This window comes from Podarcis pityusensis (genome assembly GCF_964106645.2).
Source record: "Podarcis pityusensis genome assembly, chromosome: 1".
In the NCBI taxonomy this organism is placed as follows: domain Eukaryota; kingdom Metazoa; phylum Chordata; class Lepidosauria; order Squamata; family Lacertidae; genus Podarcis; species Podarcis pityusensis.
Window position 1 is genome coordinate 29605959 of NC_138028.1, and position 108975 is coordinate 29714933.

At 43.6% G+C, this 108975-nt stretch overlaps 2 protein-coding genes across 4 annotated transcripts; both read left to right on the plus strand.

Annotated features, from left to right (window-relative positions):
- The first annotated feature begins 238 nt into the window (after positions 1 to 238).
- Positions 239 to 75548, plus strand: SPTLC2 (serine palmitoyltransferase long chain base subunit 2). 2 transcript variants are annotated; one of them, XM_081003842.1, is made up of 12 exons: positions 239 to 318; positions 18939 to 19133; positions 30891 to 31045; positions 33040 to 33188; positions 33395 to 33519; positions 34685 to 34778; positions 36006 to 36111; positions 37218 to 37437; positions 38617 to 38743; positions 64636 to 64771; positions 65477 to 65606; positions 69542 to 75548. In XM_081003842.1, exons 2-12 carry the CDS (start codon positions 19008 to 19010, stop codon positions 69659 to 69661), a joined length of 1488 nt encoding a protein of 495 aa, XP_080859968.1. In that variant the 5' UTR covers positions 239 to 318; positions 18939 to 19007; the 3' UTR covers positions 69662 to 75548. The 2 variants fall into 2 exon arrangements, with proteins under 2 accessions (XP_080859968.1, XP_080859967.1); XM_081003841.1 differs by lacking the exon at positions 239 to 318 and adding an exon at positions 5483 to 5696.
- A 3287-nt stretch (positions 75549 to 78835) lies between these two features.
- ISM2 (isthmin 2) lies at positions 78836 to 108368 on the plus strand. 2 transcript variants are annotated; one of them, XM_081003914.1, is made up of 6 exons: positions 78836 to 79962; positions 94888 to 95151; positions 97079 to 97445; positions 98208 to 98348; positions 99647 to 99724; positions 102882 to 108368. In XM_081003914.1, the coding sequence occupies exons 1-6, from the start codon at positions 79825 to 79827 to the stop codon at positions 103397 to 103399; spliced, it is 1506 nt and encodes a 501-aa protein (XP_080860040.1). In that variant the 5' UTR covers positions 78836 to 79824; the 3' UTR covers positions 103400 to 108368. The 2 variants fall into 2 exon arrangements, with proteins under 2 accessions (XP_080860040.1, XP_080860041.1); XM_081003915.1 differs by having other exon boundaries at positions 97079 to 97421.
- Positions 108369 to 108975: the final 607 nt, after the last annotated feature.

Consider the following 108975-nt stretch of genomic DNA (forward strand, 5'->3'; position numbering starts at 1 on the left):
CCCAACACAGATGTAGATTCTGACATTGAGAGTGACACTGAAAGCACCACTGACAGTTCTAGTACAGATGACACAGTTATTGAGAGAGGTACACAAGCAACGTCCAAGCCATCGTCTGAGGCTGAACTGGAATTGCCAGAGCCACTGTTTACTGTTGGTCATGGTTCTCCCAAATATTCTCCTAAGGAAGAACCAGCCAGCAAGGAGGATTTGCACCCGATACGTAAATCTGAGAGAGTTAGGGAAAGCACGCCTCAGTTTAAGAACGGTTTCGGTTTAAGAACGGACTTCTGGAATGAATTAAGTTCATAAACCAAGGTACCACTGTACTATTTTATACCATATTCTCACCCTTAATTCAGAGTGCTTGCATTGACCTATAAAGTGCTAGATCTGACATTTTGAAGGCATTTGATTTATCCTACCAATGCTCCAATGTAATGCTATTTTGCAGCGGTTTCCTTTGATCTTTTCTCACCCTTTTTGTTTCTAATGTTGCTTTGATTTTATTGATTTTATTTCTTGAATGGATTTGTACATTTTGTTGTGAACTGCCTCTGGATATAAGGCAGAGAGATGGGGAATAAATAAATACGGAAATCAGTCTTGAATATATTGCAGACTTGCATATTTTATCCTCCCCAACCATTTTGTTTTCAATGGCAGAAACTTTGTTCAAACACTGAATGTAGCTATTGTCATAAAATAACATTTGTGTGTGTGTGCACGTAAGACATAGAAAAATAGGTAACAGTACACAAGCAGTTGAGTTATACAGAACATCTCTGTTATTGCATATACTTCTGATTAGTTAATGGTAGGCAAACCTCAACCTTTTCTAGCCTCAGACAAGACTAAACAATGAAGAATATTTTCTCTTGCCTTTCATTCTTACGTGATGCTTGTCTGTCCTGTGTCCTTTGTGGTGCACTACTTATAAGTTTCTCTCTCTTCCTTTTACGTGCGGTTACGTGTTTTCATTTAGTCAGGAAATGCTGCACCAGGAAGTAAGACTAAATTCTTGCATTGTTTTTAAGACACATTCACACAAGAGTGACATCATCAGGAAGTTGGAGTGAATATAACAGAGAGACAAAAGTGCTGTGCCTGCAACTAGGGGAAAGGGGGGTTATTCTGACTGAAACCTCTTTATCTGCAAAACAGCATCCAAGTGTCCCTATTTTCCAGGTACAGTCCTGGATTTACAGAAGCCATCCCAGTTTCTGATTTGATCCTAGAATTAGGATGTCCCTATTTTCAGCAGAGAAATGCTGGAGGGTATGGAGTTATGCAACCCCCAAGCCAAGGAGATAACTAACTATACAACCTTTAGAAGACATCTGAAGGTATAGGGAAGTTAAAAAAAAAAAGGTTAATGTTTTATTATTATTTTACATATGTTGGAAGCCACCCAGGGTGGCTGGGACAACCCAGTCAGATGGGTGGGGTATAAATTAACAACAATAACAACAACAACAACCATTATTATTATTATTATTATTATTAAGAACATCCCTATTTTCATCAGAGAAATGTTGGAGGGTGTAAAGCAATTAGAAAATAAATTTAAAATCATGCAATGTAATTGGCTACAAATCCACCAGTCTTACACTTTGCTCACCTGCAGACCATTCAGCAAGAGTCTAGAGAGCATATTCTCTATGAATCTTTAGTCTCATAGAGGTGTAGAATTCATATTATTGCCTACCATCCCGATCTCTAAGCAGTGCAAGATTCCTGGGGTTTCAGGCCCATTTACCCAGGGTTTATACTTTGAGTAGCTGTCTACCAGCCCTACTTGGTACGCAGGCTGAGACCCTACCTGCCCGCAGACTGTCTTGCCAGAGTGGTGCATGCTCTTGTTATAACCCGCTTGGACTATTGCAATGCGCTCTGCGTGGGGCTGCCTTTGAAGGGGACCCGGAAACTACAACTAATCTAGAATGTGGCAGCTAGACTGGGTGACTGAGAGTGGCCACCGAGACCACATAACACTGGTCCTGAAAGACATGAATTGGCTCCCAATACGTTTCCAAGGACAAATCAAAGTGTTGGTGCTGACCTTTAAAGCTCTAAATGACCTTTAAACCTTTAAAGCCCAGTATACCTGAAGGAGCGTCTCCACCCCCATCATTCAGCTGAGATCCACCTCCAAGGGGCTGCTAGGGGTTCCCTCACTGCGAGAAGTGAGGTTACAGGGAACCAGGCAGAGGGCATTCTCAGTAGTGGCGCCCGTCCTGTGGAATGCCCTCCCATCAGATATCAAGGAAATAAACAATTATCTGACTTTTAGAAAACATCTGAAGGCAGCCCTGTTTAGGGAAGTTTTTAATGTTTGATGTTTTGCCGTGTTTTTAATATTCTGTTGGGAGGCACCCAGAGTGGCTGGGGAGGCCCGGTCAGATGGGCGAGGTATGTAATAAATTTATTATTATTATTATTATTATTATTATTATTGCTGTACTGCACACTACCTCCAAGATCAGAGGCAGCAAAGGGAACAATCAAAGGGAGAGGGCTGTTGCCCTTGTGTCCTGTTTGTGGGCTTTCCATAGTTATCTGGCTGGCTTCTGTTGAAACAGGATGTTGGGGTAGATAGGGCTTTGGTTTGATCTACCAGGGTTCATATATTTGCCTCATGCTGAAAACTGGCCGTATGAGTCCCTATCCTTTCTGTTGTCATCCAGTAACACACACCTGTTTCTGGCATCTAATCTTTAAATCTTCGCTTCTTGACATCTGAAGTGACTGCCATATATTTGGCAGAGGCATCATTGCTATGTGCTACTCTGACCAGACTGGCTTCTCAAGCAATAAGAATCATACTGATTTCTGCTCTTGGCATGCATCGCATCCCAAATCGGATAAAGGGAAGAGATAGGAAATACCTTTACTCTCCTGCAGACTCTATAGTAATTTTCTCTTTCTCTCTCTCAACATGATATAAGGCCAGAGCACACCCTATTAGCTAATATATTGGGTGATAGAATAGAAACAATATTGGAGGAATCTATACATCACGATCAGGCAGGTTTACTTCTGGGGAGAAAAATGAAGGATAATATAAGAAATATCATAGATGTTATAGAATACAAGGAAGTAAGAAATGAAAATCAGGCAGCATTGATATTTATAGATGCTGAAAAAGCGTTTGATGTCTCATGGGAATTTATGAAAAAAGTCCTTGAAGAAATGAATTTTGGAGAAAATTTTAGGAAAGGGATTCAAGCAACATATTCTGATCAAAAAGCCAAATTAATTGTAAATCGGGTGGTAACAGATAATTGTAAGATACAGAAAGGAACAAGATTGGGATGTCCATTATAACCTTTCTTATTTATTTTGATTCTAGAAGTCCTGATGAGAAATATCAGGGCAGATGAAACCATTAGAGGAATTATGGTGGGGAAAAAGACATATAAATTAAAGGCATATGCAGATGACCTTGTAATTACAGTCAAGGACCCTAAGAACTCTCTTTCGAAAGTTTTAGAAAAAAGTACAGGAATTTGGGCAAGTGGCAGGTTTTAAGTGAATAAAAATAAAACAAAGTTGTTAGTGAAAAATCTATCAAAAATGATAAAAAAGAACTACAGCAGAATATAGCAATAGAGATCCATAAAAAAGTTAAATAGCTAGGAATTTGGTTGACAACCAAAAATATTAACATTATTAAGACAATTATGAAAAAATTGGAACAAAATAAAAAGGAATTTAGAAATATGGGGAAGAATGGATTTATCATAGTTAGGAAGAATTGCAGTGATTAAGATGAGTGTATTGCCAAAAATGTTATTTTTATTTCAGTCAGTAGCGGTTATAAGTAATGCAGCATGCTTCAAGAAATGGCAAAGGGCTATTGCAAAATGTATCTGGAAAGGGAAGAAACCAAGAATAAAATATAAATTACTTATGGGCGTTAAAGACAGGGGTTTCTCCTTTCCAGATTTTAAATTATATGAGGAAGCTGCTTGCATTGCTTGGATCCGGGACTGGATTAAATTAGAAAATACAGATTTGTTAGATCTTGAAGGACATGATAACAGATTTGGATGGCATGCGTATTTGTGGCATGATAAAGAGAAAGTGCATAAAGGATTTTACAGTCATATAATCAGGAGATCACTTCTGCTTTGAGGTTTCTTTGTTTGTTTACAATCAAGCAGTGTATAAATGTTCTGTCGCCCAAGGTGGCCGCTTCACTCTGCCTCATGAGTGGGCCAGCCGGCTTTCTCCTCTGTAATAATGCAACCACACATACAGTTCCTAATAACACGTGTAAGTGTGGAATACCCCATCTCACCCGCAGACTGTTCGCTTGTTCAAAAGCTTTGATGAGAAGAAGAAGAAGAAGAAGAAGAAGAAGAAGAAGAAGAAGCTTCTTCAAAAAAACCAAAAGCTTCCAGCTCCCCTTTGCCAAATCGCCTGTCCGGGATCCATTCCGAAGAGCGTGAAACAGAAAAGTCATTTCAGGTGGCAGCGTCGTCTTGGCAACCGCAATCTCAGTCAGGAAAGGGGAAATTTTGTTGTTGTTTAGTCGTGTCCGTGACCCCATGGACCAGAGCACGCCAGGCACTCCTGTCTTCCACTGCCTCCCGCAGTTTGGTCAAACTCATGCTGGTAGCTTCGAGAACACTGTCCACCATCTCGTCCTCTGTCGTCCCCTTCTCCTTGTGCCCTCCATCTTTCCCAACATCAGGGTCTTTTCCAGGGAGTCTTCTCTTCTCATGAGGTGGCCAAAGTATTGGAGCCTCAGCTTCAGGATCTGTCCTTCCAGTGAGCACTCAGGGCTGATTTTCTTAAGAATGGATAGGTTTGATCTTCTTGCAGTCCATGGGACTCTCAAGAGTCTCCTCCAGCACCATAATTCAAAAGCATCAATTCTTCCGCGATCAGCCTTCTTTATGGTCCAGCTCTCACTTCCATACATCACTGCTGGGAAAACCATGGCTTTAACTATACGGAAAGGTGATGTCTCTGCTTTTTAAGATGCTGTCTAGGTTTGTCAAGGTGAAATTAGCTTATTTCAAATATAAACATTCCAGTAGGAAAGAGATCAAAGGCCAAACGGGCTTTAAATTCAATGCATCGTTCTGTGGCAACGCCACACCGAATCCCACCTGCTAAGGCCGGGCTCGAACCACCTCAGCGGCTTTTTTTGGCTCCGCCTCGCCGGCAGAAGCCGGCGCTCCTCCTTCACGGGGCGATTCGTACTAGTCCCGCCCCCTCTCCGCTACGATTGGACCGTCCATCCGCTTAACCCCGCCCCGAAACCGACACCGCCTTCTTCGGGATTGGCCCTCTCGAATCTCGGGGCGCGGAGCCGCCGAGCTTAGGCATCTGGGTCCCGCCGCCCGGCTTGCCTTTCGAGGGCGTTTCCACTCTGCGCACCACCCCGCCCCACCGTGTCAGTGTAGTAATACGCTCCGACCCCGCCCCCATCTTACGTTCCCGCCTGTCATTGGCGGGCGCTTCCGGCTGCGTTTCCGGTGCGATATTACCAAGGCAGGGACGGGCGGTGGTTGGTTTCTCGGCTGTTGGCCGCTGACTGACTGACTGACTGAGCCGGCAAGATGGAGCGCGGCGCCGGGAAGCTGAGCGGGGAGCCCCGCGCCAACGGCTGCAGCCTCACCGGGCACCACGGCCTGAAGAACGGCTACGTGCGAGGCTTCCCAGGAGCGGAGCCCCACGGCCAGGTGAGGCGGGTCGACGGGGCTCCTCTGCCGGGCGCGCCCTGCTGCCGCTGCTGAGCGGCCCCTCCCCAGAGCGGAACCCAGGCCGCGGCCTGCTCGGTCCCGGTGCGCGTCCGCTTGGGCTGGAGTCTCGCCTCAGGGCGAGGTTCTTGGGCTGGGCCGCGCTTGCCTCTGGCGTCGCCCGCAGTGGGGAAAGGGGGAGAAGGATGGCCTGGAGCGGCACAGAGGCTCCTTCGGCTGCCTCTTCCCGCCTGCCCTGCCCTCCTTGGCGTGGCCGAGAGGAACGCTCGAGGCTGGCAGAGTCAGGCGACTCCCCGCTCCAGGAAGGGACGGAGGGAAGCAAAAGTGCCTTTCCCTTTCCCTTCCTCTTCTTTTCCTCGAGGGGACGGGGAGTTAATCTAACTCGGAGCTGGCGTCCTGTCCTTCCTTTCCTTTCCTTTCCTTTCCTTTCCTTTCCTTTCCTTTTTCCTTTCCTTTCCTTTCCTTTTCTTTCTTGGCGGCTTTGGAAGCCCAGGATGATTTCCGCAGGGACACGCACACTTCGTGTCTCGAAATTAACTCCCCTGGTTTCAGTAGCCGAATTTCCTCTTCGCATTCAAGAAAGGAGGGGTACAGCGCCGGCCTTACTGGCTGCTTTCGTTGAGGTTTCCAGGCTAAGACAGCTGCTTACTCTCTTCCGGGGCTGGAAGGCGAGTTTCCTTCACCCCCATTCCAATGCATCCTAATTAATAAAAGATGGCACGAGGGCAGGCCTGTCACACCCCCCCCCCCCAAAATGGTCTTCTTTGCCGAGCTTCATATTCAGATCAAGGGGGAAGCCCCAGGACAGGGGTGGAAGTGGCAGGAATTAGGAGCAGAAGGGTAAGTTGTGGCCCCCAGTTGTTTGGTGGGGGATAGGGATGAGACTCCCGTATCTAGCCTTCGATAAGCCGCAGGGCCAGGTAAGAAGGGGATCTGCCACCTATTTGATCCTCCTTATTTAACTGCATTCACAGCAGCCTGAAACTGTGTTTCTTCTATAGTTTAGTGGGGGGAGGGGTTTCACAGGGGTGCAACCCTCTGAATTTGGCATGCTGTGTGTGTGTGTGTGTGTGTGTGTGTGTGTGGTAAAACAAAAAAGAAACACAGAATTTCTAATTAAGGCCACATTCTGGTGCTTTATATAAAAGCCATGAATCCTGGTCCAGTTTACTGTGTGTATAACTTATTTCTGGAACTGATGCTTGAAATTGAAGTGTGTTTAGTAGTTGTACTACTTTTTACATCTTAAGATGTTCTGGCCATTATTGCCACTTAGTTTGGTTATGATTTATTGTGTTTTGCTGCTTTTCTTCTTGTAGCTTGATCATATGTCAGTTTATTTAGAAGTTAGACTTGCAGAATTTAGTAGCCTTCAAGTCTATCCTACATACACTTACTAGTGAGTAAACTTGCTGCCCTATTATTGTGTTTTGATTTGCTCTGTTTCACTTGTATGCAACGCTGACAAATGCTTACTGATTACTACTGCCGTTGTCTACTGGTGACAATCACTTCATTGTACAAATTTTCTTTTATTCCTCAACAACCTTGTGAGGTATCTGGATGACCTTGGTAGACAACTATTTTTTTTTTACTGGCCATCCATGAAGTCCAGTCTCACCATAATACTGCATTAGTACCACTGTATAGGTATTTTTTGACGTGATCTAAATTTATTCAGTGAATGAATTAATATCTCGGACTTTGTATAAGTTCAGTGAACACATTGTTTTTAATATTTGATTCACTTCATGCCTTTTGACCTTTTCCATTTTGAATTTTATATGCAAACATATAATTTTTGTTAAAAGCCCAAATATTAAATATTTACAATAGGTGAGAAAACTATGCATTTTGGACATTCCTTATCCAGGCATTTTTATTACAGAAATGAAGAAAACTACATGTTCACATGAAGCATGTGTTCTATGGCAGTTTGTACTGAGACCTGTTTTAATAGGCTAGCTAGAAACTGTGTCTCAGGTGCAGTATCTGCTTCCAGTTTCTGGGAAAGTGGGTATAATAGGGTTGTATACAAATTTAATAAATAATACTAACCAAGGGTCATGCTTAAATCAGATTTTGGGTATGTAAGATCGTTCATTTAGAACCTGTGACACACAAACACACACACACACACATGCGCCTATGTTTCTCACAGCATTTGAATCTGGAGAAGTTGTGAAAACTCTGGATTGGTGTCTGAATGAACTGTTGGACTGGATATGGGCCAATAAACTGTATTTGAATCCTGGAAGGAGAGGCTCTTGGAGTGGGTGATTCCCCTACCTAGGAGACTGGAAAGTTATCTGTTCTCCATAGGGTTGTACTCCCTCTGAAGGAGCAGGTGCATAGCTTGGGAGCTCCCAGATACATCTCCATCACTAGATGCTCAAATGTCCTCTGTGACTAGAAGTGCCTTTTACCAGTTCTGCCTGGGTTGCAAGCTATGGCCATTGTTGCACAGGGATAGCCTGATACTGCAACATGCTCTGTGTGGAAATGTGATTGGGCTTCGTTCAGAAATTCCAATTGGAGCAGAATGCAGCAGCAAGACTGTTCATGGGGCCACATGGCCAACAACATGTGACACCATTGTTAAAGCATCTGTGGTGGCTGCGGTCAATCACTGAAATTATCTGCAGGAGTGTAGTTGGTTATCCCCTGAGTTGATGAGGCTCATTTGACAGCAACTAGAAACTGAGCCTTTTGTTTTATTGGCCCAGTCTTGTGAACTTACCATTGAATAGATGCTTAGCAGGCACTTTCTGTTTTAAAAGTTAAGCACCTGTTGAAAACCTTTCTGTGTCACCAACCTTATAGTAGCAATGAAGAAAAGATCTTTTGCTAATAGTTAGTGGGTCTCTGATTATAACTTTTTATGTGGTTTTTCTTGTATGGTTTTATATATGCATGTTGTAAACTACTCTGAATTTTAATGAATAGCAGTATATAAAGATTTTTGTTGATAAATAAGTAAAGCACACTTTCGCAATGGTGCAAAAAAGTTTTATTTAAAACAACTGAGTAACATGCTGTGTTCAAGTTACAAGACTTCCAACTGTTCTACAAATGAGTTCTCACCATGTTTTTCTGAAGTTCTGTATACACTTAAATATACACTAAACGTGGTGGAACTTCTGAGCAGCAATAGAGAGGGTCAGACCATAAAACACATACATTAGAAAAGAGTGGTTCTGCCAGCTGCAGGGCATTCTTTGAATTTTGAATACACTGAATGTTATTACAAAGAACTGCTATGATTTTAAACATTCTACATTTCTAGCTTGAGTTATGAATTGTGTCAAAAAGCAGGGAGAGAAATCATGTCCTGCATTGTTCTTTCATCTTGCCAATCTTAGGTAAGACTGAGCAAACCCTCTTTAAGTCTAACATTTTGAATTGCTAGCCTGAAATGCAAGGAACTGAATGCACTACCACCAGTCCTTGGTTTTTAGTTCCTGCTAGCTCCTATGAGCAGAAACAGTTGGCTTACCCAGCCGGAAACCGTTCCTTCAGAGCAACTTCCATAGCTTCCTGCATTTTCACACATTGAGAGCTTTTGGTAACCATGTACACAATTATTGTTAGAGCCTGTCTGAGTCTCATCTTGGTTGACTCCTTCACTCCCAGAAAGGAAAGGACATTTGGGGATGGGCAGTCAGCATGGCATACTTAGTGACTGCTTTTGTGTGGATTCTTTGGTAGGACACCTCATGTCTTGTGAGTCTACTGTATGTAAAGCATAACCTTCCTAGGTTTGAGACTTGGGACAGTACTTAATTGTACTGTGTACTGTGTCTTAATTTATCCTTGTTTCTGTTCAGTGTGTAGCAGAATAGTGCAGGCTTGGTGCCGGCCCTGTCAGTCCCCTCTTAAATCAGTTACTTTGTATATCTAGGGTAGTCAATCTATATTTGCTTCAATAGAGAGAGAGTTTCCCCTTGCTACGTATATAGCAGCCACATTCATAGTGGCCATGTCTGCTTACTGGGAATTTGCATTTAAGTTGTCAGTTGGAGCAAGAAAGGGGAAATCCCTTAAGATAACACATGTCTGGGTACCAGGGGAATACAGCATTGGGATCACTGAATAGCTGGGTTTATGTAACCTCATTCAGGGTGTTGAATGGCTCCCTACTAAAAAAAGAGAAAAAGGTAAGTTCATGACCAGCTACTGACCTGTATCTGGCTTTCTTTTTTTGATAAACCTCTTTTGGAGGAAGATTTCCAAGTTGCTGTATCCCAAGAGTTCGGAATAAATAACTGGAATAAAGTGTTTTGACACCATCTTCAAATAATTAGAGAAATAAATTATCAGTCTATTTATTGCAACCTCTCATCCCTGGGCTACATATAGTTCTCATGTCTCCAAGTTTATAAGCAACACAAGGAATTGTACTTTGCTGTTCATTTTAAAGGAGCGTATGTCTAATTGCACTGTTTATATAGTTTCTAGACTCGGTTCATAGTGCAGATTCTTAGCTTTATAGCCTTATCTGGTTTGGAACCTATGCAATTTAGCTCATATCTCCTTTTATGAGCCCTTTATCCTTCTTGCTCTGTGAGTTGTGCCTCTGTCTCAATGTGACTTTGTCACTCAAAGCAAGCACTGCTTTAGCAATGAGCAGAGTTTATACAGTCAAGTTGCAGCTTATGCACATTTAACATACAGAATTTCAACTTTATGCGCTTGTCTGTAAAAAGGTGGGCATCCAACGGGAAAGTCAACAAACCCATTGCACCATTGCACTCACCTTGGGGGAGTGTTTGGAGGTGCAGGGTGAATTCAGCAGCCTTGGGAGAGAGTGTAGAGGTGCAGCTGGAGGGTGTGTGCGGCCTTGGAGATTAAAAAACATGGCCATGAAATGCAAGCCAGGTCCCTCCACTGGTGTGCAACATTGGAGACAATGATTGGTTCCAACACTGCAAGAAATGTGGCTGCGTTGAGCTGCTTGAGAGGATGGCATGTCGGTCTCCAGTGTGGCGTGGAAATATAGCTGCAATGAATCCAGCATCTGTGCCATCAAGGTTCAAGAGAGAAACCTGTGAGGCTGTGACAGCAGGTGTTGCAAGGCTTTAGTGAAGACTGCAGAGGCATTATGGCTGGAAGACATGAACTGTAAACATGTGCCTGTCATGTTGAGACAAAAGACTCTCAACCTGTATGTAGGCACTCTTCAAACCTTCTGCTATGGATGGGCAGCCTGGGAAGGAATTCAAAGCCAGCCATGGTTGGTGTGACAGTTTTAGGCACCACTTCAACCTCAAAAATGTGGACGTGATTGGTGGAGCTGCATCTGCAGACAAAGAGGCAGCAAAAGCCTACCCTGAGCAATTAAAGAAGCTGATAGACGAAAAGGGATATTTTCCTGAGCAGGTTTCTAATGCTGACAAGATGGGCCTCTTTTGGGAGGGAGGAATGCCTGACCAGACTTACATCTCCAAAACGGGAAAACAAATCCCTGACTTCAAAGCAGCTAAAGATGGTGTGGCAATACAGTTGAGCATTTAATAAATCAGGTTTGCTGTACAGGTCAGAAAACCCCCAAAGGCAAGAACAAAAATAACCTTCCTGTGTTCAAGTAAAGAGACTTGGATGACTGCAGCAGCATTTTTGGATTGGTTCCTCAAGTGCTTCATTCCCATGGTGAAGTTCTACCTTGAAAAGAAACAACTGGACTTTAAACTGTTACTGATTTTGGACAGTGCTCCTAGCCACCCTGAGGCAACCCACTTTGTCCTTAACAGTGTTGAAATTGTCTTTCTCTTCTCCCCCAATATGACCTCCATTATCCAACCTCTCGACTGAGTTGTGTTTCGCAGATTCAAGGCAACTTAAACAAGGCTAGTTGCATCACTTACATTGAGTGATCAGTGAATGCATGCTGGTGAAACTTGTGAAAATAATGTCGGAATGGCTTTGAGTGTTTTCCAATGCTCAACAACAAAGTGGAACATATTGTCCAGATATTCAGGCAAGCGGGGGTTGATTGCTTTGTTGGCGTCAAGGAAGTAGTTGAATAATTGGGGGTCTTGGACAAACATTGACTAATGAAGAGCATCCTGTTCTCACAGTGGCCAAACAGTTGCCTGTGGGAAACCAGCAAGCAGGATTCGAACACAAGAACACTCCTCTTGTGGTTTCCAGCAGCTGGTATTCAGAAGCCTCTGACTGGAAGTAGAGCATAGTCACCATGGCTAGTAGCCATTGACAGCTGTGCCCTCCATGAGTTTGTCTAATTCTCTTTTAAAGTCATCTAAGCCAGTGGCCATTACCACTTCTGTTCCGTAATTTAACTATGTGCTTTTATAAGTTGAAATCTGCTTGAATTCACTCAAGTCTTCCAAACAGCAAAGCACCTAAATGATTTGATTGCTGACTTTGATGATCCCTTTCTGGAACGAAGCCTCAAAATCACACATGGTGTTACAGACACTTTCAGTCTTTATCAAGAAATGTTTGAGCAGCTCAAGAGATAACGGTGACAGTTGCTAATTACCATGTTTCTCGCAAAAAATAACACAGCAGCAAACGAGCCCATGCAATCTACTTCTGAAGCTAAATCAGAGCCAACCACTTCACATGCAAGTCGCCATCATACACCCAAGCCACTCCCATCACTTCATGGAACAACATCAAGCACTGAAGAGGAAGGCTAAGTACCATAGCTGGTAAGTGCTGCACCATGATTTTTATGGGCCATTTCTCAGTTTTAAAGGGTTGTTCGACTATTTTGGATTTATGTGTTCCCCCTGAAATGTAATGCACACATAATATGTAAGTCAGCGATACTGCCATTATCCCAAGGAGAAGGCCTTATAGGAAACTACCACAGATACATTGGGGTCAGAGCTGAGGAAAATATTTCAACTGTGTGTATTGTTGACACTGGCTGGTGGTAGCTCTTCAGGTTTTAAGGCAGGAGTCCATCCTAGCTCTTCCTGTATATGCTGGGGGTTGAACTTCAGACCATTTGCATGTAAAGTATGTGTTCTTCCACAGGGTTATGGCCCTTCCCTTTTCTTTTTTCATAAAGATCATAAAGCATTTTTTGTTCCACAGAAAGCCTGGCTGCTGACTTCTGAGAATGTTTTAATACTGCCAGTTTCTCCAGTTTATTTTATTATGAGTGTTTTTTAAAGATGAATAGCATAATATCATAAGCTATCTTCAGCTTCAAGGTGGCAAGAGACACAAAATTTTAAATAATATTTTATAATGAATATTATTTCTATTATATAAAATTTTGTGTCACTTGCCCCCTTGCAGCTGAAGACAGGGACACAAAATTTTAAATAATATTTTAAGAGAAAATCTTGGATGTGGCCAAAGCTTGACAAAGACTCAGAAGTGAGAGGAAGGCTGTGGTCTGCACAATCCCCTGGTCACTTTTTCTGTGATGGTATTCTTTTTTGCTTACTTGTTCCCTGTTTCCATGTCTTTACTTCTCTCCGTACTATCATCCTTCAGATTCTTTGAGAATCTTTAACTTGAGATAGTTTAATTTTAACAGTATTATCCTCTGCTCAGAATTTGGGTTGTTGTGCTGAATTTGTACATTGTTACAAGCAGGCAAGTGAGTTCTTTAAGATAAGTGAACTAAATTCATAGTGAATGTGCAATGTGTGAAGATGGGTCATGGTTGATACAATAACGTAAGAATAGCCTGCTGGATCAGGCCAGTGGTGCATCTTAGTACAGCATCCTGTTCTCACATTGGCCAGCCAGATTCCTGTGGAAAACCAGGGAGCAGAACCTGAGCACAAGGGCACTCTCCCCTCCAGTGATTTCCAGCAACTGGTATTCAGAAGCATTGCTGCCTCCAACTGTGGAGGCAGAGCATAGCCATCATGGCTAGTCACCGTTGATAGCCCTCTCCTCCATGAATTTGTCTAATCCTCTTTTAAAGTCACTGAAGTTGTTGACCATCACTGCCTACTGAGGGAGTGACTTCCAGAGTTTGGCTATGCGGTATGTGAAGAAGTAGTCATACCTCGGGTTAAAGTAGCTTCGGGTTGAGCATTTTCGGGTTGCGCTCCGCAGCGACCCAGAACTAACGGAACGTGTTACTTCTGGGTTTTGCTGCTCGCGCATGCGCAGACGCTCAAAATGACTTTACGCGCATGCGTGGAAGCGCCGAATCGCGACACGAACAGACACACAGACGCGGGTTGTGTTCGCTTCAGGTTGCAAACGGGGCTCCGGAACTGATCCCGTTCGCATCCAGAGGAACCACTGTACTTTCTTTTATCTGTCCTGAATCTCGCAACAGTCAGCTTCATTGGATGTCCATGAATTTGGTGAGAGAGGGAGAAAAAGTTCTCTGTTTTACCAACAGCTGCTAGCATGTGCACTAGGGGCACGACACACTTTTGAGCAATTTCTAGTGGCAAGTGATACAGGAAATATCCTTTGGCCTCATTCTTGATTTGTCACTTCCTTGAGCTTCCTTTTCATCAGTTCATTTCCTTTTTTATACATTTTCTTAAGCCTCGTTGTCTTCCAGCTTCTGTATATTAAGTAGCAGACCTTTATTACCGATATAAAAAAGATGCAGCAGCTATTAAAGGCTTTGGTATTCAGAGTGTTAAGATAAAGTACCTTAAATATTTTTGAATCAGTGAAATGTTGATTCTACCAGTCATCCTAGTAACTACTGTGGTAAAAGGTAAAGGACCCCTGGGCGGTTAAGTCCAGTCAAAGGCAACTATGCGGTGCTCATCTTGCTTTCAGGCCGAGGGAACCGGTGTTTGTCCACAGACAGCTTTTCGGGTCAAGTGGCCAGCATGACTAAACCACTTCTGGCACAGTGAAACACCTTGATGGAAGCCAGAGCTCACAAAAACGGCATTTACCTTCTCTCGATCTAAGCTAGAAACCAAATTGTTGGAAAGTAAAAGTAAAATTTTGTCAAAAACATATAATTTATTATTACAATGGTACACAAAAGATGAAGAAGTAAAAGAGGTAATGATAAAATGGGTGAAAGATTTTGGGTATAATATCCAATTTGATTCATGGTCAAAATTATGGAATGAAGGAATTAAATTCATGGCATGTATGGCATTGAAAGAAGTTATAATGAAAATGATTTATAGATGGTATTTAACTCCAACCAAACTAGCTAGAATGTATAAAATGAGAGAATTGTTGGAAATGTAATATTAAAGAAGGAGACTTCTATCATATGTGGTAGACTTGTGATAAATTATTTTGGGGAAAGATGTTTAGGTATACTTTTGTTAAAAAACAAAAAACAAAGCTGAAGCATTCTTGTTGGGTTTGATTGGAGAGGAAATATCTAAAGTTGACCAGAGATTGTTTATGTACGCCACTACGGCAACTAGAACTTTGTTAGTACAAAAGTGGAAACAGCAAGAATTACTGATGGTGGAAGAATGGCAGACGAAGATGATGGACTATGCAGAACTAGCAAAGCTGACAGGGAAAATCTGAAACCAGAGTGACCAAGCATTTCAGAGAGAATGGAACAAATTTATTCAGTATATAGACAGTTACTGTAAACATGTAAAGACACAGGCAGGACGGAGATAAGCCATGCAGCGTATATTAGAATAAATTTTCTATTTTCTTCATCAAGTTTATGATAAGATAGGACAAATGTAGAATTGTGATGATATAAATGTGTGAAATTAATATGTGTTTTATAAAAACCAGACGATGGAATGGAGGGAAGTCGAGTAGCTTGGTGGAGCTAAAAATGTATAAATGGAGATAAGATGTTATAATATTGTAAAAAATCAAAAATCTAGAAAACATTTTTTTTTAAAAAATGGTGCTTACCTTCCCACTGTAGCAGTACCTATTTTTCTACTTGCACCGGCATGCTTTCAAACTGCTAGGTTGGCAGGAGCTGGGACAGAGCTGACCTTCCGATCAGCAAGCTCAACAGGCTTGGTGGTTTAGCCCACAGTGCCATCCATACTTTTTTAACCTTTTTAAACTTTACCTACCTACTAGGCTGACAGGATTTACTAAAACTGTTTTTTTCCGCAAAGAAAACAGTTCAACAATGGAACGGATTCCCTTAGAAGGTGGTGGACTCTCCGTCCTTGGAAAGTTTTAAAGCAGAGGTTGGATGACCATTTGTCATAGATGCTTTAGTTGAGATTCCTGCATTGCAGAGGGTTGGATTAGATGACACTTGGGTACCCTTCCAACTCTACAATTCTTTGATTCTAAGAGATGTTTGGTATGATCAGGTTTCTTACTCTCGGACCCTCCCATCTTTTCTTGGCACACTAAATACAAGCTGTTAACTGAGATTACTATTCGAACAATTCAAACAAGATTGGTTACTGTTATGAAGCAATCCCAAGAATGCACATCTGTGACCTAAAGCTCTGAAAAAGATAGAAAGCAAGTAGCTTATATGTTGTATTTTATTAGAGCTATGATTTTATGCATGTTAATGCTTCATTCTTAGCCAATCTAGGCTGTATATTAATATAAAGGCAGTCTTCTAGTTTGTGTTATGAAACACTTTGTTCATTGAAATTCACCAAATGGATTGCTATGTTTGTTGGCAACATTGCAGGAAGGATTTACTTGTGCAAGAACCTGGGATATTGCGTGCTTCTAAACATCTCATTGGCCTTACCACTAAATCATTATCTGAAATTATGGAGCATCAAAAGGAGAACAGAATATTCTGTCCAGGAATGCGAGCCACTAAAATCCTGATAAGTGTAGTGCATATTAGCATACAAAATGTAACAAACTAGAATGAAAGAGTGATTAAGCCAAGCAAAAATTAAGCCATTTAGCATTTATCTTAAGGCCTTTACACAGTCCTTGTTTTGTGAAGGTCTGGTGAGGAAGATGTACTAGCTACCAAATTATGTAATATTGGAGCCATCAATGAGAAGTACGTGTTGTTCTTCCACACCAAGCTAATTTTATTAGCATATGTTCTCTTAGTAGAAGTGTCCTCTTGATCTTGATGAGAGAGCTCTGGTGCAATGGTTATGTATGGTATACTCCCCAAACCAGTATCTTGAGTTTTGCCCGGTAGCCGGTGCCATTGGTAGTGGACCAGCCTATTATTCTTTCTACTGTTGCATCAGTTGCTGTATTTTCTATCAGCTGCAGCTTCCAAGGGGTTATGAAGGGCAGCGGGTGTAAGGCAATTTATAGCAGTCTATCCTAGCAAGTAGGGACGCGGGTGGCGCTGTGGGTTAAACCACAGAGCCTAGGACTTGCCAATCAGAAGGTTGGCGGTTCGAATCCCCGCGATGGGGTGAGCTCCCGTTGCTCGGTCCCTGCTCCTGCCAACCTAGCAGTTCAAAAGCATGTCAAAGTGCAAGTAGATAAATAGGTACCACTCTGGCAGGAAGGTAATTGGCGGTTCCGTGCACTGCTCTGGTTCGCCAGAAGCGGCTTAGTCATTCTGGCCACATGACCCAGAAGCTGTACCCCGGCTCCCTTGGCCAATAAAGGGAGATGAGCAAAGCAACCCCAGAGTCGGCCACAACTGGACCTAATGGTCAGGGGTCCCTTTACCTTTACCTGTCCTAGCAAGTTACAGGGTTAAGGCGATTAGCAGATTATTTCCCAGCTCCATTGAATGCTGTAGTCCAGGGATCTCCAACAGGTAGATCGCAATCGACTGGTAGATCGCAGGGTGCCTGTGGTAGATCGTGGGACCGTCCCCCCACCCAAAAAATAGAAAAGAAAAAAAGGTCAACAACTATGACTTCCAAAAAAAAGCTCTGCCAGTTTTTTTTTATAGTGGGAGTTGGATCTCAGTCTCTTGAAAGCTGGACATGCCCGCTGTAGTCTGAACTAAATGAAGATGTGAAGTATATCTCTGGCTACTTTTGGTGGTTCAGGCAGCAGTCGATACCTCCTGCTTCCTTTTCCACTTCAGTACTTAATATGGCTGGGTGATACTTGCTTTTCAACATTGTGATGTATCACCATCCAAACATTGTGATGTAGTGATACATCATGATGTTGAAAAGTGGAGGGAGGTACAGTGCCAAGACCGATGCAGCTTGTTCCTCCCTCCGCTCACCAGGCACTGTAGGTGGAGAAGGGCCTCGGGAGCGGTGGCAGTTTCACTCTTGATACAGGGGTACCTCGGGTTAAGAACTTAATTCGTTCTGGAAGGTCCGTTCTTAATCTGAAACTGTTCTTAACCTGAGGTACCACTTTAGCTAATGGGGCCGCCTGCTGCCGCCACGCCACCACCGCACGATTTCTCTTCTCATCCTGAAGCAAAGTTCTTAACCCGAGGTACTATTTCTGGGTTAGTGGAGTCTGTAACTTGAAGTGTCTGTAACCTGAAGCGTCTGTAACCTGAGGTACCACTGTATACCTCTGGGTGAATTTGCCATTGCACTCTGGCCCTCAAACCGGTTCTGGCCTATGTATCAATGCATCGCCCAGACCCTAGTGCCTAACCAATTCTGAAAACAGTTGGAACCATAAGACTTCAAATACGGATTATCTTAATTTATGCCTGGGCTGTAAGCTTTATTTATGGCACTATTATTATTTAATGGACTGGCCATGGAGAGGACAGTAGCACCACTGTACACCCAGGCCCTGCTGTCCAAACATTCATTATACAACAATTCACTTATCCAAACACAAGGAATTGGTACCAAAATCTCGCTATACACACTGCAGATTCAGATATCCAAACAGCCCAACAGATTTAAAAACACTTAGGTCAGAGTCTACTAGGCAGCCTACCTGGTGTTTTACCTCAATCTCTAATCTTGAGGAGTAACAATATCCAGGGGCCAAATGTTCTGGGAGGTTGCATTACATCAATACCTAAAAATTGTACCTAACCTAAAAATACCTAAAAATCTCATGCAGATGAGAAGGTGCTGCATGGCAGGAATTCTACAAACCCATTCAGGTGTTGTGCACTCATCATTCTTCAGAAGCTGGGTACCCTGTACAAACCCTGGGGAGCTGTAGAAAAAGCTCTGGGTAAAAAAAATATTGTTTTGTTTTTTAAATTGATACAATATTTATAGTGTTTGAGAGCAACACAGGCCAAGATTGCAGTCAACGTGGGCAGTCCAAAATGTGATTGTTGTAGGTTGGCAGGGGTTTTCATGGGGCTTCAGAGAAGGCTGTAGAGAGCAAGACATGGTGCTGGTTGTGTACACTGGTAAAGTTCAATCTGAAACTTTTAAGGAATTGACTACTCCTGCCTTGCTAACAGCTCTCTTTTCCTTGTAGCTCCCGCATATCGCTCAGAATGGAGGCTTGTATAAAAGACCTTTCAATGAAGCTTTTGAGGAAACACCAATGCTGGTTGCTGTACTGACTTATGTAGGCTATGGTGTCCTCACCCTTTTCGGGTATCTTCGAGACTTTCTGAGGCATTGGAAAATCGAGCACTGTCATAATGCAACAGAAAGAGAAGAACAAAAGGTAAATGCTTGCTATTACCTTTGCTTCAGAGACAAGGTGGGGTTGAACGAGTTTGTGGTGAAGGAGATGTAGCTAGTCTTTTGTAACTATGTGTTTGGCTTAGACTGCATTTGGACATAGGGCCAAGCCATAGTTTGTGCTAATTGTAATTTAGCTGAAATCCTGGCTGTGTCCCAGAATATCAGCTAAATCATGGTTTGTGAGGGTTTTCTATTCCTCTTTCCTTAATACTGCCCATGGTATTCTAAGCTATCCTTCATTGGCGAACTATCAGCAAAATGTTGCCCCATGAGCTGCTCTCTTACTATTGGCAAGCAGCTGAAGTGGAGCAGGGAGATGAATACTTTCTTCTGTGGGCTGATCTCAGCACAGCTGAAAATAAAGTGTGTTCTTGTGCGCAATTCCCTTGCCCTTTTGCAAGGTTGTCTAAGATACCTTTCTTTTTTCCTCTTTCCCACTATTTCCAGGGTTAATCAATCTTACTGCTGATGATTTCATTAGTTATTTTAATGTAAATGGCAAGTAGCTGCAAGGTACGTAGGTACCCCAAATGTTACCAAAGTTTGACACTTGAGGCGAAGATACTTACAAATCTCTCTCACACCTTGCAAGTAAGCATTAACTAGCATTATGTACGTGGTTGACTGTTCCCCTTTCCTATTCAAGCCCTCTTACTTAAAAGCTACTGATTATTATTTTTTAACAAAGAAAGGCAAATCTCTAGGCACCCACTCAGTCACAGCTTAAACCTTCTTAGAAAACATTTTTCAGTCTAGCATCACACAGCATTAAGACCTGTGTGACGTTCCTGTTTCCAGGTTTACTCCTACGGTGCACAAATTACACCACCTCTTCCTTTGGTAGGTCTTTCCATTGCTCCCTTTCAAGCCCAATATCTTTTTCAACATAGGTCTCTTTCACAAAAGTGGGAGAAATGTAGCAACATTTTTATTTTGAATTGTTTTGCATCTATATTGCTCCACAGCTAAGGGACTGCACATAAAAGTTTTCTCAAAAATGTAAGGTGCTTGTTTTTAAAAACAAAACAAAACTAAGGGGCCTGCAACCAAAAATGTTTAGTGGTTTTCAGACGTTATAGAACAAATTGTTTTTCAGAGAACTTACTTTCAATTATTAGAACCAGAAGCAGCAATTTTACTCTATTGCAAAAAATATATTTGTATCCACATAACTGAAAATTGTTTTTTGCCTAATAGTGTAGTGCTTCTAAACATTTTTTAAAGCGAGCTTAAACTTTTAACGACTACTTCCTTTCTGAGTCTGGCGGGCTTTCGTCATGCTGAACCTGAAGTACAGTGGTGTGGTGCATTGGTGCTGGTGGAAGGTTGATTTATATTCCACCAGTGCAACTTGGTATGGTACAGGTTTTGGCTAACAGGGATGCAGCCCTTGAATTGTCACTTCTAGGCAAATCATCTAGAGCAGGCATCCCCAAACTCGGCCCTCCAACTGTTTTGGGACTACAGCTCCCATCATTCCTGACCACTGGTCCTGTTATCTAGGGATGATGGGAGTTGTAGTCCCAAAACAGCTGGAGGGCCGAGTTTGGGGATGCCTAATCTAGAGTGTTCCCTTCAATTTGAATTTATGTCAGAATAGCACAGTTAGGTACTGGTAGCATTTGTTGCCTCAGGGGCAGTGTGTGTGGTATGGGTAAACGGGGGTTGGCGGTGGGGAGGATGTTTCCTGATTATTGATACCAAAATGTTCAGGCAGCCTGGTCTAGTTTCACTGCCTCCAAGTATGCTCAGAAGTGGCTTCTCTTACTGATTGCCAAAGGCAGCAGGTGGAGTTGAGAGTGCATATTTCATGCCTTTATTAGCTTTCTTCATGTCCCAATCAGCGGACATGTAGTTATCTGCACATTTTAGATTCTTATTGGGAGACTTAATTGAAGAGGTTTAAATAGGATTGGGACAAAATATAATTAGGTTTAGCTTGGATGTGCAGAGGAGTTTATATAACAAGTAATCACAGAAGGGGGGGTGGGGTTGATATTAATATTAATATTGGGTATGTGAAATTTGTTGTATAAAATGATGTTTTGATTATGTAAAATTAGAAAATGGAAAAATAAAATATTATAAAAGGCTGAGAGGTGTATGGGTTGTCTTAGGGATTTGTTTTTGTTTTTGCAGAGTAGGACACAACAGATAGGAGATCATTCAACAGTAAATGGTGCCTTGAAGAGTGCTGTGTTATGAGCTTCTTGTTACCAAAGGTTATTAAAAGATTCTTATTGTGATATTGTCTGCCTAGGTATGTTAGGGAGAAGCAGACTAAGGGCTTATGTTGTGAAAATGCCTGTGAGACGTGTTTTGTTGCTGGTGAAATGTTATCATCCTCCATGCTCTGTAGTCTGGCAGACTTCAAGGGCGGAATGTGCCAAACCACAGTTGGTGCAAACTGACTTTGCAAGACAGCTTCCAACTTTGATTTCGGACCTTGGTTTGTTGGCCTTTCCTCAAACATCTTACAATGTATGGATTGGCTCTGCTTCTGAATGTTACAGTGTCTTGGTAATATGAGGGATTTACTTGAAATTTTAGTGTAGTGGGCAGAAGGTTTGGGCATATCCAGACAGTTGTGGGAAATCATCCAAAGATGCTCTAAGTTACTGTCTGTCATTTACCTTAAGTTTACTAATTTTATACCTTGGGTAGGCCTTGGAACAAGACTTCGTAGATACAGGGGTTTAATTTCATTGCAGTAGTGTACTCTCTAAAACAGTGAGGTCTGCATTTTCAGAATGAACTTCGGTGACTTAAAGGTTTTCTGGCTACTAAAGGTAAAATAAAGTGGTTGAGTTGAAAGAATGCAGCTTGCTAGCAGATTACTCAGGTGACTCATACAGCAGATTTCTTCAGCCATGCTCTGCTTCCTTGAATCCTGCTTGATTGCTCTTACTGAGAAATAACTACTACTAGGGATGTGGTTTGGTTTTCCTCATGTTTCTGCCAAAGGAAAGAAGTTAGCATATCATCAAAACCAGGGCAGCCTTGCATTTCTAAAAGCCTCACTTAAGGGGTGTGGAGGCCTTTTGGGTTGGAGGTGTTAGTTTCTGTTCTTATCACTGTGCAGCTGCTTGGAGTCACAGGACTCTGTTTACATTCCAGGGATTCCAGGCTATTGGAAGTCTCACGGGAGAGGAGACGGGATGTGATGTTAGTGGTTTCCTGTTTCCTTTGTTCTGTTGCTCTCTGCTTTCATAGAGAGAGGATGTCTTTTCTGTCTGCGTAGCTTAGAAATAAAACTCTTTGCAATGTAGCCATAAATCTCATCACTTCCACATGCTGCTGGAAACTCTGCTTAATGGAATGTGCCTGAGGCCTCATCTAAGGCTCAGGTTGTTAATTATTCATCAGAGGTGATTCCGAAGGCTCAGCCAGAGGAAAATGAGACTTTATCAGCTTGGCTGAGTGGAAATGCTGACATTTGTGGTCATGGGCCCAGACGAACAGCAGAAGAACAGAATGCAGGTTATCTTCTCTGCGTGTCAAGAAGATTGATGAGAGGTATGTGCTCTTGCCCCGGGAAGCCTGCCACTCCCTGGTTAAGGGTGGACTTTGAACTTCTAGCCAAAGCACTTACCAGCAGCAGCAGAAGAAAGCAAAGGCCTCACGTGTGCTTTTGGAATGCAGCTGGTAAATAGATGCAGCTTGCTTTAAATGACACTGGAGGCTAATGCCAGAATAATGGAGCCCCTTCGAAATGCCATGGCAGTTCCAAAGCTCAAAAAAAAAAATTATCAAAACTGGGTGCAGTATGCAGAGGCTCTGCTAAGAAAAGAGGGTCTGTTTAATGTGATATCAGATGCCCCCCCAAGCTCCAATGACCGAAGAATGGGAGGCTAAGGATTCCAAAGCAAGGGGAACTCTGACGCTTATTGTGTCCCCTGAAGAGCTATGTCTTTTGCGTGACAAGGCCTCAGCCAGAGAGATGTGGGAGAGTCTCCAAGAGTCACATTTAAGAACAGAGGCGGGAGCTTCTTTGTTCTTTTATGCCAAGTTGCATGATATGGCACTTGTTGATGTAGCAGACGTACGTGCTCACCTCATGGAAATGCAGAATCTAAGGCATGAGTTGCAACAGTGTGGAATCACCTTTCCAGAGGCTGTGTATTCCTTCATGATTCTACATTCTTTGGGTTCAAGTTGGGAAGCGATTGCCAGCCAGCTTGCTGTTTTGCCAACTGCTCAGCTAACGGTAGCGCATGTTACTGCTGTGGTGTTAAATGAAGCGGATTGGCGTAGTGCTAGCTGCATCACCAAGGGGGAGTCCTCACAGACGTCATCCCAGAATGCAGCGGAACCACTAGATGGCGCCAAAGCTTTGAAGGCAGTGAAATGCTCCTCTTTTGGACGTCTAGGCCATGTGAAGAGGGAATGTAAATATCCCAAGGCCAAGGCAACAGAGCAGCACAGTGAAAGCTCAACGCGTGGAAAAGGCAAAGGTCAGAAGTGCAGGACAACGAAACACAAGGCAATGGTCTCACACTTCACTCCAAAGGTCCAGAAGATGTCTAGATGTAGCTTCATCGTCGACTCGGGAGCTGCCAGGCATGTTTGTTGGGACAAACACCTGTTCGTGTCCTTTACTCCGCAGGAAGGTTCGATTCACCAAGCGGATGACCACACAATCTCCAGTCAAGGCTATGGAACGGTTGTTCTTCACAGCTTGGTTGCATCGATACACAACGTTTTTTTCGTTCCAGATGCTGCACACAACCTACTGAGCGTCTCGCAGCTGACTGAACAGGACATAGACGTTTCCTTCAAGAAGAGGAAGTGTACCATCACCAAGAAAGATGACTTTGTATTGCATGCTGGTTATGTTGATCATTTGTTTGTACTGCATTATGATGATTCTGTTGATGTTGTGCAGGATGAAACTTGTTGTATTGCAGATACTAACAAGGTTTTGCATGCAGGATGTATTCATGATTATCACAGGAAACTTGGCCATTTAAACTTGGAGGCAGTTTCCAAAATGCCTACCTTAGTTGAAGGTATTAAACCCTGCAGGTACCACATGAAGTGTAAGGCATGCGCAGCAAACAAAGTCAAAATGGCTGCAAAAGGTAAGGTGTCTAGTAGACGAGCTACAGAACCATACCAGGTAGTGCATGCTGATCTCGTTGGTCCACTAACACCCTCTTTGGGTGGAGCCAGGTACTTCATGGTCCTCATTCATATTCCAGGTATATTCATCTCAAGCAGAAATCAGAAGCTTTTCCTAGGTTCAAGGAATTCTGTGCTTGGTTGAAAAATGTGCATGATAAACAGGTGAAATGTGTATTTACAGATCGAGGGGGAGAATTCACCTCTCAGCAGTTTGAAGCTTTTCTGACTGAGAAAGGAATTCAACATGACCTTTCAAGTACACGGTCTCCTTGGATGAATGGACTTTGTGAAAGGGCAAATCAAACATTGCTTCAAGGCTTGAAAACCTTGCTGCATGATGCCAATCTTCCAGAGAGTTATTGTGCAGAATCGCTCAGCTGTTTTGTTTATACTTATAATTGCAGATTCTCATCACCGATTGGTTGTACCTCCTATGAAAAGATGTTTGGCAAGAAACCATTCATCAAGCACATGAGAATTTTTGTTGTTTTTTAAAAAAATAATATTTATTGATAATTTCAGGATTACAAGAAAAATAAAAAATAAAAAACAGCACTACAATACCAAAAAAAGCAAAAAAAAAAGCACAAAATATAAAAACCAATACGACAATACAGCAAAAGAAAATAAAAAAGAAGAAAAAAGGGGGGGGAAAACACAAATCCCAAATTGCATATCCATAATTTCCATTTGCTTGTTTCATTGACCTCCTCACACCTCCCTTTTTGTATTCTAGTTTAGTAATTATTTCAGCAAATTCTTTCCATCTTTCTCAATTTTTGTTATAAAATTTATTTTAACAATTTAACCTAATAATTAACTCAACAAGTCCTTTCCATCTTTCCCCATATTCTGTTATTCAAATTACCTTAATTTATTTAACCTTATCTTACCCCTAAATACCTTAAGACTTAAATCTTAGTTTTCAAATATACATAGCTCCTGATATCATTTCTGCTAGAGTCGTATAGTTTCATTCCCACATTTTCCCTAATATTCATTAAGCTGATTCTAAAATAAAAAATTCCCATTATAAATTCTCTTTCAATCATCATCCAGCGTCTCTTCTTCCTGGTCTCGGGTCGTGTCAGTCCTTACTGTCCATTCCATCTAGTCCATCAACCTGGAAGCCTTATGTCCGAGGCCCTTAAGTCTCTTCCATGTCCCTTCTGCAATTCTTCTTCATCTTGTTTGTGCTTGCCCTTTTCCTTGTCTTTTGTTGGTCTCTGTCTTAGTTTCTTTCCTTTCTCATTGAGGTGTAGGTCTCTGGGGGATTCCAACCCAAAATGATCTCCATCACCCTTCATCCAGCTCGCCCATTCCCCACAGTCCCACTCCCCACAGTCCTTGATATAATCCAAAATGTATTTAAAATCAAATTTCAAGATCTCTCCAAAGCTAGGAACCTCCTCATCTCCAGACTCCCCTTGGCCCACTCCAACTTCAACCTTCAATAACAGCGGCTTATGCTCCTGTAGGGCCTCGGGTCTCTCCATTTGTACTATTTGAGGTGCAGCCGCATCCTCCTCCATTGTCATCTGCACTTGCCCAGTCAGTACAGATTCATAGGTTGGTTCCTGAATAATTTCTGTATCAATGTTCCCTGTTTGTCCACAGTTATTAACCACAACAGTCAAATCCATTTTGTCATTCATCAAGTCCATCTTCTCATGCATCTGTTCCAGCAAAGCATTTGTCTTGTATAAAGCAAGCACCCAGTTTTCCTCCCAGCTCATCTTTGTTCAAGGTCAGAAAAGACTGTTCCCACGGTCTTAATCTCACAGATGTTGGGTCTCAAATATACTACAGCAACAATTTAGCAAGCTCCCTCTAGAGGAGACAATCTATTTGTATCCATTTTTTTTTTTAAGACAAAGAAAAGTTACTTTCATTTTTCAGATATTTCAGATGTTTTTCAGGTATTTTGTTTCTTTAAAATGCAAAAGGCAACATTAGAATCCACTTGTTTCTCTTCATTAGCTATCTGTCAAAGTATTACGTTCACAGTCAATGCAGTCAATGAACCTCTCCTACAGTTTCTGTCTCTGACACCCCATTCCCAGGTTAGAGACGGTGGAAGCTTATCCTTCTTCACTCCCTCTCCTGCTAGAGTTAAACAGAGTCCCCCCCTTTTCTCCTGCTTCCAAGGGGGGGTTTCAGTGATTCTGAATGAAGGAAATTTAGTCTTTTTTGACAGCTTCCCGGCTTTAGCTTGCAAAATTTTTGCTTTAGTCTATATACAAAAAGCGGAAGGCGGACTTCCTGTTTGCACCTTCCCGCTTCGATACCAAATTAAACAATTTCTTGATCCAATTTTCCGTTTCTACTCACGGGTACTTGTTTTAAGTCCAATTGTCCACAGGAAAAAGTCAGCGCTCTCTGGCAATGGCTGTGCGGCTTCACTCCGTGAAAGTAGCAGTCAGTTCGTAGCACCGTGCTTCTCACCCCACTTCTCTCCGGAGCCCCTAGATGGGATTCCCCGCGAGTAGGGGGGCGCTTCTGGTGCCCTGCCGAACCCCACATTCCCAGGCTTCCTCCGCCTGGGATTTCTAGCGGTCCCCACCTTCGCTGCGGCGGGAAGACCCAGTTTCCACGGAGCCCGTTCCTCTGGTCGGAGGAACTCCGCCATTCACCAATGGCGCTGACCCGGAAGTCCTTCAAGCACATGAGAATTTTTGGTTCTGACATGTGGGTTCACACACCACAAAGCTCCAAGTTAGGCAAACGTGGTTTGCATGGTATCTTTCTAGGATATCAGAAAGATTCTTACAGCGTAATGATGACTGACACTAATACAGTTAGGCTCACTAGAAGTGTTGAATGCAATGCCAAGTGGGGGGAGAATGTGGGAATTTTCCAGTGTTATCCTGATGACAGTGAAGAGACTGAGGATAAGCAGCAGCAAAACCCCACACCCACTGATGAAGGTTCTGATTCTGAATCTGAAACTGACTCAGATGGTTCAGAGGATTTCAAGAGTGCTAAGGCCTCTCTGCGACCCTCTGAAGGCTCTGATTGAGAATTGGAGGAACCACTGTTCACTATAGGCCACCTTTCTCCTAAGAAAGAAGAGGAGAGTGTTGAAGACTTACATCTGATTCGCAGGTCTGAAAGAGCCACAAAAGGTAGACCTCCAAAGAGATTTGCTGATGAATTTGCTAAAGCAACAAAAGCTGTAACTGCTGTTAATAGCTCCAAGAAGGTATTTGAACCTTCAAGTTTCCAAGAGATCCAGGCTTTGGACTCAAAGGATGCTGAGCCATGGTTAACTGCCATGAAGGCTGAGCTTGATTCCTTGGAGAGGAACAAAACATGGGAGCTAGTTCCAGTAGTCCCAGGGATGAAACTGTTTGACAGCAAATGGGTCTTCAAAGCAAAGACAGATCAAAATGGCAAGATAGTCGGACACAAAGCCAGATTGGTAGCCAGAGGTTTTTCACAGGTACCAGGAGAAGACTGTCACGAGACCTACTCACTCACCGTGAGATATGAGTGCATTAGGCTTATGCTCAAACTTGTTGCAGAAGAGAATGTACACGTTTCTCATCATGATGTGAATACAGCATTTTTGTACGGAACCTTAGGTGAATCACTTTATATGCTTCCACCTGATGGCGTACAGGTAAAAGAGGGATTTGTTTGTTCTCTGAAGAAGTCCCTATATTTTCTCAAACAAAGTGTACGATGCTGGCACTCTAAACTCACTGAAGTGTTGTTTTCTCTAGGTTTTCAGCAAGGTAAAGCTGATCCATGTATATTTGTCAAAGAGGAAGGGCAAAAGAAGCTGTATTGCTTGTTTTATGTTGATGATAGACTTTTCTTTTGGAAGATGTTAAAATGTACAATAGCGCCCTATCTCAACTGAAGGAGCACTTTGACATGAAAGATCTTGGTTAGGTAACCAACTACCTATCTCCGGAAATAGAGAGAGACCAAGATGGTAATATTTTAGTACACCAGTCACAGAAAATTGCTGATGTGTTAACCAAACTAAACCTGATGGATGCTAACCCTGTGGACACACCAATGACAACAGGTTATCAGGTAGATGATACTGAAGAAGCATTTTCTGACACGATACTGTACAGAAGTGTGCTAGGCAAACTAAACTTCATTGCCAGATGTGCAAGACTGGACATTGCAGTTAGCTGTAACTTGCTAAGCAGATAAGTCAACAATCCTATTGTTAAGGATTGGAAAGCTCTGAAACGCATAGCACGCTATTTGAGAGGCACTATGCACTACAGACTGAGATTTAACAATCAGAAGTCTGGCGGTCTTGAAATATTTGCTGATGCGAGTTTTGGAAGTGACACTACAGACAGGAAAAGTACGTCTGGAGTTTGCTACATGTACAATCAGGGTCTATTTGATTGGTTGTGCAAGAAGCAAACAACAGTAAGCTTAAGTTCTTGTGAAGCTGAACAATCCACTTGTGGATTGTGAATGGTTGTTACAATTGTGTAAAGACATGAGAATTCCTGTCAAATGTCCAATCCAGGTTTATCAGGACAACAAAGCATGTTTGGCTTTGCTGACTTCTGAAGGTTGTGAGCAAAGCACGAAGCACTTGCAATTGAAGCTGCAACATGCTAGAGAATGTGTTCAGAAAGGACTCATAATGGTGTCCTACATGCCAGGTAATGAAATTCCTGTTGATTTACTGTCCAAGGTTGTTCCGAAGGATCAACACTGTTCCTATGTACAGAAACTGGGTTTGTACTGAGATTGTACTGACATGCTGCCCAGTGGTATTCACAGAAAGGGGGAGGATGTTAGTTTTTGTTTCTCACTGAGCAGCTGCTTGGAGTCACAAGACTGTGTTTACATTCCAGAGACAGTCCAGGCTATTGGAAGTCTCACGAGAGACTAGAGACGGATGTGACATTACTGGTTTCCTGTTTCCTTTGTTCTGTTGCTCTCTGCTTTCATAGAGGATGTCTTTTCTGTCTGCATAGCTTAGAAATAAAACTCTTTGCAATGTAGCCATAAATCTCATCACTTCTGCATGCTGCTGGAAACTCTGCTTAATGGAATGTGCCTGAGGCCTCATCAAAGGTTCAGGTCGTTAATTATTTGTCAGAGGTGATTCTGAAGGCTCAGCCGGAGGAAAACAAGACTTTATTAGCTTGGCGGAGCGGAAATGCCGACAGGAGGGTGGGGGGACTCATACGCATATGAGATTAGTATGTACACTCTATGAAAGAAGGCAACAGAACACATTGACTAGTACTAGAAAGCAGCTTTGAAGTACTGGGTGGCTGCATTAAAAAAAAAAAATCCTTAGCAGATATTTAAAAGAAATTTACAGACACTTGTGCTTCTATAAACATACAACTAGAAAATGTATTATAGGTTGCTTAAAGTATTAATTTGTTTGTGATCCTTTGAAAGAGGCCTTTTTATATCTGACATGTATTTGACTCGAGTACAAAACCACTGGAAGCTTATAAATTGATAGGATTGTGTTAAATAGCTGAGAAATTGCAGGCCATCTTTTTCATTACATAGATAGGCCTAGTGGACGGAGGGAAACACTCAAGTTACCAGTAAAGCTGGCTTGTGGGTAATAGTCTTTAGCCTTTTCAAGCACTTGTCTACCTAACAGCCATAGTAGTTAATGAATCAGCATCTTAGTAGAACTAGGTGCATGCATTGTTCAGAGGGCGTGGAGCAGGAGGGTAACTGCCATATATAATGCACAAAATCTCTTTGCTTTCAGGATTACTATCCCATGCACACACTTTCATCATGGTGGCATAGCTATCCTGTTGTTGGTTCCCATAGGTTCTAGGTTTCCATAGCTGCAGTAATGTGAGACTAGTTATACGTGAGGGAAGGGCATATTGAGGGAATCTGACCATTTTTGCTTTTTACAATTTGCTTATCCCTGGGTCCAGTAGAAAACCCACAGGAATGGGGAATCATGTATTTCACAGTGCTTAACATCTGAAGTTAATTTCTCACCCAACCCAGTCCTGTTGTTCTTTTCCACATAGCAAAGCAGGCTTTTTCAGTTTTTCATAGATGGTCATGTTTCAAATGTAAGTGTTGGCTTATCCGCTTCATCTTGTTTAACACAACAAATACAGATATCCTTTTAAAGCACATCATTTTTTTTAAAGGAAAACTTGTAGTTGGTGTGGGTTTTCTAAGCAGAAAATTAAAACCTTTTAAAAAAACGATCTATTCTGGGAGCAGCAGAAGGTAACGGTCTTCTCCCCCACTTCTTAGTTCTGTAACTAGTTATTATAAGAAGTCTGTAAACATATTGGAGTCCTATGCTGCCTGTGATCACTGAAAAAAGAAGAGCAGAATTACAGGCCCTGGAGTGCTGCAAACCCAGACATTTATAGTTTTACATTTTGTTAGGGACAGAGAACTTGTTTGGAGTCCTTTCAGTGGGTATATCTTTGTGGTTTCTAGGTTCAGTGCCATTGGATATCTTCACTGTCCTGAGCACTTGGTGATATTCAGAGAGGAAAACATGCAATAGCACCAAGCAAAATGGGTTTAACACCACTTTTCCTGTAATTTGTGGGTGGGGGACGGAGGTTGGAAAGTTAGTCCTCACCGATTCCATTGTTTTAATGCCCTTTTCATATGTTTTCAGGATTTTGTCCCTTTGTACCAGGATTTTGAAAACTTCTATACAAGGAACCTCTACATGCGCATTAGGGATAGCTGGAGCAGACCACTCTGCAGTGTACCGGGAGCCAAAGTAGACATATTAGAGCGGGTTTCCCATGACTACAATTGGACATTCAAGTGAGTAAAAGGCTTTTGGAAACCTCCTGCGCAACTAACCTTTAGAGCAGGGGGGCGGAGAACCTGTGGCCCTCCAGATGTTGCTGAAATAAAAGTACAAGTAAGTCAGGGGTCCAAAACAGTTTCAGGGTCAAAGATTCTCCACCCCTGTTTTAGAAGATAATTAGTGAGGGTTTGTGAAATGGGTTGTGGAAGATGGACCGCAGCCTCTGTAGCAAGGATAAGAACTCCACTATTCCCTGTTGCTTAACTCGGTGCCAGACTTTCAAGATTGCCGTGCCACAGATCCCAGTTCACCTATACTTGGATCCTACAAAACAGCCCATGAGGGCTGACTGTTTTAAGGCCTGTATAGAAAAACCATATAGATTAGGGGTGACCAACATTTGTGTCATGTCTTGTGCACGTTACATTACTTTTGCGTTTCACTTTGCCTTCAAGTGGGTTTGCCTCTAGTCCACTAAGATGAGCAGCATTGTAGTACTGAAGAGGAAGGCAGAAATGGATGCCATAGCCACATTGGTTGATTCCTGAGCTCTGTTCTGTTTGTGCCCAAGCTCATTTCTGCATTGCATGCCATGGGGTTTTGTGCTCAGTAGAGTCTTCAGTCTTATACATGTTTGTGAAAACTTATGCCAGAAACCCTTTGCTTTGGAAAAAGGGCAGTATGTATCTCAGTCCCGTCTTCTGTGCGCTGGATCTTTTTGTAGGGTGTTCAGCGGTATCCCCCTTGGGCAAGACGAATACAATAGCAGCCGAAAGGAAAACCTACCATACTTTCTGTGTTTGAGATAAACTGAGTATGTCCAGATTTCCACTGACTTAATTGGAATTGAAATGAATTGGAAGTGCATGGGATAGCATGTCAGTTATCTCTGGTCTTTAATTTGGTTTATATATTTATATTATATATATATTTATATCCCACCTCTCCTCCAAGGAGCTCAAGTACATAGTCGCCCCCCCGTGTTATCTTTACAGCAGTCCTGTGAGTTAGGTCAGACTGAGTGACGATGACTGGCCCAAGGTCACCCACTGGCCAAGTGGGGATTTGAGTGGTGGTCTCCCAGGTCCTAGTGACCTTTAATAAAGTGAAGAAAATTGGCAGGGCTGTTCAGAAGCATGCTCAGGAAATGATAGCTAAAGAGTTCTGCTTTAGAACAGAGCTAATTGAGCAGAGTTAACACCCATTGTTATTGTCAGGTTCATAATTCAAGGGGGTATGGTTAACACACTTCTAGAAGAGAATAGCTTTAGTCCTCCTTGCAGTAGTTTACTGGCTTCCAGATGCCCTTCCTTTGTGTGCTGGAGGATATTGTGCTTGAAGAAATTACTAGGATTTGAGGATAACAAGGGTAGGGGGTCTTTTGTGGGGTGGCGGTGGGGTAGAAGGCTTGAAATTGCCAGAGAAAAATAACAAACTGTTTTGAAATGCCTCAGCACTCTGTTTTGATTCTTAAGAGAGCTTTTAAAGAACATCTGCTAATCCGCGATCTGACACTTTACATATTTTGTCTGAATAAAGCTAATTATGTTGGAAGATGCAGAAAAGCTTTTGTTTATGATCTTCAGCTATAACGAAAGAAGTCTTGCTGAGTTAAGCAAACTGAAACAGAGAAGCATTTGTATAAACCTGTTTGTCTTGCCTACTTCAACATAAGAAATCTCTAACAAGCTTTGGACACAGCCCTGTTAATACATTGTGACCAGTGAGGCTTTGAAATTATTCCTGAAGGATATTATTCCCTTTGCATCATGTCACAAGTGGCTTTGAAGCTTTTGGAAACTTTAAAAAAGCAGTTTGCATTGTAGCAAAGAGTGACTGTTTTAGGTGGGCTGTCAGCTAGCTGAAAACTGCTTGGTGTGCACAGAGCCCTTTATTTCTAAAGGATTTTACTAGATTGCAGCCTTCAACAGTACTAAGCATATGTACTTTTACTTGTTGATGATCTCCATATCTTTTACATGCTATGTTTTTATAAATTTATATATAGGTACACAGGAAAAGTGATAAAAGACATAATTAACATGGGGTCCTACAACTACCTTGGGTTTGCAGAGAACACCGGAGTTCGCAAGGATGCTGTGGCTGAAGTTCTTTCGCAGTATGGATGTGGGGTGTGCAGCACTAGGCAAGAGATGGGTAAGTTCAGACAAAGGACTAGTATCTGAGTACATTTAATAACTCAGACTCCACAAAATATTATATGGCAGTTCCTAAGCTTTTGCCCTAATTTGTATGCATCCAGCTTGCATCATTAACACTAAAAATTAAACTTCTTAGCATTAAAAGTGTTTCATGCGCAGTAGATTTACCCATCTTGAACCCCTTTTCTATGTTTCTTCCAGGAAACCTGGACAAACATGAGGAGCTAGAAGCATTATTGGCCAGATACCTTGGTGTGGAATCTGCTTTGTCGTACGGGATGGGATTTGCAACCAACTCAATGAATATTCCTGCTTTGGTTGGCAAGGTATGGATGTCTTTGGAGAGAGGACTGGCCTAGATCTGTCTTCACAGGTTTCTGATGTTAGCCTCTCACTTATTCAGTGCATACTTTGTGAAGGAGGGGAAAATTAAAATTCCTGTATGCCATGCACTTCTGTTTAGAAAATAGTTATCCCTTGTGGAAAAGTTAAATGAATAATCGGGAGAGGAAAAACATGTCGCAAGATGAATGAATGCACCAAGGCTGCTTTCTTAGCCCCTCAAGCTGTATTGGGACAAGAAAATGTCAGTTAGTTTGGAGGGCTGAGCACATTAGTCACATTGGCTTCACTAGAATACAAAATGATTATGTAAAAGACGTTGTTAGCTTGATAAGATAGAAACTATGTTATTGAAAATAGTCTGTTTGGAGAGAATTTGCTAGTCCAGTGCACATTCACACTTCTTGTTTTGAATTTCATCACATGGCACCCAACATTATATTTATCAAAAATAAATTTCTGTATTATTTTAAGTGGGTGAGCAACACTTGGTTGAAATAAAGAGTGCAAGACATCCAGGTGAATAGCCTACATATGCTGTGTACTAGAATGCATTGCACCATTTATGCCATTGTGAACTTATAAAGGATTTCTTAGGTTTTTAATTACCGGTATCTTCCAAAGAGAAATGTTGTGTATACATAAGGGGAAGAGTTTAAATTCCTATTTGATTTAAATTTGACTTCAAAATTTTTAATAAGTATACACATCATAATAAGAAATGTGTATCAGCAAAGCTATTATACAAGGTTGCCAATCTAACTGTTTTAATATCTTATTTATTTCTGTTTTACTGTCAGGCTGCAACCCAAAATAAGCAATTCCTTCTCCTTTATTGTAATGCTGCTTATCCATAGTCCCTTACCCATCTTCTTGTGTAATTGGAGCAGCAGGAAGACTGCACAGCACAGTAAAGCAAGCAGAGAGCTGTTCCCCAGGTTCAGTGTATCAGAAAAGCTATAAATAGTAATGTGTGGTCTTGCAGCATCAGCTATTGATCCTATGCATTGTGGCCAATCAAGGAAAACTGCTTGGAGACCAGGGCAGGGTGTAAGGAGTTTCACCCAGCAAGAACCATGCATGGTTATAGGTCAGTGGTTAACTGCAACTTTCTGTCTGGACCATTTATTTTCCTGTTTCCTTGTTCAGGGCTGTCTAATAGTGAGTGATGAGTTGAATCATGCATCTCTAATATTAGGAGCAAGACTTTCAGGAGCAACAATTCGAATCTTCAAACACAATAGTGAGTATTTCCCAGGACGTTTATTAATTTGACCGGAAATTCCTATGTTGTGGGCTAAATGCAGACTTTGATTTTAACCCCTGAAAAAGCTACCCAGAGAACATTCATTTATGGGCAGTATATAAATAAAACTCTATAGAAGCCCCAGGTGCATTTTTAAAAAATGTTCTTAACATTTAAGGCTACCACAAATGAGAAAGCATTCAAAAGCTCCTCCCTGAGTAAGTGTTTCTGTGGTCTTCAGATGAAGAGCGGTATAGTTATTATTATTATTTTTTTCCTCTTCAAGCTTTCTCCATGTCGTATTTACCTGTTCAAATGCACTGTTTATCTTATGGACATAAGAAGATCCCTGCTGGATCAGACGAAAGACCTGTATAGTTATCTAGTCCAACAACCTGTTCTCACAGTTGTCAGATGGAAACCTTTCTGAAACCCCAAGCAGGACATGAGGGAAATAGCCTCACCTGCTGTTGTTCCACATCTAATGGTATTCAGAGACACGATAGCTCTGATCCTGGAGGGGTGGCAGGTAGTCATCATGACTGATAACTATTGATAGCCTTATCCTCTATGAATTTTGTGATTCCCCCTTTAAAGGCATCCCTATTGATGCTGCTGTTACATCTTTGCAGATTCCATGGTTTTAACTATGTGCTGGGTGAAGACGTATTTTCTTTTGTTCTGTTCTGAATCTTTCTCCATTCAGTTTCACTTGATGATTTCTGATTCTAGAAGTATACAGTCGTACCTTTGATCTCAAATGCCTTGGCTCCTGAACAACTGATACCCGGAAGTGAGTGTTCCGGTTTTCAAACAATTTTTGGAAGACGAATGTCCGACGTGGCTTCTGATTGGCTTCAGGACATTCCTGCAGCCAATCAGAAGCCACACCTTGGGTTTTGAACAGTTCCGGGAGTCGAACGAACTCCCGGAACGCATTCTGTTCGAGAACCAAGGTATGACTGTAGCTCTGTCATATCTCCCGGCTTAACATGATGCGCAGCTGAGTCCGTATGTTCCCAGTACTAATTGCTCCCAGTACTAAGTGTTGTCAGGCAGAGCGATTCTTCAGAGTGAAGAGTGATTCTTTAATAAGCAACAAAAACAACAACATAATGTAACCCTCTGAATTACTGCTGTAGTAATGCTGCCTATAGCTGCTTCTGCTCCTAATCCCTTTACAAAAGTAACAATGTTCTTTGGAATTGTGTTCTTTCTGTATAGATATGCAGAGCTTGGAGAAGCTGCTCAAAGATGCCATTGTGCATGGGCAGCCACGCACACGCCGGCCATGGAAAAAAATTCTCATCATTGTCGAAGGCATTTTCAGGTACAAGCTTGGTCCTTCCAATCACCAGTGCTGTTTGCCATATTGGATCATTGTTATTGTCCATTTTGAGGCAATCTGTAATCCAAGCCAAATTGTTGGGTGCTTATTATTTGACTCTGGACAGCTGTAATCATGTCCAGACATAATGATGCTCCAAGTTGCATTAGTGCTAATAAATCTAAACTGGAGGTGTGATTTTTTATTTTTTTTGCCAGGTGTTTCTGTAATGGATTGTAATGGACATAGTTTCTGTTGTCTCACTTTGTCAGCCAAGGGTAAACTTGGTAATGACTGACTGAAGGGGGTATTCTGTGAAGAGAAGGATTGTAACGTGAATCTCTCCGGGTTTATCATTCCACATTTAATATTTCTGTCGCTTTTCCTCTCCTCACTGAGCATCCAGAGCAGTTTGCAAAAAGCAAAACAAAAAAAGCTCACCACTGCATTAAACCAATTAAACACAATATTACAAAGACTATAAATTTGAAACAGTAATTGAAAGCAGTAGATACAGGACGCATAATGCCAGTGTGATGCTGTCAACTATCTTAAGCTCTGAAGCCTTTACTTCACCAAACCTTTATTAGGCATTAGTTAAGCTCTGAAGCATCAAAAACTTGTTAAGAAAGGGGTTATGCGTAGTTGCAGATGGATGTTTTGGGGAGCCTTGATGCAGTAAAGGGATTGATACCTTGCGCAGCAGTCCTAACCATGTCTACTCAGAAATATGTCCTGTTAAATTCAGTGGAGCTTACTTCCAGGAAAGTGGGGTTCGGATAGCAGCCTTGCACACTAACTTTTTCAGAGCAATGCCTGGAAAACTGCTTCTATAGCAGGGGTCTCCAAACTTTCCTTGCCTCGGGCTGGTGTCTCAAGCGATGATCGTGCGGCGGACCGGAGAGCGGGGGAGCGCACGCCCGTACACGCGCACACACGCGATTTCCGGTGCACATCCAGGTCGGAGGAGGCCCATGCGCACAAGCTATTTCTGGTGCTCCTCCGACCTTGTAATTACTTGGAAAATATTAACCGGCCCCTTTTCTAGGGGATTTGAGCATCACTGGGAGATTCCAGAATTCACACCCATCTCTTGTTTTTCTTCACAGCATGGAGGGATCCATAGTCCGGCTTCCTGAAGTAATTGCCCTTAAGAAAAAGTACAAATCATACTTGTACTTGGATGAAGCTCATAGTATAGGAGCATTGGGTCTCAATGGCCGGGGTGTAGTGGACTATTTTGGACTTGACCCTGAGGATGTGGATATCATGATGGGAACATTCACCAAGGCTTTTGGAGCTGCTGGAGGATACATTGCAGGCAAGAAAGTAAGAACTCGTGTTGGGAAGCAATTTTGTAGCTTGTTAGTAAGGAATAGAAGCTTAGACTCGAATGCTTAGAACATCAAGATCATCTCCATTTTAATTTTGAGTAAATTCCAGGATCCCAAGCATAAATATATAAAACATTTTGAAAAGCTCGGTTAGTAGTACTATTATGTTTTTGCAGGACTTCTCAATTAAAATACATGGTCCAAACAAATGCCCATTTATTACTAAAGCTATCGAAGGTCAAAGCAGCAGCTAATCCTGAGCACTACATGTGTCTTGCGTCTATTATTTATTTATACATACATACATACATACCCCACGCACCTGGCTGGGTTTCCCCAGCCACTCTGGGTGGCTTACAGCACATATAGAAGACAGAGATTACCCAACACTTAAAATAACACCAGTACTCACTCTCCGAAGTTTATTTGATTGCCCTTCCTTATGAACCTCCCACCCCTTCTGCAAGTGTCATAGCAGGTTGGCCACTCACCCACCACAAAACAGCCTGTTGGACTCCCCATCCTCCCATATATATATTTGCTGTGCTCAGTTTCCTAATTTTATCCAGAATCAATATGGCATTTGATGATGAGGGAGTAATCATTTATGTGCTGCTAGGCTTTTCCTTGTCAATTGTTATCATTATGACAGCGTCTCCCTGACACTCGTTTTTAAAACAACATCATGGAAATACAGTGGTACCTCTAGATGCGAACGGGATCCGTTCCGGAGTCCCGTTCGCATCCTGAAGCGAACGCAATCTGTGCGTGCGCGGGTCGCAATTCGCTGCTTCCATGCATGCGCGTGATGTCATTTTGAGCATCTGCGCGTGCGCGAGCGGTGTTCCGTTACTTCCGGGTCGCCCTGGAGCGTAACCTGAAACGCTCAACCCAAAGCTACTTCAACCCAAGGTATGACTGTACAGCTTCTTCCTAATGACAGCATTTATCTCCCAAGCAAAAATGGTTGATCAGGGATAAGGAGATGCATGTGCACCACAACCTACGAAGAAAGATGAAGGCGCAACTATATATACCTGCCTTCACTGCATATCTTTCAAATAATTAGTCAGCAAAGCAGTGTAAATATCAGCACTGCATACTTGCCCCATCAAAGACTGCTCTCTCAGTGGCAAGGATAATTTCTGATAACCTGCTGTATTCACTTTGTCAGGAGCTGATCGATTACCTTCGTGTCCATTCACACAGTGCAGTATATGCCACTTCGCTTTCCCCCCCTGTTACTGAGCAAATCATCGCATCAGTGAAGTGCATTATGGGTGAAGATGGCACAACACTTGGTGAGTTTCAGGCTCTGTAATTCTCATGAGGTGTTAGATTAAACAACTGCTCCTTCAAGTCAGCAAAGCAACTTGGATTCTTTGCAGGTGTTGCTCTTGTCCACAAGGTGGCAGTATGCATTGAAGGACCACCTATTCAGCACCATCCGTCATTTTCTGTGTGTTGCGTTTGCAAAGTAAAGGAAGGACTTGACCCTGATTAAAAACAAGACACGAGGCTTTGACCAGCAAGGCTCTCAGAGAAAAAGTGCGTAAACCACACCCCTCACCAGGCCATTTTATTAGCAAAATAATCTTTTACACAGTGCTCGTAAGAACCAATCATATTTCCTCTGAGCATTTCATCAAACCCACGTGGGGAGAAAGTTAAACCACTAAAACTAATTAAGCACAAATATTTCTGGGGTAAACAAAGAACAGAACTACAAAGAAGCGGATCTGGCAACCCTGGAGGTAATAAACAATCAGTACACATGATAAGAAGGATGGCCAGAAAGACCAGATCACTACCACCTTTATGTGAGATCTGTTTCCTGGCTCCAAGATTAACATCTTAAGATTATATATAAGAAAACTACATCAAAGTAACTTGCCTACTATCTTTATGGCACAGGATGCCTGCCTGGCAAAGCAACTGCTGTGTACGCTGTGCACGTGACGTGAGGAGAGAGGAATGGGCAGTAGGGTCAAAAGGGCCAGAGATGCAGAGGTGTAGATTGATCAAGAATCATATCAAAATAGTTTAAACCCAGTCAATGCAATGCTTTCATTGCTGACACAGATGGCTTACTCTATATTTGTTATAATTCCTCATAGCAATCCCACCTGATGACTACATCTCTGGATATTTGCACTGCTACACTGTGGAGGACTGTTTTGTGAAATCAGCCTTTTCTTTATGTTGTTGGTAGTTGAATGAACGTTTCATCATTGCTGCTGGTCAGGTTGAGATTTGTATTGGATAATGGTTTTCATTTACTAAGGCAAAAGCTATCGCTGTGCAAAATCCTTGTTTGAGAGGTGCGTAAATCTAAGACCATAAGAGGATCCGGTTAGAGCAGACTGAAGACCCATCTAGTTCAGCATCCTGTTCTCACAGTGGCCACCCACATGCTTATGGGGAGCCCATAAAAAGCACCCAAGCACAAGAGCGCTCTACCCCCAGCCATTCAGAAGCCATTCATACCCCCAGGTATTCAGAAGTTTACAGCCTCCAACCACAAAGGCAGATCACAACCATCATGGCTAGTAGTCATTGATAGCCTTAGCTTCTAGGAATGTGTCTAATCTGTTTTTAAAGACATCTAAGTTGGTGGCCATCCCTGCCTCCTGTGGGAGTGAGATCCTTGGTTGAACTGCACTATGTGAAGAAGTACTTTCCTTCAGTACTTTGTCCTGAACCCTCCAAAAATCAACTTCAAGGGATCTCCATGAGTTCTAGTGTTATGAGAGAGGGAGAACAACTACTCTCTATCTGCTCTATGCATAATTTAACAAATTTATAATTTTACAAATTTCTACCATGTCACCTATTGACTTGCCTTTTCTCTAAACTTAAAAGTCCCAGATGCTGCAACCTTTCCTCATAGGGCAGTTGGCCTTTCCCCTTGATTACTTTGATTGCCCTTTTCTGAACCTTTTCTAACTCTGCAATTATCTTTTTTTGAGGGTGACTAGAACTGTACACAGTATTCCAAATGTATTTGCACCAGAGACGGCATGACATTGGCAGTTTTATCCTTTCAATTCCCTTCCTAATTATCTCTAGCATGCAATTTATCTAGCACACTGGGTTGACATCTTCATTGAGCTATCTACTACTACCCCAGGGTCTCATTCATGGTAGCCCATTGTGGATTTTCTCTGGAAAGTATATTCCCACAAAGCTTCACAGCTACTAATATGGTAACTAGTGCACTAGCTTTGTAGTTCAGATCTAGTGATGTAGTTGCTGGTGAGATCTCATTATAGCGTTAGAACTGTAAGTTCCAAATGGCTGTTGGCTCCAGGTTCTATCTTCCCTGGAAAACTTAAAAGTGAATAATTGAATAAGGTAAGGTCAGGTGGATTCATTTCTTTTGACTCTAATGTAGGAATCCGAATTTGTTCAGTATGAACTATATCTTTTTAATTGTTTTATAGTAATATTTGGAAAGAACTGGAAGATTTTAGAATTTGAATGTTGACGTCCCTAAGCAAAGTTAACAATTTTAAGTGTCTCCTAAGTTAGCTGGGCTTTCAAGCAACAGCTTTCGCATAGCCTTTGCACAAAGGCTGTTAACCCAGTTGCTACTCATATGGAGAGTCTCGGGTGTCTTAGATTGGCAAGGACAACATCAGCTTTGCATACTTTTGGTTAGTATATAGTCATACTGGTACAATTTTTTGTAATTGTAGTTCTTTAGCAACCTAAAACACAAAGGGGACAAGTCCCTGGTTTTGATTTACAGTCATTAATGACTTGCTTCTAGATGCTGTGAAATTGCCATTTCTCTTATGTCTTACCAATCTTGTGCTTTGGGGGGAAGAAAGATTATTTTTGCCAGTTCAGTTTGCAAATCCCAGCACCACCTCCCATCCTGATCCAGAAGGTTTTTGACCCCCTGGAACAAAGGATGGAGTCCACCGATGGGTAGTCTGGATCTAACTTTTCATATTTTATTCACTATTACTGAATGTGCAGAGCAAGTAAAACACACATTCTGCTTCGTTTATAAAGTTGTGTGGTTATAGAATTAACTATCCTGCAAAAACAAAAATCTCCTGATGTATCTCAGTTCTGATTACTTAGAATTTATTGCTGTGATATGATGTAAATTCTCATTGTAACTGCATTGCTTATTTAGGGTTATCCAGAGTTGGTTAAAAAGGGGTTACTTGAAAGTACTTGAGTTTGTGGACTCTTCATGAATGTAGAAGAATTGGACTAAGTAGCTGAAGTTCATTTCAGGTTACATATGCTAGGATTCAGAACTCATTTTACTCTAGAAAATATATCTGAGCAAAGGTCTTTAGTGTCACTTAAGATCTGGGAGGAGGGTGGGAATAAGTAGAAAAAATAACTATGCTTACAAAGTAAAATGGGGATCAACAGCCAGAGCAGAAAATACTTTTCATGTATTTGTTGTATTCAGATGAATAGTAAACAACTTTAGCATCAACTTCACAAATTGTATGAGGGCTTAGTAGCTCTCAAAACTTGGGGACATGTATTTGTAGATTCTATGGTACATTGGCTATTGTTAAATATTTGCAATCATTCCAGAGAGCCTTCCTTGGCCAAACAGGATGTTAACAGCAGGCACCTTGGATAGAATACACATGCCGCAGAAAACAGCATGGCCATTTCCGAAACAGGACAAGAGGCTAATGAAGACTGAATAGACTTAATTAGGTGACAGCACGTGAACATGCAATCTGGAATAGGACAGAAGCTTCCCTTCTTTTATTTCCTATTGTTCGTTCAAACAAATCTTTCAGTGCTGGCATTGTTTCTGTCTGGTACTCATAATGGTCATCCCCAGGGTGCTGTCTGAAATACTCCATGTTAATTTAAAAATATAACTTGTAGCAGTATTTGTTTCTGTGTTTTGCAATTGAATGTGACTTGGTTCTAAAAAGCCAGCCTAGTTTAGCAGCTCTAGACAGAGGCAAAGAGTGTGCTATTAAATATCTGTTCCTATTACCTTCTTGGCAGGGGTGTCTGTTAACTGTGTGGTTCTTATGAATTAAAAAATTGTCCAGTAGCACCTTAGAGACTAAATTAGTTTGTTCTGGGTATAAGTTGGTCTCTAAGGTGCTACTGGACAATTTTTTAATTTTTTAATTTATTTCGACTGTGTCAGACCAACACTGCTGCCTGTGTCTGGTTCTTAGTAACTGCGTAGGTCCTTACCTTCAAAGTTTATAGGTGCATAATTCCTATTTTTTGCATGTTAGTATTTTTGAGTCTCTCAAATATGTGATGTGTAGTTTTCTTAAAAACGAGCTGCTAACTACAATCCAAGAGGAGGAAAGGGTCTCCCCCCCCCCCAATATACTTGATTATACAAATGGGAAGAGATTTATTGCTCTTTCTAAAAGTCAGTTTTGGGACAAGTGTCTGCACCTGAGACTGCGGGGGGGAGGGGGAGTCAAAAATCTATTGCTCCAAACTCTTTGGATTAATGAAACATTTAGATTAGAAGCATTTTTATTTTTTTTACAGAGGTTGATAAATTACTGGATGAATGTAAATAATCTACCTACTCTTGTAAAAAAAAAGTTAAAATAATAAGGAATTAGTAATAAGTAGCCCATAGCAAAGCACTACGTAGTTTTAACTGTTCAACAATCAGTTAGTTTGGAGCTCCATGATGCTGTACTGCACATTAACTTACCTGGAGGAGCTGCTGTTGCCCATATTAAACTCACAATCACTGAAGTACATTAGAACCTCTATTTTACCCATGGAGGCATTGGAAAAATGGGGGAGTGGAGAAATCCCATCTTTTTACCTTAAGACACTTGCTGTAGATGCTTTATCTTTTTGGTTTCCCTTTACTGAACTTATCCAGCTCAGTACAGTATACGATTTGATGTATGGCGACAAGAATTGCACGCAGTATTCCAAGCATGGTTGCATTGTAGATTAGTAGACAGACATTATAATACTGGCGGATTTTGTTTTTATGTCTATCAATACCCAGCATGGAGCTTTCCTTATCTTACAGCACCTGCTTTCTGAAAAGGTTAGAATCTTTGGGGCCTTTCAGCTGTAAACAAACAAACAGACAGACAGAAATGGATAGAGAAGGGGGAACATAAGAAGAACTGTATAAAGTTAGGCATATTGTGAAGAAAGTATCATAAAACTAGAATCCAGTGAATTTGAATGGTGGGAGATTCAGGACAGGCAAAAAGAAACACTCCTCACACAGCATATACTGAAACTGCAATTCACCACCATAAGATATGAGGGTGGCTGCCATTAGGTGCTTTTTAAAAGGAGATTGGACAAATTTGTGGATAATAAGGCTTTTTAAAATGGTAACAGTTAGAAGGGACCACAAGGGTCATCTAGCTAACCCCCTGTAGTGCATGAATCTTTTGACCAACATGGGGCTCGAACCCACAACGCTGAGATTAAGAGTCTCATCCTCTACTGACTGAGCTACCAAGGTGGCTGTGATAACGTATCTACTTCCTCCAGCATCTGAGGCAGCTTGCTTCTAACTACCAGTTGCTGGAGATTGTGAGCAGGAGAGTGCTATTGTGCTCATGTTCAGCTTGTGTGCTTTCTAGCTGGCCACTGTGGCAAACAAAATGCTGGACTTAACGTACATACGATCTGATCCCGCAAGACTCTTGTGTTCTTGCATTGTTCTAATGGATTACCAATTCTCTATCATCATATGAGGTCACAAGTTGCACACAGATGCCCCAGGAAGACTTTTATGTGGAAATCTGTTCTATGAACAATGCTGCCTTCTTTGGGATTTTATTGGTCAGCCCAGCCCACGTACTGACTGGTAGCAGCTCCAAGCTTTCTGTTCAATATTCATTTTTAAACAGAGATGCTAGGAATTGAATTAGGACTTTATGAATGCAAAGCATACTCTCTCTGCCCGATATGTAGCTCTTGTTTTGTCTTAAATAGTAGTTCCCAAATAGAAACACCTTAGGAAACTGCATCTGCTTTGTCGTTACTGCAGTCCTCTTTTGGTTGCTATGTAAATGGCTAAAATTGCAATTCACAATCTAGAAACTTGCTCAACTTGATGAAATGCTTGCATTTTTTCTGGTATAAATGGTATCCAAGTAAAATGTGCCATGTAGCCCACAAAGCAGTATTTGACGCTGACCTTCCTGTCCCTTGCTTATAAACTGTCTTTTTAAAAATGCTTTTTTCTTTGAAGGTTAGGACATTTATGAGCTAAGAGTGGGAGTGTCCTCTGGTGACTTAAATTTTATTTTTAAAGAACACTTTATTTAAATTGAGTTTGAAAATGTTCAGTTGTCACATTAGCATCTCTCATTTGAATTTCCTTCAATAAGTGACTTGTTAATGAGGTGTTAAATTATCACCTTGGGAACCCAGGGACTAGTCAAAACTAATTTGGGCAGAGCAAAACTTTTGTTGTTGTTGCTGACCTCAAGAATCCCAAGCTGTGCCAAGGAGCTGTTGGGAAAACAAATACTTTGGGGGTCATAAAGAGTTTCCTGCTTCTCCTCAGGGGTCTGACAGCTTTAAACATCACTTACTGGGTTTGTGCTTCTGGCAGGGGGTCTTTTAAATCTAACAAACCGCGCCTCCCCTTGCATTCTCGGAAGGCCCTAGGAGTAGGCTCCAGGAAAACTGTTAATCTGGCATGAGTAGAATCTTTGGCCCATTTAGAAGAATGTTAATAGATGAGCATATTGTACTCTTTATTGTAATATTTACCAGAACACCATGTTGAATGTATTTGTAGTTTTGAGTCGTGCTCCTCTTTCATTTTTTACTCAGGCCAAGTGCCTAAAGAAACTATTTGAATTGTTCCCCTTGCCCCTTGGTTGGAATAAGTTTTTCCTGTGCACTATTAGACAGGAAGAATAGTGTTTGAACAGATGCCAAGAGTCATTGCGGTTCTGTTCCCCAGTGTTCTGCTCTCTGGATATCCACTTAAACCAAGGCGAAAATTAGAAGCGCTGTTCATTCTTTGCCTTCACTTATTTAAATGTGGATCTATTATGAATATCAGTCTTTTTTCAAACCAGTTACTTTACATCAGAGCTTTCCAAACTGTGTGTTGTGACACATTAGTGTGTCATGCAAATGCTCCCTGCTCTATTCTCGGGGCTGGAAAGGGGTTAGTTTAACTTCCAGTTTGCTAGTAAAACTGAATTAATGTGTCACAAAATGATGCATGGCCAAAAAGTGTGTCACCAACATGAAATGTTGGGAAAGCTCTGCTTTACATGTTGATTAGGCTGAATCTTTTTGGTTGAGGCTAGAGCTCTCTGATTATGCTTTTTTGCTATTCTTTTTTCCTGATGATCTGAAACATTACCATGATGACTTTTTTTCATCTAACTCATATGCCTAAACTATATAGCTAGCGAAACCTTCAGCTTCACCCAGCCTCTATCTGCCATGTTGAGAACTGCAACTAGAATTTGCTAAAAACTGTACGGTGCTAAGCTTCTAGCTGCTGCCGCTTTGCCGGTGAGTCTTGGGGAGGACCGCTCCCCCTGCAAGCCCATTCTCCACCTTGGGCCTGGGGGCGGGCCCCATACTCCACCTCAGCATATAAGGCTCCAAGGAGGCCTCGGGACATTGCTGCTGCCGCTTTGCCGGTGAGTCTTGGGGAGGACCGCTCCCCCTGCAAGCCCATTCTCCACCTTGGGCCTGGGGACGGGCCCCATACTCCACCTCAGCATATAAGGCTCCAAGGAGGCCTCGGGACATTGCTGCTGCCGCTTTGCCGGTGAGTCTTGGGGAGGACCGCTCCCCCTGCAAGCCCATTCTCCACCTTGGGCCTGGGGGCGGGCCCCATACTCCACCTCAGCATATAAGGCTCCAAGGAGGCCTCGGGACATTGCTGCTGCCGCTTTGCCGGTGAGTCTTGGGGAGGACCGCTCCCCCTGCAAGCCCATTCTCCACCTTGGGCCTGGGGGCGGGCCCCACACTCACCACCGCCACAACTTTAAGGACACTGGTGCTGCAGCAGCAAATGTTTAAACGTTTTATATATTTTAAAGTGTTTTAAAAGTGTTTTTACTTTTAATTTTGTTGTACCACCATAAACGGTGGTTTTTATCCATGTATTTTTATTTTGTTTTCTTTTATTTTGGGTTGGGGTGGGATGGTTGTTGAGTGGGGTGGGGATTGGTTTTGTTTTGGTGTAATTGTGTTTTGTTTGTTTGTTTGCTTTTATATTTTGTAAATGGAGGCGAGTATGAGGCTTGGGATTCCTACTGTGGAGGGGCGAGGGAGGTATGGCGGTGGGGGCAGATGTCATAGGCGAAGGGGATCGAGATACGGATATGCTCGTACCCCTTCCAATCTGCGCCCCATCCCGAGAGACGAGGGTAGGGTGAGCAAGGATTACTCACCTCCGTCACTGGTGTTGTGCAATGCCAGGTCTATAGGCAACAAAACCGCCACCCTGCGAGATTTCATCATCTCGCAGGGGGTCGACCTGGCTTGTGTGACGGAGACCTGGGTGCGCGAAGGGGATACTGTTACCTTACGAGAGATGGCGCCCCCCGGGTTTTTCCGTCCTCCACCAGTCACGGACTGTGGGCCGGGGGGGAGGGGTGGCATTATTAATCCGGGAAGATTGTTCTTTCAGGGCTCTACCACCGCCATCGATCCCCAGCATTGAATGTGTTGGCCTAGTGTGGGGCTCCGAGGTGAGCTTGGCTGTCTGGCTGGTGTACCGGCCACCTAGCGCACCAGCAGCCACCCTGTCAGGCCTGCTGGAGGCGGTGGCCGGCTGGGCCTTGGAGTTCCCTAACCTATTGGTATTGGGGGACTTCAACATCCATGCCGATGCCACTCCCTCCTCACAGGCTCTGGACCTGGTGTCTTCCATGGCGACACTAGGGCTCTCCCAGTTTGTTTCGGGCCCCACACATCAAGCAGGCCACACGCTGGATTTGATCTTTGGTGTCGGTATAGATGTGATCATGTTTCCTTCGATCAAGGTGCCATGGTCTGATCACTATGCTCTGAAAGCCAGGATTGATGTTCCACCCCCACCCTGCTTAGGTGGCGAGCCGATTTGGGCTCGCCCGCGGAGGCTGATGGACCCTGATAGGTTCCGTCAAGCCTTGCGGGACCTTTCTCCCCCTGGCGACTCATTGACTGAGCTTGTTGAGGGCTGGAATACCCAGCTCCTGGCAGCCATCAATGAGATCGCACCTAAGCGCCCTCTGCGACCCCGTAGAAACCGGGCTCCCTGGTTTACTGAGGAGCTCCGGAAAATGAAGCGGGACCTCAGACGGCTAGAGCGAGTATTGGCTGATTAGAGCGTGTCCAGACGAGGTGCGGGCCCCCCTGGGGGATATCATCAATCTGTCCCTTGGCACCGGGACATTCCCAGGGGAACCGAAGGAGGCAGTGGTGCGTCCGCTCTTAAAGAAAACATCATTAGATCCCTTAGATCTATCCAATTACCGCCCAGTTTCGAATCTTCCATTCCTGGGTAAGGTGATTGAGAGAGCGGTTGCTGAACAGCTTGGTAGGTTTCTGGATGAAACATCGGCTCTGGATCCATTCCAGTCCGGCTTCCGCGCTGGTCATGGGACCGAGACGGCTCTGGTCGCCCTAACAGATGATCTCCGCAGGCAGCTGGATCGAGGCGGGTCGGGGCTGCTGATTCTTCTAGACCTGTCAGCAGCCTTCGACATGGTCGATCACGAACTCCTGGACCACCGCCTTGCCGACGTGGGGATCCAGGGCACAGTCCTTCAATGGCTGCGCTCGTTTCTCTCTGGTCGGGGACAGAGGGTGGCGCTTGGGGGGGAACTGTCATCCCGCCACTCCTTGGTGTGTGGAGTGCCCCAGGGTGCGATACTCTCCCCGATGCTTTTTAACATCTTTATGCGCCCCCTCGCCCAGCTTGTCCGGAGTTTTGGTCGGGGCTGCCATCAGTATGCTGATGACACCCAACTCTATCTGTTGATGGATGGCCATCCTGACTCAGCCCCAGACACACTGATCAGATGCTTGGAAGCTGTGGCTGGATGGTTACGTGGGAGCCGGTTGAAGTTAAATCCTTCGAAGACAGAGGTCCTCTGGCTGGGACGGGACGATATGGGATTGAGGGGGCAACTCCCATCTCTTGCGGGGGTGCAATTAGTGCCAGCACCGTCCGTTAAGAGTTTGGGTGTAATCTTCGATACCTCCCTCTCCATGGAGGCGCAGATTGCAGCTATAACAAAGGCGGCATTTTTTCATCTCCGCCAAGCTAAGCAGTTGGCTCCTTACCTCTCTCGCCCTGACCTAGCCACTGTGATCCATGCGACGGTCACCTCCAGACTGGATTATTGTAACTCGCTCTACGTGGGGCTGCCCCTGAGACTGACCCAGAAACTCCAGCGGGTGCAGAATGCCGCAGCGAGACTCCTTACGGGGTCTTCGCTGCGGGATCACATTCATCCGGTGCTATACCAGCTGCACTGGCTCCCGGTGGAGTACAGGATCAGGTTTAAGGTGCTGGTTTTAACCTTCAAAGCCCTATACGGCCTAGGACCCTCGTATCTACGGGACCGCCTCTCCTGGTATGCCCCACAGAGGAACTTACGGTCTTCAAATAAAAACATCTTGAAGGTCCCAGGCCTCAGAGAGGTTAGGCTGGCCTCAACTAGAGCCAGGGCTTTTTCGGCTGCGGCTCCATCCTGGTGGAACGCTCTGTCACAAGAGACAAGGGCCCTCCAGGACTTGACATCTTTCCGCAGGGCCTGCAAGACAGAGCTGTTCCACCAGGCCTTTGGTCAGGGCGCAGCCTGACTCCCTCCTTTGGCAATCTTTACAATACTTTAGTTTATGGTTGCCATCAATTTTGATTTTAATTAATTCTTTGATGTTTTTATAATGTTGCACTATTTTAGTGTTGTTAGCCGCCCTGAGCCCGGCTTCGGCTGGGGAGGGCGGGATATAAATAAAATTTATTATTATTATTATTATTTATTATTATTATTATTATTAGCTTCTGTTGCCACCATTGACTGTTTTGCTTTTACCTGAGGCTAACAAGGTGCAAAGGCTAAAATGAGTTTGGGTTGATTTTTTTAATGTCCCTTTATATATCCTTACATAACTTACCTGTGTTTTTTACCAAGTGTGCCATACCATGGGTATATTCATCTTCCTTCCTAGGAAATTGTCAGCGACATGAACTTCCTTCTCTATCAGTGATGTGGCCTCAAATATTTAAGCTTTGCTTCCAATTTTAATAGTGGATTGTTTCCTTTTCCAGGGTGCATGAACATTATCTCACTTTAAAGTATTGTAGTCCATTTTACATATAAAAATGAGTTAACGGATAGTCTCGGGCATTGGATAGCTCAGTTGGTTAGAGTGGTGCTGTTAACGCCACGGTTGCAGGCTCAATCCTTGTATGGGACAGCTGCAAATTCCTACATTGAAGTGGGTTGGACTAGATGATCATCAGAGTCCCTTCCAACTCTACAATTCTATGATTCTCTTATCTGAATTTCTTGCATTCCAGGATAATGTATCCTAATGTGGAATGTATTCTCTATTGGACTGCCTGAATATATTGCATTTTCCCATACATCATTTTCCTTTTCGTAAGATTAATGATTTTTGTTGAAGTAACTGATTAGCAATATACTCTGGAAAAAAATGGGAGATGAGCAAGTTGCTTTGAAACTCTAAAAGGAAAAAAGATTTCTCTGTTTTCCTATACTCGTCATGTGCACAAAACTTTTTTCATTTAATCGTATTTCTTCTCTGAATTCAGAAGGGTGGTTAAGCTTTGATACTGGCTTTCTAGGAAAAACAAGCAGATGGCAAATATACTCTGCACTCCCTGTTATATTAAATGACTAAATTGTTTCCATGAAACGCCTTGTAAACATCCCTCATAGAACACTCTCCTCTGAAGTCTGCAAATTCCATGGCTTGTAAAGAAAGTGGTATTTGTACATGTTCCTGATGTTCCCACCCTCTGTCGCTTGTTGGTCAGAATTACCCATACAACTTACAAGCACTCTTGGACAAAAGGTTATGGGATGAGCATGTTTACTGCCCAAAGGCTAACCCTAACCCTTGTTCTCTATATGTTTACAGTTACTTTTGAATGTATGAGAACAATGCATTTTGGGTTTTATTCTATATCTCCTGAGGTGTGTGTTTAAAGATCAAAGCATGGCTGTCAGTTCAGCAGACATAGTCCTAGTCTCCTCCCTTTCCAAGACTAATAGTTTTTATTTCTTTTGAAACCTGGCACTTCATGTGTTTCATCTGTCTGCCATTGGCATGGGTTCAGATGGTGGTGTCCGTGATTACTTTACAGATTCTGGTATGCTTGTATGGCATGCCATTTCAGTGGTTAGATATGTTGACAAAATGCAAGTTGCTGATCTGACCGTGCCATGTAGGAGGGCACACAAAATCCTTTCTTCCATGAATGCTGAATGAAGAAAAGATCACTGAATGGAAAGAGCTTGACTTGTGAATTTGAAGCTTCAAATCTAATGACCTCAGAGCAAGAGATATATATATTCTTGCAGTAATAGATGCCAGTTATTGTATGAATATTGCAACCTTATCAAACAGAATGTGAAAAGAGGGGGCATACTGTTCAAGTGAACTGTATGCCAACCTGTAAAACCCATAGGCTTAGCAACAAAATGTAATGAGGCATTGTTGACAGTTGTTGTCAGTGGTGGAAAGGCTTCACTGCTAATACAGACTTGACTGTGTGTTCAGATATAGAGGAGACCAAACAATTTTCTCTACGGTAACAGTAAACACTTCTTCGTGGTTTGGGCTAGGCAGCCGCCGTGCATGTGCTTCAAGCACTCTTGGACTAGGAGTTGATTGGAAGATTCTGTTCTAGTATTAGGAGGAATTTAGAAAAATAAAATGTTACTGAAGAGATTGCAGTGCCACACACCTAGCTGCTTATGCTTTCACCCATATTGCTTGTTATTAAGTTCCATCTAAACAGAGTTATTCTCAAATGTTTAAGACTCTTGTGAACAAAGGCAATTGCTTCTGAAGTTGTAAAATATTACTAGATCTCAGAAGAAAAGCTAAATGGAAGTGTGTTACCTGGTGCATATTTTTGACCCCAGGCTCTCCAATTTTTATATTATTGTTCCCGTCTAATAGGACATATGGGTGCAATAACAATTGTCCCAAGGAGCATCACTGTCAGTTGCTCTTTGTGAATGAGCGCATTCTTTTACCTAAAGGCCATTCTACGGAAGGTAATTCATAAGGCCCCCAGCACAGTTGCTTCTCACTTGCTTCTGCCCTTGGTTAACAAATCATTCCAATTAAAAATAGGTATATGTCCACTGTCAGTTCTGAAGAAGTGAGGAGTTTCCCACTTAAATGCTTCTAAATCTACACCAAATAGAAACTTCTGCAGCAAATAATAGAGACTCGGGAAACCTGGTGCATTAAATCTATTTTCATCATGATTTCAGGGACCAAATAAAAGCTACATAACTGGCTACTGGTACCACAGTTTAAGCACAACAGTTAATGTGCTGATGCAGATTGTTTGTTTCTTAATCTTGCCAGTGACAAGTATGAGAGCTGTAGTTGATGCTGATGTTCAGAACTTGATAACCTTCTAGTTGAGTACAAGCAAACACCCTCATCCTTTGCATAGAGGCTCTGTTAGTAGTCAGTACATTCATCTGACCTGGTCTGTCACCTGCTTGTTCTTTCTCTTTGCCACTGGTACCAGGGACAAACTTCCCTCCCCAGAGGAAAAGCAGATCTGCAGTTGGATGTGGATTTCTGCAGCATGGGAACAAAGGGGTTCAGTATCTCCCTGCCTCCCAGGTGCTATTTAAAGATAACACAAAAGGTGTTTTAAATGTGTTCATGCATTTAACACATTTGCTGGTTTGGCCCTGGTTGCTCATTATTACTTACTGTTTTGTGTTTGCATTATATTCTCAAGGTGTTAATCTTGTAGAAGCTAATAATTGTGCAGTGTAATTTGAGACCCTCTGAAGTGCAAAGAATTTAACAAGCAGGCCTTTGGGATCACTCACTATTCAAATCCCAAATATTTGACTTTAATGTCAGCCCAATCAGCACTTCTAAATGCAAAAGGACAGATGTGTAGTAGCACAGACTAGTAAATGTTGTAGGACAACATCTTTTATATCTGCAGAGTAACTGAAGCTGTCCCACTGAGTTACACCACATAAAGCTTTGCTATGAGTTGATGTTTGGCTAGTATTTACTATTAACTCGTACATGTTGGCTAACATGGATACTTCCCTTTAAAATAGGATACCCAGATCATTTCAATGTAAACTTTAGGGGAAACGGCCGCTCAGAGGAGAAGATGAGCTGATAAAATGTTAAAAAGCTGTTGTATTTCTACTGCCAAGAATCTGTCATGCAGCTTAAAGCAAGTGTGGGGGGTGGGGAGGATTATGTTATAAGCAGAGCATCAACTGCTGTACTCTAGCATAAAAGCGGAAAGCACTGGTCCACAGTCTATAGGAATAAATGCATGGCACGTCTCAAATGCCAGATTTGCTTAGCAATCATCATGGTGTTATGACAGCTGAGATGTCCTCATATTAAATTACAAATAGCCTGGCTATTGTACATGAGAGGTCACACACTGCTTTGAATCTGCAGCTGAAATATGAAGGGAAGGGGGGTGGAATCATTTTTATACACCAGCGAAACAATTTAATTTCTATTAAAACTTCTGCTTAAAGCTGTTGTACACATCTTTAGCTGTGTTTTGTACATTGTGGCTAATACATGGTGCTGAATCTTTCTAAGTTTGGCAACACATGCCAGGTCTAGTAAACCTTTGTAAATGATAAAAGCTAGAGCAGAATGGAGATCTGTCGACAGTCAGGTTTCATGTGTTACCGGAAAAATCCGAGGGCTCCCTTGGACAAAAAGTAAAGACACCAACCAGAGTAAATTGGAGCAAATCAGCAGCCTGTAGGCTTGGCCTTTATTGAACTGTTGCAACAGGGTGTTCCCCTCACTTGCAGGAGAGAGGAAAAGACACAGAAAATGGTGTGCAAGACCTTATAAAAACTTTTGGAATTCCCCCTCCTCTAGGTCAAGCCCACCCCCAGAAACCTCATGCATACATTACAGAAAGGAGGGGTTGAGGGAGGAGTTGTGGTGGTAACCTGAGTGTCCTGTCACCTGGCTGGTTCACTTCTCCCCCTCCCCATGAGTCATTTTCTGAAGACAAAAGGTAGTCGCAGTTTCCTGCCCCCTGAGGGAAGATCTGATCATTGTCCTTTGTTCCAGTCCATGCAGAATCCACTCCCATATGCAAGTTCTTTGTGATCTTGATTGTCTTCTGTCTGGGATCATCAGGGTTGGCATAGCAACTGGGCAGGGCTCCTGTGGATGTGCTGGTATGGTGAAGGGATTATGGCTGCCCTGTATCAAACCTTCCCCATTTTGTAGTCTTTCCTTCATGGAGTAAAATAAAAGTGGAACAGTGCAAATCCGATGTATGGTTGATTTTCTATGAATTTATAACAGAAGTGTAGCGTATGTAGTGTGTGAGTGTGAGTGTGTGTGAAGTTTGTACAAACTGAATGATGGGGGGGGGGGTGTTTCCTGCTACAGTTCCCCCCTTCGGAGATAAGATTGCAAAGGTGGCTACTTTGCAATCCTTTTCTCCGCACAATTTAAGGTGGTAAATATTAACCTATTCTCCGTCCCAGATGCATGTGTCCATGTGAACCTGAAAGGGACTGGATGTCACGCTTCTTAAGGATATTTGCATAGAAATATAACGGTGTAACAGTGCACATAGTTAGACATAGGATATCATGTAAAATTAATATTTTGTTGCTCAGTTATTTGTGGTATTCTAGCACCTTGGAAGAAATATTTTCTCAATAGTGGTCTATGCTTTACATTTAGCAGGAAGGTCCACTAATGACTGAAAAATGCAGTTTACTTTGTCCCCCGCCATTTTTGTGTTCTCAGGTGTCAAGGTAGCTCTTCTGTGGTCTCACACCGGCATGGTGTCACAGTAGTGGCAATCCCTGGTGAATCCACTTAGGGCTTTCATATTAACCATGTTGCTTGGCACTCACCACAGCTGGCACAGGTTTGGACACGTCATGAGAGAAATGTCTTTGCCTTGGCCATTCTATGGGATTTTATTATTATAGGCTCTGGTCTTGCAGTCATGGGAAGTTGCTCACTTGCACTTTAAGGACCAAAAAGCTAATTGCAGCCTGGATACACTTGCCCAATTCAAACTGAGTCCAATTTGAATTTATCTTGCCCCATGGTTCTCAACTTTTCAAACCAATCTGTTAAAACAAAACCATTCTTAAAGGGCACTTGTCCAAATAAGTCAATTTAACTCTATAAGGGATTATTCCTGCTAAACCAAAGCATATACACCTTCCTGAAGTGAGTGTGTGTGAAGTTTGTACAAACTGAATGATGGGGGGGGGGGGTTCCTGCTACACATGTTAGGTGCGGAACAAGTTAAAACACAGATGCAAAGGGACAATTGGGAGCTTAAAGCACATTTCTAGTTATTCCTTATCAAGCAGGATGGGCTGATAGTGCTGACAAACTTTGCAGTATGGGTGTAGCCAGGATTTATTGGGGGGGGGGCAGAACCAAGCTATCTGTGATGCAATTGGTGAGTTAAGTATTTTTATTTATTTACTTGATTTAGGGGGGACAGCTGCTCCCCCTTGGCTATACCCATGCTTTGCAGATACCTTTGCTGGTCTGCAGAGGAAAAAAGTCTGCTTGCAGGCACAGCAAATGGACAAAGCAAGTTTTGTTGTGGTGCTGACAGTGAGACCCTTTGAAGTTGTCACCTGGTGTCATAAAAATATCAGGTGGTTGAACCTCTCAAAGTGGCCCATGGGTTGGAAGAGGTCCAGAACATTAGTGTTCATGCAGAAAATATCTGATTAAGAGGAGCGTGCAGCAAAAATGCCACTTTATTACACCCCCTTCGCTTTAAATCCCACTTAGTGCTATCTACATTCTCACTGTTGTATACATAAGGCAGACGTTTTCAACCTTTTTGAGTCCATGGCTCCTTTGATCAACTACATTCTTTCTGCGGCACCCCAGTGGGGCTCAGGAGTCCAGTTATATCACCCCTTGCCTGCAGAGCTGGCAGCCTCTTACCCTTTTTCGAACACCCTCCCTTGTGGAGTGTTTCCTCAACCTCCTCTCTCCTCTCTCCTCTCCTTGAGAGTCGTCTGGGCAGCTGCTGCCACCGTTCCTGGTCTCTGAGCTCCCTCCTGCCCCATAGAGAGGTGCCTCCTCCCACTGCCCCACAGGGGCCTGGGACTTATCTGTCCATTCCCAACAGCAAGGGTTGTTGGACTGGCTGACTGGATTTCCTTGCCCGCTTGCTTGCTTACTCAGAGGCCAATTCAGTTCCTGGCAACCAGCACCCCCTGGCCAGCCCCAGAGGCACCATTTGCCTGGGGAGCTTGTTGGCATTGTCCAAATACAGATGATGGATGATCTCTTTCCAGACTGAAGTGGAATGATTGTTTCCTTTAAGGATATAATTTCTACATTGACAGAGTAAGATTGGTCTCTTGCAAGCACAGTCTGCAGTTCCAAATGAAGAGTTCTCACAAGGTGGGATGTTGCAGGGGGTTTAGTACTAAAACATATCTTCTTGCAAGTAAATGCTATCTGGTCCTGGACTTGAACTTTTGTGATTCAAGTAGTATACTTCATTATAGGTTTCAAAAATGTTGTGTAGAGAAACTATTTTGATCAGTGCTTTGCTTGTTTTTGTGGCTGTGGATTTTGGCATGTATAGGGAGATTGGCCGGAGGTTAAAATAAATTTGGAAGCTGTGCTGAAATTCAGAAGAGCATTTTGGTTGTAATGAGGAGGTGCTAGTTTGATTCCCTCTGGCCATGAAAATGCATGGTGGACACTGACAGTTCTGTGGAGTTCTGAGTTTTATCAGACTGTTAGATTCATTGGGTAGCACCTCAGCAGCTTAGCATGCATGCCCAGCACCATTTCTGACAAATAACTGGACTCATCCAACCCATTAGTTAGTTTCTTTTGACAGTCTTTAATTGGAGGGTATTGTCAGAGAAACATACTCCTTGGCTGTATGCTGTCATTGAGGCAGTAATTTAGTTGCTTAGGGAGGACTTTCTGTAAGAATAAAGATAAGATAGCAAATGTACGCAACTGATTAAGTACTTCTAGTTTTTCAACTGGCAGGATTAAAGGGTATGAAAGTACACAGTGTGCTAATGAGTTTCTAGCTTTGCTTTAGATCAGGGATAGGGACTTCCATAATCCCTGACCATTTGGGCTGTGTTGAATCGGGGTTGATGGGAGCTGGAGGGTTACAGTTTTCCCAACTCTGCATAATTGAGACCAAGAGGAAGAGTTGGTTGACTGGGTGGGGGCATATTGGGGCTCTCCTGTTGGTAGAGTGCTCTTACCAGTGAACCCAGACAGGGCTGGAACATCTCTGTCCCATCCAGGCCCCTCTCCAGCATGGCAGATCAGGGGTTTGCATCGCTCTGAATTAAAGGTATGAGGAATCTAGTTTATTGATCATTCATTGTACCATCTAATAATAAATGGTACATTTTCACAGGTTAGTCAAAAAAGAAATGGAAGCTAGCTTTTAGAACTGACTTTGAAAATGCAGTGCTTTCAACATGTGGAGAGCAGCGCTAACTGTGTAATACCATAATCTCAATTATGAAATGCAATGTTACTGATACTGTGCATTGTGCCTGCTGATTTCAGATCCAGTTGTATGGAAAGCATGTAAATCGTAACCAGCATAAAACATTAGTGAACCACAGGAACTATAACATTTTGGTACTTAACTTGCCTCTATTTTCAGCTACCTTTGCAGTTTCTTGGATTTCACCAAGGGGAAACAAAGCTGTTGGCTGGAAAGAAAATGCTGGCAAAGTTGCCAAGATACATTCCTTCAGGCTAGAGCATGGGTTCCAAAGCTTTTTCTAATTCTATGTCAGAGGTTCAGGACATATACTTAGCCACCTTATTTCTACAGAAATAGAGACCTATCTTAAATCAGTTTCTGTGCATCTAGTTGAAATATTTTGTCCATTTTGTCATATTAATCCCACCTGCCTGTCCTACATGCATGCCTAGTGGTCAGGTTTGAAGAGTTTTGGACAGTCGTGCTTCTGCAGGACTGCTTTGAGAATCACAGTTAAGTAATCCATCATGTGGAGCTCTGTGTTCAGCAGAAGAGAACTTGTCAAGAGCTCTCCTAATCCCTGTTGGGTTACTTGCCTGAATGTGTGGGCTAAAAGTAAGGAGGGGGTGAGGTATGGGTACCTCACCCCAGTGTCCCCACGTATGCTGTATTCCAGTGGCATCTGGTAACCCTTGCACCTGATGGGGTGGCCTGTAGCCAAGGAGGCCATGTAGGAGAGGGCAATAAGGTCACACTGAGTGGGCTAAGGAGGTCACATGAGCGAAGTCAAGTTGTTTTGGTTTTTCCCATCCTTCCTCCCTTCTAAAGGTGTGAACACTTGAAGTATTGGAGTTGTGTAAGTACTTGGTGCCAAACTAAACTGAAAAGTGTCTAGTTTAGAATGGGCCCCTGCTGTCACAATTTCTAGTGTGGGTCAATGTCTCCCTGTTGAATAAGTATGTAAAGCTATCAGATGAGTCTCCAAAGATTTGGAGATGCCATCAGCACACTGATGTTGCCAGATTTCTGGTTTTAGAGTATAAAGTTATATGGCCTCTCCATTTAGTAAGTACAGATCTGGAGGGCACATGGTCTGTGTGTGTATCTGTAGGTGAGGGCAGGGTACGGTATTCTCTTCTTTGAAAAAAAGAGTGAAGCTTCACATCTATTTGCAGCAGCATCAAAGGAATTTTGTCTTCTGACGCCCAAGGTAGAAATGAATTAGAGTTACCGTATTTTTCGCTCTATAACACGCACCAGACCATAACATGCACGTAGTTTTTAGAGGAGGAAAACAAGAAAAAAAATATTCTAAACGAAATAGTAGATATATGATTTTTGTGGTTCATGCTGTGGCCACAGACATGTGATCTGACAGTGAGTTTGGAGTAGCCCAATGCAAAAATCCTCTGGATCCATGCTTTGTAACCATGGAGGAGGGAAGGAAGGGGAACCATGGATCCTCTGTTCACGACTGCAGATCCCCCCGCCACCCGCAGGCATTCGCTCCATAACACGCACAGACATTTCCCCTTACTTTCTAGGAGGAAAAAAGTGAGTGTTATGGTGCAAAAAATATGGTATACGGAGCAGGGTTTTTTTGTTCACAAAACCCAACTTACATTTCCTCTGGCTTTCAGAACATGCCTAAAGCATTATTCATCTGGTTGTAAATGCAGTCCAAATACAGAATACACTTCCTCAGCTCTTTTAGCCAACCTTAGGAATCCATGATGTATTAGTCATACAGGGAGCAGTATCTGGTTCTTGGAGTAGGCATTTCTTTTACCCCAGGAGATTCAAAACTACTGGCAAGTGGTTTCCTGGTGCCCCTTTCCCAATTCATCTAGTGCTTGGGGCCAGAAACCCCGCCCCGCCCTTTAGTTGTTGTAGCTGAAGCTTGTCCCATGCCCAATGGACCAAACTCCTAAGGAGCAGTACATTCACTTACACTAGGATTTCTTGCTTATCTTTTGTATACACAACTGGTTTATACTTGTGTATGAAGTTATGTGTATGTCTTTTGGGAATTCTCCATAAACAGGAACATTTCTCACATCCAAGAACTTGTGCCACAATACTTTACAGTTCTTGATAAAGTGATGGTACTATGCACCATGAGCTTTAAATAGGCATGAGATTCCATCACCATAGTACACCACTGCTCAAAGATTTGCAATGGCTATTGAGTTGTTACTTTACGTTCATAGTTTTACTGTTACTTTACGTTCACAGTTTTACTTTTGGTCTATAAAGCCTTAATAGCTTGGGGCCAGCTTACTTGAAGGTTCGCCTTGACTTGACTTCTACATGTGTCATATAATTTACAAGTCCATTTGAGAGGAGTTGGATCTTTAAGTGTGGCAGCATCTGCGCTTTGAAACGCTCTGCCTATTGATATAGGCAGTTATTCTCAGAGATGCAATATACACTTGTTTTTTAAAGTTTTGCTGATTTTACCTATGTTTTATTTGTAATTATTTGAAGTTTTTATGGTTTAAATTGTACCAAATAAATAACCACTCAATGCTTTGTTGTTGTTGTTTAGTCGTTTAGTCGTGTCCAACTCTTTGTGACCCCATGGACCAGAGCACACCAGGCACTCCTGTCTTCCACTGCCTCCCGCAGTTTGGTCAGACTCATGTTTGTAGCTTCGAGAACACTGTCCAACCAACTCAATGCTACCTAGCTCTAAATTGAGTACAAACCTGGACTAGCCCACTATTGTTCTTTCAGTTCTCTTGCATTCCAGCTAGATTTGTCAGTGACTCCATACATGCTATATTCCATTGTCTTTTGTGCAGCACTAAGCCCAAGAGAAGCAGATGTGCCAATTTCTCCTGGTAACTGAAGAGAGAGAGTAGTGTCATTCAGCTGCCAGAAGCATTATGGAGCAGGCCTTAAAAATTGTGGCCATCTTCTCCACACCCACCCCGAATAAATGTTTAAATAATTTCCCCCAGTTTCTCTCAAATCAAAGCCAGGAAAACATATAAATGCAGCCAGAGTTACCTAAGCCTTGTTAGGTTGAATGTGGCCAGAATTACAGGGGAAATGCGAATAAACATTTTTCTTATTTCTTCTCCTAGTCTTATGTGCCTTCTCTTGTAATAATCCATATTAACTTTTATTTGCTCTATACTTACATAATGTCCCAGATTCCATTGTGAATTTCTGATTAAACTGTGGGCCAGCTACTTGTAAAACTGAAGACAGCACACACTCACTTTAAAAACGGCAAATGTGGTAGAAGCCTGAAGCTTGAATTTTCAGGAAATTAGTGTTTTATGAGCCCCCCCTGGCCCTGACAGACAGCACACATAATAAAAATTAAACGCTGGATTTCAAGTTCACACTGTTGAAAAGGCTGTGCTATTAAACAACCTTGTTTCCACTACATCTTAATTTTCTTTGGGAACAATTGAGCTTTCAGGTGAACTCCTCTGGAGTGCATAGGGGTTTTTTTTTATTTAAAAAAATCCACAAAGTTGAAATTGTATGGGAAATGGGCAAAACTGAATATTGTTCACCTAACCTGGATGAGCTCATAGTGGTTTTAGCAATGGAACTTAACTAGATTTAGTAAAGTATATGTATAATAATTGTCATAATAGGTGCTGTCCCTAGACTAGTGAAAATATAAGTGTTCTGCAGTAGGCCCAGTTGATGCAAGGTAAAAATTGTTTTGCTTGATCATCTGGCATAAATCTGGCTCCTTATGGCCTTTCCATGCATATGATCATCTGTTGACACTGATAATTCTTACTAATTTTGGGTCTTTAATTGATTAAAGTAATGATTCTTTTTAATTTGCCACCATATCTACAAACTAAAAACGTGTTGAATCTAGAGATCCCATAAGTGTAATTCTGTGTTCAGAGCCTCTTGCTCACAAATGGGTTGTGTGTCATTTTTGCTCATTGCTTTCTGTAACCCCTGAAAATTCTCTCAAGGGATTTTTTGGGGGGGTGGGGTGGGGAATATCTTCCATCAGTGTGGATGGTGGCACAGGAGACCGTGGGAGAGGGAATTGGTGCAATTTGTCTAGCTTCCAGGAGCAGGAAATGTCACGGGATTGCCAGACCTTTGGCTGGTTTCAAGCCAAAAAACTGATATGTATTCCACTTAATGGCAACATGGTTAAACTCCCATAAAATGGAGAAAATACTTCTTAACTAGTCTGGTCCTTGAAACCGGGGATATTGCAAGTGGTGGTTTCATACTTGTAGAATAGTACTTGGAACATTCACAGCAATGCTTCTTAAATGGAAATTTGCTGTTCACTGTTTAGGGTTTATCATTACAGGTAGGTAGCCGTGTTGGTCTGCCGTAGTCGAAACAAAATAAAAAAATTCCTTCCAGTAGCACCTTAGAGACCAAGTAAGTTTGTTCTTGGTATGAGCTTTCATGTGCATGCACACAGATACCAAGTGTGCATGCACATGAAAGCTCATACCAATAAAACTTTGCTGGTCTCTAAGATGCTACTGGAAGGAATTTTTTTATTTTGCTTCAACTAGAGTTTATCATGTTTGACAGATTTATGTTTGCATTAATACTTAATAATACTGCTGTGAATATAAATCCTCTGAATTTAATGGCAAGTTCTAAAATGTCTGTTATACTTAGTCTCAGTGTTGTTTTTAAATTTGAAACGAATGATGGAAGGCGCCCCCCCCCCTTTATTTTCATGGCCCTTGCTACTATTTGCAACCAGATGCTGTTTTAGAGTGTTTTTATATAATGCTACAATTGCCTGGAAATTGAAGATGTGGTGAAAGTCAACTTCATTGTACTTGTCACAAGCAGAAGCTGCTTTGGCTCTTAAGAGTGAATAAGATGCTGTTAAAGCAATAGTGGGAAGTTCAAGCTCACTGGCCTTCTTATTCTTTTAAATAAGATTTCTTACCTACCTTTCACCATAAAGTGCAGATGTCTCTGGGAATCCCACCAACAGGGCATGTGTTCAATACCACTCTCCCACTTACGATCCAAAGCAACTGGCATTTGTAGGCATATTGTTTCTGATATATATATATATAATTTGTTTAATCTCATTTCGAATCTCCCTAGTTGATGGCCAGCACTTGCGATGGCCACTTTTCACTCAGTGAAACTATAGAATTTGTGGTTTACTGGAGAGTTGTAGCTGACACTCCATGAGGGATGGATTGAGTGCAAGTTGTAAAAGACTGGGTCCAAATCCAGCCAAACACAGCTTAGAGTGCATTCACTCTACACAATGTGGCTACGATTGTGAAAAAAAATCATATCTTAGCTACTGACACACCGCCATTCACAATAGTACACTTTCCCCAACCCACATAGAACCATTAATGTAAACTGTAAAATGTAAACTGGAGCTTATATGAGTAGCCTTATTTAGCCAAGTCTGCCTCTTTGCTTGCATACCCCCTTGCACAGGTGTTTTGTCCCTGTAAGGTCCAGTTCACCTTAAAGGCACTGCATACTGTGCGAGAAGATGATACATGAGCTTAAGGTAGACTCCCAGACCCTTGCATGTGTACATCCTGAACCCTAGCGATGTGTGAACTAATTAGAAGCAACCCTGGGAGATGCTTGATGAGATTTTTGATAGGGATAGTGCTTAGCTTTGGATGCCTTGGGCAGGAAAGCGGCAGCTTCAGAGCTAAGTGCCACTTCTTCATAATGGTGTCGTGGACAATCTGTCATCATGGAAGGAGAGTGAAGAGTATTTTAAGTGCTTCATTCAGAGCTTGTTAATCTTGTTATAAGTGCATGTGTGTTAATCTTGTTATAAGTGCATGCGTGGCAATCTCTACTCCCTCAGCATCTCCCTCAGCAAGCATTTGTTTTCAAGCTCCTCCGGTCACCTTTGTATTTCTGCTGGGTGCTCAAAATCAGAGCTGTGTACTTAAACAGGCTGCAAACTATATATAAAAACAAGTTTTTCATCTACTTTTAGTGACCTAACCTATGTTTGTACCTTGGCATCAAAACTTCACTTTTTACCAGCAATAAAGTTTCTTGTGAATTGAATGTGTTATGTAAAGGAGCAGACACTTGAAACTTCATAGAAACTAATCTTGTCCTCCTAAAAAGGTCTGTTGAATTATTATGCAGTGCACAAACATAAGCAGATGCACAAACGTTTAATATCCGTTTCCTTTCACAGATGACGTTAGAAATAGGCATTGGAAAAGAATGCAACGTTAGTAGTATAATCACAAACTTTAGAAATTGGAGGGTGGGATGTCGCATAGTTACAAAACAGATGCCTGTTTGAAAAGCTGTGTTGCAAGTGTAGAGGGAGGAAGATCTTGTTATCCTCTGTGGGTGATTACTTTGCTTTTAAACCCTAATGTCCTCCAGTGAAATCAGTTTCTCATCAAAGGACTAGCTGGGGTAGAAAACAAACACTGATGCTGCAGGCTTCCCCTGCTTGTTTGTGGAATAAGAATTCAACTTATGCTTGGCTTTGATGAGTTCAGAGGAAATGTATTTGTTGCCGTTGAACCCTGGTGCTCCCTATGGGTGGTCCTTGCTGCCATTAGAGAGAGGGTTGGACTACCATCTTAAAAGGATGGCAGACACACCACTTATTCTCTGCCACTTATTTACTGGATATGAAGGTTTACCATCAGTTTCCTATAGGAAAATCCTCTGCTGCTGAAAAATTATTTAAAATACCAGCCTATCCAAGAAACATGCATTAATTATCTGTTAGTTTATTCAACAAGTGCAAATGAAATTCTCTGTGGGAAAATGTGGCTAATGTTGCATAGTAGTGATTTCACATCACAACAAATTTGGTTATAATTTGAATAAGTAGCTGCAAGATTAGTCTTGACAGATCAGTGGTGAAGGTGCTGTAGGGGTTGTCCAGATATCTATCTTTCTATCTCTATCTGGGTCAAGAACCTAAAGGACAGCAAGTCCTGGGGATAATGAAGTGAAGTTAAACACAAGTCTTTGTCTTTGTCCTCCATAGATGTCAAAAACCATGTTTAAGCCATAGTCTTTTTTTCATAGGCATGGAAATCCATCTAGTATTATGATACAGATATTCTTGGTGTCTCATAGTCAAGAGCTGTTAATGATAAAAAAATCCCAAATTTTAATTTCTGAATCATGTAAACCAAATGGGGATTGATTTGTAACCTTCCATATCCTGGACGTTGAGACCTTGCATCATCCATTAACCACTTGGCAGATGGGAAACTGAGGCTGATAGTGATTCTACATTCTAAGCTGGTATTTGAACCCCTTCAGTCCCTGCTGAAGGAGAATTAGAGGGATTTCTCCACTCTTCTCACTCATGTCTTCTACTTCTAATGCCTGAGGCTGGATAGTTTCTCCAGTCAATATAATCTTGGCCACATTGAAGCCTTTTCCAAGGCAGGAGAAAATAGCATTTCATAATTCTTTTTTAAAAATATGTGCTTCCACCTTTCTCAAGCTATTTTCACCCATGTTGGCATCAAAATGTGATTTTGGAATCAGTTACAAAAACCTCATTTGTTTGATTTTCCCTTTCAGGAAAGCAGCGTATACAACAGTTGGCTGAGAACATCAGGTATTTCCGAAGACGGCTTAAGGAAATGGGCTTCATCATCTATGGAAATGAAGATTCACCTGTTGTACCTTTGATGTTGTATATGCCAGCAAAAATCGGGTAGGTTATATAGGGAGATAGTGGTCGTTTAGCTCTAGCAGAAGTAGTAACAATTGGATGTATACCCAACTCCCTTCAAAATAGTTGGTGCTACAGCAGTAGCAGAAGAAACGGTTAGGGAATTGACATTTGACTTATGGGAGCAGGGATATATGAAGCTACTTCTGTAGGAGGTTAGACTCCCAGACTCTTGGGAAGCTGGATTATTGCCCGGTTCCACATCCTACTTGCCTTGTTTTTTGTCACTGCATGGAATCACAGAGCATTCCTGGATATTTTTGCACAGTGCAAGCTGCCTCCTCAGATAGCAATTGGCAAGGGAGGGGTGGTGGTGGAATTCTTGGTGAGTGAGCTCCAAAGCTGGAGTTTCTGTGTTCTATCAAAGATACTTTCAAGTTTAAGTTACAAATCCGTTTAGAAGTAGCCTGCTAAAAGACCAGCCCCTGCCAAATAGAATCTTTCAGCTTTGTGTGAACTTAATACAGTGAAACCTTTCTAGAAAGACCACCTCCGGACTGAACAAAAGAGACCTTTGTATGCAGGCGCTGTGTGTTTCTAAGGCAAGCAGTCAGAACAGTGGCCTCCCAGGCATTCTTCACGAAAGCCCCCCCCCCCTGCCTCCGAGCAGCATAGGCCTTGTATTGCTGCTGCTGTTGCTGCTGCTGCTGCTGCTGCTTCATTAATCTTGTCTTTCTTCCTTCACAGTGCATTTGGACGAGAGATGTTGAAAAGGCACATAGCCGTTGTGGTCGTGGGTTTTCCTGCCACTCCGATCATTGAATCCAGAGCCAGATTTTGTCTGTCTGCAGTGCTTACCAAAGAGATACTTGATATTGTAAGTATTCAAGTTTGTCCCTGCTCTGTCATCTTTTAACTAGTCTTAGCAGTGGAGTATGAAAGAGATCTTCTGGTCAGGAGCAGCACATCACGAGACATGTGCTTAGGTTGGACCAGTGTTCTCCTAATTCTGGTGTTTTTAAAGTTACTGCATTCTCCTATGATTGCAGTGGGGCACTGCATAACCTAAGTTAGACTGCTTTGGTTTATAAGTCTAAGTGGGGGGAAATTCTGTCCCTTGGTGTGACGCTAGAGGCCCTGTTCTGAATCAGCCACGGAATTATTAAACTGTTGATTGACAGGAGAAGAGCTGTATGAAGATGTTCTAGACAACATTTCTGACTTTGTGACACTGCATTTGGAAAGAGGTTGCGTAATTTGCTTATAAGCATGTTGAGCTAAATACAATTAAATGATATGTTTAAAATTTATTGTGCTTTGTGTTTACACACCAGACTATATGCACAGCATCACTGTGTTAATGTATTGCCAAAAGGCTTCTACAATTTTTAGTAACTGCTGAGAATTCCCCCCCCCCTTTACTTCAGAAACTATTCTAAAAATATTACCATCTGTTAGTTTGAATTTAGATTAACTTTACAGTTACTGATCTGAATGCATGGTGCCTTACCTAACCTTGTATGTATACATGGGATAAAAATGTGCAGGAATAAAAAATGGTGCTGCATATTTGCAGGATTAAAAGAATTAGCAACGAGAAGAACGTGAAAGCAAGTGGAGCTGAATGTGTACTACTTTTGTAGAATAAATGAATGACTTTTTATATTATTATTTATTAAATTTGTTACAGAAAATCTTAATGCAAGAAGTGGATTTTGGAGGGTACATACCTTCATTTATTCAGGTGCCCAAAAATCTGAAAGTTGAGTAATAACAGACCCAATAAGTAAGAGATCAATAAGCTCCACTACTTTTATGGCAAAGGATGCCTGTTGTAGGCCATTCTGATGTCTAAACAAGTATATGAAAATAGTGAAACAATTATGCAGGATCTCTAAAACAATTATGCAGGATCTTTAGCAATATAGTGCCAAACAAAAAATGCATGGAGGGAATATGCATCAACGTTACACCTGGGGTCATTGAAAAACACAGCCCATGCAAAAAAGTTCTGAAGACCCCTATATGTACATAATATGCCTGTGTTTCATACGTTAGTATGTTTGCATAGGTTTGAAAAGTTATAGTATTTTTATTTAAAAAGTGATGGTCCTGTTCAGAAACCTACCTGTCCTCCAAATGGGTTGAATTCAGAGGACCATATGTAACAGGACTGACATAAGTTGATTTTCCCACCCCTCGTTACCTTGGCAGCACCCCCCACTCCAAATATTCCACATGGGGTGAAGAGACCCTGCTGAATGGGTTGGGCTGAGGTGGGAAATGGGATTCCTGAAACTAGGACAGCACTCACTGCGTAGTGCCACACTGGAACGGAAGAAGGCTGTATCACTTAAATCCCTGGTAAGAATACCAAAGTAGCTTGATTTATGGAAACATGAGCCTTTCTTCCTTCAGAATAGGTAATGTTCCACATTTTGAACATGGCTGGAACATTGATCTGAACTGTCTTTTCTAAATGATCACAAGTGCTGACAGGTAGGAAGTGGGAGCAGCTTTCCTGAGCTTAACTAAGGCGAAAAAGAGACCTTACAGAGCTGGTCCATGTACCTTCCTCTTACTGGCTGAAGAGAGCACATATTTTCTCATTTTTTTCCTTTTCTCTCCCTACCTACTCTGTGTTGAGTGTGGAGGTCTCTTTAAAAAAAATTTAAAACCTGATATTTGTAATGCTTCCTTATTGAATCAACCCACATGATGGACAATGGTTCTCTGGTACAATGTATAACTCTAATGTAAATAAAACTTGCTTGCCTGAAAATACTTTGGCCCTGGATCAGAGCAGAGCCCCTCGTAACTTGCATCCCTGTGGGCTGGTGCTTTCTTTTCAGCGATGAAAAATATATTACACTTTCCTGAAGTCAGAGTTCAGCCATGCCATTTCCTTTGTAGTCTTTGCAAGTCACATGCTTCTCTTTGTTTTAAATTAATAAAATCCTAAATCTGAGTTCAAGAATAACAGTTAACGGACTCTTTCAACAGAAATTCAACCTCAAATTATTTCCACATGTTGCCTTTTGCTAAAGCTGTGCTTAAAATATGCTCACAATTAGACAGTGTTTGGCAATTTCTACCCTCCCCCCCCCACCCCTCTTGAATTCTGAGCTTATGTGGCCTCTGTTTGGGGCAGGGGGGGGCGCTTTCTCAAACTGTGTCACCACCTTGAGGTTTCTTGGCATATGGCACTCATTTATTCACTTTCTGTTGTCAGTTATTGGGGCCACATAGGTTGTGTGGGGATAAGAGCTACCGAATTGTGGGTAGGGCAGGAGAGTTGTTATTTCCTCACACTTGCCACACGATGTCCCTCGAGAAGAATGGACTTCATAAAAGAGAGTTGCGGAAAAAGAAGGGGTGAGGATTTGAGCTTTAGATAAACGTATGTATGCTGACCTAGGGAGGAAATTTTGTGTGCCTACTGGTTTTTCCTTACTAGAGCTTTAGAAGCTTTTGCAAACCAGCAAACCTAAGTTCTATCCACCTTGGAACTAGTGGCAGGTATAAACCAGGTTGGGCAAGCTTCAGGCTTGTTAGAGCCACTCTGTGTTTTTTACTAGAACCCCCAAGTCTACCAGCCAGAGCCAGGTGCAAAAGGCATAATATTGCTAGAATTAAAGAACAAGGGTGCCTCTAGGCACATTCTGAACCCGGGAAATTGTCCTTAGTACCAGAATTGAACTCCGCTCACATTCCTTACACATACAAATCTAGTCCTGGTTAGCTTTCTTTATATCAATAGGAATGAGGGAACTTGTGCTCTCTGGTGCCTCTCCAGATCTGTTCAGGAGGGTTAGATGACCTGCCAGAGTAGACTTTGAGAAGGTGCAGAGTGAGGAGAGAGCAGGGAAGTTCTGCTATGTGAGTGCAAGTTGTTCTACAAATGCAATGACTTCATTGGCCTTTGCCATTATGTTTTGTGTAAAGGTTCCACTTCATTTATTATTATTATTTTGAAAGATGCTTTTATTGTTTTATCACTTGTTTTTGCTGCCCTGGGCTTCGAAGGGCAGGATATTATTTATTTATTTATTTATTTATTTATTTATTTATTTATTTATTCTCCCCCCCCCCCCCCCCCAGTGTTTATTTGTCTCCCACCACCACCATGGCTGCTGCCGCTGCCAGAGGCAGCCTCCACACCCGGGCAGGATATAATTTAATAAAGAAATGAGGCACAGCTTGGGATTGAACTGCAGTTATGTTCAATAATGGTAGAATTAGTACTTCATTATTCCATCAGCTATGTGCTTATTGCCATACAGAAAGATAAAAGCCTGCCCTAGAAGGCTCCCCATCTCCAGGGAGAGGAAACAGAATATTGGAGATAAATGTAAAAAAAAAAAAACCAAGAAGAAAACTTAGGCCAGCAGCCCAGTTTTGAGTTTTCTCAGCCTGAAACGCTCCCCTGGGCTGCATGCAGATCTCCTTTTGAAACTAAGCGAGTTTCAAAAGCAGTTTAGAGCATGAGATTGGCTGTCGAAAGCAAGCATGGGGCACCTGTGGCCCTCCATATGTTTCTGGAATACTGCACTCTTATGGTCCCTGACTCTTAGCCATGCTAGCTGGAGCTGATAGGAATTTAAATCTAGGATCTGATGGGGGTGGGGGGGCTACAGATTCAGTAGCCTTGGATTAAAGCAGAAAGGTAAATGAAATCAATTGTGCTAATACAATCCCCTTGCATGAGCGCAAACATCTCTTTAGATCCTAGCCATTGTGTTTCCCCACCTTTTTCTTCATGCAGCAATCCTTAAAAAACAAAAAAAGCACCTGATGTTTCTCTTTTTCCAGGCTTTAAAGGAAGTAAATGAAGTTGGAGACCTCTTGCAGTTGAAATACTCCCGGCATCGACTGGTACCTCTCCTTGACCGTCCTTTTGACGAGACAACATATGAAGAGACTGAAGACTGAGTTCTCTCCCTGTCTTTTGATAGACAAGGCACACTCCTCAGAACTCTGTGTGGCTCAAAGACCAAGGTTCTTGAACCAAACACTGACGGACTGCTTAGCATAAACAGAATGACTTCTTACTCACAAAACTGAAGTGGCAACAACAGCTAGAACTGGTGTGTTGTGAAAAGCAAAACAAAACCTGGCTTTTCTTCCTATTGCTTTAAGGTCTTGCCCTAGGGAGGAGTTTGGCTTACATTTTTAAAATGCTGATTCCCTATTTGTTTGTCACAATGAGATCACGGCGGCCACTGTTGGCAGTGAGTGTGTTCCCCATCGCGCTGCAAGGTGGGCATTGCCAAGGATGCTGCAATGCTTCTGTCACGACGTTTCGTTTTTCATGACCACAGTCTAACCTCCTTGAGAGTGCAAGACCAGCCAGTTTATTCAGCTAAGGCTTCTGATGAAATCATTGACAGCTAGCTAATTTGAATATATTTAAAATGAAATAATCAACCAAAGTCTTTTCCTTGTCCCTTTACATAGTGCTTTTTTTTTTTTTTTGGTCTTTATTACTACAATGGTGGTTGACTTGCCTCTTAAGGACTGTTAGTCAGTTCTTTAAGGGACAAAGCAGGAATCCTCCCAGGGCCTTTATCCATCTTGATATTTCAGACTGGGTTCCAAGTGTTCCTTCATTAGAGTAAGTAGCAAATAACATTTCAGAGCAGGATAGAACTTTGTGGACATTTCCCTTTCCCTGTATAGAATTCCTTCAGCTCCAAGGGGTCCCCACAATTCCAGTTTCCAGGATGAGTTCTAGTGTTGCTTGTTGGATTAATTGTGTGTGTGTGTGTGTGTGTGTGTGTGTGTGGTCAGATGAAGAACCAGACTGGGAGGGAGTAGCATTCCAAACCACCTTCCTTTTCCTCCTTTCACATATTCCTGCTCTACTTTTTGGCAGAGCTAATGATGCAGCTCTTCGAAACCTAAATGCTGATGGTCTGCCTCCTCAGAGGGCCTTTTGTGATACTTGAATTGCTCTTGCTATATTGATACCAATTAGGTGTTTGCTGTGGCCACAGAAGGTAGGCAGCACAAGGCAAAATCCCATTACAACATGTATGTATTTTTTTGAAGTTGCTTTTGTAGCAATCTGTGTATCAAGAGCAATTCCCAAATACACAAAGGTGAGGGGTGGGAATGAGACTATTAGTCTGGTGAGTTTCTTTGTGCGAGTGGAAGCAGCCATTTTATTAGCACAATATGAAAATACTTTGATCTTTGGATATTTGCCTCAAAATATTTAAGAATAGCCTTGGAAGCAAAAAAAAAAATGCCTTGTTCACTTTTTAAAAAAATTGTGTTGGAGAATTTGATTCTCAGAAGCATACTAAACTAAGAAAATAGTTGCCGTTGACTATGTCTTCCAGTGAATTCAGTTACAATGGCTATTACTTAATTTACTAGAAATCATATATAGGCTGTTCATTGGCAGAAGTGCAGTGTGCTGTTTTCACACCTATGCATTATGAAGTCAGAGTATCCATGGTTCAACTTCATACTCTTTAACCACGTAATTTTTTTAACTTTTTGCACGGAGGAAACCTCCCCACTTGTACATTTCCAGTAAATTATTGCAAAGGATTATGCGTAACAGTAGAAAATTCTGAGCAGCTGAAGATCTGCCAGCTTGCTTAAAGAGCCTCTGCTTAGCCTCTCAATAAGGCAAATACTTCAGCTAGGTCAGGGCAAGGATTTCCAAAGTCTGATTCAGAATTAAGGAATAATAATACTTGACCAAAGAACAGATTGTAGTTGCTAATATTGTGCAGTGCCACTTGCCAAGGCCTGGAACAAAGGCAGAACTAAGATTTTGCAATTGTGTTTCCAATGGAGTTTTTGATCATGTGTTGAACATGTTAGATATTTTGAAACTTAACAGTAAAAAAATAATAATTTTATGCTGTATATACTGAGCCGTGTGGCCTTAGCACCAAGAGCCAAATGCACAGGAAGTGGGAAAGAGTAAAAATGGCATCTAAAAGTTTCTATTTCACCTAAATTCTTGGTATCCCACAAATAACTTGAAATGTGTTCACTATAAACTGGCTTTGCTGGAAATAGTGGTCTTCATTTCAACAAGATCTCAACTATGCTTCTTTTGGGGACCTGCCACCATCCTCCATCTGTGTCAATGCCAGATCACGATATAATAATATTATATATCCTAATAATTCCTAAGACCTTCTGCCCAGGATTACTGAGAGTACTGGGAATGACAACCCTATGTTTCTGTATCAAACTGCTTAAGGGCGGCACCATGCATAGCTGTTTCAGGAAGCATTGGTGTTGCAGGCAGTGCCTTCTGCAGCAAACATGTCAAGTGCAGTGGTAAGATATGTTGGTGTTTGTTCCAACATTCATAAAAGTGGTGCTGCCCTAACCTAGTTTACACCAGGACTGCTGTGGGACCTGTGGCCCTCTAGATGTTATATGGCCACGGCATCCATTATCTCTGGCCATTGACCATGCTGATAGATGAGAGTTGGGAGTTCCAACAATGACCTGGATTTCCCTTCCCTAGACAGGACCAAATATAAGGATTCAATAGTTTAAAAATCCATTCCTTGGGATTCAGCTAAGGAACTGCCTGCCCTTGCACTCAACTGACTTCATCCCAACATCAGGGGATGCAGTTTGGCAAGACTGCTAGTTCAACAGCTGAAAAGCTTTCATTAAAAAAAATTATCAACTCTTCTGTCTTCATAAATACGAATGCTACCATGTGCATGTGTGTGTGCACACACACAGTCTTAGGATGATACAAAGCTACTTTGAGGGGACAGTGGATGTATGAAATAAATGCAGGCCATTTTTAAGCATGTTTTTGTTAACATTTTCCACAATTGCATTAGCAGAAGGACTTCAGTAACATCTTCAAGGGGAACTGGACGACTTAGCTGGCTGAATGAGGTCAGGTGGTATGTCTGAAAGCTGAACTGAATACTTAAACTGTACAGGAGGACAATATGATACTCCCCAGGAAAGGTTTTTGTGTGTGCTTTGGGTGATGGGTAGGGAAGAAGGAAAATGCAGGAGACAAATGCCTCATCTGCTGTTTTTCTTTTGCTTTGTATACTTTGGTAGAGTTGGATGCCAGTATTAGGTGGGGCCAATATATCAGAATATCCAGTACCCGATACTTAACATAAGAGTTATTTGACACAGTGTCAGCATGTCTCTTGTATTCTAATGCTGTCTCCCACCACACACCAATATTTTCCAAGTCTTCTCATTCCAGGAAAGATTATAGCATCGGTTTGGGGATACTTACGGTTCCCACACTCAACCTACAATGTGGTATGATATGGCTGATGGGCCTGAACGACAACTTCCCTAGGTTTTGAAAGGGCTGTTTGTTGCCTGTATGATCAATCTTTGGGAAAAGCAGGTAAAATGGTATTTATTGCAGGACGTTGGGTGGTCTTCTTCTGAAAGAACTGATTTCTTGCCAAAGAGAATATTACAAAATATCAAGATTGCACTCCAGACTTGCTTGGCTTCATAATCTAGCCAGCTTATCCAGAAGGGGACAGTGAAACATCGCAGCCCTCACTATACCAAATAACAGATTGCTTGTGTTGGAGCAAGCAAGCTTGAACCTGATGCTTCTCTGAAACCCACATTATCAGTAGCAGCTGACATGCTCTTGCATGTTGAATTTCACGTACAAACGGAAAGACCAGGAATACCCAAGATAGATCACTTTTGGTGGTGTGGGGGCGGGGTATTTTGGTCTCTGAACCTTAATTTGTTGGAGGGAAGGTGTTTCTCCCCCCAAGGGCAAGCATAGAGAGCAAGGGGAAAGGAACAAACATTGCAGGGGTCAAATCCACGTAGGCCTGCAGAGATATATAGTTGGTGTATTTAGCAGTTGTTTTCCTTCGTGCCCCAAATACCACATTGCAACATACAGGGCTGTGTATCCGCCTGGCAACTTGTGGTTTTCCTCAGCTGCCCCTCCATGGTGATTATCCACCCCTGCCCTCACTTTTAAAACAGGGGTGAGCCTTTGAAGGCTACCTACTGCTGTGAGTCTGGTTGCCTTGGGACCAGAGTTTGAAATATATGGGACCATCCAAAAACTAAATGTTTTTATTTTTTATTTTTGCTGAAAATGAGGGTTTGAGTCATGTAGCTTATGTACTTCCTGAGAGGTTGTTCCACCACCCACTCCCCACATTCTTTGTACTCTGGTCTAAGTTCTAGAATCAATGTGACACAGCGTGTTGCAGAAAAAACAGACATTGTCTTTCTAGTGCTTGTCTTTTCCAAATGCACATAATTGGGAAATGCTCAGGTTCCTGCTGATGGATATTTTAAAGGATGCTTATGCTGAAAGATGCACTTGCACGCTTGAGATTTGTTGTGTTGTGCATTTTGTACTTTAATGTCTGAAAAGGAAAGTGGAAATCTCTGCAGTGTCTGCAGTAGCGATGCACACTTCCTGTGTTTGCATTGGGGGGCAATGGGAGAAATATTAATTAGGCTTAATGCTATTCTTTTTTTAATTTAAAAAAACCCAACTTTAAAATGTTTTGGTGCTTGGCACAGCTGAAACTTATCCAAAGAACAGAAATTGTTTTCAGATATTCTCTTCCATTTAGTAATTTAAGATGATACAGGGTCTGTTCACATGTAGATAGGTCAGTCTATCAAGCTAAAAGTGGTGCAGGATGACAGCTAATTCTTATCCCAGTTTCCCAGAGTTGTAGGTTCACACATAACGTTTTACCTTGCACACACTTATCTACTTGACATTTTCCACAGAAAAGATTAAAATAATGCACCTTCATGGTGATAGTTGGTATATTTCATCAAGGGGCTTATACTTTCTCCCTAAAGCAGTAAATACCAACGGTCACCTCATTGAGGGTGAAACGAATGTTCCATCATTTAAATCTTAATGTGATTTACATTGGGCTGGCTTCATCATATCAGAACGAATGTGGGAAATTTGCTTGTTAACATACATCCTGGGAGGTTTATAATATGAAGCATTCTTGTGGTCTTACTCTCCATTTGATGGTGTGATTTTTAGATTTGCTGCTTTGAGCTCTGTTTGTTTGTGAAAAAGGTTGAAAGGGCCCATGCCGGGTTTAAGAGCTGCTCTTGCCCCTCTGTGTTGCGCTTGACTTGATCAAATGGATCTTTTTTTACAGGGCTGCTGTAAAGCTAATGATCTAATGGAAAACTTAACTTATTTATCTATGGCAGCTGGCAAGTGTGTTTCTGGAGCAGCTGGGATGTGCCAAGAAGTGACATGACTACCAAAACACTTTCCACAAACAAAAGTGCACTGAAATATGCAAACCTTCCCTGTGTTGTCCATTTGCCAAATGTGCCGACCTTGGCCAGTATTTCAGCAACCCCTGCCCTAAAAGTATCTCCTGCATTTATGTGCAACTATAGAGGTGGTCAGATTTAGGAGGAAAGTGGAGGCAGGACCTACCATATGGAGCCTGAAGCTCAAGGCTAATTTATTGGTCTCTAAGCTAATGGTGGCCCATATTTTTATAGCCCTAGACTTCCCCTCGAAGCCACAAGTTCTAAGTCTTAAATTGCACTGTGCTCCTATGCCTCTCTGTTGGTAATAATGTACATATAGCCTAGATTTTTTTGTAGATATTAAATTTTAAATGACATTTTTAATTACCTCCTCCCAAAATACTTCCCTTCCAGACATGACTTTTTTTACACCTTGAACAATTAACACGAAGTTGGGTACCATGTGGGTAGGGAGGAAGAAGAGAAGCAGATCCTACATTGGCTTTTAAGTAACAATGCATGTTAAGCGGAGAGAAACTGTTTAGCTATGTTCTGCTTAATAAAGAATTCACCAATATTCTGTGTGAGCATTTTATTTAACGAAGTTTATTTAAATACAGCTTAGTTGACAGCAACCTCTAAATGGTTTGCATAATAGAACAATTTTGAATCTTTAAAAAGCAACAATGAAAGCCAACATTAAAAACAGGTCAGCACAAAAACAATTTTTAGCAGGCATCAAAAACAATACGGTGAAGGTAGGCCTGTAATATCAGTGGACAGGGAGTTTCCAAATCTACATGCTGTCACAATGAAGGATGAATTGCTTGCAAGTGTGGAGTGAACATTACGTGGCCGTTGTGAGAGGAGTGTGTTGCTCTTGAAGTTATTAGGAGTACTGTATATGCTTGACAATACTCTGGGCCAGTGTTTCCCAAAATGGGCAGTACCACCCCCTGGGGGGTGCTGGAACAATCAAGGGGGGGCAGTAATAGCCTTGGTTGCAATTGTGGAGCATTGAATAAAAATAAGGGCAGTGGAAGCATAAAGAGAATAAAATTTTGAAAAGCCATTCGTACATATTTGATCTGTTGTGTAACAACACTTTCAGGATGGTGACGTCGCCTCCCCTGGATCCTGCTGCCGTGCAAGAGGTTTTCCCAGGCTTCAGTCAGGCCTGGGAAGTGGATTGCAGCTGGCCTGCTTATTTGGCTAGTGGCAGGCATGCTGTGGCCCTGGGGTGGATCAGACTGAGCTGGCAGGCTTCACTCCGGTCCGCCTCATGGGTTTTTACAATATATTTCTTGTAAGACATAGGCAGAAATATAGATACATAAAAGAAGGCAGATTTGTCACTGCAACTTTGTTTGCTTAAAGAAGGTAGATTTCCAGGGGGGGCACTGAGGTTTTTTTCCTGAAAAGGGGGCAGTAATAATAATTTATTATTTATACCCCGCCCATCTGGCTGGGTTTCCAAATAAGCTTGAGAACCTCTGCTGTGGACCATTGACTAGCATCCACTGACTTGGAGAGGTTTGCTTGGGATAAGGTGAAAGCTGAGGGATCAGGGTGGGACTGGCTCTTGTTTTCTTTTTACTGGGAATGGCTGGGGGAAAGATACAAGTCTCCCCAGTACCCTTTTGTTGATTAACATAATATAACCTTTACAATTAAGCATATGTGATACAGGTTCGCCCCAGCGTGCAAACCAGACTTCTTCGCAGTGATGCATCTTGGGTTTCTTACAGTAAGGGTGCATTACCACCCTCCACCACTGGGTGGCTTCTGTTTTTGTATGGCTTTGCACCTACACGTCCATGCCTTGCACCTGCGAAGCCTTCTGAGCATTGACATGGTTCCATGCATGTGCCAAAGTAGGCTTTTGACCCCAAAGAACAAAGAAATGGGCTATTCCTCCTGCACAGGTTTGTCTGCTCCCTTTTTACCCTTAAAAAGTAGTTTAAACAGGTTTTTCAAGTCCTGTGCAAGAACACCCTTGCCTTGTGGGTGCATGATTCTTAAAACGTGAAGAGAACACTAGTAAAATGATTAGGTTGAACCAAGCTCTTATAGGTCTCCCCTGGCTATATTTTGTGTATATGTTTTAACAGGAGTGGGTGCCCCTTGGCTTGCGGTGTGGTTTGTCCCTAGGACAATAATCTTTTGCCATGGTTATGTTGCTTTCCTGTTTTATTTCTTAATCTTGCTTTAGTTTTGTCCGGTTCAGGACGCTTATATGAAGAGCCCTGTTGCATCAGGCCAAAAACCCATCTTAGTCCAGCATCTGTTGGCTAACCAGATGCCTATGAGAAGCCCACCTGCCAGATGTGAGTGCACCAATGCTCTTCAACTTTTATTTATTCTGTCTTAATTAGGAAGCTTCACTAGAATAAAAGTTTAAGAAGCCAATACCTTGCTGTGTGGCTACTTGTTCCTGTTACAAATCCTGTTGTTTATAGGTGGCCTTTAGTGTGGTAATACCACCGTTGCTGGAGTCTGTCTGTCTCTCTCTCTAGAGACAATGGAAGATATGCCATTGGGGGTGAAGTCAAAACTGTTGGAGAGTTACAGCGTCTGCTGTGGCTGGAGAGAAGCAAGAGACGTTTGGTTGCAGCTGGGGCAGGTGAAGGCATTCAGTTTCGCTGGGGCAGATGCACCATGGCAATACTACCAAGAAGGTAAATAATGACCCACAGGCGAAGAGGAGAAGTAGAGCAGGAAGGTTGCTCAAGTGAGGAATAGGTGCAAAGTATGTGAGACATACGATGAAGACAGTGAAGATTTCCAAACCTTTCGGCTGGGTCATGGATACCTCGGTTTTTCCCGTGTCTACAAAAGGAGTCGCTTCAAGGCAGCCTAACAGGCAACTTGTTTTACCACTGGGGGGGGGGGGGAGGGACAGCCTTCCCTTAACCAGGTGCCCTCCAGCTGGTCTGGACTACAATTCCCATCAGCCCCAGGGAAAAACAAACAAACAACGGGCCGGTCCAAGCACCCGCCTTAAGAGATAGCAGGGTTCCCCCCTCCCCCCAGAAACAGCCACCCCGGGCTCATTTATGCTGTTGCTCCTAAACAGCATGCGACATGTTTCCTTCGAACTCGTTTCATGGATCCCTCTTCATGTCTTTCCCTATCTCTCTGCAATACAGATACGAAGAACATGCCGCTTTCTGCGCCCGCGCGCGCTGGCAGTCCGCGCTTCAATTCCTTTCCCTCGGGCCGCTCATTCATTCATTCGGCCTGTGGGGAGGAATCCAGCGGGCGCGTCGGAGGAAAGCCGCGGGGCGAGTGCGGAAGATTCCTCCCCGGTAGGAAGGGCAAAGAGCTGCAGAGGCAAGCCCGGCTCGGGAGGAGGAGACTGCGAGCGCGCTGCCAAATCCGAGAGGGGGCAGATCCGCGCCCCGGAGCCCGTCTGATCTCGGCGGGAGGAGGAGGAGGAGGAGGAGGGAAGAGGCCGTTGGCGAAGAAAGGGGCGGCGGGCAAGATGAAAGGGAGCTGAGCCGAGGGGCGGCCGGCACTTGGCACGAGTCTGCGCAGGGAAAGAAGGACGGGTGGCGGCGGCGGCAGCGGCAGCGGAGCAAAGGGGACCCGGGTTGCCGCGCAGAGCTCTGGGCCGGGCCGGGGGCAAAGCGCCTCGTGCCGGAGGAGTCGCAACTTCGGGCGTCGAAGGGACGCCTCGGCCCCCGGGGAAACTTTGCGAAGAGCCGTCGAGAGAGAGGAAAGAGCCGAGCGCCTTCAGAACAAAGAGTCCTTCGCCTGCGGAGCCGGGCGGGGGGCGGAGAGCCGGAGCAAGCGAGCGCGCCCCGCAAAATGCCAGCTCCACGAGAGGCGCCTCGTCCGCGGCCCGAGCGGAGCCCTTTGCCGCGACGCCAGCCGCAGCCGAGGTAACCTGGGACATGCGGCGGCGGCTGCTGCGGGCCGAGGAGCGGCTGGCTGAGGAGAAGCGGCGCCGAGCGGCGGGAAGGGAAAGCGGCGAGACTCGGGCTCCTCCCGTTCGGGGCTGAGGTGGCGGCGACGACAGCGCCAACGTCGCCGAGAGGATCCCGGGTGCATGGAGCCGGCGGCGGAGACTGGAAGCGGGAGCTCTGCGAAAGGGAGGACGACCCTTCCCCGCGGCGCCAAAGGCAGCGCTTTGTGGCCCCTGGAGGAAGGAGGGGAGCGGCTCGGCGGGATCAGCGCGCCGCGCGCTCCGGAGTTGTTTCAAGGGACTCCGGGGACCGGGCGCGGAAGGAGGAGACGCCGGATTGCGCAAAGGATTATCGAAAGGGGGGACCGCGAGTGAAAGAAGGGAATCCCCCCCCACACACACTCCCCGTCGGCTCTCCTCTCTTGCACACCTCGGATCCTCCTCCTCGCTTTCTCCCCAGTTACTCTCCAGCATCATTGGCCCGGCCACCACCAGCAAGGGCGAGTAAATTAAAACGTGCTCAGCAAACTGCAAGAGAGATCAGAGGGACAGTGGAAACGCGAGCCGCGGAGGGGGGGGGGCGCCGTGCGTGCGCGTGTAGGAGAGAGAGAGAGAGAGAGAGAGAGAGAGAGAGAGAGAGTCCTTCCCTCTCCTAATCTTTTCTCTCGCGCCCACTCTGGAGCTACTCTGCTTCTCTGGACCTTTCCAGAGACGCAGTCTCGAAGCAGAAGGCTGAAAAAAGGATTGCTCTCGCTTGGTGTTTTTTTTGTTTTGTTTTTGGTTTTTTCTCATCTGTCTTCTCCTTCTCCGTTCTCCTCCTTCAGGGTCTGGGTTGGTTGGTTGGTTTCTTGCGAGACCGGCGAGGTTGGATTATTGGTGCGCGCTGCCCGCCTTGTGAGTAGTGTGTGTGCTTGGCAAGGAGGCGCGGTGGAGTTGGGAGGAAGAGATGTCTAAGATCGGAGGGAAAATTATCCTTATCCTTAGCTTCGTGTTTCTGACGACTTGCCTCGATGCGGCGAAAGGGCTGCCCTTGAGGAAACAGCGCAACCACAGTCCGAAGGAAAGGAACTATAAGTTGGTAGAGGTGAGTGGAAGCAACGCATTGCCGCTTGGAGAGTAGGAGGGCCTTACTTAGATGACATTGTTACTCCAGCTTGACTCCCCTTCGTCTCTTGACAGCCAATAAACTCTGCGAGGTCCAGGGTCTTTAAACCCAGGTCAGTGCTGACTTCTGTGATCTGAAGGCAGGTAGTCACCAAAATGATAGAAGTGATGCCCCCCCTCCTTTTATTGATCCAGATTACATTTGCACAACCAATTTTGTACATTGTGCACATAGTCAACACTACACAGTTTAGTGTTCCGTTAACATTTTTCCCCGCCGCAATCTCCGAAAGCTGGATAAGGTGATGGATTTTCTCACCCTTCCTGTGTATGCATCCTTTCTAGTAAAAGTGGAAGGTTTTCAAATCAGCAGTCACTACGAGTACATAACCAAACAAGCATGGAGCTGGAACATGGAGCACCAGGTTGTGATCTTATGTGGTGTTTGAGACTCACAAGGCCACTGTACTTCTAACTTTAAGCATTTGCTTAAACCCAAAAGGCTGCTTCAGAATCTGGTCAGTTTTAAAAGTGAAAGCACACCAGCAAGTACAGCATTTCTTGAGAGCAATGTGGCAAAGCATTGTCTCTTAAATACAAACGTGAGCTTCAGTGTGAATTCCCAAAATTCAGCAGGGAGCACTTGGGTTAAAGTCCGGCTCTTACACAGATGGTCCCTTGCTCTAGACAATAAGTTTCTATCTCCTCTAACTGTGTAAATAAATAGTACTAACTTTATGGCTTTGGGTGCAGCCTTCATCTCCATAGGCAGATGTCATTCTTGCTGATGGCCTTGGCTACATTCTGAAATCATTGATACCAGTTAGGTGAAGCATTGGAGGTTGAGGTGGTTACTGTTTTTGCCATTCTGTTGCAAGCATCCTCTTGTTGCACCAAGGATGGCATCAGCAGGATTATGCCCAGGAAATAATAACTGCATCCAGCGCTGCGTTCGTAATGTTTTTCTGGAACATCAGAGCCAGCTGAATCAGGACACTGTTCCATCTTGTCCAGCATCCTTGTCTCACTCTGGTCAGCCAGATACTTATGGGAAGCCCCAAAGCATGACTTGAGTGCAACAGTGCTGTCTCCCCACTTCTGATTCCCAACCGTGGAGACAGAACATTATGGAGGTGGAAACTTCTCCCCCCCCCCCCTTTTGCAATTGCAGCTGAGTTGCACAGGTCATTTCACACATTACTCAGAGCAAACACAAATGCAGGATTGCCAAGGAGTGTGCACTCAAAAAAGGAGCTACAGCCATTCAAAGGCCCCTAATGAGTGTATCTGCCTGTTAGCACGTGTGTTTGCAATCACATGTCTCTTGACTTCATGGCATACATCTTTCGATGTACCGGTACTTAGCACTAAGAGCACTTTGTTTCAAGGGTTCCGCACAATCTTCGCCCCTCAGTGGTTGTTGTCCCAGTAACACCTGAGCCTTGTTTTATTACATCTGTAGCCTACTTTTCCTCCAAGGTGTTCAAGGTGTCATAATTGGTTCTCTGACCAACCGTTCTAGGTTGTGGGATTACCTGGGAGCTCCTCTTTGCTTGTGGGTTGCTGGGTTTGATAGGGACATTGCCATGGGAGATGAAGCCAGCAATCAGTATAGCTTGGCATTTTCTGTTCTGACAGCGAATGATAAAATTGCCTTTGGAAAGATCACATTGCATTTATACCCAGGGCAATTATATCCACATATGTGGATATAATTGTGTAATATTGGCTCTGAATGCGGTGGTTATAGCCATTGACATATACCTCTGCATATTGAATTTTTTGTTACGCCAATCATGCACATATTGCAACATCTTGTGGCAATTAATTCCATAGGTTCAGGGATTTTTTTTCTTTTTGACAGAGATCTTTTATGATTTGTTCTAATCATTTTATAGGCAGTCGGTGTCTGGATGTAGTTAGGATTGGTAGCTACATTTGTCATAGGAGTCTGTGTAAGAGAAAGAAAGCTACCTTGTATGTGCACACTAACGTATTTCATGAATAGTTTTCTTTATCTGTTAAATTTATACTCTGCTCTAGTAACAGGATGCTCTGTTTATTATTTTATTGCAAAGTATATATTATTCTTTTATACAATGGAATTGTCCTTATTCCCAATAGAATAGAGGAATGGGCTGTAGCTCTGCGGTAGAACATCTGCTTTTCTTGTAAGGATCCCAGATTCAGTCCTTGACATTTCCAGGCGAATGTACTCTGTCAGTGTCCACAGTATTGAGCTAGCTGGGCCAATGATCCGACTTGAAGTAAGGCAGTTTTGTATTTTTCCAAGTCAACTGTTTTTTTGTTTGGCTTTTTGCTCAGGCAGAGCAGGAATTGTAGAAGCAGTTGCAAAGCATGGAATGGCATTCAAGGGGTGGAAAGAAGAGAAATGTGAATTGTGTGTGCTTCACAATTGAAGAGTAAGCATTGAATCATAGAACGGTGGTGCCCTGAGGATCATGTAGTCTAACTCCCTGCAGTGCAGGAATATGCAGCTGTCCCATACAAGGACCAAACCTCCAACCTTGGTGTTCGCAGCACCAGGCTCTAACCAACAACTCAGGGCCATCTGAAAAGGAGCCCCTTCCATTAAGTCCAGGGTCTAAATTTACTGTGTTTCTCAACAGTTCACAATATATCAGTTCAATTTGCCAACAGAAGAGTAAGGTGACATTCAGGGCACTGGGGAGTCTGATGCTACATGGAGTCTGATGTTGTGGGGTTGTGAGTGTTCAACATTGGACCAAGGCCTCTTGAACATTGCATTGCCCATAGCTACTGGAAGTTAACACCGAACAGAATAACTTTGACAAAGGCATAAGACAAAGTAGATGTTTTACGAGGCTTCCCATCAGAGCCGCTCCTGGGACGCGTTCCTTTCAGCGTCATCCCTGCCCTGACTGTCCCTGTAAGGTTTATTTTCTCTTCAATTTTGTGGCCAGGGATGAAGGCAGGCGATTCCCTTCTCCGGAGCCCATCTGTCTCCTGCTGCTTATTCCTGACCTACGGGCGTCATTCTCTCCCTTCTTGACGTCTGTCCTTGTCTTGGCAGCAGATAATTGTCCTGTCACAGACAGTGGGTAAATGATGGCTCCAGGTGGGGGCAAGGGGGTGTGTGGTTTTGGGGGGGCAGCTGCTCTTGTGCCTTGGCTGAGTATGGAGGAGGCTGGCTTTGCCTCTGTGTGTGGAATGTCTGCCCCACCCAGGGGGGAGTCGCTGTTTCTCTAGATGTGCTTTTTTACCTTTTCAGTACTTCAGCAATTAAGTGCCCTGGCCCCCTGCTTTGTCCTTGGCTTGAGGTCGGGTTTGCAGGCACAAAACATGCACGGAAACAGCATCTGGCTGAAAAGGGCTTATTGTGCAAAGGAAGGTGCTTTATCCTTCGATAGCAAGCTTCTGTTTTGAGAAGTGCCAAATTATCTTAGTCAAAATGTGGGGGGGGGGGCTTTGTGGGGGGGCAAGAAAGGTCTGAGACAGCGGGGAGCCAGCTGAGAGGAGATGGGATTCATTGGGATGGAGATACTTCATCCAGTTTCTCTAGACAAATAAGTCTGTTGACTTTTCTATCAGGGGAATCAAAGAGTTTCCCTTGGAGGCACATGTTTGAAGAGCTGATATATTCTTAACCCTTCCACACACCCTAGACGGGCTGTTTTAGGTTGCAGTGTGGTGGAAGGAATGAATGAGAGGTCAAATGAAAACGAAAGAGCTGAAGCAACAACAAAAAGTACTTTGCAGATTTTCTCGCCACTCACCCACCTAAAGCCTCAGTAACTAGGAATCAAAGGATAAATTCCCAAGATAAATGTGGGAGCAGTTTTAGAGACCTCCATTGACTGGGGCTGTTGTGACATCACAGAAGTGCAATTCTGACAGCAGCTCAGCACGATGTTCTCAACAAACCTTAAAATGATCTGTTGACAGTCATGTTTCTTGGTTGGATGTTGCTTTCTTCTAATCGCCTCCTGCTTCTGGCAAAAAACCTGGTTGCTTTTGACTTTTTTATTTTCTGATTTATAATCATCATGGAGGGGAAGTGTGGGAGACCAATTGCACTTGTTGAACTTCTGTCTTGCATGTAGTTGTCAAAGCCCCAGAGACCGCAGCAGGAAAAGAGATGGCAACCTAATTTAAAGGGGGAGGGGGGAAACAACAGAGGTCAAAAGAGGAATCACTGTGGTGGAAATGTACTTCTGTACTTGTCTGTTCCAGTGTGAAAGGTGCAGAGACCACTCTTTATGACTGTGCCCTTTCCAGCTCCTCTTTGCTCATTCATTCACTCCTCCACGCATGTTCAATTTGGCACAGCAAACGTGGCTAAAAGGACCCTCGGCCCAGCCCATATTTTGCTAATTATCTCCAGCTGCTCTGCTGCCCTTATAGGCTGCTGGCCTAGGCAAGCATCCGTCTTGACCAACTGGTGGGGAGGAAGGGAGCAGGCGGGTTTTTGGGTGTTCTCAGGGCAACAGGCAGTGGCACATGGAGTGTCATAACCCAGAGGGCACCAGGTGCAGGCCTCTGTGTAACGTCTTTCCCAAGATAAGAGGCCGCACAGATGTCTTCAGCTCACATCTGCTTCTCGCTGCCTTCCCTCTCCTCCCCCTCCACCCCAGTTGACAGAGTTGCGGCTGCATTGCTTGGCCAAGCCAGCTGCTCCTTAAATCTATGCTCTGTCAAATGAGACAGCTTAGCGACTTTCTCTCCCTGGATGTATAGATGGGGGAATCCCCTGGAGGTTTCTGCAAGGAACTTGACACTCAGATATATGTCCTGCTTTTTCAACTCTGTTTGGAGCGCATAATTTGTGCTCCGCAGCTGTATTTCAATCCTGTTTGCATGACGCGCCCCTTCTGGTTTTCTGTCCAGCAACTGTGCGCAGGTGGTGTAACTTACATTCTTCAGTTACTGGGGTGCACATGTACAGGAAATTGAGAGCACTTGATCTGCAGTTTCTAACCTTTGCAGCCGTAAAGGGCTTTCCCAGCTGAAGTTGTTGCAACACAGGGAAGGCAAAGGCTGCTTGATGATGTCTGTGAAACCTTTTTAATGCACGTTTTTGGGAAGCAACAATTTCTGCCCCTAGTGAGCAAAGTAATGTTGGAAAATTCTAGAAATTTTGATGCTACAAGACCCAGGGGAGTGGAAGCAGGAAAGGATGTGGGATTTCTCCGGGGAGGGTGGGGGAGAGAGACACTGGAATCAGGGAGAGGGGAGGAGACTGACAATATCGTACCCTTCAACATGAAGCAGCCCAAATCCAGAACACCATCTTCCAGGTCCGAAATCCTGTGTGAGTCATGTAACTCATGTGAGATTGTGGACAATGGAAAATGCACTTTGGGGGGCATGACACACCAAAATGTGCATTGGGGGGCGCTGCACAAGATTGCTGACCCGAAAAACCCTTATTTGGGGCAGATGTGAAAAAACACTTTTTTGGGGAGCAAGATGTCAGCCTGAAATTGAGAAAGAGCGTCACACCCAAAATGGCCACTGTACTCTGGGGGGATGGGACAGGATGTCCTGTTTTTGGGGGGGCAGTTGACAGGTATGCAATATGTTTCTCAAATAATATCATATACACTTCAGCATTGAAATTCTACAGATCATCAAACACAACAAGTGTAATTGGAACTGCAGTTGGACAAAATCAGCAATCCAAAAAGAGCATGACATGTCAACAACTAAAAGGGTGGCTCTCAGGAATATATCTACTTTAACCCAAGCAGAGTTTGTTGTGGTAGAATGCAAGAAGAACATTTGTTTTTGTCTGAAAGTATTAAGTTACGATAGGGCTGTGGATTACCAAACATTTAAACGCTCAAGGACCCCTACTGCCTTTCCTTCTCATCTAATTAAATCATCAAAGACTTTTCAAGGCATCTGTAGTGGTGCATGCTCTGTTTCTGACTCATTCAATTTACTGTATTCAGTAAGTTTATATGAGATTTTATGAAAGTTGTTCACATTTCCAGGTCCTCTGGCTGCACATAGAGAATACATAAGCTTCTCAGCCAGTGCCATTCGCTATTCCCTCAGAAACCACCAACTGGTTGACAGTGCAGCCAGTGGCATAGCGTGGGGGAGCAGGGAGGCTGTGGCCACAGGCACAAAATTCTGAGGGGGCACAACCAGGTGCCCCCCCACAGGCGCTGGCTTCCACGGGGATCCCCACCCTGGTGAAGGTGACAAAGCGGCTCAGACCCACAGTCAGCAGGTGCAGAGGAAGGGAGGTCAGCAAGGGGCAACCACAGCATGATCTCATCTCCGCTGGCATTGGTGGGGATTCACCTGCCAAGGGCCACACCAGTTGGTGGGCAAGCAAGTGGTGTAGCGCAGCCCTGTTTGGCTCTGGGGGGACGCTCTGGTTGTGTCAGCAGCTTGCCTGCTCCGGGTGCCAGCAACACGTGGTACGCCACTGAGTGCAGCTGCCACCATCTAATTATTTCCACTCTCACAGCCACCAGTAGATAAATTATTAGCTCCTAAAAAAGCAGGAATTGCGACCTTCAAACAGATTAAGCAGTTGTTAGCAGTTCAGATATGATTTCCTCACCCTTAATTGCTGATATTTGCTCATGCACCTAATACTGGGCAAGTCCACCAGTGACAAAAATAGGCATCCAAGTGTTCCACATTTCTTCCAGCTCAATAGAATTCTCTCTTATTTGGGATGGCACTGAGCACATTGGCTTTTTACTCCAAACTAGCAAGTTTGTCAGCTGATATTTATTTGCTGAAGTCCTTCCTCCAAATTTCTTTAATACTGCTGGTGTCCGGGTCCCTTGTATGAATTAGCAGACTATGCAACCAGTTTGTTCAAACACCCTTCAGCTTTCCTATTATCTATTTATAAAAATGAATACTTCCTATTATCTGTCCCAAATTCTCCAACATTCCTCCCATCTTCCATGGGACTTGGTTATCTCCAATTAAAGGACTATAGGAAAGCCACAGAAGGATGTGCTGGGAATGGTGCTTCTCTTTACATGGAAGAAGGGCAGATTCTTCCCCTGAATCCCTGTGGATGGCAGTGCTGGACCTCAAAATTAGTACTTAGGATGTACTCTCTTAGCACCCTACTGATCAAAATGCCTAGGTAGACCTTGAAATGGAGAATCAAGGAAGCATCCAAAGGAGGAAATGTTGTAACAATGGGTACTTTAGTTATCCTCATAGATAAATGCATGTTCCAGTCACAACAAAGAGACAGCATTGGCAGATACCTAAATGACTCTGCCCTAGAACAGTTGGCTAGAGAACCAAATAGAGGAAACGTGACCTTCGACTTAGGTGACACCCAGGACTTGATACAGAGATGGAAGTGTTGTGGAACCTGGGTTAGCTGTTATACTGCCATTCCAACTATAGGTGGCAGTGTGACCAGCTGAGGCAGTGAATCATGCTGCTGCTCTTGCTTTTTCTTTTTTTTCCTTTTTTAAAGCACTTTATTGAATAGTCACCATACTTTTAGGTTGAATACTGTATACAGGTTCTTTGGAACGGTTCTATCAATAACGTATCAGTTCTTTGGAGAAAGCAACTGCCTTGTGGGGCTCTGTATCCCGAACCAGCTAACTCTCCTGCTTCTGTGTCCCACTAACCACACAGGGGAAGGAGTCTATCTTCATGCTTTCTCCTACACTCTGGTGCAGATAGCGTTGTTCATTTCACACTCCACAACCAGCTTTCCATCTTCTATTTTTCTTTTTATTGTGGTCTCTTTGCCATCCCATCTCTGCAACTGATTGAGCGACCCATTGTCTAATGTTACAATACTCCTTACTTTCCTGTCATCTGCTGTGGTCTCATCAAACTGTTCCCCCAGTTTGAAGGAAATCTTGGTGTTCTTTAAACTCCTCCCTGTTTTGATGGTTATAACATCTCCGTTGCAACTGATGATCACGTTGGGCTTGGCAACACCAGCCACCTTCTGCTCTTGCTTGCACGAAAGCTGTTCCCCAGTTAACTGACTGGGAACAAGGGAACACATTGCTACCAGATCAACATTCATGGTAGGCAGCTGCCAGTTTCAAGGAGGACAAGGCTATTGATGGCTAATAGCCACAATGGCTGTGCTCTGCATCCACTGTTGGAGGCCGAATGCCTCTGAATAACGGTTGCTGGAAACCACAGGAGGAGAGAGAGCTGTCGCCCTCACGTCCTGCTTTCAGGCTTCCTGTCGACATTTGGTTGGCCGCTGTGAGAACAGGATGCTGAACGAGATGAGCCCTTGGCTTGACCCAGCAGGACTCGTCTTAGGTTCTCATGGTTTTAACCCGGGTCTCTCCAGTCCTAGTCTACTTCAACATCCAGTCTCTTTGGATACTCAGGACTTCTTTTCATGAAGCAATTCAGATACCAGCGGACCAATCCAAAGTCTCTTTGGTAGGGAGTAAGTCTCATCAAACTCGGTGAGAGTTGACTTCCGAATACATACATTTAAAGAAGATTGGAAAATGTTTATTGAATATAGAGCGGGAAATTGTGTACACTTGAAAACGTACACAACAGTGGCAGCATTAAGATGAATTCAACAGTGTAAATAAGTTTTGGTGGATGTAATAATGGAATACTGAAAGGTTTAGTTTAGTATGCAGGGATTTATGTTATGCAAAATGAACCATGGAAAGAGAAGAAGGGAAGTCATTTATATTTTAAGGTTGTTTAAATGAATATTCTAAAACGTAAAACAGAAAATTTAATAAAAATTATAGAAAAAAGTGTTGACTTTCGAATAAGTAGGTGTAGCACTGTGCTGCACAAACAAACTTACTATTCCGTATTTTTCTATTACATTGTGAACCTCCTTGAGCATTTTTATTGGAAAGATAGGTTAGAAAAAGATTCTGATAAACAAATATCGGACTAAATGACCCTTGGGGTCCCTTCCAACTCTACAATTCTATGAAAATCCTGCTTTCTATGAAACCCCACTTTATTTATCAAAGAATCCGGCTTCAGCTTTCAAAACCTGGGGTTTCTTGTTGTGGGCCTTGAAGTTTGATGATGTAGAGAGGTTTGGGGGGGGTATTCTATTTGGTTAAGTAGCTCGAATAAATATTTGAATTTAGTCAATGTGCTTCTCAATTTCTGGCACACAAGGGACTCACTTCTTAGTGTCCTCTGTAGGTCTGGCTCCCCATGGGCCACGTTTAATCCTTCCCTTTTGCTGCTACTCTTCCAATAAGCTTCCAGTAGAGTTTTTCCACTGCGGTTTTAAGGCCACGCGCCCCATCTCCAAAGTAGTTAGTAGATCATGTCGCTGCTATATTTTAAGAAATAAAGCCATGTTTTAGTCTGTTCGGATGGTGTAGATCAGAAGATCTAGGGCAGAGAGCATGAACAGAGCTAGTGGAAGCAGCATTTCCGCTCCTAAGGAGGGTATGGAGCTGCCTCCTGGATCAAAACAATTAAAAGTAATATTGAGGCCTTTTGATGGCCAGTCACCGAAAGGTCTGTTCTCAGTGGTTGGTCAGAACTGTATTAATCCAGTTAAAGGCAAAAAGGGCACAGTGCCAACTTAGTGGTGACACACCAAGGACCTGCTTCTTATCTAGGGCTGGAGAGATTTTTGGTTTTATCAGGACTGATGGGAGCTTTAGTTCAGCAATGTCTGTCAAGCACCATGGTGACTGCCAGTGACTTAAATCAAATAGTAATAGTAATAATAGTAATTTTATTTATTCCCTGCTCATCTGACTGGGTTGCCCCAGTCACTCTGGGAAACTTCCACATAATCAAAGAACAACAAACGTCAAATATAAAAAACTTCCCAATACAGGCCTGCTTTCAGATGTCTTCGAAAGTTGTGTAGTTCTTTATCTCCTTGACATTTGATGGGACGGTGCTCCACAGGGCGGGTGCCACTATGGAGAAGGCCCTCTGCCTTGTTCCCTGTAACTTCACTTCTCGCAGTGAGGGGAATGTCAGAAGGCCCTCGGCGCTAGACCTCAGTGGGGGTGGAGAGGCTCCTTTAGGAGTCAGTCATGTAGAAATTGTCTATCAAGTTTTGAGGCAACCCTAATATGCTGGCAAGGGACGCTGGTGGTGCTGTGGGTTAAACCACAGAGCCTAGGACTTGCCAGTCAGAAGGTCGGCGGTTCGAATCCTCGCGGCGGGGTGAGCTCCCGTTGCTTGGTCCCTGCTCTTGCCAACCTAGCAGTTCGAAAGCACATCAAAGTGCAAGTAGATAAATAAGTACTGCTCCGGCGGGAAGGTAAACGGTGTTTCTGTGTGCTGCTCTGGTTCACCAGAAGTGGCTTCGTCATGCTGGCCACAGAACCGGAAGCTGTGCACCAGCTTCCTCGTCCAATAAAGCGAGATGAGCGCCGCAACCCCAGAGTCAGCCATGACTGGACCTAATGGTCAGGTGTCCCTTTACCTTTACCTAATATGCTGAGGTGAATATCGTGAATATCGTGAGGTGAATATGGAATCCCTCTGCAGAATGACCACTATTTCAGCCCTTTGTGACCATGACTTCAACCTGATCCATTATCATCAGATAACCCTTTCCTATGAGACAAATTCTTTCCGCCCCAGGATCATGTTCGTTCTCTTTTGTGATGCTCTTGTTCATCACAGGGAGTGGAATCAGAAGCTCTTGCACCAAAATGAACAGAATGAAACAATGCGACTCCTTCTTGTTGTTTTCACACCTGAGAATCCAGCATGTCCTGAGGACCCCTTTTCTGCCCTAGCATGCCACATATCGAAGGGCAAAGGTCTGCAGCAGGTCACTTCCTGTACTTGCAGAGCCTCCTTTCCATTTTAGAACCCTGAGTACGGAACCCATGGGAGGTATTTGGTAGTGGTGAACCCAGGAAGAGACAGCTGTCCCTTGCTCAACGAAAATTTAATGTACAGACTGAACGCCTAAGTAGAGCTTACGTACATAGTACTTGACAAAGATTTGGTGTGACTGGTCTCTATTCCAAGGCTGTAGAAATGTTCACACAAGGAAGGAATATGCATTATTTCAGTTGGTTTATATGCAGTCGGACCACCCTGATGTTGTGGGACTACAACTCCCTTCATCCCTAACGGGTGGGAGTTGGAAGTCCAGCAGCATCTGGAGTTCTAAAGGTTCACCATAACTTCAGCTGTGGCAAGGAGGTTATGCCAAAGATTTCACAAGAAAGGTGAAGGATTGCAGGAAGAGGCACAGAAGCATTTGGGCAGCGGGCAGTTGGCTTTCCAGGGAGCCAGAGTCCTTCAGAAGGCTGATGGGAGATGGATAAGGGAGCGTCACAAGAAGGGATGTGTTGCTTTCATGGAAAAAATAGTGCTGCTATGGTTCGTAAAGATGATGGTTCCTCTTACCAGGTATGAAGATATCCATGTGTTGACGAGTAAGAATTGTTTTTAGGTGACCAAGCAAGGGTTCTGTTTCCTAAGAGTGTTGTTTCTGCGTATTTTGTTTTTTCTAGGCTATTGGTGTGTCACAAACAATAGTTCAGTTGCATTAGGGACAATTTTTGAAAGCTATCAGCATGTAGGTCTTCTTTCAAGGCTGCATTCTTCTTTGGGGGTTTTATGCATCTTAATACTATTTTTCATACATCTTTGTTTTAGCGGCTTTACAGCTCTTTAGTTTAATTGAAGCCCATGGATGTAACATATCTCTCTCTCCCTCTCTCTCTCTCTCTCTCTCTCTCTCTCTCTCTGTCTCATATTCTCTTTGACCAGCAGGACTGACTCAACCATTAGGCAGGGTGAGGCAGCTACATCAGGTGGCAGATGCCGTAGATAGTAACAGCTGCTTGCCCACCCCTGTTCCTCCTGAATCCCTTAAGCTAACCTGCTCTGAGCTACCTGCTGCCTTCAGGTAGAGTGGAGGATGTTGTCCTACTGGCCATGTTGAAGTAAGGTTCAATTTGCCCAGCCCAGCTGGATTCTGTACATTGTGCAGGAGGGCGCACCATCTTGTCCATCGCCTCAGGCAGCAAAATGTTTTGGCCAGTTAACTTAGTCAAAAATGGAAGATCCCATTGGCAAATCTTGCAACTGTTCTCAACAGTTCTCAACTGTTCTTATTGCCCTGGGGGGAAAGATCCAAGAGACAAGGCCTGATCCCAGCAGTCTAGAATGATCACACTTTCCTCAGCCTTGTATATGAAAGGGGGGAGGCGGATGTAACTGCAGCCCTTTTGTCACTGCTTAGCCCCACTCCTAAATAAAACAGCAGAGAGACCAACAATCTCCCCGCTGCTTTCTCTTCCTTTCACTGTGGGAGGGGAAGACAGGCTTCGGTCCTTTGATGTGCAGGCCTTGTAAATCCATTGATGATGCCTTGTGTGTGCGCTCATGTGAGTCAGGACCAGCCCCAGTTCCCTTTGAAGTGCTCCAGCGACCAGGATGAAAGTGGGATGGAGGGGGAAGAGTCCTTCCCAAGCCATCAAGCCCTAATTGCAGGTAATAGTGCCCTTCCGTATCCCATATGGGGAGGCGAGCATCCCTGTTTCCCCTAATCTTGCAGTTACATTCTGGGCTCCTGCCGTGAAAGGAAGTAAGCACACAGGGAACAGGCTCAGAGAACTCGGCCAGCACGTTGGGAAATAGCTCCTGGCTGCAAGATGCACGAGGGAACAGTTGGAAGTTCCTTGGTGAAGAGTTTAAAGTACCTAGAGCACAGGAAGATCTTTCCTAGGGATTTTGCTAGGCTGTTGCCAGTTCATACGTTTATTATTATTTTTTCAAATGAGGTTAGAATGGGGGGGGGGGGAATTGCACCAGTGTGGCAATTTCATTCTTACGGAAGGATGCAGAATGCATGAAAAGGAACGGCAGTTGGTTTGTGCAAACGGTGTGGCGGAGGAATATATTAGGGCCTTGGTTTCTTCGCCACTCTGAAACTTACAGCCATGTCAGCTTGTTCCATTATAGTGGAGGTTGCAATGTTTGGTACTTTTTAGATCAGAGTGAAGGTGACATGATAGAAGTCAGCAAACTAGGCAAAACATAAGAAACAGGAAAGTACCTTAGGCTCAGAGCATGGAGTCAGTCTAGCTCTGTGCTGTTTACACTGGCTGGCAGCATCTCTCTAGGGTTCCAGTCTTTGCCAGTTCTGTCCAGATATGCTGAGTGCTGTTGAGCATGTGCACCAGGTATGGGAGCAGGGGTTGGGGGGAGTTAGCCCCTTTTTTGCCATACCATATTATGGATGTGGATACAACTCGCCGCCCCTCTGCTGCTGTTTCCTTGTTAGGAAAAGCCTACATGTAACTATAGCAAGGTATATAGCTTGTTGCAGGCTGTTTTTTGTCAAGGAAAATGGCACAAGGTAGGAAGTATTAATCCTGCCCCCGACTTACTCTTAAGGGACGCGTGTGGCGCTGTGGGTTAAACCACAGAGCCTAGGGCTTGCCGGTCGGCGGTTCAAATCCCCGCAATAGGGTGAGCTCCTGTTGCCCGGTACCTGCTCCTGCCAGCCTAGCAGTTTGAAAGCACAAAGTGCAAGTAGATAAATAGGTACCGCTCCAGTGGGAAGGTAAATGGCATTTCTGTGTGCTGCTCTGGTTCGCCAGAAGCGGCTTAGTCATGCTGGCCACATGACCCGGACGCTGTACGCCGGCTCCCTCGGCCAGTAAAGCGAGATGAGCACCGCAACCCTAGAGTTGTCCGCGACTGGAGCTAACAGTCAGGGGTCTCTTTACCTTTACTTACTCTTACCACCATGATCCTCAGGCCCCTTCAGTTGCTTATTGGCCTTGTTTTTCAAAGCTGGGAGATCCCATTGTGGATTGCTTAAAAAATATATCTAGGTTAACTTCAATGCAAGTGTTTCTGTATATTAAAAGAGGTTTATTAGTTGAAAGGCATGAATGCAATGCCAGAACCAATAATTGGCCAGTGTGGTGTAGTAGTTAAGAGCAGTGGACTCGTAATCTGGTGAACCGGGTTCGATTCCCCGCTCCTCCGCATGCAGCTGCTGGGTGACCTTGGGCTAGTCACACCTCTCTGAAGTCTCTCAGCCCCACTCACCTCACAGAGTGTTTGTTGTGGGGGAGGAAGGGAAAGGAGATTGTTAGCCGCTTTGAGACACCTTAGGGTAGTGATAAAGCGGGATATCAAATCCAAACTCTTATTATTATTATTTGCACATGTATGCAAATAGGTTTTAGAATCTCTCCCCTCCTGGTTTTGGATTCCGTGTGATGCTTCTGCCATGCAGAAAGGTAAAGATGCAAAGTGCGGCACGGCACCAGTGAAAAGCTGTCGTGGGGGCCGCATTTTGATGGATCTGTAGAAGAAGAAGGTAGTACCAGAAGCATGTTAGTGAGCAACCAAGGTTTCTGGGCCTGCAGCCTAGAAGTGGAGAACATGTAGCCCTCCAGATATGGTTGGATTACAACTCCCACCATCCCTGATCACTGTCCATGCTGGTTGGGGCTGAAGTCCAGCAGCATCTGAAAGACTGGAGGAGATTCCACACACCTGCTGTAACAGGGAAAGTTGGGAAGAACAGATTGAAAAATAGCTGAGCCAGCATGGGGGGGGCGGGGCCTCAGATCAAACTCATTCGCTTGTGTGTAGCAAGTAAACTGAGCTTAAAAGGGGTGGAAAGTTAGAAGAAAAAAAGCACAGGGATAATGTAGTCTGAGCCATGAAGGACTGATCAAAAACCAGATGAGATGCACCAGCATAATTATCTGTAGGTGTTCATAGTAAGCCCAAAGTATAGAAATGTGTATGCTTAAATATGGTGTGTTTGATATCTCAGACCAGTATTCTGGCCCATTCACAGCTCATTAATCCAGTGGGGCAAGTTGCTAACATGCCTAGTGCCCACTCTTATCTTGCCCCTGGTGTGAGAAAAAGAAAGCAGCTAGATCTCACTTTTCATGAGGCAACGGAGAGTGGTTCTGATGATGCTTCCCTCTCTGCCTCTTGTTGCCAGATCTCTACTTCGTCCGACACGGCTTCAATCAAAGAAGACGAAATGCCACAGTCTAACAAGGTCCGGAACCTGAGGCGAAATGGACGGGCCATGCCACACAGACAGAAACGCCGTTGGCCACTGCAACATGCTGCAAGGAACCAGTTGGCATCGCTCCAGCCAGGTGGCGCAACCCAGGAGGAGAGCACGCCCTTTGTGCTGGACTTGAAGAACCTGCCAGGCTTAGCCAACGTGGACCTGAGTGCCCAGAATCCAAATATACAGGTAGGCCAATGGGCTTAGGGCTGTATTGATTAGGCTCGGAACAAACAAACAAACAAACAAACAAACAAACAAAAAGTGGCACCATCTGTAGTTCACTTAGAACCGACCCATGCTTTGGGGTAGTTGGTCTTGACTTGGACTCCTGGAGCATGGACAGAAGAGGGAGGGAGGGAGATTCCATAGTTGCAGAACAGCTGCCAAGAATGCCTTTCTGCCTGCCCATGTCTCAGGGGTTTGATGCAAAAAAGACTATAATCCAAAGAGGTGCCTTCAGATATGAGGATTATTGCGTTAGTTTTCCTAGCTATAATGCTCGCACTTTTGTCCCAGTTTCTAATGCTTCTTTTGTACTGCATTACCTGTTGCATTATGGAACGGTTGCCTTTCGATCGATATACTGCCATGTCACACTAAATTTCATTCACACCAGTGGGCGTGGTTTGGCAGAGCAACAAACACCATTGGTTTAACACAAAGAAAAACGGCTTGTACTTGTTCTTGAAAGGCAGGGCTTGTGCATAGAGAGCCCCAATAGCAGAGTTTAAATCTCATTGTAAGACAGATTTAACTGAAGCATAGGAATAGGTTTTTTATCTTCTTTTTAATCAATCAATTAATATAATAACAACAACTATTATTTTATTGTTATTTTATTTACACCCTGCCCATCTGGCTGGATTTACCCAGCCACTCGGGCGGCTTACAGCATATCTAAAAACACAATAAAAACATCAAGTGTTTAAAACCTCCCAATACAGGACTGCCTTCAGATGTCTTCTAAAAGTTGCGTAATTCTTTATCTTACTGATATCTGAAAGGAGGGCATTCCACAAGGAGGGTGGCACTACTGAGAAGGCCCTCTGCCTGGTTCCCTGTAACTTCGCTTCTCGCAGTGAGGGAACCAGCTGAAGAACCTCGGATGAGGACCTCAATGTCCGGGCTGAGCGATGCAGGTGGAGACACTCCTTTGGGCATTCCAGCTCCTTAAGGCAGCTGACCCTCCCCCCCCCCCTTTTTCAATAAAACAGACTGCAAGGTAAGTTTAAAAATGATTTACTTACAGCTACTAGGTCTCAAGACTTGCATTTTCCTTAGTAAAAACAATAAAATGCAGGTAAATATTCTTAGTTGAGAAATATACAGCAAGAGCAGCCTCAGATACATATATGTGACAGAGTAAAGTTGAGCCATACCCGTGCAGCATGGCAGAGAGAAAAAGGAACAGGAAGCAGGCCTTACTTCCTCTCTCCTTGGAGAAGAGGGGATGTGACATCGTAGAGCCTACTCTAGTAATTTAGGACTCCGTGGTCCTTAACCCTTTCACACACTAAGTAGCACTGTTGGTATGACTGCAAATTTCCTACATAATCTCCACGAGCACAATATGCTTATTTGTCTTGTTCAGTACTTTGCAAAGTCGCTAAGATCCTATTGTAAAATGGTAACTTCATCTTGCGCTGCAGGCCTAAGCACACTTACTTTTGATGTGGCTCTACAGAGCTTACGTGTGACTTACTTCTGAGTAAGCATGCATATACTCTTGCATATAGTGGTAGAACTACTTCTACTTTGCCCTCCCCTGCCCTGTTAAACGGTCACAGACACTTGCACCATGCAGTGTGTGACTTTTGAAAACAGCTTTCTTTAGTATCCTTAGTGGTTTATTATATGCACTTACCGGTAAGTAGAAAAGCAGTTTTGCAAGCAGGGTTTGGGACATGACCTAACTGGATTGATAATGGGGCTCCATGGAGAATTATTGGACATTGCGTGAGTGTCTTGGTCAGCACTAAACTGAGAGAGAAGTGGTAAAAGCTTGAATGGGCAAATATATGAATGTAGGATGTACTATTGCTCTTAAAAGAACCCCACAGTGCTTTAGTGGTGGTGCCCCATAAACCCTCTTACCCAGTGCCATTACTTGCAGGTGACCATTGAGGTCGTGGATGATCCTCAGGCTGAGATGGAGATGGACCTGCTGAAGGAAACTAGCAATGACTGGTCTCTGACCTCCTCTGAGTGGCTGTCCCACAAAGACCTCTTCTGGCCACTTTTCTGGGAGTACACGGACCCCATGGAGGAAGGGGAGGAAGGGGAAAATTTGGACATAAGGAGCAGGGGGGAAGAAGACGACGATGACGAAGAGGAGGAGGATGACTACACTTCAGACTATGATGAGGAAGAAACGGTGCTGAGTGGAGTGGGAGGTGACTGGGACCAGCGGTGGCCCCATCAGAAAAACTGGATCTTCAAAGAGAAGTATAATTACGGTGCGGCTCCCTTTCCTGCCCTTGGTAGGTCTACAGAGCTGCGCTAACTCATTGACTGTTAAGGGGCAGGAGAGCATTTTCAGGAGAGAGCAAGAGGGTCTTTTCAGTTCATTATCTCCTCTGTTCCTCTCCAGTTAAGATGAGTGGTCCAGCTGATTTGTTATGGGGAAATCTGGGATGTATCCAACTGAAATGCCTGCATTATTCCAGCAATCCCAATAAGCATCCTTCCATATTTGTGCTTTCTCTTCTGTACATATGCTTGAGAATTCCTAATTTAAATCCATTTGTGAAGTTGGTGGGCAAGGTCTGCTTTATGTGATACAAACTCATTATGCAGACTGGGGGGGGGGGGAGGAAGATTTGCATGTCCCCTTTTTCCATTGTAGATACATCAATGTGACAATTGTGTATATTGGAAAAACACTTTTGCTCTGCCCTCCATATTGCATAATGTGCGTGCATTTTGCAACATGAAATGGAAAATATAACCTATGAAGTGACTGCAAATCAGGCCCAAAAGATCTTGAACCATTAGGTAGGGTAACCCTTGAAATTTTAGGCACTGTATGGCCAAAACCAGACCAATGTGCAAAATTCTGGGAATCACAGCTTTCATTTAAAAGTGGGGTGGAGTGCCTGGCAGGAAAAGCAGGTGAGGTGACGCATGCAAATCTCCTCTTCTGGATTTCTAGCTGCACAATATAGGTTTGGGTGAGAGATCTAGGCTGCTGGGTGATAGGGGAGAAATGTGTATGAGCGAGACCTTTTTCTTACGCTCTCCAGACTATGAAGATGAAGAGGAGTGGAGCCCTTGGTCTCCGTGCACTGTAACCTGTGGCACCGGCAACCAGAAAAGAACCCGGTCTTGTGGCTACGCATGCACTGCGACGGAGTCGAGGACCTGTGACCTGCACCGCTGTCCTGGTATGCCTTTTCTCCTTCCACCCCTGCCTTGTCTGCCTCTTGTTCCCTCTTCAAAGCTTCTGCAGTTAACTGCAGCTTTATCATCTGTAAAGAGAGTGACCCCTCTATTTTGAGAGCATCTGTTTTCAAACATCCCAAGAGGACAGGGGTGAGTTTCCAATAGGGATGCTTGTGGTCTGACTCTCTGGCAAAAGGTCATTTCCATTCTGACATCTCAGGTGCTGAGAACACAATTCTTCTCCTCGTGGTTCTATGTTCCATTTGTGCAATGATTTCCACTTGTGCAAAGGAGCACCTTTTCCCTCTCCTTCCCTGCTCTGTGGCCTGTGCCTTAAAACTGCTCATGGGGTCCTTCCAGCCCTCTGGAGCAGATTGGGGGAGTGTGGGGAGAGGAGAGGGAAAGGACGTTTTGCTGCACAAATGGAAGGCATTTCTCAAACAGGACAATTGTTGTACAGTATACATTGCTCTCATGTGTTGATAAAAGTGCTGCGGCTGCCAGCATAAAATGGCTGCCATCAGCTGCAATAAAAGAGGTGCAGGTACTCTGTACTGGTGAGTACTGTCGCCGAAATCACTGGTTATGTGCAACCCTGTCTCTTCTTTTACATTGCTTGCACAAAATGCAAATGCTGCTTATTATGTACTGAGTTGAATAGGATCCAAAATGCAGCAGTCTGATTGGTCCTAGAACAATAGGTTTCAGAATCCAGCAGTCTGATTGGTCCTAGAACAATAGGATTCAGAATGCAGCAGTCTGATTGGTCCTAGAACAATAGGATTCAGAATGTAGCAGTCTGATTGGTCCTACTCTCGACTCTGAGTATATTTCACTGCTGAAGAACTTTGTGAAAAGGGATGTCCCTCTCCATGAGGAATTGGTTTCAGAGTAATGGTGGCTCTCCAAATATTGTTGGACTTCAGTTCCCATCAGCCCCAGCCAGCATTCACAGTCAGGCATGATGGGAGTTGTTGTTCAGCAATAACTGAAACGGCCACAGGTTGTCCATTCTTGCTTTCAGAAAACCATTTTCCCCCATCCTGATAATTATTTCAGTAACTCCTTTCTTTTCTCTGACACATTTGATATATAAGGCCATCAACTGAAAGCCTACTCAGAGTGCTGTGGGTCAAAAGCAAACTTTGGGCCTGTGTGTGTCTATCTGTGTCACATTTTGGCCTGGGAGTTGTGGACAGGAAATATATACAGAGTTGGAGATTGAAGCCCAGCTCCTGTAACACCTTTTAAGTGGCATGTGGTTCCCCTCTGACCCTTTTGCTTCTGTGCTTCCCTCAAGGAGCAGATGGGGAGTTGTCTCTTGCCACAGAAGAGACACCATTTGAGGCTGAGAATGCCACAGAAATCCTAAACTCAGGTCAGTACATTCCAAATGAGCACAGCTACGCTAAGAAATTGCACAAGGAGCTGAGCGAGTGAGTTGATCATAATCTTAAGGTTGTCTCACTTTCTTATGCACACACCTGTATTCTCTCTCTCTCTCTCTCTCTCTCTCTCTCTGTCACACACGGCCTGCACTTTTGAAGTGTTCACTTGCTCCTGCCTAGGCAGAGGGGGCACCTTTCCCTTCCCAGGTTAAGGCCACATTTCATTTTTTTAAAAATAATAATATTTATTGATAATTTCAAAATTACAAGAAAAATAAAAAATAACAAACAACACTACAATACAAAAAAAGAAAAAAGAAGAAGACAATAAAAAAGGAGAAAAGCACAAAATGAGAAAACCAATATAACAATACAGCAATAAAAAAGTAAAAAAAAAGAAAAAAGAGAAAAAAAAAGACAAATCCCAAATTGCATATCCATAATTTCCATTTGCTTGTTTCATTGACCTCCTCACACCTCCGTTTTTGTATTCTAGTTTAGTAATTATTTCAGCAAATTCTTTCCATCTTTCTCAATTTTTGTTATAAAATTTGTCTTAACAATTTAACCTAGTAATTAGCTCAACAAATCCTTACCATCTTTCCCCATATTCTATTATTCAGATTACCTTAATTTATTTATCCTTATCTTACTCCTAAGTGCCTTAAAACTTAAATCTTAAATTTCAAATATACATAACTCCTAATATCATTTCTGCTAGAGTCGTATAGTTTCATTCCCACATTTTCCCTAATATTCATTAGCTGATTCTAAAATAAAAAAGTTTCCATTATAAATTCTCTTCCAATCATCATCCAGCGTCTCTTCTTCCTGGTCTCGGGTCATGTCAGTCCTTATTTTCCTTATTGTCCATTCCGTCTAGTCCATCAACCTGGAAGCCTTATGTCCGAGGCCCTTAACTCTCTTCCATATCCCTTCTGCAATTCTTCTTCATCTTGTTTGTGCTTGCCCTTTTCCTTGTCTCTTGTTGGTCTCTGTCTTAGTTTCTTTCCTTTCTCATTGAGGAGTAGGTCTCTGGGGGATTCCAACCCAAAATTGTCGCCATCACCCTTCATCCAGCTCACCCATTCCCCACAGTCCCACTCCCCACAGTCCTCGATGTAATCCAAAATGTATTTAAAATCAAATTTCAGAATCTCTCCAAAGCTAGAAGTCTCCTCATCTCCAGACTCCCCTTGGCCCGCTCCAGCTTCAATCTTCAATAACAGTGGCTTATGCTCCTGTAGGGCCTCGGGTCTCTCCATTTGTACTATTTGAGGTGCAGCCACATCCTCCTCCATTGTCAACTGCACTTGCCCAGTCGGTTCAGATTGATAGGTTGGTTCTTGGATGATTTCTGTATCAATGTTATTAACCACAACAGTCAAATCCATTTTCTCATTCATTAAGTCCATCTTTTCATGCATCTGTTCCAGCAAAGCATTTGTCTTGTATAGAGCAAGCAACCAGTCTTTCTCCCAGCTCATCTTTGTTCAAGGTCAAAAAAGTCTGTTCCCACAGTCTTAATCTCACAGATGTTGGGTCTCAAATATGCTGCAACAACAATTTAGCTAGCTCCCTCTAGAGGAGACAATCTACTTGTAGCCATTTTTTTTTTAAAGACAAAGGAAAGTTACTTTCATTTTTCAGATATTTTGTTTCTTTAAGATGCAAAAGGCAACATTAGAATCAACTTGTTTCTCTTCATTAGCTATCTGTCAAAGTGTTACGTTCACCGTCAATGAACCTCAGCAACAGTTTCTGTCTCTGACACCCCGTTCCCAGGTTAGAGACGATGGAAACTTATCCTTCTTAACTCCCTCTCCTGGTAGGGTTAAACAGAGTCCCCCCCCCCTTTTCTCCTGCTTCCAAGGGGGGTTTAAGTGGTTCTAAATGAAGGAAATTTAGTCCTTTTTTGACAGCTTCCCGGCTTTAGCTTGCAAAATTTTTGCTTTAGTCTGTATACAAGGAAACGGAAGGCGGACTTCCTGTTTACACCTTCCAGCTTCGTTACCAAATTAAAACAATTTCTTGATCCAATTTTCCGTTTCTACTCACGGGTACTTGTTTTAAGTCCAATTGTCCACAGGAAAAAGTCAGCGCTCTCTGGCAATGGCTGTGCGGCTTCACTCCGTGAAAGTAGCAGTCAGTTCGTAGCACCGCGCTTCTCACCCCACTTCGCTCCGGAGCCCCTAGATGGGATTCCCCACGAGTAGGGGGGCGCTTCTGGTGCCCTGCCGAACCCCACATTCCCAGGCTTCCTCCGCCTGGGATTTCTAGCGGGTCCCCACCTTCGCCACGGCGGGAAGACCCAGTTTTCACGGAGCCCGTTCCTCCAGTCGGAGGAACTTCGCCATTCACCAATGGCGCTGACCCGGAAGCCCCAGATTTCGAAAGCACACGGCTTCTCTCCCTGGGCTGCCTTTTCCAAGCTTTGTGCTGCTCTGGATCAAAGGGGCAGAGCCATTAGAGAGACTGTGGACCTCTCATTTAAAGGATCTCTCTGGAATGAGGTCTGGGAGGCGGGTGGGGGAGGCCATTGCTATGGGGAACCTTTTTCAGCCTGAGAAACGTGTTGCCTCCTTCCAGGGGCTGTTTGCCACTGCTGCACATGTCCCAAAGCAGAGGTGGGTGTGGATATTGCCAAAAGTGGCCAGGACAATGGATATGTCTCTTCCCTTTGTGCAGTAGGCTACATTCCAGCGGTTTATGCACACCCCCACATTACTGCATCCTGCACCCATCCAAGCAAGAGGGATTGCCCCAATTCAGGGACAAATTCCTGTCAGGCAAAATCGCTCAAGCTGAGGGCACGTAGCGGGGGCCAGTGAGGCATGTGACTTGGGAAGAGTCCCAAGGGGACAGGGAAGCCTAGAATAGGGCTCCCCAACTTGGATCTCCAGATGTTTTTTGGACTACAATTCCCATCAACCCTGACCACTGCTCCTGGTAGCTAGGGATGATGGGAGCTCTAGTCCAACAGTAGCTGGAGGCCCACATTTGGGAAACTCTGGCCTAGAGGGTCACATTCAGCCGCTGGGCCTGTGATTCCCTGCTCCTGATTTAGTACCACCCAAGATAAGCTGTCAACGGCATGTTGTTTTGTCTGACGGCCGTTTCTCTCTCCCCCCTGTACCCTTTCCTCAGATGTGGACAGCTGTGAGAAGTGGCTCAATTGCAAGAGCGACTTCCTCAACAAATACCTGAGCAAAGTGCTGTCGGACCTGCCCAGCTGCCCCTGCTCCTACCCGCTGGAAGCCGTCTACAGCGCCGTCAACCTGCGGGACGAGCGGCAGGGCAAGAACTTCCGCTGGCGAGATGCCAGCGGGCCCAAGGAGCGGCTGGACATCTACAAGCCCACGGCCCGTTTCTGCCTGCGCTCCATGCTCTCCCTGGACAGCACCACGCTAGCTGCGCAGCACTGCTGCTACGACGAGAGTGCCAGGCTGATCACGCGGGGCAAGGGGGCTGGGGCCCCCAACCTCATCAGCACCGAGTTCTCCCCCGAGTTGCACTACAAGGTCGATATGCTGCCCTGGATCCTCTGCAAGGGGGACTGGAGCAGGTACCACGCCGTGCGGCCTCCGAATAACGGGCAGCGGTGTGCTGACAACCCCCCAGAGGAAGAATACCTCTCTCAGTTACAGGAGGCTAGGGAGTATTAACGCAGAAAAAAAACCAAAAGACGTGGAGAGCAGGACATTTTTGGTCTCCCACGCGACTCGGGAGTATAACAGGGCCTCTCTTCTTCTCTCTCCTCCCCTCAGCTTTTATGTCAACAAAGGCCTCCACTTCAGAATGGCTACAGAGCTGCTGCTTGTTTTGCATTCCCTTGGTAACCAGGTAGTCTGTAGGAAACCTTAGTGCAAACTCTACAGTGGCTTCTGCCCTGTCTTCTACATAGTGGCCTCCAGTTTCCTTCCTGACTTCCTCGTTACCCAAAAGTTGCCACAATTGGCCCAAATGGGCTGTACCAGAAGGCTTGCTATGGCCATCCTGAGGGATTATAGGGATGGGAAGAGCCAGAGGGAAGGGGGGAGGTGTCTTTCAAAAGGCCCATTGTGACTCATTTTATACCGCACACAAGCTGTCGCATAAAGGCAGACTGGGAGATCTTATGGCCTAAAACTCTTATCGGGTGCTTGAAGGTTTTGCATAGAGTCTGTAAGCAGTCTCAAGGTGGATGACTCAATACACCTAAATTCTGTTTTTAGCTAAAAGGGAAACTTGGTTGGACATATTGAGAGTGATAGATCTGGCTTCAAGCGTCTGTTGTCTTGATGTATTCCTGGGGCAAGAGAAAGGATGACGTTCCACACCGTTTGGGAGAAACTGGGATGGAGGGGTGCTGGGTTGTGCATGCGTGCGTGCGTGCTTTGGAATGTAAGTTCTGGGATGTATTGTGAAAACACATCCCCTAAAGTGGATGAGTGGCAGACAAAGCCAACCTGCTTGCTGGGTTGATAGAACAATCTGGGTCTCATTTCTACCCAGCAAGTCTGATAAGGAAGCAAGCAAATGTTTTAAAACCAACACATTTATAAGACTCCAGGGGAGGAATTGAACATCTTGCCCTTCTGATCATTCTGTCAACACAAGCATTTCGGCTTGCAAGACGGGACAATCCTGAGCACAGTTCCCGGGGTTCCCTCCCCAAAAAACCTGAACCAATTGGAGGGGCAGGAGGAGGAGAGTTGGGGGCAGGGTGAAGTCCTTGTTCAAGGCTTCTGCTGACAAGACTCAATAGTTGAATCCTAAGCCAGGTGTCCTGGGAAAAGTTGCAGTTCTGAGCAACCTCAGTCAATAGCATGGGAAAGAACAAAGCCCATGTCCTCCAGCCAAACCATTTCAATTTCATATACCAGAGGTAGCCAACACGATTCTTTCCAGTTGTTGGACACCACCTGCAACATCTGGAGCTCCAGGCAGCACAGCCAGTAGTCAGGGATGATGTAAGTTCAGCCACATCTAGCCACCCCTGATATAGAACTTCATTCTGAGTTTTGGATCTGATGTTTGGCAGAGGATTGGTTGGAACAACCCAGTCATGGATTTCTCACATTGCTGTTTGGTTTCTCAACTTGTGAGGGAAAGATCCAACTTTCCAAATTTCATGTTTTTGTTTTGTTTTGGGATTTTAACTTTTGGTCTAGTTCCTTTATCATTGGCAGTAAAGGGACAGGTTTGCCTCTTGATACAGTGGGTGACAGCTGGGTTGTGAGTGAAGGGATTAGTCCTAGAGCTATTGGTGCTCTGGCTTTAAATAAAGCAAGCCCACAATTCTGGGCAAAGTAGTTGTGCAAACTTGCATATTTGTCTTGCACAATTTAGTTTACTTTTCCTATTTTTGAGGAAGGGCAAAGAGCCATCAGACTGAATCCCTTGTTTTCTCTTCCATATTGTGAAATTTTGCCAGGCATCAGCTGGAAAGGTGTTCCATTTTTTTTTTTAAAAAAACAACTTAAAATTTTAGGATACTAAATTTTGTACTCAGTACCAACTTCCACATTTGCATGCAGAGCATAGTAGCCACTATTTTATTACTCTCTGGTAGCCAAAAAGTCTGCCTAGGCGCTCCTAATCTTTTCTCTGTACTTTGAGAACTAGGAGGTTTCTCTTCTCTTAATATTAAAGGTCATATTTTCAAGATTCTGTATTATAATGTAGCTTCTGCATTATCTGTCATGCAGATTCCTATGACAACGTTCACCCTTCTCTGATTCTTTGTAAGGTGTTTGCCAACTTGGGAACACATCTCTTGTTCCTGCTGAAGTCAATAGCAATAACTCTAATTGGTTTGCAATCAAGTAAGATTGCTGCCTTGACCTTTATACCAAGGTTCTTTTGAGCCGAGGCCACATTCATGCCATACTTTTAAACCACTGTTACGATTTTAAAAAGTTGTGGCTTCCCTCAAAGAATTATGGGAGCTGTAATTCATTCAGGATGCTGAGAGTTGTAGGAGAAGCCTATTCCCATCATAGAGCTCCCACAATTATTTGGGAGGAGCTGTGATTATTTATAGTGGTAGCCTAGTGCTTAAAATGTATCGTGTGAAAGTGGACTTGGCCGCTGACTCCAAGGACAGGAGCCCTTTGTTGGACAATGATCCAGAGTCCAGAACCATCTTCTTTCACAGGACATGCACAACCAGAAATTGGAGGCTTGTGTGCTGTCCCTTCTTCTACCGGTTTTATTAGTGATGTCTTAAGTTTATGGAACTTCATCTTACGGCCTTTAGTCCCCTTTAAGTGATGATTGGCCTTATAGGCATTCCAGCAAATTTTGTTGTGTGTTCCTGGCAGCATAACATGTCTGGCAGACTCCATGATGGACAAGCCATGATCTCAAGCTGTTTGGACCACTCAAAAGACTGTTGGGGGAGAGGAGTAGGTCAGCTTGGGCATTGCAACAAGACCCTTCTTTCTTTTTAGAGTATCTCCTTTTAAAAAAACCAAAGCCTCTCTTTCTCCCTTAAAGCTCACGTTTATTGCTCAGGACTTACACAGGCTGCTGGACTGGGATGTTTCTGCTATGGCACCTAGTAACTACATTAGGAATCAGTAGGTCTGCTGTCTTATGTGGACTTCCTGAGTGAAAAATGTACCTGTGATCCTGGAAATAACGAAGGTGCTAGGGAGTTTTGTCCTATTCTATTGCTCGCTTCTATCTTCTGCTTCTGTCTCCAAACAGAATCTTAAGCTGGTGCATTTTGCTGCATTCAGTGGCTTGGCTTGTTTATGGCTCTACCTTGTAAGTTGCTACCATCAGATGCTGTCATTCTCTATCCCAGGATTAGGTGAGCTTTTCTGTTGGGGACCACATTCCCAGGCAGAAATAGTCTGTCAGGGGCCACATTCCAACAGCACGTGGGACCCAGAGTCAAAGGTAGGTGGGGCTACCTCCTTCCTTTCTCTCTCTGCCACCCTCTTTCCCCATATTTTTGCCCTGAAACTAGGTCCAGGACTACATCTTAGGGCCACAGGTCACGTCCCCCTCCTGCTGCAGCCCTTTTTTGTGGCATCTTCTCTCAGCTCAGGCTGTTGTGTTTAGACAATTGTGCTAATAAAACCAAAAAGTGTGCTGGCAGAGAAAATAGTGTTTAGGAAGAAGAAGCATAATGAAATAAATTTGAATGCTCTGGGGACAACAGCAAGTGCAGGCAGATGAATGCTGAAAGTTGCTGGTGAAGCCAAAATGAAGGCTGCAGCCTGCTGCTTACTGATTTTTGTACTTCCAGAGCCTTCTTCCATGCCACTCCTAAAAGATTGCTATTCCCTATCACGGCCCTGCTTGCATCTGATATAGCGGGGTCCGTTGTCAATAAATGTTGATCTTGAATTGCTCACAGGCAAAGAATAGCCAAGTGACAAGACTGTTGACCCACTGGCAAAATGTGTCCCACAACCAAAGGTAGGCATAGCTTGAGCCGGCAGTGCGTGGAGCCAAAGTGGGTGGAATTTGAAGGCTTGCAAAATAGCTCTCACCCCTCAATCCCTTCTCTCTCTCTCCTGTCTTTGCTCACATAAAGGGGAAGTGATTTCTAGGAGGACTGCTCAAAGAGCAACAGTGAGACTAGATAACAATGAGGAAAGCCTTAGCTTTCACCATTGGGTGGGTGGAGCATGTATGAGTCACAGATGCCTGTCGGAGTTTGATCTCTCTACCACTAGCATATCAAATGCCACTGTTTTCACAAGCACCTTAGACTCCCAGAAAGTGTTGCGGTCTCATTTGGGTGAGTATAAACCAAGGAACAAGGGTTTATTTTTATACCATGTAACTAAGATTCTGTCTGGCGATTTCTATTTAAGCTATATTAAAAAGAAAAGAAAAAAGTATTGTATATTGTCCCTGCCACATAATTTTATTGCTATATCAGCACACTGTTGTATAAAGATATTGTTAGTTCAACAAAAATAGCATTAACGAGATCTCCTTTATCTGAATTTAGATGAAAGCACTTTATTTCAAAGTACATGTGTTTGTGACCAACATTATTCAGATATAATATTGCTGGGCGGTTTAGTTCATTTTGAAATGGAGGACGCAGCCCCAAATGATGCGCATTTTAGTTATGTGTCATTAGCTCCATCAGTCAGGACCCGGGGAACTTTGCAATCTCCCTGGGCATTCTGTTGGGTGAACCTAGGAGAAAAGGGGCATCCAGGTATTTTCTATCAGGGCAAGGACACATGGAGAAGGAAAACCCCAGAAGAATCTTTGTTCTAGCTTGGCTAGGAACCACTCTTTCCTGTGGCATTTTGAGATTCCTCGCTGGGTGGGGTGGGGGTGGAGGTGGGGAAGGGTCTTTTGGGAACTGCACACTGCCTTGTTTTCCAAAGAGGAGTGAATGTTTTTGATGTGGTTCTGTGGATTGGAGGATTGGGCCAGGTTCCTACTTCATGGCTGGTTCACTCGTCCCAAGTTTTTCCACTGCTTTTCAGTCTTCTCCTTGTACAGTATTTATTGCTTGTAATGATTATGATAGCAAAAAGGAATGGACATTCTAGCAGTGCTGAATGAGACCTCGCTCTTGGAGGATATATGTGTGTGTGTGTGAAGTGCCAAAAGGTAAGCAAGATGACCGTTGTCTCTTTAAATGAATAAACTCTATTGTTAACAAACTACAAATAGCCCACGTCTCTGTTATTCAGGACTGGTGGAAAATAAAGACCCTTTCTGCACCTTAATTCTCCAGGGTTTGTAGAATCAATCAAGAGCTGGAACTCTTAAACTCTTGTTTCGCCAGATGACTCTTTTCCCAGAAGCAGCAAATCACCTCCAGGGTAATGAAGTACGTAGCAGCTCACAGCTACGCTCCAAAGCCAGTTGAGCTGTGTTAATTACCAATTAATATATTGGTTATGTATAGGAGAATATGATGTATTCCTAACTTCTTGAATGATGCCTGACTCTCTGTGACGACAGTGATAATTTTATTAGCGACAGCGTTGGCACACTCAGTATAACTAAGAAGGCAGCAATGGTCTTTTGCCCAGTTTTCCTACCATGAATTCCATGCAGAATTCTCTTACCATCTCTCTCAAATTCACCCATCTCGTATCGCAGGCTAGCAGCCCCTTCTTGTGATCCAGCCAACTGCTGCTTAACTCTCAGTTACCTCAGTCAACTGTATGAGCTGGGAAAGGCTGCTGTAGTCACAAGTAGTTCACACTGGCCTACATGTTCAGTGGTCTGAGCAATGGTTGCTTTTCTAAGGAAAAGCAGCATATATTTG

What these genes read in the sequence shown, in the direction of transcription:
- SPTLC2 (XM_081003841.1), top strand. Translation starts at nt 5,574, where the DNA reads ATGGAGCGCGGCGCCGGGAAGCTGAGCGGGGAGCCCCGCGCCAACGGC. An exon ending in GACTACAATTGGACATTCAA is followed by an intron (nt 31,046 to 33,039) that starts GTGAGTAAAAGG and finishes ATTTATATATAG; the next exon opens with GTACACAGGAAAAGTGATAA. An exon ending in TATATGCCAGCAAAAATCGG is followed by an intron (nt 64,772 to 65,476) that starts GTAGGTTATATA and finishes CTTCCTTCACAG; the next exon opens with TGCATTTGGACGAGAGATGT.
- ISM2 (XM_081003914.1), top strand. Translation starts at nt 79,825, where the DNA reads ATGTCTAAGATCGGAGGGAAAATTATCCTTATCCTTAGCTTCGTGTTT. An exon ending in GGAACTATAAGTTGGTAGAG is followed by an intron (nt 79,963 to 94,887) that starts GTGAGTGGAAGC and finishes TCTTGTTGCCAG; the next exon opens with ATCTCTACTTCGTCCGACAC. An exon ending in CCCAGAATCCAAATATACAG is followed by an intron (nt 95,152 to 97,078) that starts GTAGGCCAATGG and finishes CATTACTTGCAG; the next exon opens with GTGACCATTGAGGTCGTGGA.